The sequence below is a fragment of the Natrix helvetica genome (genome assembly GCF_964273705.1).
Source record: "Natrix helvetica genome assembly, chromosome: 4".
Taxonomy (NCBI): domain Eukaryota; kingdom Metazoa; phylum Chordata; class Lepidosauria; order Squamata; family Natricidae; genus Natrix; species Natrix helvetica.
This window is the reverse complement of record NC_138550.1, coordinates 12,033,831-12,145,210: the sequence shown is the minus strand read 5'-3', so window position 1 is coordinate 12,145,210 and position 111,380 is coordinate 12,033,831. Positions and strand designations below refer to the sequence as shown.

At 43.9% G+C, this 111,380-nt stretch overlaps 4 protein-coding genes and 1 long non-coding RNA gene across 12 annotated transcripts; 3 read left to right on the top strand and 2 right to left on the bottom strand.

Moving 5' to 3' along the window:
• Nucleotides 1-4,774: 4,774 nt before the first annotated feature.
• On the bottom strand, nt 4,775-17,218 carry LOC309390871 (ester hydrolase C11orf54 homolog). Of its 2 annotated transcripts, none has more exons than XM_081950716.1 (9): nt 17,091-17,218; nt 14,719-14,812; nt 13,563-13,661; nt 12,982-13,055; nt 11,188-11,289; nt 10,498-10,674; nt 8,997-9,146; nt 6,658-6,774; nt 4,775-5,103 (listed from the first exon to the last, which is right to left on the bottom strand). In XM_081950716.1, exons 2-9 carry the CDS (start codon nt 14,774-14,776, stop codon nt 4,930-4,932), a joined length of 951 nt encoding a protein of 316 aa, XP_081806842.1. In that variant the 5' UTR covers nt 14,777-14,812; nt 17,091-17,218; the 3' UTR covers nt 4,775-4,929. The 2 variants fall into 2 exon arrangements, with proteins under 2 accessions (XP_081806842.1, XP_081806843.1); XM_081950717.1 differs by having other exon boundaries at nt 17,009-17,128.
• TAF1D (TATA-box binding protein associated factor, RNA polymerase I subunit D) lies at nt 17,112-24,690 on the top strand. The gene is made up of 7 exons (XM_081950719.1): nt 17,112-17,314; nt 19,413-19,475; nt 20,134-20,530; nt 21,331-21,506; nt 22,364-22,406; nt 22,908-23,103; nt 23,996-24,690. Exons 1-6 carry the CDS (start codon nt 17,310-17,312, stop codon nt 22,977-22,979), a joined length of 756 nt encoding a protein of 251 aa, XP_081806845.1. The 5' UTR covers nt 17,112-17,309; the 3' UTR covers nt 22,980-23,103; nt 23,996-24,690.
• A 4,833-nt stretch (nt 24,691-29,523) lies between these two features.
• On the top strand, nt 29,524-38,107 carry LOC309390876. Of its 3 annotated transcripts, none has more exons than XR_014175188.1 (6): nt 29,524-31,193; nt 33,256-33,436; nt 33,537-33,604; nt 35,004-35,063; nt 37,339-37,424; nt 37,842-38,107. It is a non-coding gene; the product is annotated as an uncharacterized lncRNA (long non-coding RNA). The 3 variants fall into 3 exon arrangements; XR_014175189.1 differs by having other exon boundaries at nt 33,253-33,436; nt 33,537-33,639; XR_014175190.1 differs by having other exon boundaries at nt 29,527-31,193; nt 33,253-33,436.
• Nucleotides 38,108-39,182: 1,075 nt separating this feature from the next.
• On the bottom strand, nt 39,183-99,408 carry CEP295 (centrosomal protein 295). Of its 4 annotated transcripts, none has more exons than XM_081950684.1 (30): nt 99,282-99,408; nt 96,321-96,447; nt 94,116-94,316; nt 93,838-93,962; nt 92,442-92,535; nt 89,086-89,199; nt 87,156-87,296; nt 81,957-82,140; nt 80,469-80,627; nt 78,339-78,572; nt 75,964-76,070; nt 72,808-72,996; nt 71,227-71,327; nt 70,807-71,093; nt 68,686-69,341; nt 60,810-60,990; nt 59,510-59,662; nt 57,079-57,309; nt 56,127-56,233; nt 54,323-54,470; nt 52,430-52,654; nt 50,770-50,924; nt 49,424-49,568; nt 47,476-48,125; nt 45,891-46,016; nt 44,319-44,436; nt 43,062-43,262; nt 42,100-42,196; nt 40,822-40,921; nt 39,183-39,488 (listed from the first exon to the last, which is right to left on the bottom strand). In XM_081950684.1, the coding sequence occupies exons 2-30, from the start codon at nt 96,420-96,422 to the stop codon at nt 39,441-39,443; spliced, it is 5,379 nt and encodes a 1,792-aa protein (XP_081806810.1). In that variant the 5' UTR covers nt 96,423-96,447; nt 99,282-99,408; the 3' UTR covers nt 39,183-39,440. The 4 variants fall into 4 exon arrangements, with proteins under 4 accessions (XP_081806810.1, XP_081806812.1, XP_081806811.1 ...); XM_081950686.1 differs by having other exon boundaries at nt 54,329-54,470; XM_081950685.1 differs by having other exon boundaries at nt 96,321-96,457; nt 99,152-99,366.
• Nucleotides 99,409-99,639: 231 nt separating this feature from the next.
• On the top strand, nt 99,640-105,536 carry CMTR2 (cap methyltransferase 2). 2 transcript variants are annotated; one of them, XM_081952317.1, is made up of 3 exons: nt 99,640-99,689; nt 101,304-101,401; nt 103,176-105,536. In XM_081952317.1, exon 3 carries the CDS (start codon nt 103,212-103,214, stop codon nt 105,483-105,485), a length of 2,274 nt encoding a protein of 757 aa, XP_081808443.1. In that variant the 5' UTR covers nt 99,640-99,689; nt 101,304-101,401; nt 103,176-103,211; the 3' UTR covers nt 105,486-105,536. The 2 variants fall into 2 exon arrangements, with proteins under 2 accessions (XP_081808443.1, XP_081808442.1); XM_081952316.1 differs by having other exon boundaries at nt 99,643-99,847.
• The last annotated feature ends 5,844 nt before the right edge of the window (nt 105,537-111,380 follow it).

Here is a 111,380-nt window from a genome sequence, read left to right as displayed (position 1 = left end):
CCTGAAGAGGAAACTCAAATCCTTTGGCCACCTGATGAGAAGGAAGGACTCACGGGAGAAGAGCCTAATGCTGGGAAAGATTGAGGGCAAAAGAAGAAGGGGACAACAGAGAATGAGGTGGCTAGATGGAGTCACCTAAGCAGCAGGCATGAGCTTAAATAAACTCCAATAGGACTCCAATAGCCAATAGGATAGTGAGATTCTCCCACCAGCTGGCTGCTCGCGTCTTAACCAATCAGGAACCAGCAATGCAAGTCAATGGCAGGGAACTTCAGTACTTAACACATGGGTTAGTAGCGTGCGGCGCAGCCTGATAATACAATCCTTGCTTGTATAAATAGAGGCAAAGAATCAAGGTGACGTGAAGTATTAATACCGGTTAATACAGCCTTAGTAAGGCCACACCTGGAATACTGCATCCAGTTTTGGTCACCGTACTACAAAAAAGATGTTGAGACTTTGGAAAAAGTTCAAAGAGCAACTAAGACGATTAAAGGCCTGGAGACTAAAACATATGAACGGCTGAAGGATTTGGATACGGCCAGTCTAGAGAAAAGAAGGACTAGGGGCAGGGGTGGGTTCCTGCCAGTTCTAACCTCTTCTATAGAAGAGGTTCCACAAATCTACAGTGCTGTTTAGAACCGGTTCCAGCTCCCTCCCCCCGCCCGTCCGCACATCATCAAGATGAAGACCAAGAGGAGTAAGTCCACAAGTCTTAAAGCTGTCAAGTTTGAACACCCCTGGGGTTTTTTTTTCTAAAGGGTTAGGAGTGCAAGGGTCTTGTAACTTGACAGCTTTAAGACTTCCACATTTCAATGCCAGAGTCCCTGAGCCAACATGACTGGAGGAGGAATTCTGGGAGTTGAAGTCCACAAGTCTTAAAGCTGTCAAGTTTGAACACCCCTGGTTTTTTTTTTCTAAAGGGTTAGGGGTGCAAGGGTCTTGTAACTTGACAGCTTTAAGACTTCCACACCTCAATGCCAGAATCCCTGAGCCAACATGACTGGAGGAGGAATTCTGGGAGTTGAAGTCCACAAGTCTTAAAGCTGTCAAGTTTGAACACCCCTGGGGTTTTTTTCCTAAAGGGTTAGGGATGCAAGGATCTTGTAACTTGACAGCTTTAAGACTTCCACATTTCAATGCCAGAGTCCCTGAGCCAACATGACTGGAGGAGGAATTCTGGGAGTTGAAGTCCACAAGTCTTAAAGCTGTCAAGTTTGAACACTCCTGGGTTTTTTTTTTCCTAAAGGGTTAGGGGTGCCAGGAGCTTGTAACTTGACAGCTTTAAGACTTGCGTGCTTCCAATGCCAGAGTTTCTGAGCCAACATTTTGGTTGCTAAGCAAGAGCGTTAAGTGAGTTTCACCACATTTTACAAGTTGGCCACGCCCACCCAGTCACATGGCTGGCAAGCCACTCCCACAAAGCAGGCCACACCTACAGAAGAGGTTCTAAAAAATGTTGAAGCTCACTACTGACTAGGGGTGACATGATAGCAGTATTCCAATATTTGAGGGGCTGCCACAAAGAAGGTGTCAGCTTATTTTGCAAAACACCAGAAGGCGAGATAAGGAACCATGATGGAAAATCAAGGAGAGAAGCAACCTGGAATTAGGGAGAAACTTCCCAACAGTGAGAACAATTAACCAGTGGAACAGAAGTTGTGGGTGCTTTGTCACTGGATGTTTTTAAGAAGAGACTGGACAGTCACTTGTCTGGATTGATATAGGGCCGTGATGGCGAACCTATGGGAGGCATGCCACAGGTGGCATGCAGAGCCATATTTGCCGGCACGGCAATCCTCAGCTAAGGCGCACATGTGCATGTCGGCCAGCTGATTTTCAGCCTTCCGGAGGGTCCGGAGGGGTTGTTTTCACCCTCCAGAGGCTTCAGGAAAGCCTCCGGAGCCTGGGGAGGGTGAAAATTCCCACCCCTGCACAGGAGTCACTCGCGCATGCGCAGTGGGGAAGGGAGTCACTTGTGCAGGTGAGTGGGCATGCGCAGAGTTTTGGCACACCTTTACAAAAAAGGTTAGCCATCACTGGTATAGGCGTTCCTGCTTGAGTGGGGTGTTGGTGTTGGACTAGACCAGTGGTGGGCAACCTTTTTTTTCAACTGAGCCAAATCTCGCCAAAACCACGATTGAAATTTATTTTGAGAGCCACATTTTTAAAACCGAAAATACATAGGATGGTACACTGTTTTTAGTTTCAATAAACTCTGGCATTTGAAGCACGCAAGTCTTAAAGCTGTCAAGTTACAAGATCCTTGCATCCCTAACCCTTTAGGAAAAAAACCCCAAGGGGTCTTCAAACTTGACAGCTTTAAGACTTGTGGACTTCAACTCCCAGAATTCCTCCTCCAGTCATGTTGGCTCAGAAACTCTGGCATTGAAGCATGCAAGTCTTAAAGCTGTCAAGTTGCAAGACCCTTGCACCCCTAACCCTTTAGAAAAAAGAAAAAACCCAGGGTCTTCAAACCTGACAGCTTGAAGACTTGTGGACTTCAACTCCCAGAATTCCTCCTCCAGTCATGTTGCGGCGACGTCATCTGCGTGGATCCATCTTCGGCTTTTTTCACAGGGGGCAGGGCTGCTGCTGAAGATGTCAACGAGCCCCTGCTGCCACCAGAACAACAGCTGCCTCCTCCTCCTCCTCCAACAGCACCACTACATTTGGAGTGAAGCCGCCAAAGCTCCCGCTGGCGCCCCCCTCCACTCGGAGCACCGCATTAGCCCTGCTGCCTTCTCCGCCACCGCCATGCTTTTGAGAAGCCATGAGGCCTTTTTTCCCTGCTCCTGCCCCCCCCCACCGCCGCCTTCCTACTGGCTCCCGCGGCCTCATGGCTCCTCAAAAGCACAGCAGAGGAGGAGGGGGCAGGATAACACGGGGCCCAACTCAGGTGCTCCGAACGGAGGGGGAGGCACCGCTGCCATAGGCGGGGGCGCCGGCGGGAGCTTTGGCAGCTTCACCTCTGCCGCAACGTCGGGTGCTGTTAGAGGAGGAGGCCGCAGCAGATATTCCGGTAGCGGCAGGGGCTTTACTTTAGCTGCAGCGCCGGACGCAAGCAGCTAGGATTGGCCGCCCACAAAGGACCTCCTCCCCGGGCTTGCTTTCCTGGCGTCAGTCGCCCCGCGCTCACCAAAACAAGTCCGGGGAGGTCCTTTGCGGGCGGCCAGTTCTAGCCGTCTGCAAAGGACCTCCCCAGCCTCCGGCGCTTGTGACAGAAAGCACTGCGCGGCAGTTGGAAACTGCTGCGCAGTGTTTTCTTGCCACCTGCGCGGGCGCGCAGCCGCGCACCTTAGAGGGAACAGTGGGAGGGAGGGGAGCGGGCGCCCGGCACACAGAAGAGCCGCATTAAAATGTGTAAAGAGCCGCATGTGGCTCGCGAGCCGCGGCTTGCCGACCACTGGACTAGACCATCTCCAAGGTCTCTTCCAGCTCTATTCTGATAGGTTAATATATAAGTGACTAGATTCTCAAGAGGTCTCCTGAACAAGGGGGAGAGATCTTGGCCAGCACAAGGGTGTAGCAGAGCGCAGGAGGGCCATCTAATACACTTAATCCCTTTGCCCACTGAGGGCTATGCTACTGAAGGTTTCCTTTCTCTGATGTAATGCAGTGATAGATGACAGAAATTGTAGTTTAGCGGTCTTGGAAAAGGCATAGAATTCCACCCAGAATTGCAGCTAAAATCTAGAGACTGGGGACAGAAAATGGGATGCAGTGGCTCAATGGCTAAGATGCTGAGCTCATCAATCAGAAAGGTTGGCAGTTTGGCGGTTCAAATCCCTAGTGCTGCGTAACGGAGTGAGCTCCCGTTACTTGTCCCAGCTTCTGCCAACCTAGCAGTTCGAAAGCACGTAAAAACGCAAGTAGAAAAATAGGAGCCACCTTTGGTGGGAAGGTAACAGCGTTCTGTGCGCCTTCGGCATTTAGTCATGCTGACCACATGACCATGGAGACGTCTTCACAGCGCTGGCTCTTCGGCTTTGAAATGGAAATGAGCACCGCTCCCTAGAGTCAGGAACAACTAGCACATATATGCGAGGGGAACCTTTACCTTTATCTTAAGGACAGAAAAAGGGGAGAGATCTTGGCCAGCACAAGGGTGTAGCAGAGCGCAGGAGGGCCATCTTATACACTTAACCCCTTTGCCCACTGAGGGCTATGCTACTGGAGGTTTCCTTTCTCTGATGTAATGCAGTGATAGATGACAGAAATTGTAGTTTAGTGATCTTGGAAAAGGCATAGAATTCCACCCAGAATTGCAGCTAAAATCTAGAGACTGGGGACAGAAAATGGGACGCAGTGGCTCAATGGCTAAGATGCTGAGCTCGTCAATCAGAAAGGTTGGCAGTTTGGCAGTTCAAATCCCTAGTGCTGCGTAACGGAGTGAGCTCCCGTTACTTTCCCCAGCTTCTGCCAACCTAGCAGTTCGAAAGCATGTAAAAACGCAAGTAGAAAAATAGGAGCCACCTTTGGTGGGAAGGTAACAGGGTTCCGCGCGCCTTCGGCGTTTAGTCATGGCGGCCACATGACCACGGAGACGTCTTCAGACAGCGCTGGCTCTTCGGCTTTGAAACGGAAATGAGCACCGCCCCCTAGAGTCGGGAACAACTAGCACATATATGCGAGGGGAACCTTTACCTTAAGGACAGAAAAAGGGGAGTCAATGATCTAATATGTAAATATTTCAGTAAAAATTGGGCTCCTAGTCTTGGTTGTTTTGCAATCAGCCAGAATGTGCTACAATTCCAATCTGAGAAAAAAAATATCAATTTTTGCCATATTTTATTTTTAAGTGCCAAAAAAATAATAATACATTCAGGTGGTGATTAGACATTAGCTGAGCCTCAGTGAAAAGCAGATTTAGTCATCTCTTGATTTTCTGCTTCTTAATTAACCTCAGCTTCCTGGGCGGGTTGGACTTTAATCCCGACCCACCATATGCGTCTCCTTTGGTCTGTCGATCCGAAAGAGGAATTCAGCAGGTACAAAATACCCCAGATATTCTACAGTCTCTGGCGTTGTGTCTGTGTGGTAGTGGCCTCCTTCACCGTGGTGACTGAAACAGTGAGTATGCTCCACACGCAGATCAAAGCCCTGGAAAAAAGCCAAGGAACCATTAATTCCTGTCCGTGGGGCTGGCCCCAAGCAGCAAACATTTCCTCCAGTTCAAGTACATCATATACAATGTGTTATTTTATGTTTTTTTGACAATATAGGTAGTCCTCATTTAGCAACAGTCTCTGTCAGCCTGCAGCCATCTTGTCTTTTGGCTCTTTGGCCTGCCACACTTTCTATTAGTCCGCTATGCATTTTCTATTGTGGGAAAATGGGATTGTAAGGAGTTAGATGCTATGTAGCCATAACAAAATTCTTTCTAGAAAGCCAAGGTCATCCTTTGTCTCTGTACCTCTGCACTTGACCGGAACTGGATGGGTGGAACTACCAGTGGGAGATTGGACCATGTGATGGACTTGTGGGTGTGGGGGCAGGATCTTGAACTTTCAACTGGGTGGGGAAAACCAGGAAGCTTTCAGATTCAGGTTTTTCCAGATGTGCCAACATGGCTCTCTTAATAAATTGGAACTTTGAGCAATACTTTGCCTTGGACTCTGATTTACTTTTGGATGCTATTTGGAACTCTGACAGTCTCATTTAGCTACTCTTCAGTTACGGCAATGATTAGCAAGTAACTTTTGAACAAGTTTTACAGGTCTGTAAATCAAAGGAAAGCTGCAGTAAGATCATAAATACGGTCATGGCTTCACAACGACTGCTTCGCCTAACAACCCAGTTGCCACTCTCAACAGTAGTAACTAAATGAGGACAATTTGTGTATTTTGGCTGAGATGTTTCATGACAAAGCTGCACCAATAGCTTTGTACACTCAGGATGGGGAACATTTATAATAGAACTAGCTGATAACATGGCGTTGTCCGGGTATTTATTTATAGCGGAAAAATGTCCGGACCAAACGTAATTTCCAATGTTGGATTTTCCCCCTTACCAGAGGGAGCTCCCTTGTGGAGTACTGTGAAGCCATTACCATGGCAACTCCACTGCGCTGTACAGTATAAGCCATTTTACGGCAGTACAATAGAAGCCGTTTGAAGGCACAACAGGCTGTATCGTTACAGAACACCCCCCGTCCCCCGAGGGATGTTAGGGGTGTCTTACCCCCACAGTATTTGTTTTCAGAGTAAGTCATCTGTATACCAAGTTTGGTTGAAATTGCTCGAGGTGTTCCAAAGTTATGCTGGAACACACACAAACACAAAGCCATTTATAGATAGATATATAGATGGATGGATGGATGGATGGATGGATGGATGGATGGATGGATGGATAGATATGCCATTCTCCTTCTACTTTTGTCACAACAACAATGCTATGACATGGTTGGACTGAGAGAAAATTTAGCCCAAGCTTTCATGCCTAACGAGGAACTAGAAGTCACAGCCTCCTGGTTTCTAGGCCAGCACCTTAACCACTACACCCAACTGGTTCTCACTGGACATTTTCCCAATTCTTTGGTGCATGTTATGGCACCTGGAGCAAATGGAGTGGATGATTGTTTAAAATAATGACCACTTTGCATCCAGGCGAGTAAGTTGGGATCTCACTTGAAAAACAGCAATAGAATTTTCTTACTGGATCTTGAGAAACAATCACAGGCTGGCAAATGAGTGGAGCTGCCATTTCAAAAAACTTCAGCCAATTGTTCACTTTCTCATCAGTTTCCAAAGGGCAGGCAGAAAATTCAGAAGGCTGTAATTAAAAACAAACAAACAGGTGGCGGTACTTAAATAAAGAAAAGCACAGGAACTCTAAGTCATCACAGTCTGTTTCCCTCCTCTCCATATAGGAACATGACACAAGTTATGCTTTGGCACAATTCTGGATCTCTGGTAGTATCTCAGTTTCTTCTGAAACCATAAAAAAGCAAGTTTCTTTTGAAACCAGAAAATTCTGCAGCTGGCACAAACAATTACAATTTCAACTGTCCATCAAAATTGGGACAACAGTGAAAGTAGCTCGATCTAGAGTGGTATGGTGGCCTAGAGGTGGAGCTCTCGCCTTACAGCCAGGAGGCTGTGAGTTCGGTCCTAGATAGAGGCAAATATTTCTCTCTGGGCACACTGAGAATATATCTCCTGGGGGAAAACTCCGCATTGGCGACAGTAAGGGCATCTGGCCAGTAAACACTCAGCTCTATTCAGTTGCCCAAATTCCTCCCTGCAAGGAATTATGGTGTCGTTAAAATGATGATGAGTTAAAGTCGCTCAATGAGAGCTTAATCGGCTGTTTTGAATGCAAAAAATTGCCAGTCCGGCTTCCGCCAATATAAGTGAGGAAGACCCGTTTGAAATCTTGGAAAAATCCTGCCAATCAAGAGCTGTTCATGTATCGAGGGACCCAGCATTGTCCGAAGACATTTTCCATGGTCACGTGGCCAGAATGTCTATACGCCAAAGGCTAACAAAATACTGTAACCTTCCCACCGAAGTGGTACCTATTTATCTACTTGCATTTGCATGTCTTTGAACTGCCAGGTGGATAGGAGCTGGGGCAAATAACAGGAATTCACTCTGTTGCACAGAGTTCAGGTCTCAAACTCAGGCTGTCTGATCTGCAGCTGACAAGTTCAGCAGCTTTAATTGCTGAGCCATTGCACATCTACTTGATAAAGGTAAAGGTTCTCCTCGCACGTATGTGCTACTCGTTCCTGACTCTAGGAGGCGGTGTTCATCTCATTTCAAAGCCGAAGAGCTAGCGCTGTCCAAAGACGTCTCCGTGGTCATGTGGCCAGCATGACTAAATGCCGAAGGCACATGGAGCACTGTTACCTTCCCACAAAAGGTGGTTCCTATTTTTCTACTTCCATTTTTACATGCTTTCGAACTGCTAGGTTGGCAGAAGCTGGGACAAGTCATGGGAGCTCACTCCATTATGCGGCGCTAGGGATTCGAACTGCCGGCCTTTCTTGTTTTTAAAAATTTTTTATTGGTTTTTCAACATTTATAGGGAAAAGGGTAAATGGACAGGTATACAAATTATGGCAGTTGCAAAGTGTGACAGGCGCCCCTCTCTCCATACTCATAGTATACATTTATATATAATGCATTGGTATATAATTGATTACAATCAGCATATTAGTTCTATTACTAAATTCAATCAGATTAGACATTACAGTATAAAATCCAGATATAATTCCATTATCACTTTTGGTCAGTTTATAATAATATGATTTTCTTGTTTATTTTTGTGATCTGAGTCTTCTTGCTATTGCCCCATCTCCCTCCACTGGCAGAGCTCTGGCCCCTCCCGTGTCCTGCGTGTCCGCTGTAGTGTCTCGTGTTTTTTCTAGGAGTGTTCTGTTTTTTTCCATAAAGGCCTGCGCCTCTATGGGTGAATTGATTCTAATTCTTGTCTCCTCCCAGAATATCAGCATACCTTCAGGCATCAACCATCTAAACCACACCCCTTTCTGGTATAATTTATTCGCTAATTGCGAATAATTCTTCCTTTTTTCTCTAATCTTCTTAGGGATCTGCTTCAGAATGGTTATCTCCATATCATGGTATGTCAATGCTTGCCCCCTTTGTACACCCAGAATTTCATCTCTTGTGCTTTTTCTAAGAAGTTTAATGTGAACCTCCCTGGGTACATTGTGAGTTCTAGCATAAGCTGAGTTCACTCTATAAACCAGGTCTATATCCCACCCCATCTGTTGTTTTTCTTTGTGTGTATAGTCAGCCAGGATGTTTATCATGATGTCCCTGAACTGCCGGCCTTTCTGATAAACAAGCTCAGCATCTTAGCCACTGAGTCACCGTGATAACACCCCATAAAAAAGCAAATTTGCAAATGTGTGTGGACAGACTTTACTCTTTAATGTTTATAGACCTTACTTTTTTTTCCTCCTTGTCTAACTCATGCTTCTCAAAGAAATCATAAAACGGAAAATCATCTTCTTGTAACTGACTTACCATAATATGAAGTTTTGCAGTTCCTTTCTGGATAATGAAGGTACCTCCCATTCCCACTGTTCTGTCACCATAATGCTTATCTAAGGCTTTCCGTACGCAGGATATGAAATTCTGCTCACCCGTTCTTTTCTTCACTCTCACTTCAATGACCTTAAAGAAAAGAGACAGGTTAATATGGTCATGTTAATCAGAGAAAATTCTGTGCAGTAATTTGCAGTTGAAATTAAAATGAAACGACTTAAGCTTCATATAATGCATTGTGAGTTGAGAATAATTCTCTTAAGATTTCATTATGACTTAGGGCTCCTTACTTAATACATTTTGTGTCCCTGACAATTGTAATGGTCAAAATAATTATTCCCACATTAAAAGCACAGGGCCAAACGTTCACAGATTTAATTATTTCACTCAGGAAATTTGTCTCTTCAGAGAAAATGGGAGACCTGGGAGATTTAGTTTTTTATATTTTCCTTTTAATCTAGTTCCACTATAAATAAAATGTTTGTGAATTCTTGGCATCCAATATGCTCCCTATATTCAATCCTTATTTTTAATGTATTTTTTTTTAATGGCATCTTTTTTATGTCTGAAAACAGCATCTAGGTGTTAAATAGTCTGTTAGCATTCTTGGAAGATATCAAGGACAGGGCCTTGAATCCATAGAATCCTTGAATCTTACGTTCCTGTATTGCTTACTAGCTGTAAACATATCTACCGTATTTTTCAGAGTATAAGATGCTCCAAAGTGGAAGACACACCTACCTTTTGGGAGGAAAACAAGAAAAAAAATATCTGCCTCTGCCTCCCAGCAATTTGCCTCCTTGCAGCAAACAGCCAGTTTCTGTTTCAGCACAGCCTGGTTAGCACAAGCAGCTGATGGTTGGTTGGATCGGCTTCCCAACCATCAGCTGTTTCAGGCTGCAGGGATTGCCATATCTTATTATAGCCTTCGCACACTGTTTTTAGCCTCTGCGTGCCCCATTTTCCGCCTGTCCTGGGTTAGGGTATTGGATTGGGAGGAAAATGGGGCACGTGGAGGCTGAAAAGGGAGCGTGCAGAGGTAGCAATAGGCAATCCCTGCAGCCTGAAATAGGTGGTTGGGTGGCCGATCCAACCGACAATCAGCTGCTTGTGCTAATCAGGCTGTGTTGAAGCTGAAACTGAAACAGGCGGTTTGCTGCAAGGAGGGAGAGGCCAAAGGGTGGTCGGTGCTGCATTCGGTGTATAAGACGCACCCAAATTTTCACTCTCTTTTAAGGAGGGGGGGGAGTGCATCTTATATTCTGAAAAATATGGTATTTACACCATACGGTCCACTGGTAAGATGTGCAGCTGTCAATGAAATGAAGCAAAGCAAAGCATGTTTATATGTAGAAGTTGGTTTGTTTGGGCTTGTTAGCTTTTGAAATTTTCTGTCCTTTAATTGGGTTTTTATTTTTTATTTATTTTGTAGTCCTTCCCTGGATGTGTTTCTTTTTAAAAAGCTGACTGAGCCACATACCTTACCGGGAAGGCCTTCACTTGCATATAGGTTTGCCAGCAGCCCAAATTCACAATCGTTATGTAGGGAGCTGTATTTTTGAAGCAGACAGCTGCCATCCTCAGGGTTGATCTTGGCTAGGTAACTTCCATTGGTTGCTGCTTTTCCTTCTTTCTCAGTTTGAACAATTGGGATGAACTAGACAGAAACAGATGAATATCTTCCAGTAGATCAGCATGGACTACCATCACTTCACAATCATTAAAACAAGCAACACATTTTGTTTATAGCTTAACTAGCTGATAATCCGGCTTTGCCCGGGTTATTTATTTATCCTAAACCTGCATTAGACAGGAAAAGCCCTGATTTTGGCGACAATTAATGAGTTACAAATGTGCCCCCAGAAGCCATACATTTGTCCTCAAAAATAATCAAAGCCCTGTTGAAAAGGCCGGGACCAAACATAATTTCTAATGTTGGATTTTTCCCCCTTACCAGAGGGAGCCCCCTTGTGGAGTACTGTAAAGCCGATACCATGGCAACTCCACTACGCTGTACAGTAGAAGCCATTTTACGGCAGTACGGTAGAAGCCATTGTAAGGCACAACAGTACGGAATTCTGGGAGTTCACAAGTCTTTATGTCGCTGAGGCTGGACGGTCTACACTCCAGGTAAACATGGAGGCTAATATTTTCTCACCCATTCTCTTACCTCAGCATTGCTTCCAACTACTCTGGAGGAAACAGCTCCAGCACCAAGAAAAAATGCTCCAGGTAACTGTATTTCTTTCGCTATTACGTTCAGGTCATAAACCTAAGTGAGAAAAGAATGGTTAAATGTGTTCATTTGCATGTTATCCAGAGCAAGGGTCTCCAAACTTGGCAACTTGAAGATTTGTGGAGTTCAACTCCCAGAATTCCTCAGCTAGCAAAGAGGAATTCTGGGAGTTGAAGTCACAAGTCTTAAAGTTGCCAACGGTGGAGAACCCTGGTCCAGAGGGCAGCTGTTCTTAAAGAGTGTTCCTAGGATGACTTGGCCTTCCCCGAGACCCCCTCTTGGGTGTCTTTAAATGTAAAGTTTTAAAAAATTAAATTAATTGCCATTCTATCTTGAAAAAGAATACAATATTAAAATCTTATTCAACGACCACGAGAAGTGGCAGTGAATGCATCCAATTTTTAATAAGGTAAATATAAACATAACCCATACAAACAAAAGCTTTTTTTGGAGTCCTCCATAATTTTTAAAAGCGGGAAGAGATCCATGATTTGTTTGTCAAAAACCAATATTTACCAGACTTCTGGTTTCCAGCAAAAGAAAATATTAGCACCTTATAGAAAATAATGGGTTTGCTTAATAACTGCAGTGTTGTTTATGACCCCCTCCCCTCAAAAGGCTGTAAAATCGATCAAGCCTACAAGGTGACTCACTTTATAACCATCATGACGTACAGCTGAAATTGCAATCTCAGTTATGGTTGTAAACCGAGGATTACAAGATTAAGAGCTGTGGTGGCACAGTGGTTAGAATGCAGTTCTAATAGCAGGCTACTTCTACTGTTTGCCGGCTGCCAGCAGTTCGATCCTAATAGACTGATATACTAGGTTTTAAAAATGCAGGTAGGTTTCGATTAGTAGTTAATAAATCCCATTACATAAAATGTAATGGTTACATTATTTGAATTCACACTATTGGCAATAACAATGGCCCTTAGATTTACAGTATATACTACTTCAGTGCTTTCCAGCCCTCTCTAAGTGATTTACAGAGTCAGCATATTGCCCCCAACAATCTGGGTCCTCATTTTACTGACCTCAGTCTTCCATCCTTCTGAGGCCAGTAAACTGAGGACCCAGGTTGTTGAGGGCAATATGCTGACTCTGTAAACCACTTTTAGAGGGCTGGAAAGCACTGTGAAGTAGTATATACTGTAAGTCTAAGGGCCATTGTTATTGCCGATAGTGTGAATTCAAATAATGTAACCATTTTGTGGGATTTATTAACTACTAATCGAAACCTACCTGCATTTTTAAAATTAGGATCTGAACCAAATCTCTTTGAAAGGATTTTAAAAAGGTAAGCAATTAACACATGTGCAAAATGTTAGAATGGACTAGTCTGACTTTACTAGGATCACTGCAATATTAGTGATCTTTAGACGGGGTCTTATTTTCTTTTGACCCCCGAAATAAGCACTTGGCCTTATTTTCGGAGAGATCTTATTATTTTGGAGGGGCAGGAGGTGGCAAACGTGGTCACCTCATGGCCGCTGCTGTGTGCAATATTTTTGTGGAGAGCTTATTTTAGCGCATGCGCTCAAAAGCCCAATGGAGCTTATTATCGAGGGAGGTCTTATTTTCGGGGAAACAGGGAAGCAAAAATGATTTGATTCCATCCACTCCAACCTCCCCAAAATGGGAATTGTTGTTTCTGATCAAAATGGGAGGTTATTGGATGAAAGACTACCTTTTACACATGGTTGCAAGTATTTTAAATTTTAATTACCTTGTCTTTCTGTACAAGTGGTAAAAGATATGGAACACCTCCCACATCTGCAATTCTAGGCTTGCCACAAATACCTGTAAAAAGGAAAAACAAATGGTCAAATTCAATGTTTTCCAGATTTTTTTTTTTACTAACCCAAAACAATATAAAAGCAATCACGGTTTAGTAGACCCCCAAAACCAATTATTGTGATTTGTATGATGAACCAGACAATGGTGGTTTGTATAACCAACGATAGCTAAAACAAACCGTCACTTAGCATAGCATCCTTCCAACCTATAAAAATTGACAGGGAGGGCATGGCCAGTAATCCTGTGCTGTAATGGCAACGGTGAGGCTGTTCTGTGAAATTTGAAGTTCTCCAAAAGTAGGGAAAAATAGGATTTTTTTTAAAATAGGAGAGCATTCAGTATTTTAAGGTATGCGACAAGGGTTTTTAGCCTGGATAATCCAATCTTGAAAAGGCTTAAGAAGAAAATCTATTCTGCCAAAAATAATCCTGGCAATTTTGCCCGTTCCATCTGGTGGCCCACATGTTACCAAGATATTGCCAATATTCCGTCACAGGTACTACGTGTTACCTTTAACAGGAAAACAAAAGGGTTCTTGAGTCATATCAGGACAATCCACCACGGATACCTGGACATCTGCAAAATTTTCTTGAAGTCCATTCTGTAGAACTGGAAGGAAAATAGATCATTTCAAAGAAAATTGAAGAATGGAATATAGCAACAGCACTTAAGACTTATATACCGCTTCATAGGGCTTTTACAGCCCTCTCTAAGCAGTTTACAGTCAGCCTATTGCCCCCCAACAATCTGGGTCCTCATTTTATCAATCTCGGAAGGATGGAAGGCTGAGTCAACCTTGAGCCAGTCAGGATCAAACTCCAGGCTGTGGACAGACTTAGCCTGCAATACTGCCTTCTAACCACTGCACACCATGACTCCTCCAATGCTGCGGTTGTAACTGCAGGCCGGTTGCCAAACACTCAAACTTTGATTATGTGACTGCAACAGCCATAACTTTGCGGGCCAATGCTAAATCATTCACCATTGCTGAACAAATGGTTAAGCAAAGACTATAACTATATATACACTAGGGGAGACATGATAGCATTGTTCCAATATCTCAGGGGTTGCCACAAAGAAGAGGGAGTCAAACTATTCTCCAAGGCACCTGAGGGTAGAACAAGAAGCAATGGGTGGAAACTAATCAAGAAGAGAAGCAACTTAGAACTGAGGAGAAATTTCCTGACAGTGAGAACAATTAATCAGCGGAACAGCTTGCCTCCAGAAGTTGTGAATGCCCCAACACTGGAAGTCTTTAAGAAGATGTTGGATAGCTATTTGTCTGAAATGGTATAGGGTTTCCTGCCTAGGCAGGGGGTTGGACTAGAAGACCTCCAAGGTCCCTTCCAACTCTACTATTGTATTGTATTGTATTATATGTTACTGAAATAGCTACAGTGACGGACTCTCTTTGTGTTGATGGGAGTGTTCTTAAAACTATCACCTTTCCCAGAGATTAAGGAGTGCTTCTGCCTTTCTCTCTATAATGACTTCCAAGTGTTCCCTTCAAGGACATCTCTACATGTTCAGAATGTGGGGGAAGAAATCTTGCCTCCCTTTTAAACAAATATACACACTGCACTATATCCTGCTTTTCTAACTGCTGCTGTTACCTGGATTCTTCTCCTCACAGCTTTTATAACTCAAAAGAACCATGCTTGCTTACCATCAGCCGCTTCCTCCAGAGTAGGTATGTGAAAAGCAAACTTTTCCACCCTAGCCATGTTTTATTCCAGGCAGGCAACCAAGCAGGTTGGCTCCTAAGGGATCAAAGTACATCAAGAACAAGTTACAGGTCTGTTAATGAACATACTGGTTTTGCAATTCAACCCAAGCTTTTAGCAGTACAGATGTTGACGGTAATTCCTGAGAGTGTTACATGTTAAAAGAGTGTCATGGATTTATTGTGCTGTGCTGTCTGTTTCACTATTTTCTTCCTTAGTTATTGTTGGTGCCTACATCTGCTCTTTTTGAGGAAAAAAAAGATGATTCAACAAGCAATATTGTTGATGAATCAGCACCCACAGTATCTCAACTACTTTGGACAGGAAAAAAAATGTTGTTATAGGGAGTACAGTATAAGCCAGTAATTTCATTGTAAAGGAATCAAATTAACTGAATATTTTTCTTCAGTTAATATAAGCAAATCAAACATAGTACATGGCTGCAATACTGTTCCTACTTTAAGCCTGGATTCCTAGAAGGTGGTTTGTTTGGAGATAGTTAGCCTTCAGTATTTTGTAAACTGTGGTTTATAGTTTAATGCAATGTGTGAGCCATGCAGTAGTTAATAAACCACAGTTAGCCATTCACACATAGTAGATATTACTTAGAAACAAAGTTCTCAACTGTTGACTATGTATAGATATTAGATTTGAAAAGTTTATTTGCTGGTTGCTTCAAACCAAATTTTAACAACAACAGGAAATTAGGATTAATTTTCTTCACCAGCTGACATTATTTGGAAGTAAACTCCAATTAACTACTGCCTAGGAAGATGGAGGATTTGAATGTATTAAGTTGTATAGAAAAAAAAGGTCAAGGGAATTTATTTTGCAAGAAGGAATTAATTATAGTAGCAGGTGAAACCACTAATCATGCAAATGATTCATTATCAGGCCTGCATATTTCCCAAGGTTTTGAGAACAACTTGTTTAAAATATTAGCTCATTTCTCTTAGTATGAATTTATCAATTGCTCTTAAAAGTTCAGGGATAAACTAATCACATTAAAAAGCATTCATGATCTTGCTAATTTTTTTCTAGCAATCACAAAATTTTTCCTTTCTTGCTTCCTAGAAACTCTGTGTATTACAACCTTTATTACATTTAAGTCTTTTGTATCCATTTCCTATTATTTATTTCCTACAGTCTATTTCTATCCTTTAATCATTTTCCGGTTTTGTAGTTGTTTATTAATTTGTTGATCTTTCTTCCTTTCTTTTTTGCTTTCCTGCTCCCCCTCCCCCTTTCTCTAGCCAATTATACCATAAATCCCATAAGGAGTAATATTCAGATTCTTCTTTCTCTTTTAATTCTTTCGTGAGCTTATCCATCTCTGCACATTCCAATATTTTTTTTATTACATTGCTAAATAGGTTGTTATTCATAGAGTATATAGAATGTTATATACAGAATGAAGAAAAAAGATGTATGAAATAATATAAATACACACATATATAAAGTTATAGTTATAAAAGACTTATTTGTACAGATAAAAGAATCACAACAGATATGTAAAAGAAGTATAATGTGTTGCAAAGATGTGAAGTTTGTATAAGCAAAATAAAGTTTTTTTAAAAAAAAGAAACTCTGTGTTACCATTTATAACCAATCCAAATGGCCATCTCCGTGTTTTATAGTTTTCAGTTAATATTTTTATTAGGAGCATCTTATGCTAAGCCATTGAACATTCCATAAAGCAGAAATTCTGAGATGAGTAATAAAAATGCAACTTATTCAGAAGCCTGATTTCAACGGTTGGGTTTGGGTTGGGTTTTTTTAAAGAGCAGTGATTTTCAAACTTTTAAAGATGTGCGGAATTCATATCTCCCAGAAGTCCCCAGTTTTGGAAAACACTCCTCTAAAATACCAATTTTTTGGATTAAAACCCAAAGCACTATATAACTACCCAGGCTGAACCTGCACAAGTCGCTGACTGCACAAAAGCCTACAAACAAACCTTTATCTTAGCGTGTGAAAATCCCACCTATTTGCCACACAGTTACTTTCCAAAGTAAAAAGCAGCCTCAAAGTTCTGCAAATTTCCCTGGAGTCCGATGCAAGCTTTATTGCTCCTATATAGAAGCTCCATTACCTACAATAGGGATTACTCCCGGGTAAACACATCTTGCACTGAAGCGGGTCGCGTTCCTCGTTTTCCCCCCAATTTCCAAAAGTGTTAAATCCTATCAGGCACAGCCCACAGCCGAAGACTGAGCTGGGATCACCACTTACGGAAGGTAATCAATCGGAGCCTTAATTACTAGTACTCCTCCCCATTGCAAATCGTGCCCGCGGTTGCATTGGCCTTACTTACAGCACTTAGAAGGAACACGCGCGCAGGGCGTTAGCCTCCACCCGGAGCAACTTCTCGAAGACGCCAAGAGTTCCTTTTGACCGCTTTCAAGAGGGCGCGGCCGGCCTCACCCCACCCTTCTTCCCGTTTCTGCTGACGTCGATTTACGAAGACTCGCGAGACCAGAGATCAGTATATAAGCGGCCCGCCGGGGCTTTCGCGGCCTTGGCGATACGCGCGATGAGGTGAGTAGCTGCGCAATCGGTTGGCATCCGTCCGGTTCCCGATCTCGGTTCGGCGCGGCTCCTTGATTTATTTATCCATCAAGCCTCGGTGCCGCCATTTCGATAGAAACCCTGCATCCGATGGACGGCTGTTGCGCTTAATTCGCCCATCGTGTTAGACCGTTATATATATTTTATATATGGTGGGTTGGCTGGATGGTTTTAGGGTGATAACATGAGCTGAGCGATGATGGCTTTTATTAAGCCGCCGGTTTAGCAGTCCCTTGGTCTATATAGCAAACGATTGACCCATTGGGATCCCCATATCAAAACAACTTAGCTGATTGCGCGGCCAGCATCTGAAAATAACATTTAATACAGCACCGTACACAATAAGCAAAATGATTCACTTGAGATCTGCATATGTGGGACTGATTGGGGTAGATTGTAGGGGTGACACGGAAATATAATTTAATCATATTTTAATCTATATCTTAAAAATTATTGTATTTTATTCCAGTTTCATTTTAAATTGCATCTTATTTCAGTTCCATTTTAAATTGCTCTTTATCAAATGTTAGTAATTTTGTTTTCGGAACTCTGCACTTTGATATGGCCCAAGGGCTAATCAATCACTGTAATGTAAATAAATAATATGAAGCCCAAGATGTGTGAATCCCTAATTCCAAATTTCAAGATAATCCAGATTCATTCCATCCCCTCCCATATAGGGAGTAAGGTCTCTAGCTTTTGCACAGGAAAGGAATCCATTGCAATTGGACAAGTGGTCTCCCCCGAAATTAATAGAAATTGAGATTTTGAGATGGGCAAGTCCTAAAAATAGGCTTATCCCAATTAAAAAAAAACCTAAACTTGGACTCAGCCTCCCTCCAAGATAATTATCTTGATTTAAGAGAAGATTTTCCAATAGAGCAGTACTCCAACATTTGAGGGGCTGCCACAAAGCAGAGGGGGTCAACTTATTTCTCCAAAGTACCAGCAGGCAGGACAAGAAACAATGGATGAAAACTAATCAAGGAGAGAAGCAACCTAGAATTGAGGAGAAACTTCCTAACAGTGAGGACAATTAACCAGTGGAACAGAGGTTGTGAGTGCTTCAACATTGGAGGTTTTAAAGAAGAGATTGGACAACTATTTGTCTAAAATGATATAAGGTCTCCTGCTAGTACAGGGGTTTGGACTAGAAGACCTCTAAGGTCCCTTCCAGCGCTCTATTCTGATTTAAGGTTGCCTTTCTCTACAATGTCTAGAAAGCATAGATTAGGAGACACTTTATATTATTTCTCTTATATTCATCCTAACAGGAAACCCACGAGGCAGTAGGTTAGGCTGCAAAGGTAGTGAAATAGTGATCTACTTCTAGGAAAATATTTTAGAAACTTGGTGGCAGAATGGAAAACCGAATCTGGGTTTCTAAATGGAAATGGGCTTGTTTTCTCCCAGTTGATGGAGCTGTTTCCCTGTTGGTAAGAGAAAATAGAATATAATTCTTTCTTGGCCAAGTGTGATTGGACACACAAGGAATTTGTCTTTGGTACATATGCTCTCAGTGTACATAAAGAAAAATAAAATAGAATACATTCATCAAGAATCATAAGGTATTTGTTTAGCAGAATCTAGGTTTATACACCAAATCAAGCCATGATAGGACTTTTTGGATGCAGCATGCTATGTAAACTTGACAGCATGTTGATGAAGATTCAGTCATCCAGGTAGAGTAGACTGGAAGTTGAGGCATGGCAAACTTGTTTTAATTTTTGGTTTAAAATGCTTCACTGCTTATCCAAGTAGCTGCTTTGGTCTGGGCAAATTGGTTGTTTGGGGGGGTGGGGAGAGGCCATCTACAGGTGGCCACAATTGAGGCCAAAAAAAAAAAGTTTTGCCTTATTTTATGACCTTTCACACTTCTTAAGTCAGGGGTGTCCAAACTTGGCAACTTTAAGACTTGTGGACTTCAACTCCCAGAGAGCTGGCTGGGGAATTCTGGGAGTTGAAGTCCACAAGTCTTAAAGTTGCCAAGTTTGGACACCCCTGGCTTATAGACTGCTTTCGGTATTTCAGCCTTGAATCTGAAACTAATTTCTGTTATCTTTTCAAGGTCGAAAACACATTTGGCTAATGAAACAGGAAGGTTAGCAGCTGCAGCTATGGATACAGAAATGTGAGTGCTTTTTATTAAAGTCATGAAATAGTCATATCTTGAATAATAAATTAGTGCTGCATTTCATTGCATACATTCAGCATTCAGCAAACTATGTTTTAATTAGGCATATTGAGTAGCCGCCTTTGGTCTGTATATTGGATTGTTGTTAGTTGTAAAGGAGGCTTCCAGAGTGCTCCTGGGAGCTGGGGAGGGCAGAAACGAGGGGAAAAAATGGTGTTTTTTGCTCGTTTTTGCACCCACAGCCCCCAGGAGCACTCTAAGCCTCCTAAAGGCTATGCATGCCATTTTTTTGACAAAAAATGGGCCTGTGCTCACAAAAAGTGGACCATTTTTGGATATGTGGAGATTGCAAAAACCTTTTTTAAAAAAATTGCCTCTTCAAAATCATGGTGCGTCTTATACTCCAAAACTACAGTATCTATGTATGTATTTGTGTATATGTCTTTGGCCCGTGTGCAATTTTACACAGAGAGATAGGTTCTACCATGCTTTGTGGGTGGAACACCTCCAGGTAGCTATTTTGCATCCACCTCTATTGAAAAGTTATTTACCCTGAGTAAAGAATTAATCATCCATACTCAACGTAGGTTTGGGCTTGTTGGGAGTGGGGGAGAGATGGCTACTAGGAAGTAAGTCTTACCTTTCCTGACTTCAGATCTAGCCCACATTCATCAAAGCACTCAAGGAAAAAAGCTTCGAATTCAGCAAAAGATGCCGGCCGGTCATCATCTGTGGCTATGCAGAGAGGTCCTTCCCCAGCTGGTCCAAAGGCCGAGAGTCAGACGAAGTTACCCAAGCCTAAAATTAATCTTCGAGCCCTCTTCGATTACCACTTCACGCGGAAGCAGCACCGGTTCCGCGAAAGATGGAAGCCCACGGAGAGCAGGAAACCAAGCAAGCCTCGCAAATATGTCAGAAAATGGGCGGAAAGGCACAGAATTCCAGAAGACGAACAGAAGAGGAGAATGAAAGATAGAGGAATTGTATTTCCTTTCATGGAAAAATACTACGGCAGGAAGCATCTCCCTTTAAAAACGGTGCGAGAATATGAGGTAAATTTACAATTCCACACTACCTTTTTGGGGGGCAGAAATGCTCAATAGTGTTTTTGAGGCTGTCATCCACCCTCTTGCTGACTCCAGATGTCTTGACGGTGGTTTGGCCAATGCTCCTGAGCAACATGAGTTGGGAAGGTTGATCCTCTCAGCTATTGATGGCGAACCTGTGGCACGCAGAGCCCTCTCTGTAGGCACACGGCCATCGCCCCAGCTCAGCTCCACTGTGCATGCGTGCATGCTTCTCGTCAGCCAGCTGATTTTTGGGTCTCTGCCACACAGGTGCAGTGCGCATGTTGACGCACACAGATGCACGGGGAGGGCACACAGGGGGTCCCAGGAGGCTTTAGGGAGGCCTGCTAGGCCCAAAACGGGGTGCGGGGGGACAGGCGTACATGCGCAGGGTGGTGTCGCACGCATTGCATTATGGGTGCAGGCATGCGTGGGAAAACTGCCACACATGCACGCACTTTCCGCACATGGCGACCAAAAGGTTAGGCATCACTGCTCTAGGCTCCCCATTGAGAATGCCTGGCTGCTTCTTCATTGTCTTGATGGAAGGAAAACGTTGCAGTTCTAATAAAGGAGAACATTTGTAGCTCAGGGTTGACACGACGGGTCCTTGGTGCTCTCTGAGCTTGCTTGTTTTCTTGCAGGCGTTTCATTACCCAACTAGGTAACATCATCAGTGTTAGTCTTTCCGATTGACAGTCTTGTCACGTATTAACTTGAGAGTGGATTTGAAGCTTGCACTTTCGTTTTGTCTGGGGAAAAAAATATATATCCTCCTTTCCCAGCATGCAGCGTTGAAGGGGTTTTTCAAATACATTGAAATGTTGAAATATGAGGATCATTTGAAGAAGTCCTTGATGCGGTTGAATGCTGTGGGCGATCTTGAAAATCAGTGTCTGGAATCACGGAGGCACAAATACCTGGATGACGATGGACCCATTTCTCCCATTGCAGAGACCAGGTAGGCACAGTGAGACTTTCTAAATTGGGTGTTTGCAATCCAAAGATCAGAACTTGCAACCACAATTGTGTGATCGTTGAAACTGACTCTTTAGTGTCAATATATAATCCTGATAGGCCATATTATTTTACTTAATGCCTGTTCTGACCTAGGCTTCCTAAAACGCAAAGCTGACTCCTCATCCCGATAAAACCCCTTTTATTTAGTTTAAAGTGAATTCCTCTCCAGCAAAATCCCGGCCAACAGTCTTTTAAGCGATTTCACAACTACAAGGCTTTTATCAGGCTTGGAGAGCTGCCAGGCCGATATCTTCCAAACGCCACTCTGTAGCAGAGAATACTTGGCAAGAAGCCAGGAACAGATCTTCACCCTAATGAATTGAACTAATTGTCTCCTGCAAACTCCCCTACCCTTTCGCTCCCCTGGCCCATGTTCCTCCCCAACCTCCTCGCTGTCTGAGTCTACCACCAGCTCCACTGGCGGGCCACAACAATTAGTTTTTGGGTAATGCTTCTGATGAAATTTTACTCAAAGGCCATTTTTTCCAAGTGATAAAGCATCCAAATATTTTCAGGAATTAAGAATTTAGCTTCCCAAAGTAAAATTGTAATTGGCTTTGTCCTTATTCTCTCCATTGAACATAACATAGGTATGGATAGTCCTTCACTTAAAACCATTTATTTAATGATCCTGGTTGTTACTTTTAAACCCCTTCATAGCTTGGGAACAGGTTATTGTGTGTTTTTATTTTTATATTGTGTGTTATTGTTTGTAAGCTGCCTAAGAATCACTTTGAGCAAGGAGGCAGGTGTATAAACTTTCTAAATAAATCTAATAGGATAATTTTTCTGTTTCAGCAATGAGGACTCTGGTAATGAAGCCATTGGTGCCAAAATAGTGGTAAGTTGCCCGTAACCAAAGCTTGCTACATCAATTCTACTGTCACACTCTGCTTTTCACTTCTCCCTTCTTAACTTGAGAAATGCATTAGAAGTGAGATAGTAACACAATCAATCAGTCATGTACAAAATTGTCACAAATGAGCCTTCCTAGTTTTCATATTCCTACGGGTGTCCCTCTACTTACGACCACAAATTGGAATCAGAAATTCTGTCAATTTCTGTCATTGCCATCCTAAATTGAAAAACAGCTAATTTTACGGTAATTTTTACAGCAGTCATTAAGCAAATCTTAGCTTTAACAATAGCTGTTTTTGCTGGAAATTGGCCAAAAAAAACCCCCCACCATTGGAAATCATGAAATTATGAATGTATTTTTTATGTACACTGAGAGCTTATGCACCAAAGACAAATTCCTTGTGTGCCCAATTACACTTGGCCAATAAAGGATTCTATATTAGCATTCTTTTTTTTTAATGCCATGCTGGTTTTTATTTTCCAGGACAACAGCTGTTTCATATTGAGCACTAAAATTCCCAAGAAAAAGAAGAAATTGAACTTTAGGAGAAAATGAGTGGCATCTTTTTCAGGACGTTTAAAGGGAATGCCTGGAAGGCATGCAAATTTTTTTTAACATTCTTGAAGATCCAAACTCCCTTAAAATAAAGTCTCTTAAAAGCAAGCAAAATACAAGCCAGGTATTTAGCTATAACTTTCCTTTCTTTCACTTAGCGCTTAACTGTAAAATTTCTAAACATCAGACAGTGGCTTTTATACCTGTGTAACTGCTTTTCAGAACACAAATTTTGCATGACAATGAGTTAATCACTTTTTTGTCACAATGAGTGCATACTTTTTATTCACCTTTTTATCCTAATATATTAAAGCTGTTATATCATTCAAAATTTGCATTTATGAGATGTGATTTTTAAATTCTTGGCAGTGCTCGCTAAATCTAATAATCAGATAGGATATATATATATATATATAACAATAATTAATCTATATATATGTGTGTGTGTATGTATATGTTTGTATATGGTACATATACCAACCAAACTTGGTACACACATGACTTACTCTCTGGAGAAAAATACTGTGGGGGTAAAACCCCTGACACCCCTCAGGGTGTGTTTTCTGTTAAGATACAGCCTGTTGTGCCGCACTGGCTTCTACTGTGCAGCGCAGTGGCATTGCCATGGTAACAGCTTCACTACTCCACAAGGGTAAAGAGGGAAATCCAGCATTAGAAATTACGTTTGGTCAGGACATTTTCCCCCTATAAATAAATACCCGAGCAACGCTGGGTTATCGGCTAGTTGGATTTAAAATCTGCACTGCAGTTCCCATGATGACTGTTTTTAGTTCAACTGCTAAATGATTCACAAATGAATTAAATCTTAACACACTGATCGGAACTGAGCGCAGAGGAAATTGTTAGCCTGAGGCGGCTTGAACAAATTGGCTACCCGAAGAAACGTTTATAGGGGGGGGCGGGAAAGGGACACAGTAAACGATGCAAAACCTGAGATAAAGCTGCAAATTGATAAACACCTGATATGTATTTTTCCCCCCTCTCTTTTGAACTAGCAAAGCCACTGAATGTCCTCCAGGATGTGCCATGTATTTCAAATAAAGATTCAAGGACGACTCGATGAGGCAAATTTTTGATCTGGGCTGATTGTTCTTCGCAAGAAGCTTTTGTGATTTCGCCGTTCCTGAAATACCTCAGATTGGGAAATGGATGCCTTCAGCTTCCCGTGTCTACTGTGGTACTTCAGATTTGCTCAGTTTCTCCTCCCTTGGATCAATTTCATTGTATTTTCTTGGCCTCCTAAAAATTTCGACAAAGGGCAACAGCAGCCACCATCCCTCCCCCCCCCCCCCCCCGGTGATATTCAGATTTTTTCCCATTTTTATTATTCGGCAGCACGAGTCCATAGCAGCCGCCCACTGTCTACCGCAGAACGTCCTACAGAAAGGCTTGAAGTAGAGGATTGCCAATCAACTAGAATTCTTTGCCAGCCTTAGAAGGAGCATTTAAAACCCTGGGATTCCCCCCAGCGACCCAAGAAAGCATCGGACAAGGAGAAGATGAGAACAGAACCAACTCCAAGCCGAAGACGGAGCAGCCCTCAAAACCCTAAAGAGGGTACCAAATTATCATCATCCCTCCAGCAGATAAAGGTTGAACTCAGGGTTATCATGGATACATTAGAATATATACAAAAAGCAAGGGAATTATTAAAAGACCAACCTACGTCCAGTGAACGTGAATCCCACAGAACCCCCCCCCCCCCCAATCATCTGGATCCAAAGAAAGCTCAGCGACCTCACCAAGAAAGGGCAAATCACCAAAGATCACCAGTGGGCAATGAAAAGTACTGGATCCATCCTCCCACATGCCCCAAAAGTCTGTGCAAGGCAGGCAGTTGTATCATTATCAGGAACCCCAACATAACAACGTCGCTAAAGGATCGGTGAAAAGGCTCACCTCACAGAGGGAAGCAAATACTCCAACAACTCCCTACAGTGCCAAGTAATCCAAGATGTAGGCAGAGACAAAAGCATCTTTATCATTTGATGTTGCAGCTCTTTTTATATCCGTAGATCCCAAAATTAGCCCAAATAATTTGTGACAGCACTAATGTTGGTAAAAATGGGATTTTCTTGCTTTGCTTTGTAATCGGCCATGTATACCAGCTGGAGGAAGTCTTCAAAATTCACCTTATGTTAGAAGTAAGTTTGCCATTATTCCCCCCCCCCCCCCCCCCACACACACACACAATCTTGTTTCTGGTTCAATGTGGTTGCTAATAGGCTTCCTTAAAACATACAGAAGGAAAACAGTTTTGATTTTCTGCCACAGATTTAAGATAAAGAGACCAAGGGATGGACAACTCCAGCTTGTTTATGACCTGTGGACTTCATCTCCCAGTAGACTCAGGGTTGAAGTTCACAGGTCGTAAAAGGGCCAGAGTTGTCCACCCCTGCTACAGATGGTGTTTTGTAATTTTGTTATGTATTCTGACGTTTGGAATTTTTTTCTATTTCGGCGCAGCACAACTCCAGGTTTTGTACTGGCCTCTCAGACGGAAGCCGTGGAGTCAGTGCTAAGAGTACAACCTTCTTTGCAACCCACAGCTAATTTGTATTTGCTGTGTTACTTAAAGGAAGGGACATCATAACACCTGGGCTTTTAGAATAAACTGAAAGAATGAAAATAGTTGAAAGCTACAAGAAACCTTACAGGTCGTCTTTGACTTACGATGAGCCTCTGAACATAATATCTGTGTCTTAATGTTAGAGTAATCTGAAAACATGGAGTCTGCTGACTGGTGTGAGAAACTTTACAGGTATTCTTGACTTACGACCAGTCACTTAGGGACTGTTATGACACATGACATGCCTCCCTGGGGGTTATGGCCCAAATTCAAAGTTCCAACAAAAACTCCCCCAATCATATGACTGTACTTCAGGCCCTTGGCAACTGGATCACGTAGAAGGATAGGATAGAATTTAGAATGCAGAGCAGGGTAGAGTAGCATGGGATGGGATTGGTTGGGATAGAATAGCAATCGCACTTAGACTTATATACCACTTCATAGTGCTTTTACAGCCCTCTCTTAAGCGGTTTACAGAGTCAACATATTGGCCCCAGTAATCTGGGTCCTCATTTTTCCCACCTTGGAAGGATGTAAGGCTGAGTCAACCTTGAGCTGGTGAGATTTGAACTGCTGAACGGCAGCTAGCAGTCAGCTGAAGTAGCCTGCAGTACAGAATAGAGTAGAGTAGAATGCATATAAAAATATCTGTGTGTATATGTTGTAGCATAACTCTGCCTTGGGCAATTTCAACCAAACTTTGTACACAGATGACTTACTCTCTGGAAACATACTGTGGGAGTGTAAGACACCCCTAACACTCCTCAGTGTGTGTGTGTGTGTCCATGTCTGTGCCAGCATAATTCCGGAATGCCTGGGCCTTGGAAATGGAAAGAACTGAATTATATCTATAGTATCAAGTCACAGTACTTTTGAGAGTGATAGTATGCATTTTGGATTCAGGTTCTGTTAAGATACAGCCTGTTGTACCTTAAATGGCTTCTTCTGTACAACACGGAGTTGCCATGGTAACGGCTTCCCAGTAAGGAGCTCCCTCTAATGCAGCATTAAGATAAATATATACCCAGGCTGCGCTAGTAGAATTATAAAGCTTAACTGTTCTAAGTGGCAAAACGTCAAAAAGTCTCTGCTAGGAAAATACAACTTTTCATTGCTTTGAACATAATGCACAGTATTTGAGCTATTGATAAGAATGTTTCCTAATTCATGGACAATTCTTGATTTCAGACTCTAGGAAAACCAATTTTGGGGGCAAATAAAAAGGTACGTTGGCACCAGTGGTGAAATGCAAATTTTTTTTTTTTTACTATCGGTTCTGTAGGCGTGGCTTGGTGGGCGTGGCAGGGGAAGGATACTGCAAAAGCCCCATTCCTTCCTCACTCCTGGGGGAAGGATATTGCCAGAGGTGGTATTTCCACTACTGGTTCTCCCGAACCTGCTGAATTTCACCCCTAGTTGGCACCCGTTAGTGCTTGGGGTATGTGAATTAATCCGTTTTGGAGATGAATAATGTTTGAAGTGATGCGAACCGCTCCTTCCTGAAATGTTTTGCATTCCTTATTAATACATAATAATAATAATAATTAATAATTTATTAAATTTCTAGACGGCCCCCTCTCCCGGGAGGGACTCGGGGCGGTGTACAGGAATAAATTTAAGACATACAAACAATCATACACATAGGTAAAAATCAAATTAACAACCCCTGTACAATTTATAAAAATTTAAAAACAGACCTTAAAACCAATCTTAAAAAATTTAGAAATAGGACTGAGGTGGGATAGGTGGAATTAGGCCAAGCCGGCTAGCTGGAATAGGTGGGTTTTAAGTTTCTGACGGAAGGAGCGGAGATCCGTAGTCATTCTAATGTCGGGGGGGGGGGGGGAGGTCATTCCAGAGGGTCGGGCCCATCACAGAGAAGGCCCTTCTCCTAGGCGTCGCCCGCTGGCACAGCCTAGTGGACGGCACCCGGAGGAGTCCCTCTCTGTGAGCGAATCGGCTGGAGGGATGTATGGGCCAGGATACGATCCCGCAAATAACTAGGTGGTTATGGTTTGGGGCTCTGCCGTATACCTGTTTCTTTGTCGCTCTGGAGGAAAAAAAACTCCACCTATAACCGCACTGTATGGTATCTGCAACCAGCAGTTGTTCCTGATGGCTTGTTCAAAAAACAGTGCGAGATCAGTTCAGCATGTGGCATCGTTGGTTCTCAAGCTGCTGTGCTTGTGCAACCTGGTATTTTTGTTGAGACAAGTGGGAACAGTGAAAAATGTGTAAGTTCAAGCCAAAAGCTCACCCATGTGCACTAAAGGAAATTCAACATTTTTGTTCTCAGGGCCGTTGTAACTTCAATCGAACTGTTGACTTAACAACCGCAATTGAGCCCAAAAGTTGGCAACCATCGTCATGCAACTTTCAGCCATCAACCATCTCACCTGATGAAATCGTCGACATTTTCCACAACAGCCCTGAGTTCAAGAACAGTGACTGCTCGGTGGCTCCGCGCTTATGCAGAGTCATTTGCAACGGTGAGATCCGCAAACTCAAATATGTGTCATATGTTGAGGACTACTTGCATTATACAGCCTCTGTTCCTGAAAACTCTCATGGTGAAATATTTTCTATTCCGGAAAAATCCTGACAAGGAACAATTAAAAGCTAGCTGCAGTTCTTTAAACAAATTTTTGAAGGTAATGCTATAGGTTGGGGTTTTTGTTTTGTTTTAAAAGAAATACTGTTTGTACCGTGGACTTAAGTTCAAATTCCTGCCTTGTTGATGTATTCCGCGTGGGCACATCTCATTTTGTGCCTGCCGAACGATGCAACGAGGCTACAGAAAACTCAGGTTTTGCTTCCATCATTGTAAAACAAGTTACATTGGTGACAATGAGACCTGGGATAAATTTATTCTGCAGTTTCATTAGCAAATTTAAAGATATCAGAAGGCGTACGAGTCGGCCCTAGAGTCTGTTACATCACCAACTCCGTGCTTTGAGTCGCTAGTCCCTGCATCAGATCTTTCGATGCTGGCTGGCAATGTCAGATATGGTAGCTGATAACATAGGGGTTCGTTTATTTCGCTCTTACCCAAAAGTAACACGGTCAAATCCGTTCAGCAAAAATGTTCATTGAAGTGGAAAAAAGAAACTACCGTATTTTTTGGAGTACAAGACACTCCAAAGTATAAGACGCACCTAAGCTTGTGCTAATCAGGTTGAGATGAAACTGAAACAGGCTATTTGCTGTTGGCTGCAAGGAGGTAAATTGCTGGGAGGCAGAGGCCAAAGGGTGGGGGTGGGCGGGGCTACACTCGGTGTAGCTCCTAAATTTTCACCCTCTTTAAGGGGGGGAGTGCGTCTTATACTCTGATAAATACGGTATATTAGAGGAAAGCTTATCAGATTTAGACAAAACATTTTCTCTCTCTTTTTTTAAAGGAAGTATGCATCTATGGTTCAAGTCAAGCTGCTGTGCTGTTGATCCAAGAAGATCCCAGATGCACATTTCAGATTAAACAAATGCCAGCAGACCATGGAGAACCTCAAAGAACAACCAGGACCAAGTCTCACCAGAGCATATGGAAAGGCTGACAAACCATGGTCAAGCTCCAAGACAAGCTGGAGAAAGGGAAGCCAAACTAAACTCCAGAATCAAAGGGAACCAGAGCCCGAATGGCTGGTCAACCCATCCAGGCCGCCCACTATCTTCCTCAGAACACAACACCCTACATTAAAGCCCTAAATTATAACTCCGGGGATGCCGGTCAACTAGAATTCTTTGCAAGCCTTAGAACAGGGGTGTCCAAACTTGGGAACTTTTAAGACTTGTGGACTTCAACTCCCAGAATTCCCCAGCCAGCTCTGCTGGCTGGGGAATTCTGGGAGTTGAAGTCCACAAGTCTTAAAGTTCCCAAGTTTGGACACCCCTGCCTTAGAAGGAGCATTTATAAAACTACCTGATTTCCTATAGAGACACCCCCCCCCCCAAAGCATCAGAAAGAAGACGAGAACAAAACCAACTCCAAGTAGAAGATGGAGCAGCCCTCAAAAAATCTAGAGGTAACCAGATTACCATCATCCTTCCAGAAGATGAGGGTTGAAACCAGGATTATTAGCATGGCTCCATCAAAAATACATACAGAAAGCGAAACAGTTACGAGAAGACAACGTTGCACCGGCAAACACCAACCCGATAGCAAAAGGAATCATTTGGATCAAGAGAATGCTCAGTGACCTCACCAAGAAAGGGAAATTCACCAAAGAAGAGCCGAGGTGGCGCATTGATTAGATTGCAGTACTGCAGGCTGCTTCAGCTGACTGCGAGCTGCAATTCAGCAGTTCAAACCTTACCGGCTCAAGGTTGACTCAGCCTTCCATCCTTCCGAGGTGGGTAAAATGAGGACCCAGATTGTTGGGGGCAATAAGCTGACTCTGTGAAAGAGCTCAGAGGGGGCTATATAAGCCTAAGCGCTATTGCTAAAGAAAAGACCAGTGGCCAATGAAAAGTAGTGGACCCGTCCTCTTATCCTTCTGTGGATACCCCAAAGCATGCAGGACAGGCATACTTCTTCGTTCAGTTGTATCATTATCAGGAACTTCAACATACAACGTGGCTAAAGGCTTCAAAGGCTCAGATACCTCACAGAGGTATCACCATCATTGGATGTCACAGCTCTTTTTACATCCCATAGATCCAAAATTAGGCAATGATCCGTGACAGCGCTGACCTAACCCTAAAATTGAATTAACCAGAAATGTGGACCTTGCCAAACTTTATCTAACCACGTCCTTTTACTTCGGCTGACACACACATCAACAAATCAGAGGAACCCCTGCGGGATCACTGCTTTCTGAATGAATAGAGACTATAATATCAATAACAGCCATATACACATAACCCAAAATATAGATCAGGTACGTAGATGACACCTTTGTCATTATTTAAAAGGGCCAAGTAGGGACCACACAAGGACCCCTTCAACAACATCTTCAAAGGATTAAAATTCACTAGGGAATCCCACTACCTTTCCTTGGATATCTTCATTCCGGGTGGCAAATTGGTAATGGCAAATTAGAAATACACTGTCCCTTGTAAAGCCATTACACCAACCGACAACAGACTGTTAGCAACCACATGGCGTCACTGCAAGCACACAATCCGACCAAAGCCCTCTGAAATAGAAATAAACCAAGAGACCCAGCAGCCCCCAGAAGAAGAAGAAAAAAACAGGAATAATCTACAATATAACATTGCAAAGCCCATAACAGCCACTCTGGACAGACAGGGCAGAAGATTAGCAGGTCAAGGTCTGTAAACACCAATCAGCAGTCAGAAGACATGAAAACCCCTCACCATCAATAAACATCCAGATGAACAAGGATTAACACCCGAGATTAACATTAGACCAACCATCAAGAAGCAAACAATACCCCAGTCAAGGGACTGGCAAGCTCACAGCCATCCACCAGGGCCACTCCTACCAATGCTGATAAGGCAAGCCACTCTAGTGTATGAAATGGGAACAAACCCTACTCCCTAGTCCAACTGATGATATTACCTAGTTTGGTAATGAGATGTCTGCAAGAAAACGACAACGCTCAGAAAGCACCAAGGACTCTGCAGTTCAACCCTGAGCTCTTCTATCAATATCTATGGCAGATTTGGTAAGATACTGAAGTCATTAATCCTGAAACCGATAACCATTACCGATAGGTAGATAACTTTGGGATCTAGTGGGTTATCCTAGAAGGGCTTTTGAAATCGGAAATAACGCCACGCCGAAGGCCTGGCGTGAGAATTGAGGTCGTTTTCATACGACTGATGGGATTGTCGTGATGATTGGCAAGATGTTCAACTGCTCTGAAAAGAGAGAATGATGTGACAGCCATTCTGAACAAAGGGACTGAAGTATCCTTTCTACTTGGTTTCCCCGAAAATAAGACCTCCCCGGATAATAAGCCCGGATAATCGGGCTTTGGAGCGCATGCACTAAAATAACCCACCCACCCCCGAAAATATTGCAACGCAGCAGCAGCCATGAGGTGACCCTGCTCGCCGCCTCCTGCACCTCAAAAATAAGACCTCCCCGAAAAAAAGGCCAAAGGCTTATTTCGAGGGTCAAAAGAAAATAAGACCCTGTCTTTATTTTCGGGGAAACACGGTACCAAAAGCTTGTGGACTTTCTGGGCCCTTGCTGTATAAAAATGACATTCCTTGGGATTTTGTATCGCTGAGCAAAGGATAAGATGACCAAGGGGGCATAATTGCTTCTCAATACAATGGAAAGTAATCAATAAAGAAATTGCCTTGAAATTAGCATGAGTGACCTAGTGGGCTCCCTTGTTGGTGATGACCAGAGGGTGTATTCAGCCGGTTCAGGTGAACCGGTAGCAGAAATTTGAATCAGTTTGAAGAACCGGCAAATTACCACCTCTGTAGAACTCCGTGCCCACCTGGTCACCGTTAGCCCCCGCCCAGTCAACATGTGTAAAATTAAATAGATATTCCCTTTAAAATACCCAACAAAATATTTCTGGTTTTAAATCTAGATGCTGCTTTACCACGGTTTCTAACCATGATACCACTAACTCTCGAATAGCTACTTGCCTTGAGTACAAACTGAGCCAAATACTGAACCTACTGTATTTTTCTGAGTATAAGACGCACCAAGATTTTGAAAAGGCAAATTAAAAAAAAAGTTTTTGCACGCTGCAGACCTAAAAACGGCTCAGTTTTTGCAAAAATGGGCCCGTTTTTTGTTTAAAAAAAATATACGTAGCCTTTAGGAGGCTTGTAGAGTGCTCCTGGAGGTGGGGGCAAAAATGAGCAAAAAATGGCCCAGTTTTCGTGAAAACAGGCCCGGTTTTTGTCAAAAAAAGGGGCATGCATAGCCTTTAGGAGGCTTACAGAGTGCTGCTGGGGGGGGGAACAGCCTGTTTTTTACTCATTTCCCCCCTCCCCCCTGAGCACTTTGGAAGCTTCCTAAAGGCTATGCACATCCATTTTTGCAAAGGGGGCGGGGTTTCAGGAGGCCAAAAATGCAGTGTTTGGTGTATAAGACGCACCCAGATTTTCAGCCTCTTTTTTGAGGGAAAAAGGTGCGTCTTATACTCTGAAAAATACGGTACCAATTGGACATTATTGGACTAACATTTGTCTGAAATGATGCAGGGCAGGGGTGTCAAACGCCTTATACTCTGAAAAATACGGTAATCCATATATTCCTGTTTTTTGAATTGAATAAATTTCAGAAAAAGAATTCAGTATTACTCTGTGAATGCAGTGGTGGGTTCCTATCGGTTCGGCCAAACGGGTAGTGTCATGCCAGCCTTAGTCGCAGAACCCGCAGCGACCCTGGCTGGCCACGCCTCCGAACCGGTTCCCCCATTGCCGCAGTCACGGCTGCCATCTTGTTGTTTGAGTTTTGCGCATCCGCAGAACAAGTTCTATTGGATTGCGCATGCACGCGCAGCATGCATCCAGCCCCCACGCAAAGCGCGCCCATGAGTGAACCGGCAGTAACGCCAGCTAGAACCCACCCCTGTGTGAATGTACCTATGAAATTCATTCTTCTTGATGTAATTTCTAAGATGATCTTGTACACTGTATCTTTTTTTGTTTGTTGGGAACATGTACATTGTTGGGTTGAAAGCCCTTCTGTTACCTGTAGTCCTCAACTTACAACCACAATCGAGTCCAAAGCACAATTTATTTCTTTTGCAGCAGTAGCCTTTTAACAGGATGAAAAGGCAACAGAGTTTGACCCCTTCCTTCAGCAAGAAAACAAGATCGGGACCAAATACCAACAGTATTGGCCTTGGGTGATCCAAAATCATCACAAGCAATATTACAAGCACCACCACTTGTGAGCAAGAAAACGAGAGCAGAACCAGACTTAACTTGCAAGGTAGTTGAAATTGATAGCTGAGATTTTCTACGACTATAAGGAAAAGAAGAATGCAGCTGTGATAGCCTTGCCCACTTATTCATTGTATGTTTTTCTGCAGCTGCAAGTTGACAAGCTGGTTTTCCCTGATGAGCCCACAGCATAAGATGAAGAAACGGGGACGGCATGGTATGGAATCTCATCTCCTTTTCATCTTTCAAATTGTGAGCACTACATTGAATTTCCTCTGGGTTTTTGTACACCTGCCGATACATTTTTAGCTGATGGAATGCTTGAGTGTGAGATCTGTGGAGATTCTCACTCATCCAGGTCGTGGTTATCCCAAAGGTGTTTTTTTTTCAAGAGGCACCTGGGCTGGATGGTGGGTCAGAGCTGAAGAAGCTTCTTGGGTGAGAAGCGAAACATCTTCCAAGAAAACCTGGAAAGTCCAGTTGCCTCTTGGAAAAAAAAACACCCATTGGACTCTTGACTGGATGGTGGGGATTGGAAGGATTTACAGTATATCACAGAAATGAATACACCCCCTCACATTTTTGTGGCCAGCACTTTAGACATGAATGGCTGTGTGTTGCATTATTTCGAGGGGACAACACATTTACACAGTTATACAAGCTGTATGCGCACTACTTTGCATTGTAGCCAAGTGTCATTTCTTCAGTGTTGTCACATGAAAAGATATCCTTAAGTATTTACAAAACGTGTTATAAAGGTTTTTTTTTCATTTTCATAACATAATCACATGTATACTATTACATAGCCAACATCGTATTGTATTATTAAATGTTTACATCAATTCATCTTGCCATCAACTCCCAGAAACAATTATTGGCTCTTCTGCTCTCTATACACCATATTTGTACTTTATCCATCACTTTCTTCTCCCTCTCTCCTCCCCCTCCCAACCTCCTTTCTTCCCTCTGTCATCCTTCCCTTCTCTACTTCCCCTTCCTCTCTCCTCCTCCTCCTCCTCCTCCTTTGTATTTACAAAATGTGAGGGGGTGTATATCGCTTCTGTGATATACCTATATATTCCTTGAAGACAGCTAGTCATTTACATCCTTTTAGAGCAGGGGTGTCCAAACTTGGGAACTTTAAGACTTGTCGACTTCAAGTCTTAAAGTTCCCAAGTTTGGACACCCCTGTTTTAGAGAGTCGTGGAGGCCACTTTCAAAGGTTTATCTGTTTGCACCTGAGTAGTGCAAATGGGTGTGGAGCTTTCTTGGAACTGTTGAAAGGATTGTGTTGTAGACTGGAAATAGATGGTATTGAGTCGAAGGTGATAAAATGAAGTTCTTACGTCACAGATACCAGATTCTGATGAAACAAGTCCCAACATGGACTGAACTATATTGAAAAACCAATATTGAGGTCTATCCCGATGGAGCCTAACTGTAGCTTCTTTATCGTTGGAAACGCCTCATAAAGTGACCGACTTGTGATTTCGTTTTGCCCATCAATCTCAGTTTGATGGGTGCAGTAAAATTGCAAGACAATAAAGATCTTAGGGCAGGCCCAGCATTCCTCCTAAAGAACGGCCATGATGAAGAAATGCTTTCTCACTCTGCAGGTGGGGAGGGAACGTGACACCCGTCGTCCTGACCCTTCTGAAAAGGTGATCCGTGAAAAGGTAATGTGGCCAATTTTGCCTCCTTTAGTTTTCATAGTAGCCTTCAGAATCTTGATGGCACATAATCCCAACCTTTGGCCTGAAATTTGGATTGCTTAAAATACTGATCAGTGGTGGGATTTTTTACTATGGGTTCTGTGGGCGTGGCTTAATGGGTGTGGCATGGCTTGGTGGGCGTGGCAGGGGAAGGATACTGCAAAACCCCAATTCCCTCCCAATCAGATGGGACTTGGGAGGCAGAGAATAGATGGGGGTGGGGCCAGTCAGAGGTGGTATTTACTGGTTCTCCGAACTACTCAAAATTTCCGCTACCAGTTCTCCAGAACTGGTCAGAAGCTCCTGAATGCCACCTCTGGCGCTGGACCATCACTGAGCAAATGGATGTAAGCTGAGGACTACCTGTAATTAATGTCCCAAGGCCATTATATTCCAATCCAACCTTTGTTCCAGATGACGAAATAACAAAACAAGAGACCTGATTTTCCTTGAAGAAAATACGATTGCAGCATCCTAAATGAAAACATATTTCTGTGTTCCTTTTAAATATCTTCAATAGATAATAGTAGGACCTTGCTTTCAGTTTTCACATTGAAGCCGGCAAGTTAAAATCCACCGCTAATTGCTGAAATAAATACACCTTTATTTAGATCACAATATCTTACAGGTAGCCCTTGATGGATGACTGTTAATGACCCATCCTAGTTGTAAGTCGCGAGTCGTAAATTGGGTTACCCATCTGTCCGACCTGATTTTACAACTTTTTTGTGGTGTAGGTTAAGCAAACACAGCAGTCCGAAAGTGGCCACTACAGTCGTTAAGCAAACTTAAAACGGTTTGCTAATGGGGCTGGTTTTGTCGAAAATGCTGGCTTTTGACAAAACCATCATAAAACGGTCATCTGACAGAGCACTGCAGACAGCCATAAATGTGGGCTCATTGTCGAGTGCCCAACAAGCGGACATAAGGCGAGGATTACCTGTAGAAGTAGTCTTATAACAGTTCGTTTAGTGACACTGAAAAGTCAGTTATGACCATTTTTCAGTTACAACATTTGTAGCCTTCCTTTCCATGATCAGAATTCAGGTGCTTGGCAACCAGTTCACACTTATGGACGTTGCTGTGTCCCAGGGTCACGTGGTGGCATTTTGCGACCTTCTGTCAATGAGGAAGCCAGGTTCACTTAACAACCGTGTTACTAACTTATCCATCGCAGTGATTCACTTAACAACTGAGGCAAGACAGGTTGAAAAATGGGGCAAAGCTCACTGGACAAATTTCTCACTGGTACTTGGTCTCTACCAAGGCTGCTTGAAAATCTTATTTCTGGTATGCTGTGGACGTGACCGCAAAGTAATTCCTCTAGATTTTTACATTGCTGCCATGGTAGCAACAAATCTGGTGGGAACATTAGAAAAAAAAATTAAGAATTGAAGCCCAGAATCTAAAAGCTGCAAACTCTGAAGCATGTCTGTTGCTTTCTGTGTCTTCTTCCCTCGCATCTCTGCTCTGCTTTCTGAAACAGATTACCATATTCTTCAGAGTATAAGACGCATCTTAAGTTTTGGGGGAGGAAAATAGGGGGAGGGGGAATTCTGCCTACCAGATATTCATCTGGCTAGCGTCCTTAGTCTGGTCGGCTTCAGCACATAAGTTGCCTGGTTTTGAGCGTGCATGCTTTTTATCTCGATTGCGGATAAAAAAAGCTGCTAACACACAGCTGATCGTCGGAGAGAGAAGCAATGAGAAAAGCAGTCAAATCACGGAAGATCCACTCGTTAGCACCTCATTAGGGCTGAAAAAAAGCTTCGAAAAAGCTACCGTATTTTCGCACCTTTTTCCCTCAAAAAAGAGGCTGAAAATCTGAGTGCATCTTATACACTGAATACAGCATTTTTGGCCTCCCCAAACCCCACCCCTTTGCAAAAATGGCCATGCATAGCCTTTAGGAGGCTTATAGAATGCTCCTGCCAGCTGGGGAGGGGAAAAATGAGCGAAAAACACAATTTTGTTTTATAAAAATGGACCCATTTTCTCGGTCTGCAGAGTGCAAAACCTTTTTTTAAAATTCGCCTCTTCAAAATCTTGATGCGTCTTATACTCCGGTGCATCTTATACTCCGAAAAATATGGTGCATTCGGAGTATAAGATGCATCCAAATTTTCAGCCTTTTTTGGGGTGTGTGTATCTTATACTCCAAAAAATACAGTAATAACTCAGAACTTAAAATCCATTTGCCGTTAACTTGACACTTAACCACGTTTCACCCTTTTTCCAGCAGTGAGCCTTTTATCGAAACACCCCCCCAAAGGAAACCTCAGTGGGAATCTGCAAAGTTGCCTGAAAGTGGACTTCGAGCCAAAGGTAAAAAAAAAAGGCCGTGGAGAAGATGCGGTACAGAAGGTCACTTCAAAGAGGGCTGTGTTGCCGATGAACAGGCAGCTCTTAACGCGGCGACCTTAGATGGAAATCCTCAGTAGGATATCAAGGGGGTACCTGGAGCGCTCTGTGATCTATACCAGAGGAGACACCTTCATGGAGCCAAAAATCGGGTGGCAGGTTCCCTTTTGTGGCATTGAGGATGAATGGCTAGCTGGGAAGGTTGTTAATTGGGGATGAGATTGGGAAACAAAAGTCCGATACAAATTTCAATCGCTGTTTAGAAGAACTGTCCTTCGTGGGGCTGCGGTTAACACCAGCTTTCTAAATCTTGTTGAGGGGCTGGTGGAAAGGTTGATAACTTTGGATTGACCTTATGAGTCTATTTTGCTTCCATTTCAGGTTTCTGGCTCTTGGAAGAATGTCAAGGGGAAGACATGGAACAGAATGGTCTCTGCCCAAATATTTGGGTATTAAGTAACGCTTGAAAAATCGTGGAAGCCGCTGATTAACTTCCAAAGCCGTGAAGTGTGTTTCTCGCAAGCGGCCATATTCTGGAGTGCTTCTCATTGTTAAACAGATTTTTCTTTGAATAACCCAGCTCTCTCCAACTGTATTTGTGGTTTTGCTGTACTGTGGTTGATTAATAAATCAGCTTATTTAATAAATCACACAACCCGTGAAATCTTGTTTCGTGAATTTGTAATCCTCTGAATGTTTTTTTTTACATCTCCCGTGAGCTTCTAGAAAGCAACATAGCAGACTCAGACTCATTAATGCAACATTAGGCAGGTTAAGAAGAGTCAGAGTTCTCCTGTGCGCTGCTTGGAGTCCAAGCATGGGTTAAATTCTGTCTGACTGCCCTGGATTGAATTGAAAGATCTTTAGCCATGCCTCCGCTGCCGACACCCCAGATTTTTTCAATTCAGTCTAGCCCAGTGGAGACGTTTCAAAGTGGTTCCAGCTATTAATGAATATTTACCTTTTAACTTGCACTCTCCAACCTTCATTTTCTTTTCTGGAAAGAGAACAGGTCTGTTTTAATCTTTATTGATTTCTGAGAGCAGCTGTACCTTGCCGGCATGTCCCGGGCTTCTCTGGGTGCGGGCGGCTCCGAGCTGCTAGGCAGGCTTTGGAGCTGACGCGATCACGTTTCCTCTTAGCACAGCGGTGAGAGGGCCCAGCCGCTTGCACTGTAATTCCGAGATTTGGCGTGACGGTCAATGGTGCGAGGACCCAGGCGTTTGTGCCATCTCTTTCCATCCATGAGTTTTTGGTGCCTTCAGCCCACTCGTCACTGCGGTGGCCATTTTAAGTCAGGGAAAAACTGCCGGCCGCCATTTTGGTTGCAAAAATTGCGTTTTTCTCCGGAGCCATTGGAAGAGCGTCGGAGGATATAGGCTGCAGCTCGAATTTCTCTGCCCGGTCATCTGGCGGACAGTCGTTCTCAGCCACTGACTGAAGCCTGATTAGTGGCATGCGAGGTTCTTGGTCCTTTCATTAGGCCAGCCTCCAGCTCTTAATTCGGCAGGCACTGGGAAAAATCTCAGATTGTGTTCAGGGGTTTTCTCTTAGTGGCAGCTGAAATTTGTAGCTGGCTATTCTTCCTCAATTACTTCTCATTCTGTATCACCTGGATTGTTTGTCCAGGAGGCTGACAATAAGTCTCATTCAGTTGATGGCACAAATTTTTAAAAGGCAAGCGGAAAGGAACGTGGCTTTTGAATAACTTGTCAATCTGCGTTTTGGCAAATATTTTATTATAAATAGGTAAAATAGTACAAAAAGCAAATGTGACATTTGAAGATGAAAATCATTTTGAGTTGAAAAGCCATAATTGGAGACAAGAATGGTCTATATACACAGCATTGGGCGTTTTGCAAATACAGCCATACCAAATGTGAATTGTCTCAAGTTCTGCCACATAATTTTTAATTATCGCAGAGACCTCAAATACATAGCTGATAAATTATCCTCCATTGGTGGGATGTCTGCAAAATCCTAGGTTTTCAAATTGATTTTTCTGGCTCGTAGTTTTTCCAATGTTTTCTGTAAGAAAATGGGTAAGAAAATAATCTAAATAATGAATAAACGGCAAAAGTATAATAGCAGAAGCACTTAGAAGTTTAAAAGGGACCAAAATGCAGCACGGGTGGTTTCTGACAAAAAGATATAGTTAAACTCCTGGACAGCTACAATGATTTTGGGGGGGGGAGAGGGGGGATATCGGCCATTTTACCTGCTCTGCTTTTAAATAACCAGTAGCCTTTGCTTAACAAAAATTGGCACTGGAATTGCTAAGTTGCAATTGTTCTCTAAAGTGCAGTGATCTTTGCAATGGCAATCCCACCAGTTCCCATTGAGATCATTAAAACAAAAACTACGTTGCTAAGTAAGAATCTCCTGTGACTGTGACTTCCAACTTCCTGCTGGCTTCCCAAAAGCTGTCAGTAGGGAAGCCAGTTGGAAGTGGCTCCAAAGGAGGCTGGAAGGTGAGGATAAGTATTTGAGTGAAGCAGAAAGTGCTGTGGCAATTGCATGCGGGTTGGGGAGTAGTTTACTGGTGGTGCGAGAGTGGGGTATGAGATCCCTGGAATTGTTTACTCCAAAGCTCAGGATAAAAAGTGACAGAAGCAACTTTGCAAGCTTCTCTGCAGGCTTCCCCACTGACTTTGCTTGTGGGAAACTGGCAGGGAAAGTTGCAAATGGTAATCCTTAAGGTGTGGTGACTAGAACTTTGAGAACTGGGTATAAGTGCTACTTGTTCAGCACCATTACAAGCTCAAACTTCTTTGGGGGTCTAATGTATTCTATCATTTATACCAGTGGTCAGCAACCTATGGCTCTGGAGCTGCATGTGGCTCTTTTATCCCTCTGCTGCGGCTCCCTGTCGCTGGTTGGCTCCAGAATTGTAAGGGCTTTCGGTTAAGGCAGGTAGAGGAAAACAGACGCCACTCTAGGAGGAGACACTATGGTGGGGGAATCAACGGTTGCTTTTTAAAGTATAGTTGGGAGAAAAAAGGAATAACGTGGTATTAAAATTATTTGACTTCTGGCACTTCCTGCCAACCACATTTAATTTTTTGAATTGCAGGCAGGATGAATTCTCATGCTAAATATGGCTTAGGTCAGGGGTGTCCAAACTTGGCAACTTTAAGACTTGTGGACTTCAACTCCCAGAATTCCCCAGCCAGCAGAGCTGGCTGGGGAATTCTGGGAGTTGAAGTCCACAAGTCTTAAAGTTGCCAAGTTTGGACACCCCTGGCTTAAGTCAACGCCTTAAACTTTCAAAGTCCATTTGATTCACAATTAAAAGAACAAATACAAACCGGCAAAATTAGATCCCGGGATGGAATATTACAGTCTGTTGCAGATTTCTTACCTTTTGAAATTCTTTTGCTCTTTCCCTGTTCTTGGCGTAATTTTCTTTCCTGTCTTTCTCTTCCTTTCTGTTTTTCACTTCCGCCAGATTATTATACAGCCTGCCAAAACGTAGAAAGTTGTTTTGGTTACCAGTAAATTATTCCAAAGGCGAAAGTAGTGTTTAGGGGAAACTTCCAATCTCTAGTCAAGACAGCAGAAATAGTCATTCTAGACCCAAGAGCCGGGCTTCCTTGTGGAAACACATGGGGACCAACCCTCTCCAATCGCTTCTGCCTGTTGTACCCAATCTGGCAGGAAGGGCATTCTCCAAGTACTCAGCAGGTGTGATCCAAGAGGAGACCCTTTTTTGCTCTGTCACCTGCCCCTTGGTGCATCATCTCCCCCCCACTCCCCAAAGATTAGATTGGCATTGTCCCTGTTTGGCTTTTGTAAGGCCTTGAAAATTTGCCTTTGTGCCATATTTGCGGGGCCCTGGATGTATATAGAACAGAGGTGGTATTCAGCCAGTTCAGTTAACAAACCAGTAGTGAAAAGTTTGAGTAGTTTGGAAAACCAGCAAGTACCACCTCACTGGCCCCACCCCATATCTATTCGCTGCCTCCCAACCTCCGAGTCCTAGCAGGTGATCAGTCTATTGCTGCCTCCCGCTGATCGCTGGCTCTTCTTTTCTTGCTCTTGCACAGGAGAACGGAGCTGGAAAGCAGGTTAGTGGGGTGGGGAGGGAATGGGGATTTTGCGGTATCCTTCCCCTGCCACGCCCACCAAGCCACGCCCACAGAACTGGTAGTTTAAAAAAAAACTGAACCCCCCACCACTGAATTACAGAACTCATCTGGCTGGCTGGCTGATCAAATCATGGCTTGTGCTTTATTTTTTCATTGGCTTTTTTATATTGTGTTTCATGTTTTAGTCTGTGTAGAACAGGGGTGTCCAAACTTGGGAACTTTAAGACTTGTGGACTTCAACTCCCAGAATTCCCCAGCCAGCATGGCTGGCTGGGGAATTCTGGGAGTTGAAGTCCACAAGTCTTAAAGTTCCCAAGTTTGGACACCCCTGGTGTAGAACAAAATAAAAATGAGATGGACAACCATAGAAATCAAATCGATATACAATATGCGTTGCTGTGACACCTTTTATAAGCTCCACCGATTGCCAGTGTGCTTCGGGGGCAATTCAAGGGGCTGAGATGATGGCCTGCAAAGCCAACATCAAAGGCAGTTCTCTGGATAAAATGACATCGGTTTAATTTCTCTCAAGTTGAGAGAAGGTGCGGTACCTTGAAGTCCGTTGCTGCATTTGTGCTGCGGCGGCTCTCCTGTCCAGTGGAGAGCACCTTTTTTCTTCCCCTTTCTTCAAAAGATTGACAGCTGTCCCTGGAATCCAAGCAGGAAATGAAACACAACAAGGCTTAAATTAGAGAAATCTTCCAGGACAGGGAAGACAGAGGTGAAAGCAATTCTTCCCTTGCTTTTCGTGCATATCATTGCACATCATGCGGCAAATGACTCCCGACATTTGCATAAAACTCAGGCACGAGAACAACTACAGAAATACACAGGGTTTCCCCCTCCCTGCCCCCATGTCATCCTTGCACACATGCACACCCTCCTCAGAATGTTAACAAATCTCAATATTCCCAAATTAATTTTAAGCAATTCATTGTTTGGATGATAGCAAAGGCCACAACCAGGAGGTTCTTCGGGTCTCAAACTCAAGGCCCGCGTGGTGCTTAACTCCTGGTCCAGGGGGCCGCCCTGAAACAGTGAAAGACTGCCTCGCGGTGCAGTGAGCTCCGTTTTTACTGGCAGAGGGCTAGCAGACAGACTAAAAGCAGAACAAAACAGGAGAAATGTTTCCCCTTTTGCATTTGAGCCTCCAAGAAAAGACAGGAAAGGAGGAAGGGAAAGACAAAGAAAAAGACGGGAAAGAGAGCAAGGAAGGAAAAAAGGAAAGAGGCGAAGGAAGACGAAAGGAGAAGGAAGAGGGAAGGAAGATTATAATGAGAGGGAGGGAAGGTCTGAGGGAAGTCCTGCCTTAGCATTTGACCCCACAATGCCCCCCCCCGCCGCCAACACAAGTGATGTCAAGCTGACCACGCCCATCCTGGCCACGCCCCCCCGGTCAAACGCAATCCTGATGCGGCCTTCAATGAAATCTAGTTTGACACCCCTGTTCTAAATGATCATTCACATTTCCTACTTCTCTCCTTCAGTTTAATCCTTGTTTGCCAATAATTACCATGAGGCGACCGGCTTGCTTTTCGTTTATGCAGTTGTGGTTTTTTCAGTGGTAATTCCCTCGGCTGGGTCTCTTCAGAGCTCCGCTCTCGGTTTTTTACTTTCTCCACCCTTTTCAAAGATCTCTCGATGAAATCTCTCTTCTGCTTCAGAAACGATTCCTGTAGGCTGCTGTGGACCGGTGCAAGCTCTGACAATGTCACTGGGGACGGGGGGGGGGGGGGGGGGAAAGATGTCCATTTCTACAAGTAGGAATAGAGTGATTTTCAACAGCCTCAGACCCAGGCCCACAAGGCACTGTTCTTTTCAAAAATATGTAACACACTGAGTACACTGAGGTATAGAATTAAGATCACGTGAAGGGTTAATACCACTTTATAATGCCTTGGTAAGGCCACACTTGGAATTCTGCATCCAAGTTTTGGTCGCCACGATGTAAAAAAGATGTGGAGACTCTAGAAAGAGTGCAGAGAAGAGCAACAAATATGATTAGGGGACTGGAGGCTAAAACATATGAAGAACGGTTGCAAGAACTGGGTTCTAATGAAAAGAAGGACTAGGGATGGCATGATAGCAGTGTCCCAATATCTAAGGGGCTTCCACAAAGCACCTGAGGGCTAGACAAGAAGCAATGGGTGGAAACTAATCAAGGAGAGAAGCAACTTAGAACTGAAGAGAAACTTCCTGACAGTTAGAACAATCAATCAGTGGAACAGAAGTTGCCTCCAGAAGTTGTGAATGCCCCAACACTAGAAGTCTTTAAGAAGATGTTGGGTAACCATTTGTCTGAAACGGTATAGGGTTTCCTGCCTAGGCAGGGGGTTGGACTAGAAGACCTCCAAAGTCCCTTCCAACTCTGCTATTGTATTGTATTGTATTGTATTGTATTTATTGTATTGTATTGTATTGTAAAGAATAATAATATGTTTGAGGGCAAGAAACCTTTTGGAAATGCAGACGACTAGTGCTATTGCTACAGTATTTTAAACATGCATTTAGCTATAACCACCTTTCTAATTTAACAACTGCAATGATTCATTTAACAAACCTGTCAAGAAAAGTCATGAAACGGGGCAAAACTCACTGAACAAATTTCTTACCTAGCAACGTAAATTCTGGCTTCAATTGTGGTCGTAAGTTGAGGACTGCCTGTCTTATCTGCCTGGATGTTACAGTTTTTAATTCAAGCTGCTATCATCTCTGAATATCCAGAGGTTCTGATTTACACTCACATATTTGCAATATACCACATACATACCCTCTCTTGGCTTAGAATTTGGATCCGGATCGTTTGGAGGACTTGAAGTTTCTGGTGGATAGTCCAGCTGAGTGAGAAATTCATCCACTTCTGGATTCAATGGGAAAAATCCTCTGCTCTGTCCAAAAAATAATACGTAAATATGGTAAGCAAGACGTTGGCGGCATAGTAAGGGTTGACACATTAAAAAGGACAAAACCACTAAAAGGAGGCATAGCTGCCTAAATCAAAGAATAGCTGAAGCTAAAAGTATTTTAATTGGAATATAATGGCCTTGAGGCATTAATTACAGGTAGTCCTCAGCTTACATCCATTTGTTCAGTGATGGTTCAGCACCAGAGGCGGCATTCAGCAGGTTCTGACTAGTCCTGGAGAACCGGTAGGGGAAATTTTGAGTAGTTCGGAGAACCGGTAAATACCACCTTGACTGGCTGCACCCCCATCTATTCTCTGCCTCCCGAGTCCCCGTTGATTGGGAGGAAATGGGGATTTTGTAGTAACCTTCCCCTGCCACACCCACCAACCCACACCAACAGAATTGTTAATAGACATTTTTGAATCCCACCACTGTTCAGCGCTGAAGCCGTTACTGTACTATGAAGCCGTTATCGTGGCAACTCCACTGTGCTGTACAGTAGAAGCCATTTTACGGCAGTACAGTAGAAGCCATTTTGCGGCACAACAGGCTGCATCTTAACAGACCCCCCCCCCCCAAGGGGTGCTAGGGGTGTCTTATGTATATTATCGAGTGTATGGTTTTTAAATTTGTACCTGTACACCGCCCCGAGTCCCTTCGGGGAGAGGGGGCGGTCTAGAAGTTTAATTAATTAATTAATTAATTACCCCCCCCCTCCCCACACAGTATTTGTCTCTACAGAGTAAGTCATCTGCGTACTAAGTTTGGTTGAAATTGCTTAAGGCATTCCAGAGTTATGCTGGAACATACACACACACACACACACACACACACACACACACACACACACACACACAGCCAATTATATATATATATAGACTAGTCCCTTAAGTCTCAGCCATTGCAACAGCCCCGTGGTCACATGATCCCGTCAACTTGTGTACCTGGCTCATTAGGGAGCCCTGGTCATATGAAGCCCCTTGGGGTTTTCCACAAGCGAAGCCAAAGCTGGTAGGGATGGTTATAAGTCATTCCTCCCTACTGCTAGTCGCTGCCTGCACAGCTTGTACTGGGGGTCTCCCAGGGGCTCTCTAGCCTTCCTCAACTCAAGTGGTGCATCTTAAGGTTTCAATAGCAATCAGGATTGCCGTTGCTAAGGGATGTGACTGTCAGCCGCCAGCAGTTCGACAGTTCGAATCTCACCAGGCTCCAGGTTGACTCATCCTTCCATCCTTCTGAGGTGGGTAAAATGAGGACCCAGATTGTCGGGGGCAATAGGCTGACTCTGTAAACCGCTTAGAGAGGGCTGTAAAAGCATCTGTGAAGCGGTATATAAGTCTAGGTGCTACTGCTATTGCTATAATTCATATGGCCAAATCAAAATGTGTCTATTATCACTCCACCCACACACACAGACACACACGCCACCTTTTTACCTGGGGACAGTCCTTCACTTCCAAATGATCACCGGGTATAAGCTCTGATTCTGCAGTGCTGATGTCATTAGAGCTTACTAGCGTCAGATCTGGTTCTTCCATGATGCCCCTCCCTGTAAGGGTCTCCTAAGAAATTAATTACAGGAAACAGTAAATCATCGGCATTTCTACAAAAAAAACCCGCACATTTATCTGCCAGAGACAAACATTTGGTTCAAAAACTGCATCATTCTATCCCAGCCCCTTAGGGCAGGAGTCCCCAGACTTGACAGCTTTAAGACCTGTGGACTTCAGCTCCCAGAATTCCTTAGCCAGCCAGGCTGGCTGGGAATTCTGGGAGTTGAAGTCCACAGGTCTTCAAGTTGCCAAGTTTGGAGACTCCTGCTTGAAGGCAAAAGGTCATATCATGAGCCATACCAACGAAAGAGCTAAAGTTGACAGAATAGGACCGTCACTTTGGCAATGCCCCATCGTGGACCTTCTTTAGCCTCTGTCTATTAATTTGTGGTTGTTCTTTTCTTCTGGTATTTGAGCAACTGTAAATTAAACAGTGTTATTTTTATACCTCTATATACTGCTATACTCTTCTATGTTTTAATTTGGCTAAACGGCTTTTGTTAGCTGAAAATCAATGCATTCCCCTCTAAACAGAGCAGCTTCAATTTGATATACTGAATTTTAACCAGGGGTGTCAAACTCAATTTCACTGAGGGCTGCATCAGGGTTGTGTTAGGCGTGGCCAGGGTGGGCGTGGCCAGCTCGAGGTCACTCATGTCAGGGGCGCCTGCATGGCCCAAGCGCTCTGCCTGTGAAAATGGACTCCCGAGCTCCATTTTCGGCTGCCTCGGCTTCCTGCAACCCTCGGCCAGTAAAAACGGAGCTCAGGAGGGCTGTGTGTGAGCTCCATTTTCGCTGGCAGAGCGTTGCAGGAGGCCGTGGCAGCCGAAAACAGAGCTTGGGAGCCCGTTTTTGCTGGCAGAAGCATCGCAGGCCAGTCCTTCGCTATTTGCAAGGCAGCTCCGCGGGCCGGATCTAAGCACCCCATGGGCCAGATCCAGCCCCCAGGCCTTGAGTTTAACACCCCTGATTTAAACCATCTCCATCTCATATCCCTTAGTCATGTGATGGCGAACATATGGCACGTGTGCCACAGGTGGCATTCCGAGCCATATTTGCCGGCACGCGAGCCATCAGCTCCAACGCGCAGCCAGATGATTTTCGGCCTTTCAGAGGGCCAGCGGAGGATTTTTTCACCCTCCCCAGGCTTTCGGAAAGCCTCCGGAGCCTGGGGTGGGTGAAAAATGGGCCCAACGGGCCAACCAGAAGTTCAGAAACGATCCGTTTCCAGCAGCCAGAAGGCCTCCAGGAGGCCGGGGGGAGGGTGAAAGGAAAGCCTCCGGAGCTTAGGGTGGGTGAAAACTCTCTCCCCTCCCACGGGTGGTGGTGGTGGTCGCCACGCACGTACGCAGGTGGACGGGGCGCATTGAATTGTGGGTGTGGGTACACCCATGCACGCGATAGCGCATGCACGCACAATTTTGGCACGCCTTTACAAAAAGGTTCGCCATCCCTGCCTTAGTCTTACCCAAACAGGGAAGCTGCACTGTGACAAACGGGAATCCGAGCTTTTAGCCTGGATGGCGCCCGTATTTAGTTGTGGAAACATGGCGGGCTGACTGATATTTTCCTCTGCAGAATTCTGAAAGGGACTGCCAGAGTTCATTTCTTGAGGCCAGCCCAGAAGAACCTTCGATGTTGGAAAACTCTGCCCTTGGGTGGAATTTAGATCACATTGCGCGACGTCCGTTTCGATCAATCTGTTCCTGGTCCCCGTTTCGTTGTTTTTGTTGAAGGACATTGCGGCTAGTTCAGCAAAGCAGAGGCTCTCTGCCGTTGAGTTCATGTCCCCTTTAGCCGATTCTGTCCTCTCCTGAGAACTTTTCCTCGGGCCAAAACTCGGAATGATCTCGTACATGGAGGTCTGATCTTCAACCGGAGTAAGGCTGCGAAAAGTTTCAATGGACGAACAGAAATAACGAAAGTCGCTGTCATCTGGCAGGTCCTCGCATGAGCTCGTCTCGGATGAAATAACGACAGGGTCCTCAACGCAGTCCTTGTTTAGCTCGAGGTTTTCTTCAGGGATGAAACTAAAGGCTCCGGATCGACCAAAACTATTGTGCAAAGTACTTTCCAGAGACAGGGGTTCAGACAATTCTTCGGCAACGAGTTGAACAGCTGTGAAGTGGCAGAAAACTGTGTTTAGGTGAGGTTAAGTACGCATAAATTCAGAACATGACTGAAGTTTTAGAAGGCTTAAGCAGAGAACGGAGCAATTATTACTCGTATTAAAAAATAGATAAAGTAGCCTTCCACCAGGTCAGACCATCTGCTCATCGAAAGCCAGATGGCTGCTTCAGTCAAGATTCTCAAGCAAAGGCCTTACCAGAACTTTCAAGATCTGAGAGACTGAAAAAAGAAAATAAACCACACTCTGCTACCGTGTTTCCCCAAACATAAGACCGGACCAGAAAATAAGCCCTAGCATTTTTCTGGATGCTCGTAATTTAAGCCCTACTCCAGAAATAAGCCCCAGTTAAGATAATCAATCAGACAGATGCATTTAGTACCGTATTCTCCTGAAAATAAGACCTAATTGGAAAATAAGTCCTAATGCGTCTTTTGGAGCAAAAATTAATATAAGCCCCAGTCTTATTTTTGGAGAAACATGGTAACAAGCTATAATTCTTCACCAAAAAACATTTCTTTCCTAAGGTATAAAATCTGATTAACCAAATCATAGTGATTATTTCTCAATAAGGTAAAGATTTTCCTGTCTGGTCGTGTCTGACTCTAAGGAGGGGGCTCATCTCCATTTCTTAGCCAAGGAAGCCAGCACCGTTGAGTGGTCATGTGACCAGCAGGACTATATGCTGAGGCTCATGGAACGCTGTTACCTTCCCAATGAATTGGTACCTATTTATCTACTCGCATTTGCAGGGTTTTGAACTACTAGGTGGGCAGGAGCTGGAGGAAGGAACGGGAGCTCACCCTGTTGCACAGCACTCAGGTTTCGAACCCAGGCTGTCTGCTTTCCAGCTCACAAGCTCAGCGTCTTTAATCCCAGATGCAAACGCCAGGGAAACCATGAGATGCCAACAAAAAAACAATCAGCACAGCTGGTTGTTGGTTTGTCATCAAACGTTATTTCTATATCTCGCTTAGCAATATAATATTGTTCTACTGTTTTAAAATGTTTTAAAGATTTTAATTTAATATACTGTATGGGAGCCACCCAGAGTCGTTTGCTGAGATGGGTGGCTATAGAAATCCAATGAATGAATGTAAGTCTTTGCTTTAAAATCTGCTGGGGAAAATGAGAGAAGCATGAATCAAACTGAATCTTTGGAACCTAAACTTCCAAGTTTAATAGACATAGGTCAGCCCCCATTCAAATATCCCATTGGTTAATAAAGGAAATTATTACTTTTAAAAACATTTTCCAGACTATAAAGACCAAGGGAGTAAACAATTACCTTGCCTGGGCTGATTCATCCTTTCATCACTCTGTACCTTTAGCTGAGAATTGCTTAGGTTTCCTCTGCTAAGAAATAAAGTACTGTTCCTTCCCTCTTCTATGGTAGAAGATGTTGAATCTTGACTCTTAGATAAATCTGAAACCTACAGAATAAAAATGCATGAGGGGTGAATCAAGGTGTAGCATGAAAATTTCATAACAGATGGCTAAAAACTCATCTCATCTTAACATATGGAATTCTAGTGTTACTAACGATTTGGTAGAATCGGAAAAACTGATAGTGAAATGGTGGCAGAACCATCCTGCAGCAACAAAACTGTTACTCCACTATACAATCATGTTGTGTACTTCACTGTGACATACGTTACCTAGATACAGGTAGTCTTCAACGTATGACCAAAACCGAGCCCCAAATTTACGCTGTTAAGCGAGACAGCTCAGTGGGTTTTGCTCCATTTTATGAACTTTCTTGCCTGGGTTGTTAAGTGAATCACTGCAGTTGTTAAGTGAGTAACATGGATTTGTTAACAGTTAATTCCCCATTGCCTTTCCTTATCAGAAGGTCACCAAAGATTGTTAGGTAACCCCCCCGTTAGGAGAGCGAGTGTGCAGAGAAGCGTAGTGAGAGTGGTGTGGAAGAACACGCACAAACCAGCATACAGGAACATAGTAAATAGTAAAAGTAATTGTATTTTACTTATGTGGAAAATAGAGGTATTCAGAGTTCAATTCACACACAGTTCAGTCAGTCAGTTGTCAATGTTCTCAGTTAAGGAGTGATCCATTGAACACAGTCCAGTATCATATAATCAGTTCAGCACACAAAGCAGCTAACAGTAGCAAAAGTCACAGTAACTCACATATCCACCGATCAGCATCTAACAAACAGAGGAGCTAACAGTCATTCTGGCTCCATCTTATGGCTGCTTGAGGTAACAGCAACCAATCCCATTACAGCTGTACTTAAAGAAACAGTACTACTCTCATGGCTTATATATTGCTGATCCAACCGTTAGCTTACATTCCTAACAAAGATTATCATATGACCCTGGGACATGGCAACGGTCATAAAAATGAGTCAATTGCCAAGCAGCTGAATTTTGAACACATGACCATAAGGATGCTGCAGTGGGCATTAAGTATGAAAAATGGTCATAAGTCACTTTTTCCAGTGCTGTTGTAACTTTGAACGGTCACTAAATGAGCCGTTGTAAAGTGTTCTGGCTAAAGTGTCACAGTCCTAGTTACCTATTTGCCATAATGAATGTACTTTTGAAGGGAATTAAGCCAGAGCCCACTTTTCAAAAGAATAATAAATTCTCAATTTTCTTCATTCGAAAATACCTTGCTTAAGTCTTTGCTGCTGTGAGATATGCTGCACTGAGAAAGAGTTGAGCAGATATCAAAGTCAGCACTCGGTTTCAAAGGCTGAAAAAGTTCACGGTGGAAATTTGGAAAATGTCTTTCTATATCAGTAGCATCAAGTCCAAACGCTGGATCTAAAACAAATGAAGTGGAATTTTCAGAGAGTACCACACACACGTTTATTCCAGAATTTACTTTTGTGGATTGTTACTTTGTAGTCACGATGGGAACTCTATAAACCCGTGATGACAAAACCATGGCAGGCATGCATGCACCAGCCAGCTGATTTTCGGTCTTTCGGAGGGCCGGGGGAGGCCGTTTTCGCCCTACCCAGACTTCAGGAAAGACTCCGGAGCCTGGGAGGGTGAAAAGCAAGGCCAAAAGGCCACCGGAAGTGCAGAAACTATCTATTTCTGGCTTCCAGAGGGCCTCCGGGTGGCTGGTGGAAGTCATTGTTGCCCTCCCCAGGCTTCAGGAAAGCCTTCGGGGGGGGGCATCACGCGTGCATACGCAGGTGGGTGGACGCTTTGCATTGTGGGCATGGGCACGTGTGTGCACACACAATTTTGACACGCCTTTACAAAAAGGTTTGCCACTGGTGCTATAAACCTAGGGCAGGGGTCACAACCCGTGGCTCCGGAGCCACATGCGGCTCTTTCATCACTCTGCTGTGGCTCCTGTTGCTAGCCGGCACAATTTTGAGAGGAGCTTCTGGGGTTGCGGGGGTGGAGCACAGCGCACCAGGACAAGACTCTATGGCAAGGGGCGGGTTTTCCTGTCAGCTCCACAATTGACAGGGCTTTCAGTTAGGACAGGTAGAGGAAAAAGGATGCCGCGCTGGGAGGAGACTCTATGGTGGGGGAACCAGTCGGCTCCAGAATTAAACGGGGGTTTTCTGGTTAGGACCTTTGTGACTCTAAGTATTTAAGATTGCCGACCCCTGACCTATGGTGACCAAGTTGTATATTAGGATGGAATCATAAAATTGGAAGCAAAACAGTATGTTGAGTACATAATAGGAACACTCGGCCATTATAAAAAAAAAAAATCTAATATTGTGTGAACAGGAAATACCAACTCAATGCAAATTTTCCTAGACTGCAAAATTCAGAGAAATAGCGACTTTAAAATGCAACATTAAAACAATACTTTTTTCACTCTCATAGCCTCAGGCCTATTGTGTAACTTCTTCACATAATATGTGTGTGTATTTCGTACTGCGTAACAGAATATAACATTAACACATTAAAAATTCACAAAAACAGCATATCAAGTGCCTATCAACTGAATTCTTCTAAAAACACACAGCACGAGTGATGAATAAAATTATGCATAAAATTAAATTATGTATGAGCAGTTACTGGGGTGTTTAAGCCCGTGACCGGATATCTAGATTGTTTAAATAATTGGACAGCAATGCCTTCAAGATGATGTATTTCATGCAGAGATTCAGGGAGCCTCCTGGGGAGCAGGGGGAGGGGGATTCCATCGCAGTATGATGTAAAATTTGTGGAACGTTACCACAATCCCAATCACTGCACACAAAAGAAACATTATATTGCATGAGGAAACAATGAACAGAGTTAATTTTTCTGAATGCTTTGAAATATTCCATTTTATTATCTTCTAATTACATTACCGTGGCCAGAAGACACATTACTCAGTGATGACCAGCTGAAATCCTTTCTGTATTTGTTTATTATTTGCTGGATTTTGCTTCCATCGTACTCCACTTCTTCGAGAGAGAGGCGAGAACTAGGATGCTTTGAGGAGTCCTCAGATTTTTGTAGAAATGAAAGAGCGCTTGAGCTCTCCTTTGCTGGGAAGCTCAAAACGCTGCTCTGAGGCTTGGCTGCACAGGACTCTGCAAAGCAATTGCAAATAATTCTCAACTTTATTCAAGTAAAAAAAAAAAACACCAAATGTTTCTATTTGCAAGAACTGGGTGCTTAAGTGTCTTATATTTTCATATCAGGTACAGCAGGGGTGTCAAACTCAAGGCCCAGGGGCCAGATCCGGCCCACAGGTGCTTAAATCTGGCCCGCGGGGCTACCCTGGAAACAGTAAAGGATTCGCCCCCGGTGCCTCTGCCAGCGAAAACAGAGCTCGAGAGAGCTGCAGAGCGTTGCTAGCAGAGGGTTGCAGGAGGCCTTCGCAGCCGAAAATGGAGGTGAGGCTCGCAGGCAGCCGTCCCGAGCTCCTTTTCACTGGTAGAGGGTTGCAGCAGACCGTTGCAGCCGAAAATGGATGTTGTGAGGCCGCAGGGGGGAGGGCAGTTTTCGCTGGCAGAGCTCTCGGGCCACCAGTCGCCCCCGATACGAGTGACATTGGGCTGGCCCCCTGAGGTCAAACTCAACCCGGATGCGGCCCTCAATGAAATCGAGTTTGACACCCCTGAGGTAGAGCTTCACAAACGTAGGTTCTAACTCACTGCCTGTGGCGGTTTTCAGTACCCTCCCGATCATAGTTACCTCAAAGGTGCTTTTTCAAAAGGCAACTGGACTTTTTTTGAAACTGGAGTTTCATTTCTCATCCAAGAAACTTCATTGGTTATGATCGTGGTGGGGAAGGATAGGTACCGACAGCTGAGAAAAAACAGCCCAATTGCCTTTTGAATAAGCCCCTTTGAGTTCTACCTCATTCTATTTTTTTATTTATTGATGCAAAATATAGTTGTTGTTGTTGTTAGTTGCGAAGTCATGTACAACCCATTGCGACCCCATGGATAACGTTCCTCCAGGCCTTCCTGTCCCCTAACACCCTACCATACTCTGTCGTCCCCTTCTTCTTTTGCCCTCAATCTTTCCCAGCATTAGGCTCTTCTCCAGGGAGTCCTTCCTTCTCATTAGGTGGCCAAAGTCTTTGAATTTCATCTTCAGGATCTGGCCTTCTAAAGAGCACTCAGGGTTGATCTCCTCTAGGACTGACCAGTTTGATTGGCTTGCAGTCCAAGGGACTCGCAGGAGTCTTCTCCAGCACCAGAGTTCAAAGGCCTCCATTCTTTGGCGCTCAGCCTTCCTTATGGTCCAACTTTCACAGCCATACCTTGCAACTGGGAAAACCATCGCCTTGACTATACACACTTTTATTGGCAAGATGCAATCTATCTATCATCTATCTATCTATCTATCTATCTATCTATCTATCTATCTATCTATCTATCTATCTATCTATCATCTATCTATCTATCATCTATCTATCTATCTATCTATCTATCTATCTATCTATCTATCTATCATCTACCTTATCTATCTATCTATCTATCTATCTATCTATCTATCATCTATCTATCTATCTATCTATCTATCTATCATCATCTATCTATCTATCTATCTATCTATCTATCTCTATCTATCTATCTATCTATCTATCATCTATCTATCATCTATCTATCAATCTATCAATCTATCTATCTATCTATCTATCTATCTATCTATCTATCTATCTATCTATCAATCATCTATCATCTATCTATCTATCTAAAAGAGGGTTAGGGTTAGGGTCACTTTAGTTGAACTTGCCACAAACTTACCTTTACCTGAAAGACTATTATCCGAGTTGTACTTTTTTATAAAGTTGGTAGCAGGAGGAGTCACTGAAGAAAAATAGCTGTGAGCTACTTGCTGTGTACAAGTTGTTGGCACTAACAAACCCGGAGACCAGGCGTGTGAAAGTGTTACCTAGGGCAAGAGTGTTATACACGCGTCTGAGTACCGATTACTACAATCACAAGTGCTTCAAACCAAAACTTCCTTCCTTCTGAGCTCAGTTCAAGTGTAGAAACCTCCATGTAGTCAATGGTCAGCACATGTCAGGTTCATCACTGCTCAGGACAGTCAATCAATCTCGTTCTTGCTCTCCTCTTCCGTCCCACCCACCCACCCACCCACCCGCTTCCAGCAAAATCCTCCAGTCTACACTCATACACTCATTCATCACACACAAAACTCACAAATCCAACAAGCACGCAAACACCGGTTCAGGCTTGAATTGCTTCCCAGAACGGTATACAAATCATGCACCACAGATCAGCTGATCAGTTTAGTGCTCATATTTGGCTATTTCTCATCACAGAGCCACGGTGAATAAGAGGCTCTCAGAGGAATCGTAAAGCAATTCAAGACACTTTTAGGACGGTTAAATAATTTTTTTAAAAACTGTATTCTGTACTATTATAATATAAAATGCAATACGTCTTAGCGGTATGTTTTTTAAAATGCTCTCAAGAAAGGTGGTACTTTGTTTGCAAATGACTTTTCAAATTGAATCGGAATAAAGCTTAACGTTCTTTTAAATAAGACAATGAACTGCCATACTGTTCTTTACATACACATCAAGTAATACTCTCTTTGTTTTATTCTTTTTGCCATCTAAAAAAAATCTTGGGGAAATTAATGGAAAGAAAAGGAAAACTGTGATGGAAAACATATGCAAGTTAATGTGCCAGATGGAGTTCCTTAGAGCAGGGATGTAAAAACTCACAGCGTCGTCACAGGATGTGTCTGGACTCCTCCCCCCCTTTCGCTAAACAGGGCGTGGGCATGGCCAGCCCTCCAGCAGCAGATTCGGACAGTGAGGAGGTTGGGGAGGAACATGGACCAGTCCTGAGGGCTGAGAGAAGCTCAGACAAGGGCTCTGTGTTGGAGGCAGAGAGGGAGCTAGACAGCAGTGAGGCAGAGGAACAGCTGGAGCCTGTCCCAGTGTGCGCATGCGCAGACCTGCCAGAAGACAAGAACATCTAAGAAAGCAGGGTCAACTTGCGAATAAAGGCGCACCTTGGAGGAGATTGGCCCCTCCCATAGGAAACCCAAAAGGAGCAAAGGGGGAGTGGGCTTTTGCAGGAAACAATTCGTTCCATCGGTCGTTTCAAGAGAGGAAAGTTCTGTTTGTGACTATAAGAGACTCTGTGCCACGTTTTGCCTTGCCCTGTGTTTGGAAACTAGTTATCTGGCAGCTCTCCAAGCAAGATAAGGTTCGTGTTAATAAACATTCCTCTGAAAGACTCTTTGCCAAGCCTTGCTGACAGTGAATGAAAGGAATTCACAGTCGTATAAACAAAAGAGGTTTTGCCGAGACCCAGACTCTGCTTCAGGCTTGTTAAGGAATCCTAGGTCAGAACAGCATCCTGCCCATGGGCCGGGAGTTTGACAGCTCTGCCTTACAGCTTTTTATGTAACGGGAAGTGTAAAACGTGAACAGTGTATTGGTCACGTGACTTCCAGGTTCAGAGTACTCATGAACAGTATTTAAAATGCAAAGGTTAAAAGAGAACGAGATTGTTTAAAGCAAATGGTGCAATTATGTAACATACTAAACCCTATGCCTTTATGACTTACTTGGCTGTTTGGCCTCAGTGATGGATCAGGAGATGGAACTCTTCTTCCATTATCAGCAGAATAATTTGATAAATGTCGATCTACAGAAGTAAATTCTTTGGAGTGGACTGGATATAAAGAAGGGAAAGCAACATGAAGCAGCTAGTAAGCCATGATGCACTCGAGTTTAACTCTATGGGGTCACACAGACATACTGTATTTTTCGGAATATAAGATGGACCTTTTCTCCCCCTAAAATAGAGTGGAAATGTTATACGCTGAATACAGCCATTTTTGGTCTCCCAAAGCTCCGCTCCGCATCCCATTTTTGCGAAAACAGGCTGTTTTTCATAAAAATGGAGGCTCTTTTGCCTTCCCCCAGCCTCCAGAAGCACTCTGTAGGCTTCAGCAGGGCTGGGGGAAGGCGAAAATGCCCCCGTTTTTGTGAAAAATGGGCAGAAAATGGGCCATTTTTCACAAAATGGGGGTGTTTTTACCTTCCCCCAGCCCTGCTGAAGCCTGCAGAGTGCTCCTAGGGGCTAGGGAGGACAAAAATGTTTTTTTCTTACTTACCCCTTTGAAATCTTGGTGCATCTTATAGTCCGAAAAATATGGTAATTCTTCCACAAGTGATGGTAGACAATAATTGCAACAGGGATACACAGTACATCTAAGCAGGATTTCTCAAACCTTGGCAACTTTAAGATGTGTGGATTTCAACTTGTCAATCCCACTTGGCTGGGGAATGCTGGGAGTTGAAGTCCACACATCCTGAAGTTGCCGAGGTTGAGAAACGTTGATGCCAATGCTTGTTAAATATCCGTGGCAGCGTTTACAGAATATTTCTTAAACATGAAATACGCGCTTGGCTATTTCAGAGAGTTCATGTTGATTTCCAACTTGATAAAAAATTTAATCCCACCACCCGTCCTGCTAAAAAGGAATAGTTCTCTCAAAATGTAAGTCCTCTCACCTGAGTCGTACAAACCATTAGCTTTCCACATCGATTCATTGGGGCGTGATCCTTGTATACGCTCCAGGCTTTGGCCAAAATCTAATTCTTTATCATCCGCCATAGAAATAGTTCTTAGCAGATCTATTTCTTCCTCTAAAGACTCAGTTGGGCTTTTACTAGGCCGTAGCTTATCAATTTGGGGAGTGAGGAATATATTTCCAGTAAGATGCTCTTTGTATGCTGAAATTTCTGTAGCAACAAGGAAAGGTGCGTTAGAAAAAGGCTATACTTGCTTGTTCAACTGTCCCACTGGATCCTACAGAGTAGACATATTCCAAATCTTCTCCTTTAAAAGTTGCCACTTAGGGTGACATAGGAGGCTTATCTTTTTGAGGGTCCCTGCCAGTAGTGGGTTTCGGCTCTTGTTGCAACCGGTACGCTGCAACAGGAGCCGGGCGTGCACCATGGGCACGCGTATTGCGCACACATGCGCACACACCGCCTGCGACGCTCGAGCTGCTCGGCAGAGCGTCGCGCAGGCATCGTAGGCTGCACAGATGGCCCGCTTCCTTCAAATACAGGTAAGGAATGAGGGCGAGCGGGCCCTCCAAAGCACCATTCCGATACAGTGGCTGCCGCTTCCGGCAGGCACCGGTAAGCGCGTACCCGGGCTTACCGCCTGCAACCCACCACTGGTCCCTGCCCTAATGGAACATTCTTCCCCTTCAGATACATTAAGACCTCACTAAATGTCTATGGAGATTCTTAGTTATCCAGGTCACGTTTGTCCCAAAGATGCTTTTTCCAAGAGGCAACTGGACTTTCTGGTTTTTCTTTGAAGACGTTTCGCTTCTCATCCAAGAAGCTTCTTCAGCTCTGACTGGATGATGGGGAATGGAAGGATTTATACTCTTTGCAGACAGCGGGTCATTTGCATCCTTTTTGATGGTCGTTGAGGCCACTTGCTGGTTTATCTGTGTCCTCAGAGTCACCTGAGTAGTGCAAATGGGTGTGGAGCCTTCCTGGAACTATTGAAAGGACGGTGTTGTAGGACAGAAAGGACTGTCTATCTTCAGTCTACAACAAAGTCCTTTCAACAGTTCCAAGAAGGCTCAGGTGACCCTGAGGACACAAGACAAATCTCCAGGTGGCCTCAACGACCCTCAGAAAGGATGCAAATGACCAGCTGTCTGCAAGCAGTATTCATCCTTCCATTCCCCACCATCCGGTCAGAGCGGAAGAAGCTTCTTGGATGAGAAGCAAAACCTCTTCAAAGAAAAACCCATAAAAGTCCAGGTGCCTCTTGAAAAAAAGGATCTTTGGGAGGATTAAGACTTCGCCCTTTTAAACTTCTGGAAAGCCACGAAGAGCTGGCTTTCTCCCCAGGGCCTGCAGCGTGAGGTTGGCGCCTGGATTGGATTGGGCATCTGGTTTCTCTTGTATTGTACTATGTTTCGTTAAACTATTGTATTGTTATTACCCTTGTTCGCTACCCGGAGTGGTGTCTCACAATATAGGTGACCAGACAAATCTTTTAAAACAAAGCAAATTGTCACCTGCTGGGGAAATCAGGAGATTCAGGCAGTTCAAATGAGTATAAAGATTTATTGCAAGCTGAAGCTCTACTACAAGAATCTGGCCAACTGGCCGGTTAAAGGAAATGAGCGGGAGATAAGAGGCATTCCAGGTGGGCTGGACTTAAAATCTCTTGTAGGCGCACAGGGATTCATGACTTACGACATGTTTGACCCCTCCCTTGGACTCAGCCTGGTCATCTCCTAACACAAATAAGGCTATATTTTGCAGCAGCTGCCCTGTAATATTTTGTGTAGTAACAACAGAGTATTTTTATGTTTTAGGATTTCTTTTGAAAACTAGTTAAATGTTGCTTTTCACAAGTTGCCAATAGTATATCCATGCCAACATCTTACGAATGATGCATCAATTATCAACCATCAATAATATATTGTATCTTATCTTTTTCTTGTTTTTGACAATCAACATGACTAAGGAGAAAACAAAGAAGCATGAGACAAATCTGGGTATCCTAAAACCTTGCATCACAGCAAGGCAAAACTGTCTTTTTTCCAAATCCAAAGGAGCATTTTCCCATGTACATACACAAAGCTTTTATATAAACCACCTTCAAGCTACCACTACAGCACAATAACTGTACAGAACAAGTCACAATGTCCATCTGATAAAAACACTACCAAGGTATTCCAAAATGAGCTAAGTTTAAAATAAGGCAAGTTGAAGGGCAGGAAAGAAATTCAATTCTGTTCAATTCTAGTAAGGGTAGAATTGAATGGAAGAGACATTGGTGATCTCTTCCAGGCCGCCTATCACTGTTTCAACAATACGCTTCTGCGGTTAAATGCAATGAAGTTAAGTGCTTCAAGGCAGAAAGAGACATGGTTTTGATTAGCGTTACACTGTCATAATTCACCTGCAGTGGAAAATCTGTCGCTCCTTGGTGTGTCAAGTTCTTGTATAGCACTGAGTTCATGCTGCTCCAAATCCAGTCCTGGTTTTACTTTGACCAAAGGTGGTTTGGAATGCCTCTGTTTCTCTTCTCTGGTCCATATGCTCTGAAATGGCCCTGCAAAATAAAGATATGTTCAAACCCAGAACTAATGTGACAACTATAGAAACTTGGACTCTGGACTGAGACTTCCCCAGTTAAATCTATTCTTCTGTGAAGGAAGCTGTTCTCCCTGCAATATTGATGTATGCATCTATGTGTATTTCCCCTTTTGTATGGCTGTAATAATATTATTTATCAGTATCTTCTTTATTCCCCCCCCCTCTTATTGGTATGAGGATAGTGATGATGATTCTATTGCTTTGCATGAGAGTTTCTGCACCACAGATTTATCATCAGTCCCTTTCGGGAGTCTCCCGAGTCCCTTTCGGGAGAGGGGGCGGTCTATAAGCGCTAAGAAATAAATAAATACATCAGCTATAGAAATAGATGTTTGGAGATCTATTTCTTTCTGTAAAGATTCAGTTGGGCTTTTTACTTTTACTGGCTGTAGTTTATCAACTTTGGGAGTGAGGAATACATCTCCAGTAAGATGCTCTTTATATCTTATTATTTGACCAAATAAAGCATTCATTCAATCATTCATTATTCCACCATTCCTTCCTTCCACCATTCATTCATCTCACCATCCATCTATCCATCCATCCATATGCTGTACTGACTGTGAAGACAAAAGTGACAATGGTCTGACCTGAACTCAAGCCATTATAATGTACCTCCAATGAAATTGTATTTTATGAAGGCTCTTCAGTTTCAAAAACAGACCACAACAGAAAGTAATTGAACAGAACAAGGTAACTGAGCTAGAAACACAAATTGACATTTGTCTACTTCAATCGGAAGACTCTCAGCCAAAATGTTTAAGACAGGGGTGTCAAACTCGATTTAATTGAGGGCTGCATCAAGGTTATGTTTGAACTTGGGTGGGGTTGGCATGGGCGTGGCCACGGGGCATGGCCAGCTCGATGTCACTTGAAGCTCTATTTTCAATCGCAACAGCTTCCTGCAGCCCTCTGCCAGTCTTCTCCCCGAGCTTTGATTTCGCTGGCAGAGGCACTGCGGGCTCGTCCTTTGTGGTTTCCAGGGCAGCCCCATGGGCCAGATCAAAGCACCCCTTGCGTTTGACGCCTCTGGTTTAAGAAGAACCAATAAGACAAAGAAAGCAATCCAACAATCATCACAAAGTTCAACGGGCTCTTCTTACCCGTTTGTTCCACCGAATTCACTTGTTGAAACAAAGAATCACTTTCCGCGGGGCTGTTCATATCATCAAAGTGCACCTGCTTTGGGGTACCATCTTCGGCTTCATTAAGGAGCACACTCAGCAAACTGAGGCTGTCGGGTTTTGCCTCTGTCACGTCCCTGCACGGTGTTAACTGAGTAACCTGTAAAGAAGAAAACGACATCTTTTCTGATATTAAGCCCCAATGTACTGAGACAAATGTGTGATCATACAAGGTGACTTTCTATGCTGTGTCGCAAGTCCAGGTTTGGTTTAAAAAGTCATCCAACCTTCTTGAGACCAAGAAGATGGTGGATTTCATTACAGGAACATCTCTAGTTGTTGTCTTTTAATGTTCACAGCTTTAGACTTAAGAGTATGGGCAAATGGATGACCCATAACACTAGTCAAACTCAAGGTCTGCAGCCGGATCGGGTGCTTAGATCTGGCCCGCAGTCCTGCCCTGGAAACAGGGAAGGACCGGCCCATGATGCCTCTGCCAGAGAAAATGGAGCTCGGGACGGCCATGTGCAGGCCTCCCAGACTCCATTTTCAGCTATGACGGCATCCGACAGCCCTCTACCAGTGAAAACGGAGCTCGGGAGGGCCGTGTGCAGCCCCTCAGGCTCTATTTTCACCATCAGGGGGCTGCAGGAAGTTGTCACAGCTGAAAATGAAGCCTCAATGAGTGACATCGAGCTGCCCATGACCATCCTGGCCACAAACCGCCCCCCCAAAAATAGGTCAAACTCAATCCTGAATGCCCTCAATGAAATCAGGTTTGACACCCCTGCACTATGTAGCTATCTCCAAGACCTTCAAACCATTTTAAAATATAAAACGAATTTTAAAAATGCCTCAAATGACCGTTGTCTTACCTGAACGGTCGTTCTCATGGCGCTGCGGAGAGTACAAGGATTGGGTTAACACAGCCTGTTTGCCCATGGACTGAGTAGATTTTTTCCCCTCTGGCCACGCCTCCTTTGCCTCTTCTGGCTCAGTTTTAAAAACGAGGTCTTGTCCGACGAAGACGTTCTCAGCTCACACCTGTGCAAAGATACAATCTCGGTGCTAAACAATCACCCTGGGTGGGTCTTGTACTCTCCGCAGCGCCATGAGAACGACCGTTCAGGTAAGACAACGGTCATTCTCCATAGCGCTGCTTGGAGAGTACAAGGATTGGGACATGCCCAAGCTATTGTGTCCCAGGGCGGGAAGAAGTGACCTTGTCCGGAGCCTCAATAACCTTCTGTAAAACTCTACGGCCAAAGGAGGCTTCGGCAGAGGCAAAGGAATCGATCTTGTAGTTTCTAATGAAAGCCGTGGGAGACGCCCACGTGGCTGCTCTGCAAATGTCCAGAATAGATGCTTGAGTCGCCCAGGCCGCGGTCGTGGCTGCACTTCTGGTGGAATGTGCCGTTACACGAGGTGGAACCGGCTTGCCCTGAAGGTCATATGTCATCTTAATGCAAGCTCGCAGCCACCGACCTATGGTTGAAGACGACACCTTGCGACCCAGGGAACCTGGTTGAAAAGACACAAAGAAGGCCTCGGAGTGCCTGATATCCTTAGTTCGTTTCAGGTAAATACTGACTGCCCTTCGCACGTCTAATTTGTGCCACCTGCGCTCCTTGGCGTGTTGAGGGCTGGGACAGAAGTTCGGGAGGATGACCTCCTGAGACCTGTGAAAATGAGAATTCACCTTCGGCATGAAGGCGGGGTCTAACCGTAGGATGACCCTGTCTGGGTGGATGATGCACAGCTCTTCCTTGGCCGAGAAGGCCGCAATCTCAGATACCCTTCTGGCTGAAGTAATGGCTATGAGGAAGGCAGTCTTAAGAGTCAGATGTCGAAGAGATACCTTCCTCAAAGGTTCGAAGGGAGCCGCTGTCAATGCCTGCAGGACAAAGGGTAGGTTCCAGGTCGGGTACCTGTGCACCACCTGGGGTCGGATGTTGTAGGCCCCCTTCAAGAAGCTCTTGACCTGAGGATGGAGACTCAGGGATTGAGGTTGGTGTCTGGCTAAGATGGTGGATAATGCGGCAACCTGGCGCCTGAGAGTGGCTGGTGCCAGTCCTTTGTCCAAGCCCTCTTGTAGGAAGTCCAATAACTGAGGGATGGACGCTTCCACACTGTCAATGTCCCGTTTGCTGCACCAGGAAGAAAAGGCAGCCCAAGTCGCGTCATAAATGCGAGTAGTGGCCGGACGTCTGGAAGCTTGGATGGTTTTAATGACGTTGTCTGAGAGGCTCTGGTCCTTCAGGAGCTGCCTCTCAAGTGCCAGACGGCTAACTGCAACCATTGGGGCTCTGGATGGTTGATGGCCCCTTGACGCAAGGATACCTGGTCTGGAGGAATTCTCCACGGTTGCTCCACAGACAGATCGACCAGGTCCGCGAACCAGGATCTCCTGGGCCAATGTGGAGCCACCAGAATGAGCTCCGCCCCCTCCTTCAGCAGCTTGTAGATCACCTGCGGGATCAGAGGGAGGGGCGGAAACGCGTATAGAAGCCCTGGAGGCCAGTTGGACCTCAGGGCATCCGTCCCCTCCGCTTGTGCTGACTTGTAGCGGGAGAAGAACCGCTGGAGCTGTGTGTTTGCCGCCGAGGCAAACAGGTCGACCTGTGGGAGACCAAACCTCCTTACCACCTGTGCGAACAGGTCCGGATGAAGTTGCCACTCCGAGTTGTCGATGGTCTGACGGCTCAACCAATCCGCACTCACATTGCTGGTTCCGGAAATGTGATCCGCCCTCAGCGACGCTAAGTGGATCTCTGCCCATCGTCCTATGGCCTCCGCCTCTGACATGAGTCTTTTGGAGCGGGTCCCTCCTTGTCGGTTCACGTGAGCCTTTGTGGCCACATTGTCGGTCAGCAGCAGAACGTGGTGCCCCCTCAGCTGTTCTGCAAATCTCCTCAGCGCAAGCCGGGCTGCCCTGAGTTCTAGCCAATTGATGCTCCGGGCTGCCTCCGCGCTGGACCACCTGCCTTGCGCCAGCTGGCCTTGGCAATGCGCCCCCCAACCGTAGAGACTGGCGTCGGTCGTTACCACGATCCTGTCGGGTTCTCTGAATAGGCAACCCTTCTCCACTGCTCGAGACTGCCACCAACTCAGAGACCGAGTCACTCTTGGTGGGATGCGAACTTGCTTGGTGGAGTTGCTGATCTTTGCTCTTTGCATTGGAAGTAAGAACCATTGCAGTTCCCTTGCATGAAGACGTGCCCAGGGAACTATGTTGAGACAAGAAATCATGATCCCTAACAGTTGGGATAGCTGCACTACCTGCCAGGACCTGTTCCTGCGACACAACCGGATTCTGTTCCTGATGTTGCGGATTCTTTCCGGAGACAGGGACACCTGGCAAGACACCGAGTCTATTATGGCGCCCAGATGTTGTATGCGTGTGGCAGGAGTCAGGTTGCTCTTTTCCATGTTTACGGAAAACCCGTGGTCCTGTAAGGTGTGAACTGTGACGTTTACATCTCTCACCGCTTGCTGCTGAGTTCTTGAATGGATGATGATGTCGTCCAGATAGCACTCCAGGCGGACTGGAAGCTTGCGCAGGTGGGCCGCCACAGCTGCAAGAAGCTTTGTGAACGTTCTGGGTGCAGAAGAAAGTCCGAACGGAAGCGCCCTGTATTGGAAGTGCTTTCCGTTGTAACACAAGCGCAGGAACTTCCTGTGTGCAGGATGGATGGGCACATGTAGGTACGCCTCCTTGAGATCGATGGAGGTGAGCAGATCCCCTTGTCGCATGCAGCTTAGGATCGACTGGAGAGACTGCATTTTGAAGCGCTTGTAGGCCAGATGCCTGTTCAGGCGCTTCAGATCTAAAATGGCCCTCCACCCCCCTGAATTCTTGGGGACCAGGAAGAGAATGGAATAGAACCCCCTCCCTTCCTGTTCTGGAGGAACTGCCTCTATTGCGTTGATCTGCAGAAGATGATCTATCTCTGCCTGCATGAGAGCCCTCTTTACCGGGTTCTTGGATAGTGGGCAGCGAACAAAGGTCCGCGGAGGAGAGGATAGAAACTCCAGGGTTAGACCCCTCCTGATGGTATTTAATACCCACTTGTCCGAGGTTGTTTCCTCCCAACGGTCTGCATAGAATTGCAGGCGGCCCCCGATGGGAGGAGACCCCAGACGGTCACTTCCCACGTCTAAACTGACGGTTGTGGGCTCCCCCACGAAAGGGCTTCCGAAAGGACCCCTGATTGGATTGTCTGCCCCTGGAAGAAAAGTTGTTTCGTTCCTGGGACCTGTCAGAGGACTGGTTAAACTGTCTTTGGGAGGAATAAGAAGAGGAAGAGGCCTGGCCACCTTCCTGTGCCCGAAAGGCCTGTTTCCTGAACGAGCCCTGACCTTTCCTGTCATGCTTCCTGAAGGTGGAAGGAAGAACCTTCCTCTTATCCTTTGTCTCAATTAGGAATTTCTCTAGGGAATCCCCAAAGAGGTTCTCTCCCTTGAAAGGAGCTGAAGCCAGCTTCCACTTAGCCTTCATGTCCGCCTGCCAGTGCCGAAGCCAAAGCAGGCGGCGAGAAGTGATGTTGGACGCTAGTGCCCTGGAGGCGAATTTCGCTGCGTGCAGGGACGCATCAGAGGCGTATTCCACAGCCGTAATGATCTTGTTAAGATCATGTCGCCAACGAGATGCTTCAGATGGGGGCTGAGATCTGAGTTGGCGCAGCCATAATAAGGATGCCCTCGTAAAGAACGAGGCCGAAGTGGAGGTCTTGATCGCCCAGGCAGCCGCCTGGTGCGTTTTGAGACAAGCCTTTTCTGCCCTCTTATCCTCTGCCTTTAACCCTTCTAATAACTCGGCCGGGAGATTAGAATTAGAGGTCAGAGAGACCACAGGGGCATCCACTTCTGGAGGCTTCAAAACATCCTCCAGTCTAGGTTCTAAAGGGTACAGAGATTTGTCTGCGCCACTGGGATTGGCCAGGGTACCAGGCTGAGCCCATTGGCGCTGAATAACCTCCATGAACATGTCAGGGACTGGTATCAGTTCTGGGTCAGGGGTTGTTTCGCTGAACAACCCTGCCATGAGGTCCTGGGAAGTAGAGGGGACTTCCTTGTCCTTAGGTTTGGCACCAAGCTCAGTAGAGGCTCTGGCCTTGTGTAAGATGGACTTGAATAGGGCTGGCTTAAAGAGACCAGTGAAAGAGGGCTTGTCTGGAGGCATGTCCTCATCCTCCGAGAGGGCAAAGTCCTCAGCAGCCTCCTCCTCCCACGTAGACACCTCTGTGGTGATAGAAGTGCCCGGGGAATCGAGTACTCTGGTCCTCTTTTCCCCCAGGGGGCGAGTAGGCCTAGAGGCCTTGCCACCCCTGCCTTCCTGTAGCCTCATGGCTTCTACCACACCCTGGGAAATAGCCTGCGTGATGAGATCCCTCATCTCTGCTGACATAGCTGGGCCCTTGTCCTCTACAGGTCTGGCTTGGGCATAGGCCTGTCCCCTGGCACCCCTAGGAGGATCTCTCTGATCCTCTGCATGAAAACAATATTGAAAGGAGGGGAGATCCTCCCTGACTGAAGAGCTAGGAGAACCTGGGTAACCCAGAGAGGCTGCAGGGGATCCTGACATGGAATCCCTATCACAGAAGGATGGGGATCTATCCCCCATCTCCTCCCCCTGCTCTATCTCCCTCTGGATGGGTGGGGAAGGAACTGGCCCAGCCTCACTTGGTAAGGGTGCAGAGGGAACCTGGGGCCTAACAGACTTATCCTTCAGGGAGTCCTGCCCCTTGTCCCCTTGAATTTTGGGGGCCTTACTCCCAGCTGCAGAGTGGGAAGCTTTCCCCCCAGCGCCCTTGTTTCCCTTTCTCCCCTGGCCTGAGGGATCTGGCCTACTGCGCTTTGCAGATGGCCCTGCCAGCTCCTCCCTTCGCTCCAAACCTTCATCAGCCATCCTTGGTTGATCTTGAGTCGAAGAGGTCGCTGCTGAGGGAAGGGCAGTGGACGCTGGCCCGACGGCTCCAGAAGCGTCTGCAGACTCAGATGGGAGGCTGGATCAGGCACCAGGACACTCCTTGCCGCTTCCCCTTGGGTGGCTGGGGAACTTCAGGCTTGCTGGAGACCCAGACAAGCCCTCGCAATCCTCTGCGGCTGTCTGTAGAGGCGGAGAGGCTCTGCTGCTTGCTGCTGCTTTCCGGAGGCAAAAAGGACTCAAAAAAATGGCCGCCGGTTCTTCTGCGCGCCAAAAGCCTCACTTAAGGGCCAGGCGCTTCTCATTGGCTGCAGCCGAAAAGCGCGCCAAAGCAGCGCTTTTCAAAATGGCCGCCGCTCTCCCGATCGGCAAAAGACGCCGTTTGGAGAAGCAAGGGCTTTTTTAAAAGCCTCTCCTCCAAAGCGACCAGGGAAGCACGGGGATTGCCGTCCTTCCCTGCGCTTGCCAGCAGACGCCGGACAAGCGGCCTCGCTTGTTCCCCCAGCTGCGACTAAGCAGCTGTGGAACCGATCGCTGCCTCAGCCTTAGTTAGGTAAATCCTCTTGATAAAAAATAGAAAAAAAGGGAAAATAAAAAATCAAAATAATAAAACCTGGGGAAAAATCCTAATAACAGCTAAATATCACATAAAATTACTATTGGAGAACCCAGCCTATTTGCTCAATGCTGAGTGTTCCCCAAACTCGTCCTATCGGGCGGACTGAGTTTTTAAAACTGAGCCAGAAGAGGCAAAGGAGGCGTGGCCAGAGGGGAAAAAATCTACTCAGTCCATGGGCAAACAGGCTGTGTTAACCCAATCCTTGTACTCTCCAAGCAGCGCTATGGAGAATTTCATGGGCAGCGAATATTGTAAAACCTGTGATCCTACACAAAATCTCTTGAAATGTTGGCCATTTGGGATTTTGTTTGAAAATGTTAGTGCCCCACATGCAACACAACACCCAGGGACTGAAAGAGTAACCGACCCTAGAATTAAAAGATAGTTGTTGCATTTAACAGAATTCCATAAGACGTTAAGGACTGCAAGCTACAAGTCAGATAAAGCTCCCTCTGCTAATTTGTTACTTAACTACCGGTACAATCTGTTTTTTTCTGATAGGAGAGAGAAAATGCACTAGAGCCGTGATGGTGAACCTATGGCACACATGCCACAGGTGGCACACAGAGCCCTTTCTGCGGGCATGCCAGTCGTCGCCCCAGCCCAGCTCCACCACGCATGCCCCCGTGCCTTCTGCCAGCCAGCTGGTCTTCAGGTCTCATGAATGGGGAGCAGGGCACATGCACGGGGGGGGGGGGCACTCGCATTGCATTTTGGGGGCTCGGGCAGTGCCTCTGTGCCCCATTTTGGCTTCCAGGCTGGTGCAGGCAGCCTTCCAGGCACAAACAAGGGCATGGGGAGCGCACAAAGTCTCTGTGCCCCATATTGGTCCTGGAAAGCCTCCTGCACCAACCTGGAAGCCAAAAATGGGGGGGGGGGGGGGTAGCACAAGTGCAGGGGAGCATGGGTCGCAAGCACATGCGTGGGGGTGTCATACGTGCATGTGGGGGGGGCGCATTATGCACATTGCTTTTGGCACATGACAAAAAGGTTAGCCATCACTGCACTAGAGGTAACCAAATTTTTCCAAAATGCAGTGGATGAGATTGATAATTGCTTCCAAAAAATTAGCTTTGACTGGAAGACCGAGGAAAATGGAATATCCCCTTTTTCAAAATGTCCAGAAATTGCAGAGCACTGTGGCTAATTGAGGTCAGTTTTTCAACTGAGCAACTAACCTATTAAAAGCAAATGAGACTTTTACATGTCAACTGACGATGGAAAGACAACTTAGAAAGGAGAGTTTCTCTTTCAGAATTACCCTGACGAGACACCTGAATGTTGCTTTTTCACTCTACTAAAAAGCTTACCCGTTTAATAATCTCTTTTAATGCTTCTTGCTGTTGCTCCATTTTTTGCTTCAGCTGGGCATGCCTCTGGAGCAGCACGTCTTCCTGTATTTTCTGGCGAAACAGGAGGGCGTCCCGCTCCTCGTCCAGTCGTTCCTGCAGTTCTTTCAAGTGCTCCTGCTGAACTTCTATGCTCTCGGAGGAAGCCAGCAGGTGGTCTCTTAACTCTACGATATCAGAACAATTGGGCAAAACCTCCCGTCCTGTTCTCGATGCCGAGGAGGACTCCTGGATGCCATTGATCTGAGCCGTTACGGGGAGCGGTGAGGAAGAAGTTGAATCCAAAGGAAGATGGCGGCTCTGGTTAGGAACAGTGTTTATCCTATTCTCTCCCGGAATATCTCGGTGCTTTAAGAAGGTTGGCAAAAGAATCTTTTCAGCTGGAGGTTTGTCCGGGGTGAGTGCTTCGGACAAGAGGATTTCTGAAGGCCCCGGAGCATCACCTGCATCAGGTAAAATGAATCGGGCACTTGGAATACGAGCAACAGGCTGGGTAGAAGTCGAGGTATCCTCAGGTTTTGGCAAGAACGATCTCGGAATCCTGTGAAATTCCAACAAATGTGCCCCAGTTGTTCCCAATATGTCTGCTTTTTCTTTCTCTTGATGTGAAGAGGATCCTGGGGCCAAATGAAAAACATGTTTGATTTACCTGTATGTATGTATGCATGCAGTGGTGGAATTCAAATAATTTAACAACCGGTTCTCTGCCCTAATGACCAGCTGGGTAGGCGGGGCTCAGTGGTCATGTGACTGGATGGGCGTGGCGAACTCAACATTACTCACATCGATGGGCATTTTGCCTTAGCTGTTACAATGTAATAAGGGTTAATCGAAGAGGCAGTTTCTGTAAGCAGGGAAATAAAGATTAGGCTAGAAACAACACCAGAATGTTTCCTTCCTGCCTTCCTTACAGGATTGGCCCTCTAAAGTGGATAAAAAACAAAAGGAGATTTCTTCCAAAAACCAGTTCTCCCAACTGCTTACAAAGTTAACAACCAGTTCTCCCGAATAGGTGCGAACTGGCTGAATCCCACCACTGTATCTATGTATATATTTATTGAATTTATATTGCCATCTATTCGCCCATGGCGACTCAAGGCGGTTTACCACATTTAAAACAATAAAAACAATAAAAACTAACAAAAAGAATCAAATAAATTAATATAGTACAATATAACATAATCACCTCCCACCCCGGCGACAGCACATCACACGAGCCATTTCATGGGCTCCATCCTGCTCTCTGTTCCCCAGGCCCACTGGCAGAACAAGGTCTTCAGCTCCTTCCGGAAGAGTGTCAGAGTGGGAGCCCTTCTAATCTCTGGGGGAATGATGTTTCCGAGAGGGAGCCGCCATGGAGAAGGCTCTTCTTCTGGGTCTCCCCAGGTGTATCTCCCTCGGGGATGGGACCCACAACATTCCCTGCCCTGATGGGTTGGGTAGATGTGACCAGCAAGAGACGGTCTCTCAGATAACCTGGTCCCAAGCCATTTGCTTTTCAGAATCAACCCTGGGCTGACCTAAGCTTCCCCAGCAGCAGGAAGCTGAGTCCGAGTCCCAATAAACCTCTTTGATTTAATTTACAGTGAATTCCTCTCCAGCAAAGTCTTTCCTCTACCACAAGATAGTTCACAATTACCGACCTTTATCGGGCCTGGAGAGTGGTCAGGCTTACATCTTTCAGACGCTGCAATACTTGGCGAGAATGCAGGAATAAACTCATTGTCTCCTGCAAACTCCCCTCCCCTTTCGCTGCTCTTTTATTTCCTCTGGGAGGAGGCATTCACCGTTCACCTGTGGCCTTACTCCCAATTCGACCCTTGTTCCTTACTGTTCTCTTTGTCTGGCAACTCTGTGCACACTGGAAACAGGCTCCGGCTGTTTGTCTGCCTCACTGATGTCTGACTCCGAAGGCAGCTGATAACTGGCATACGGCCCTGACCCCATCTCTGCCTCCGACACGGAGCCTTCATCAGAGCCTTCCCCAGACTCCAGGACTGGCCTATGTTCCTCCCCAACCTCCTCATTCTCCCAATCTGCTGCCAGATCTGCTAGCTGCTGGCAACACAACCCTGGGCTGACCTTGCTCGTCCTTGGCGACTTCAGGTTTCTGCTCATTTTTCTGCCGCGGTGGTACCAGTTCTTGAACAGAATCCCTCTCGAGTGGCTTGCAAGCCGTTGCTTTAATCCTCTCCGGTTGAGGCAACTCCCGGGCTTGTGACCATGGATCAAGTGGATCCAAATTCAGGTGTGGAAGTCTGTCTACAGGATTTAAGAGCGCCCTGGAAACTGACTGGAATCTCTGTTGCAGTTTATTCTGATATTCTTCTAATTTTCTTCTGGCTTCGTCAACGGAGTCTTGATGCATCCTGAAACGACAGGGATATATTCGATCAAAACGGAACAGAGGTCTGAGTGTCAAAGGAAAAAAAAGGGGCCAATAAGCCAGAATTTACATTTTGACACACACACCCAACATAAAAAATTAAAAAAAAACCCCACCTGTTTTGCACCAACAGACGTTGCTGACAGTCGTGAATCTTCTTTAGATGGTCATGCTCTTTGGGAAACCAGGATACCTGTGGCTCCAGGGCAATGTCGGTCTAAAGAAAAAATTAAATTAAATTAAATTCCTTCAAACACTGTTTTAAAAAAATAATGCATTGCGATAGGCCTGTGGAGAAATATAATTTTTCTTCCAAAGCAATTTCCTAAAGCAAAGTGAGGTGTGTTAATTCTTTGTAAATTCCCTCAAAACGTGATTATGCCATCGAGCCTGGCAGTCCCAAAGAAATAACAAGTTGCTCCAATATTTGTTGTTCTCCTCTTCTTGTTTTCTAATCAGAATTTTAGTATTTTTAAATTATTGTTTTATAATTGTAATTCTATGCTGCCCAATCATGACTGGTGGGCAGCTATATAAACATTATAAATGAATGAATGTGTAATAACAGTCACAATATACAATATTCTTGGGGAATGTTCCAGTGAGCAGAAACCTTATTGTCTTACTTACTTTCTCATTCATTCATTCATTCATTCATTCATTCAACTTCTATAGCTGCCCATCTCAGTCAATGACTCTGGGCAGCTTACAATTTTTTAAAAAATGTTACAATTAAAATACTAAAAATAGTAACGAAATAAATACATCCAAAATAAATACAGCTGGCAGCCAATATACTTGGCCAGTTAGTAAATACAAGCAGCAAACAGGTGCCTTAAAGCAGGGGTGTCCAAACTTGGGAACTTTAAGACTTGTGGACTTCAACTCCCAGAATTCCCCAGCCAGCTGGGGAATTCTGGGAGTTGAAGTCCACAAGTCTTAAAGTTCCCAAGTTTGGACACCCCTGCCTTAAAGCATTCAGCACCCCGGGCTCAGAAACATAATAAAGCTTCCTTGATTGTTACATTATTCCATCCTATTTTACATTGCAAGTTTCCATCTCTCTTTATTCAATTCTAATTATAGCATATCCCAAAGAACGGTTTAAAAAGACAGGTCTATTTTTTTTTTTTGCTGGAAATGCACTTATTAAGTTCTTCTTCCCCATCTATTGACAATATCACAAATTCTGGAACATAATTCATCCTGGGATGAAACAAATTTTAAATACTGACATTATTAGGTTTCTTATTTATTTAAAATATTCCTCACACGAGGCTCTAAAACGCGTCTTAATAATATACTAAGCATACTATGCCACCCAATTCCTGGTGCGTGCCACGAAACACATCTGCAAATGCACTAGCATCCCTGGCGGTGTTGTCAACACAACCACTAGACCAGTGATGGCGAATCTTTTCAGCACCAGCTCTTCATTTCCTGCACTCTCGCGCGCATGCAGGCCAGCTGATCATCATGTGCGCATGCGTGCCAGAAACCCGGAAGAGGAACAGGTGACGCTGCGCATGCCAGGCAACATGGCTCCACGTGCCACTTCGGGCAAGCATGCCACAGGTTTGCCATCAGGGCCCTAGACTTACAAAGCATCTTGTCAAATCTGGCCACTGGTTTATGAAATTACCATGAACATGGAGAATAGTCTCTACGATCCCATTCTCTACTTGTCTTACTTGTACCTTGTATTCTGCTTCCTGTTTCTGATGCTCAACAGAATCAAAAACGCTTTGTTCTCTTTGACATTCTCGTTCTTTCTTTTCTTGCTCTGCCTTAGCTTCCTGCTCCTGGAGTTGCACTTTGGCCTTCAGAAAATCAACTTCTAGTTGTATTTTTCGCAGTGTTGTTTGCGGCAGCTGCTGCTGCTCTGTCTAGTCAAGCAAACAGCAGCCTTAGGTTAGGCAGGAGGACTCAAGGTTTTCTCCAAATAATACATGGCAGAAATGTTAAATATATAGCTAAGAGAACACTGATGCTTTTTTTAAAAAAACATTATTAATCCAGATTCCCAGCTTGTTTTAACAAGAGATTACAGAAGAGTCATATATAAATGGGAGATTCTTACAGGTAGTTCTTGATTTACAATCATTGGTTTAACGATCACAATTTGAATGCTTGGCCAAGAAGCTCACATTTATGACAGTTGCAGTGTCCTGCGGTTATGTGATCATGATTTGCAATCTTCCCAGAAGTAAAATCAAGGGGGGAAGTCTGATTCATTTACTGGCTGCAGGGATTCCCTTAAAAGACCATGGCGAAAATCATAAAATCCAGTGTGGATCCTATGATGCCTCACTTAATGAGTGTTGCTTAATGATAAATTTTCTGAACCCAATTGTGGTCATAAATCAAGGACTACCTGTATTGCCTTCATCTGTTATGATAGCTGTTGAGGTCCAGCAGGATCCGTTTTGAGCTGCTGGACTATCCAAGATGGACTTGGATAGCGAGGAACCATATGAGTCTGCCCTGGACGATATGGAGGACTCTGTGCAGGGTTCAGACTCAGAGCAGGGACCAGAGAGGCTGGTTGGCCACCAGGAGGCGCCTGAGGCATTGAGCAGTGGGGAGGATCAAAGGCAGTTTGTCCCTGATGCTAGATTGAGAAGGGCTGAGAAACGGAAGCAGCAACTCCATAGGCAGACTCACAGAAGATGATTGGGCACAGGTGGTTGTGGATTGGCCCCTCCCAAGAGAGATTATAGGTGAGGCGTTGGGAGAGAACATTTGCAGGAAACAACCGTTCGAATTAGTAGTTAAGAAAATCTATCTGTGTATTCTAGCCGTGTCTGTTTGTTTGGACTATCTGCGTTGCTTCATTTTGAATTATCTGGGTTGCTCCATTGAACGTGAGTTGTCTGGGCCCTCAGCCAAAGGATTTGTTATCTCAGTGATTAAACAGTGGCAAACAGCCAAGCCCGTGTTCTGGTTTATTCACAGGCGTGGAAGGGGGTGGGTCAGAACAGATAGCCTGCACAAAAGACCTATATTTGGATTCGCAACATTCGGCTCTATTAAAATGTTTTAATTTAGTTAACCTACAAATTAAAACATATATACAATTCAAAGAAAGCAACATGTAAAAGACCTAAATAAAATTTAATATAATTTCATAAGCATTTGGCCAAAAAAAAAAAAAAAAAGCACACATGGTGAGAAACACACAGCTTGGCTATGCATTGTTTATATTTATAACATATTCATGAATTGCGAGAAGAAATTTTATGAATTAAATACAGCTGCTGAAATCTGATCTCTGTATATGAAGCTTAGCTTTTGCAATCGTTAACCTTGCTTGAACATGACTTTCACATCTGCAGGTGCCGATTTATATGAAGTAATAGTCATTGTTTCTTCAAGTTCTGTGTGGGCTTCTTTTCTTCGCTTATCTAATATTGCAAAAGGGAATAAAAGTATCTGCAGGCTACTTTAGACTGCCCTTGTATTCATTATTGAAGTGTAGAACTATCCCCTGCTTAAAATGTAGCTGTTAAGGCAGTTTTCCTGAAATAGGAAATCCGAGGCCAATGGTGGTGAATCTTTTAGGGACCGAGTACCCAAAGTGCGCGCCCGTGCCCAAACTGCAAGGTGGGGGTGCATGCAGGTGCATCCCCTGCATGCACCCACCCAAATTGCAAGGTGCAGGCACATGCACGCATCCTGCACATCCATGCCTATGTCCCATGCATGCCCTGCACAATGTGCGACAGAGACCCAAAGACCAGCTGGTTGGCGGGAGGTGCACGCACATGCACAACAGACCCAAAACAGAGCAGGGTGACGGCACGCATGCCCACAGAGATGAGGTTATCACTTTCCTGCCACTTTTAGATTACAGGAAACGGACTAGCCTGATCCAGTAGAGTCCCGATCTTCACCTATTTCATATTTCTTATTATTAAGGTATTATTTGGTATTTCCATTTTGTATTTTTGAAGAATTTTTGTCCTATTGATTCAAACATTCAATATTTGAGGGGGCTCCTTTTCAAAGCCCCCAAAAGAAGCCATGGTTGGAAACCACTGAGAGAAGCAAACTAGAATGAAGGAGAAATTTTCTAACGGTGAGAGCAACCAACCAATGGAAGAGAAGTTGCCTCCAGAAGTTGTGAGAGCTTCATCACTGGAGGCTTTCAAAAAGAAACTGGGCAACCGTTTGTCTGAAATGGTATAGAGCAGGGGTGTCAAACTCGATTTCATTGGGGCTGCATCAGGGTTGGGTCTGACTACCAGGGGCCGGGGTGGGCATGGCCAGAGTGGGTGTGGCCAGCTTGATGTCACTCATAGCGAGGGCGCCTGTGGTGACCTGAGCGCTCTGGCAGCAAAAACAGGTTCCCGAGCTCCGTTTTCTGCTGCCACAGCCTCCTGCAACCCTCTGCCAGCGGAAACGGAGCTGGGGAGGGCTGCATGTGGCCCTCCCGCGTTCTGTTTTCACTGGCAGAAGCACCACAGGCAAGTCCTTCATTGTTTCCAGAGCGGCCCACAGATCTAAGGACCCCATGGGCCGAATGCGGCCCCCAGGCCTTGAGTTTGACACCCCTGGTATAGAGTCTCCTGCTCCAACAGGGGGTTGGACTAGAAGACCTCTGAGGTCCCTTCCAACCCTATTATTCTATGTTCCATAGAATAGTATCGATAGATCTCCAGATAAAACATATCACTATATGAAAAATACTATGTCTTCTGCAGCCCCCCCCCAAAAAGGAATCGACAAAACTTGAAAATAATAGTGCTAAACATAATTCCTAACTAAAGTAACACTTAAAGTATTTCAAATATGAAATAAAAACAATCGTACAAAAACTCTTAATTCATTGATATTGCTAAAAATTGTTGTACCTGTGTGAATCTGTCTAACTCCTTTCTAATTTTAGTGGTTTGCTCTTGTGCTTGTTTTATAAGTTTATTTTCAGCCACAATGGTATGGTCCAGTATTTCTGGAAGCTCTAAAATATATAAACCAATATTAGATTGCAGACAGTCTGAATAATTGAAGCAAAACATACATTATTAAACATTTAAAGTGGTAGCAGAATACTAAGATATGAAAGAATTTACAGAGAATATGGTAAACAGCATATAAATGCGTGTACCTTCTTTATATATAAAAGAAGTTCACCATATTGAGATTTAATAATTTATACTTCCAATTTTTCCTTATAAAATCCAACTACAACGCAGCAACATTCTATGCGTTTTTGTTTTTGTTTTTTGTTTTTTTGCTTCTTCAAAAGTCTTTTGTGAATCTAAAGTTGCAGCAACCCAATTCCTTCCCCCCTGCAGCACGAACAAAATGGGGATGGCATCGGCTGGTGGATTTCTTTGGGGTTTTTCCTCTTCAAAAAGCCATTATCATTGTATGTCTCATGGCTCCCTATTCTTTCCCCCTCCTGATCTTTAGCGACAACAATCGACAGTTCGAGAGTGGAATCAGAATCAGAACACGCCATGAACTCGTCGAGATCTTCCAATGCATAAAACTTTAGACCAGTGTTTCTCAAACTTGGCGACTTTAAGTCCTGTGGACTTCAGCTCCCAGAATTCCCCAGCCAGCTATGCTGGCTGGGGGATTCTGGGAGTTGAAGTCCACAGGACTTAAAGTCGCCAAGTTTGAGAAACACTGCTTTAGACTCTCTTATCTCTCGCAGGGCTTAAATCAAGCAGACCAATTCAGAATAGCGTACCACTGTCTTACAGTCTAGATCTGGGGTGTCAAACTCGCGGCCTGTGGGCTGGATGTGTCACGCACTGGCCACGCCCACCCCCGAAGGAGAAAAAAGTTGTGATATGTCACGTGAAGATGTGTCGTCGCAGGTTTAGCCCCCCCCCCCCCCGCCTCCATCTGATCTAGATGAAGAAAGGCGTGTTAAGATGGCGACTTTTTAATAACCACAACCAAAGGCATCACACAAATCCAACCAACCCAGTTCCGGGAATACAGTTGCCCTGAAAAAATATGGAGCCACCTGACTAGAATCAGGCCAGGCCAGAATTAAGGCAAAGCTCTTTAAGTGGGGAATGGCTGAGAGATCACAAGACAGCTGTGGTGCATCAGAACAAAATATATAGCTTGAACATATAGTTCAATGTCATCATCATTTAACAACCCAATAATACCTTGCAGGGTGGAGTCTGGGCAACTGAATAAAACTGAGGGTTTACTGGCCGGATGCTCATCCTGTCGCCAATGAAGAGTTATATTCAGCAGATATAATCTCAACGTGCCCAGAGAGAGAAATATCTGCCTCTACCAAGGATTGAACTCACAGTCTCCTAGGCCACTGCACCACTCAGAACATAGAGTTCAATTTCCCCTCAGGAAATTTCAAGGCACTGGGATTGATCTCACCACCGCCACACCAGAAGCAGTTAGACGGTTATCTTCCTTGGATATTGAATTAGAACATCTATCCCATTTCAGTTCTATGGCTCCATATTTGTTGACACTTTATTTTGCCATACACTAAATACCATATTTTACGGAGTATAAGACTCTCTGGAGTATAAGATGCACTTTAGTTTGGGGAGAGGAAAATAAGAAAAAAATATTCTGCCTCTGCCTACCAGCATCCATGGTATTCATCTGGCTAGCGTCCTGTCAGTGTGTGAGAGAGTTGAGGGCTATTTGGAAACAAACAGTATTTGCTGTGTGAGCAAAAGGAAGGAGACAGCAAGGAGACAGGGCGTGGCTTGTTCTGTACTAAAACTGCATGCTTTGCTGATATCTAAAACTGAAAGTGAAACTTCTCTCCTCTGCTGAACTACCAGTTTGGAAAACCTGCTTTTGGTATTGTATATTTACTTAATGTGTTATATTATATATAAAGAGAAGTTGTTGAATCCTGCTGAATCAGTTACTCGTGTGTGCTTTCTGAATGTGATTGCTGCTGCAAACTCTGACACGTCCTTGCAGCAAATAGCGAACAGTCAGGTCAGCTTCAGCACATTCAGCCTGAGCAGCTGATTGGCAAGTGGATCAGCCTCCCGGAATACCCCAATCAGCTGTTCCAGACTTCAGGGATTGCCACAGACCATCGCTGCCTCCATGCCTAGCGTTTTTGGCTACATTCAGTGTATAAGACGCACGCAAATTTTCACCCTCTTTTTTTGGGGGGGGGGTGCGTCTTATACTGCGAAAAATACGGTAAATAAATCATGATGGTCAGTTTCTTAAGTTTGATGTACAGACAAATTAGGGACAAAAAAATCTGTACCTTCAGAAGGTTCAGCAGCAGGATCCTGCTTGGATTCAGGTTCAGGCAGAGATGCTAATCCATCCGCTTTTTCTCCTCCATTAGAAATGGTCCCTGACTCAATTGTCCCAATGTCACTTTGAACCTCCGACTCACATCTTGACGTCCAATTGTCTTTTTGATTCCGTATCTTGTTTAACAACTTTTTTAGAGCTAGCTTGGCCGGAGGCTGGCATGTCTTCTCCACTTCACTACCTAAAAAAATGAAAAATGAAAATGAACTGCAATAATAATTTGAAAGCACCAATGAGAAGCAGCAGCTTTCTGGCTGTAGTTATTGTATAAATGAATATTATATCAAGTTGCTTCCGTGATACTATGCTTTTTAAAAGTGTCCTATTTCCAGAAAACTGCCTTAACAGCTGCATTGTAAGCAGGGAATCATTACTAAGGATTTTATCCTGCAATCCTTAAAATACTGCAACCCACAAAAACTACTCACAAAAAGATGAATGCAAACCACAGCCACAGAACAGGCGTTTTAAGTAAAACTTGGAGAATCTATCAGTTCAGAGGGATCTACTCCAAATACACAGCTTAGGTTCATGGCATATTGGCAGAATTCACACAATTTGCTGAGCCATATAACACACTGAGAAAAAAGAACAATATCACTATTTATGATATTATATGAATCTAACTAAGTGGGTATGCCAAGACTTGCCACCACGCTGTCTACTACTGCAAAAGATCCAACTGGCTCAATTTAAGCTTAAGCTAAGCTTGACCCCTGCTGACCACCTGGGCACGTCCGTGGAGTTTTCTTGGTAACAATATGGAAATGGTCGTTGAGGGTATTATCAAGATTTGACAACAATCCGTTTCTGAGCAGGATAAAACAGAAGGTCAACTGAGCTGAAAGCATCGAGTCCAGCAAGACCTATGCAGTCACAGATAGTTTCCTGCAACATGGGAGCAGAATCACCTTGGCTTTCATCTGTTGTGGCTCGCCAGCAGCCAACAGAACTGGCAGCAGATTCAGACAGTGAGGAGGTTGGGGAGGAACATGGGCCAGTCCTGGAGTCTGGGGAAGGCTCTGATGGGGCAGAAAGGGGGCCAGAGCCATATGCCAGCTATCAGCTATCATCAGAGTCAGACATCAGTGAGGCAGACAAACAGCTGGAGCCTGTTCCCAGGCACGCGCAACTCTGCACGCACAGAGTTGCCAGACGAAGGGAACAGCTAAAGAACATCCTTTTTAGCTGACTAGTAGGGAGCACTACCCTGCCACTACTGGGAAGGCCCTGCTTGTATTTCCAGTGGAGCTTTTTTGCTGTTCCACTAACTTTTTAAGCACCTCCTGCAGAAACTTTAAAACAGGAGGAGGTTTCTATCCTGCTTAACTAAGAACATAGCCAGTTCACACGCATGGGCTGTAAACACTCTTGATTGCTAAGAACTAAAGGTTGCTAGATTGCAACCTTCGGTCCTTAGCAATAACTTTTACCATTGATTCACACAAACTGGCCTGAAGTGACCAGATGGCACCCGAGGTTCATTGTGGCGGTGTAATTTTTTTGTTTGCTTGTTTGTTTTAACTTCCCAAACTAATCTATAGCCCTGAGATTTCTTAGTTGCCTTTTATCATACATTAGCTGATTACCTGGCGTTGCCCAGATATTTATTTATAGGGGGAAAAGGTCCGGACCAAATGTAATTTCTAATGTTGGATTTTCCCGCTTACCAGAGGGAGCCCCCTTGTGGAGTCCTGGGAAGCCGTTATCATGGCAACTCGACTGCGCTGTACAGTAGAAAACATTTTAAGGCACAACAGGCTGTATTTTTACAGAACACCCCCCCACGGGTGTCTTACCCCCCCCCCACCGTATTTTTTTCCAGAGAGTAAATCATCTGTGTACCAAGTTTGGTTGAAATTGCTCGAGGTGTTCCAGAGTTATGCTGAGTTACACACACACACACACACACACACACACACAGCAAGTTTCTGGAAAAAAGTATGAAGAATATTCATACACTATAAATTTATCCAGCTGCTGTTTTATACTGTTTTAGAAAAGTCTCACTGACAAATGGAGCTGTTGCATGCTGCTGTTTTAGTGAACAAAGACATGACTTAAGAATTCTTCATACCGCTTGGCTCATTGTTTTCTATCTCATTTGCCAACTTTGGAGACAATTCACACACAGGTTCTGGTTCCTGGGAAAGTTCTAGTTCATCATCCTGAGATGCCTCGGAGAGAGCTGGCAAAGGCTGTGGATCGAGGTGCAAAATAAGATCTCCCTTCATTTCTGCGTAAAGAAAAAGCAAAATGAAAGCAACAATGCATTCCCCCACCACCACCAAATTATAATGCTCTAGGTCAGGGGTCAGCAACCCACGGCTCTGGAGCCGCATATGGCTTTTTCATCCCTCTGCTGCAGCTCAAAATATGCGTCCCAACCACCAATGTGGGACCCCTGCTGGCAAGTGATTTATTGAGTTTTTCAATCCCCGGTAGGCCAACCATGGTTAAATCCAAGAGAAGAAAAGTTTCAGAAGAAAGCAGAATACCATTTCACACTGGGGAAGTCCAGTCCCTGCTTCCCATAAATCAGGGCTGTCCAAACTTGGCAACTTTAAGACTTGTGGACTTCAACTCCCAGAATTCCCCAGCCAGCCAAGTCTTAAAGTTGCCAAGTTTGGACACCCCTGCCATAAATTATCTGTGTACTCCAGAATGAGCATACATTTCTGCACTGCAGGGTTTATTTATGTCCTCCTCCGTATTTTTACATACAGTATTACATAATCGCCATTGTTGTTCTGTGCCTTCTCTGGGGAGGGTTTTTTTAATTCATTCCCCACCCACCCCCTTGCAAAGAGGAGAAATTGGAGAAAAGGGGATTAAAAGAGAGTATGCTACATTGAAAGCAATATGATTATGCTGGTAGCCAAGGGCTAGGAGCCAAAGTGTGCTACACAGTTAACCGTACTCTTTTACAATCCCTTCCTCTCTAATCTCTTCACTCTGCAAGGGTAGGGGAAGGGTCTGAGAAACCCTGCTCAGTTTAATAGGCCTTGCACTGGAGTCCATCTGGTTGCAGTGGAAAAGCTTCATATTAAAGACTTCCAGGGAATCTTGTGTCCATGGCACTTTCTCAGATTATTTGCCTGCTGCTCTTGATTAATGAATTGCCATGGACAATTCCCAAATAAATGATTTTCTCCATGAATAAGAAGGAACAAAGAAGCACCTGGTTTTCCTACCTCATCATTTGCTTCTAATGTTTAAGCTTTGGAAAAGAACTCCATTTGGGAATCCCATCTGTTTGCTTTTAAGTAGGTGGATGCTTCACGTTTTTAACAGAAATGTATTTAGGGCATAAGAATAACACTGACAGTGTTATTCTTAACAGCTGATTCTTAACAGCAGATAATTAAAATTACCATATGGCTGAAGCTCTCGTTATAAATTGCCTCACCATGAGATAATTTTATCTTGGCACCATTAGCCACGATCAGAAAAAAAAAGGTAGTGGGCGTTGTTGTTTTTTACTCTATTAACCTTACATAGACTACAGAATCTATATTTTAATCTGAATTAGTGTTACAAATCTATGGTTCTAAATTAGGCTTACTCATATTTCCAGTGTACATGTCTTCGAAGACACACTCCAGCTCCCTCTGCCATTCTTCTTTGATTTCCACACGTCTGTAGCTGGGTTCAAACAGCTGCGGGGGCAGCTGGGAGACAATCCGCCTTCTGTGGGCCAGGTCGACATTCTGCAGCTGTTCAAGCTCTTTCATTAACTTTTCCTTGTCCTTTCAAAGCAGAGGCATTTTGTGAAAAAGTCATTCCTACAAACATTCCGCTTATTGACATCACGTCACCTGTCAGCTTTGATGCAGGTTGTTTTGCAAAGAAAAGTCGCAGAAAGTAATCAATTAACATGCGAAGAGGGCATATTTATTAATGAGAAGGCATCATCAGCTGTATAAATCATAGGGTACGTTTTAATACATGTATAGATGTTAGCGTAATGCAGGCAGAAATGTAAGTTACCTCTGAAGCAAACGATTTTGTAGAACTTACTGCTTCAAATACCAACGGGTAACAGACCCTATTTCAAGATGAGTTATGGCCCAAAAGCAGACTTTTTATTAGTCATGCATCATTATGAAATGATAGCTTCAGTTCTGATGATTTTCTTGTATGCTGAATACATATGTTAATTGCTACTCAAAATGAAACATTCATGTTTTCCCTTTTCTGCAACATTAGGTACATTAAAATTACATTAGGCATTCTGGGAAGGTAAACCCATACACATTCTCCCTTACCAGCTCAATTTTCTAGTGTTTCTCCTGAATTAGTAAAATATCACACATAAATTAATCCCTAATGGAGAAAATGAGGAAATGTATAAACTTCCATTTGAACCAATTTATGAAACAGAAAGCAGAGCTTTTATATACTCCAGAAAAAGTATTTCTATTTAAATTTAGGTGTAAGTCAGGCAGCCTACCAAATTTAGATACAAATTGGAAGTCATTCACACGTTTATTTGCCCTACTACTGTTTTGGTTATATAACAGAGAGGATTGTAATTAGCTGGTGCAAACTGGTAGGGGGTGCTATGAGAAGCGGAGACATAATTTAGGTGCTAGGAATCTAGGTGTTGGGATTTAGCAGAACAGATTAGAGGTTACATACTAGGAAAACAGGATAGGACAGGACAGGATTAGGACATGGAATGGAATGGAATAAAACAGAAAATACAACAGAACAGAATTCTTTATTGGCCAAGTGTGACTGGATACACAAGAATTTGTCTCTGGTGTATAAGCTCTCAGTGTACATGCAAGCAATAAGTGATAAATCATGATCGTAATCATAAACACAATCATCATAAATCGTAAGATACACTACTCAGTCGTAAGATCCCAAAGTAAGATAAACGGTTGTTTATTATTATTATTATTATTATTACAGCTAGTCCTTGCTTAGTGACTAAGCCAACTTACGATGGCAATGGCCGCTGTTTTTAGCTGCTGGCATATCCTGCCTGGTTGCAGCATTCTAGAGTCGGGTGATCGCTGGCAACCTCCAACTAGCTTCCCCATTGACTTTGCCCGCAGGAAGCCGGCATTAAAGTTCATAAATTGTGATTGCAGGATTGCAGGACACTGGGACCATTGTAATAGCCAGCTGATTGGCTATTGGTTACCAGGTTTCCCCCAAAATAAGACAGGGCCTTCTTTTCTTTTGACCCCCAAAATAAGCGCTTGGCCTTATTTCCGGGGAGGTCTTATTATTTTTGAGGTGCAGGAGGCCCCTTAACCTCGGCCCGTGGATCAGCTGATCTAGAGAGGGCCGGAGGTTCCGGCACACTCTTACCAGCCCTAGAGTCACTGGGCCTGCCGCTCTTTAGCTAGGGTTTGCGGTAGCAGCCTCCGTGAGGCCATTCCACATGGACGGCAGGTGCATATGGGGCGCGTGGGGCATGTCTCCCCTCTTCCCCCCCCCCGGAAATGCTGGGGACAGGCTGCACATGCCTTTAAATATTGTAGGGGGGGGGGGCTTATTTTAGCGCATGCGCTCAAAAGCCCGATTGGACTTATTATCAGGGGAGGTCTTATTTTCGGGGAAGTAAGTCCCCTTGTTCAACGCCACTGTCACTTCAAAGAGCTGCGTGTGAGAACTACCTGCGTTTGATTTACTTCCGGCTCAATGTTTTGGCTGGGGGAATGGGCCACTGAAAGTAAAATCCCCAGGAGCTCCCTCTGTGTGTGAGACAAGGGGATCAAGGACAAAAAGGAGCGGAGGAAATGAAAGGAGGGAGAAGGCAGCAAAGCAGCAGGCGCAGAAGGAATTCAGCATGGAAGGTGGCCCATGAGACTTCTGCAAGGAAACTAACGTTACGGAAATGTGTATGTTTGTGCTTTTCAAAAAACATTGTAAATTTAAAAAAAAAGCCTTCGTGGCTATTGGATGAAAGAGATAGAAAGCCTGATTTCCCCCCTCAGAACCAAGATTCATTCTCACTGAGTTCAATGACTTCTGATCAGAAAAGGTTTCTTCCATTTATGCACTTGTATAAATCTTTCTTCTCATCCCTAGTTATTACTTTGCTATATAAAAGACAACTGTGAAAATATCTACAGACCCCTCACATCCTGGACATAAATTGTTTCAACTTTTCTACCCTCAAAACGACGCTATAGGGCTCTGCACACCAGAACAACTAAACACAAAGACAATTTTTCCCCGAATGCCATCACTCTGCTGAACAACTAATTCCCACAACACTGTCAATAATTTACTAGCAATGTATTACTATTTTTTTTTCTCTTCCTTCCTAGTATCTATCTCTCCACACTTATGACTATAACCATGTTGCTTGTATCTTTCATATTATATTGTTTTTATTTGTTTCCTAGTACGATTTGATAGCTTATTAATAATCTTGACTATCACTAAGTGTTGTATGTTTTTATTCTTGATGGGTGTATTCAATTCTCTTAAGTACACTGAGAGCCTATGCACCAAAGACAAATTCCTTGTGTGTCCAATCACACTTGGCCAATAAAGAATTCTATTCTATTCTGTATTCTATTCTACTCTATTCTATATAGCCAAGGGAATTGTTCAGAATTGATCCTGAATGGCAGTAAGAAGTAAATCTCATTGCTTTTCTCTATATGACAAAACCACTTTTATACTGGCCAGTCACTTCTGTAAACAGTCCACATTCATTTGGCACCCATTCAATCTTGATTATATATCTTCTTTCCTTACTACACACATATCTTAACTAAAGCCATTTCCAGCACATCTAACATATTTTACATCTCTCTTGGCATATCCAAGCCTCATATCCATAAAACACCACACTCTTATAACGCAACATTTCTACTTCTTTTGACAAACATTTCTTCTTTGCAATAGATCACTTTTTCCATATCAGAATCTGGTGGAGGAAACGGATGAAGAAATATTTGAACAAGGTACAAGATAAATGTATTCAGTTGCCATAGCTTTTCTCCAGGCCGCATACAGGTTTTATTTGCAGTTCTTTACTGCATTTTCATGACCAAGAAATATCTTTTAATATATTAAAAATCTTTTTCTTCAATACATTAATTTATAGATCCGTATTCCTGACTTTATTACATAATTTAACTAATTTAACCAATCAACCGCACCGTCATTTGCATACAAAAGTGCATGTAATTGATATTCTCAGCCTCCGCATATCTTTTGCATATTTATCTCTCAATAAAGAACCACTGGGCATCACATATCTTTTTCGTAATACCAGTATAATACTGAACCCTTCGCTAAGTATTTCATACTAAATTTTGATTATTGTCATTACGTAAAAATTGCCAGAAAGTAAGTCATGTGGAAACTTTAAGATTGAAAAAGGCTGAAAAAAGTGACATGAGCCATGGTGGCGCAGCGGTTAGAGTGCAGTACTGCAGGCTACTTCTGCTGCCTGCCGGCTGCCTGCAATTTGGCAGTTCGAATCCCACCAGGCTCAAGGTTGACTCAGCCTTCCATCCTTCCGGGGTGGGTAAAATGAGGACCCAGATTGTTGGGGGCAAGAGGCCGACTCTGTAAACCGTTTAAGAGGGCTGGAAAGCAATCTAAGTGCTATTGCTATTTAAGATTCAGTTTGCACTGCTTGCAAACGATTCAACATGCAGTGCTTGCTTGTGCTTCACTACTGTTCGGTGACAGACTTCCATGAACTGGGAGAAGGGGAAAGGCGAGAGGGAAAACAAAAGTAAGTGCTGTATCTCTTTGGGATGCTGCTTCAAGGTCACCCAGCAATACCAGCTGCATTCCATTCTGTGCTTGAACTGACCGTTAGGAAAACATCCTGCCTGAACCTAACTGGTTACATGGGGATGGGTGATGGGAGGTAGCAAAAGGAGGGGAAAGTTGAACTTAGAGATTCTGTGAACCCGTACATGTGCTTGCTCTTTTCCAGATACGTTCCCCCTGCTAGAGGGGAGCCGCCTGTCAACATCTGAGACAGTGACCTTGCGGATACACCCCTGTGCCGTTTCAGAGTTGCCAGAGCAAGGAGGGGGAAGGGGAGGGGTTGCATAAGGTGCACTACTGGGTATCGGGTGCTGGGTGTTGTGATAGTCGCATGGAGGGGGGTGCAGCAGACCCGAGGGTGGGGGTGGGGGGTGGGACAGAAGGGCAAAGCAGCAGTGGCCGGAGAATCTTTGCTGGAGCCAGCCTGGAGTGAGCCATGGGGATGGGGCTTGCCGAGCCCTCATAATCAGCTGGCAGGCAGAAGCCGGTAATGTTGGCTAGATTCCCAATTCACCGTGCGAGACCAGTAAAGAGATCAGTAAAGGGGAATTGCTCTACCAATGGTGTGGCCTCGTTTCTAAATGGCTAGGCTCGCAACAGTGACATTCTGACTATGCATTATTGCAATACACTTGACTTCTAATAAAACTATACCTTCCTCAACACATGGAGCCAAGGATCATTTCTATTTAGAGGTGTAAGTGGTGGCAGGTCTGACAATACAGTATTTAATAGCCAACTAAATAGATACTGTTTGTGTCTCGTCACTTTTATAGCCTCAAACGCCAAACCTCCCCTTCCTCCCTGTCCGAATTACTGCAGGATGGTTTTTCAGATCTTCAATTATATTTCTCCTTCGACAACAGAAAGAACATTCTGACTACAAATCTGGAAGCTAAAGGTTGAAGCCCTCAAAAACATTTTTCCAAAATACTTTACAACATTAAGATTAATTCTCGTTTTATTACTCACGTTTGAGAAGGCAGAATATTTACGTTTTACTTACTCTTGCCAGTCGAACCATCTTCAAGGCATGTTTTCCTCTCAAATAAGCCTTTTCCTGCTGCTCTCGCCTTTCTCTTTCCTTGTCATTTTGCAGCACTTCCTTTTGTTTGGCTTCCTCTTTAGCTAGTAACCGAGCATCTGGCTGACAACCAACCAGCAACTAGTTAGCAACCAAGTTCTGTAGTGCCTCAAAGAATATCGTAATTAAAAATTCTACGGCTAAAACGTAGCAAACCAAAACAAACTTGGGTCCAAACGCAATACCCAAGAGAGGTATTTTTATAACTACCGTGAATCTATCAGCTTTAAACCAATAGAGCAGGGGTGTCAAACTCAAGGCCCGCGGGCAGGATCCGGGTGCTGAGATTTGGCCCGCGGAGCTGTCCTGGAAACAGCAATGGACTAGCCGCCGTGGTGCCTCTGCCAGTGAAAACGGAGCTTGGGAGGGCTGTGTTTTCGCTGGCACAGTGCTGGAGGCGGTTTTTGCAGGCAAAAACGGAAGCCCTCCCTGAAATGAGTGACTTCGAGCTAGCTACGCCTCCCTGCCCCCCCCCCCCGGTCAAACACAACCCTGATGCAGCCCTCAATGAAATAAAATTTGACACCCCCTGCAATAGTGTGTCAAAACTCTAAGACTGGGGAGGAGGGGAATAACTACCCCTCTCCCCATACCTAGCATATGAATCAATGATATGGTTCCAAAGAGTAGTTACTATTTGCCCTACAGGAGAAATGCATTTCCTGGAAATAGCATGGCAATACATTCTCCCAACTTATTAAAACCGCAAAAAGCTCCCCATTCAGTTTTGAGCCATGCACAGTATCTATACTGCTCTGCCTCTAGATTAGGGGTTCCTAAACTTTTTTTTTCTGGCCATTGCATCACCCTTTAGTGTAATCTCAATATATAAAGGTAAAGGTAAAGGTTCCCCTCGCACATATGTACTAGTCGTTCCTGACTCTAGGAGGCAGTGCTCATCTCCTTTTCAAAGCCGAAGCGCTAGCGCTGTCCAAAGACATCTCCGTGGTCATTTGGCCGGCATGACTAAATGCCAAAGGGGCACGGAATGCTTTTACCTTCCCAACAACCTGAAAACCAGCTGGCTGGCGGGAGGCAGAGCCTCCCAACACTGGCAGCACGACAGTGTTGGGATAAGATCTTTTCTTTTGTGAGCTTGTTTCGTTGGTTGCAGGGAAGCAGAAGCTCACGAAAGAAATGCCACGGAGCTCTGACCTGGGGCGAAGGCGCACGTGCCAGCAGAGTGCTGTGTGTGCCATCTCTGGCACGGGTGCCATAGATTCACCATCAAGGAGCTAGTCATTTCAAGAATCATTTTTGGTGCCTTAGCAGAAAACGCTTGCATTTCAACCGGTAAATAGGAGATGTGTATAATTTTAGGAATTGCTAATTTACAACAATTACCATATTTTGCATTCCATAAGCCGCACTTTTCTTCCTCTCAAAAGTGGGTGGAAATGTTTGTCTTATGGGCGACAGGCAGCAGCAGCGAACGCCTGAAACAGCTGATCAACGTACTGCGGGAGGCTGATCCAACCGCTGATCAGCTGCTCGGAAGTGAAGGCTGCAGCGTTCCCTGGCTGAGGCAGCAGACACAGAGGAGGCAGGCTGTTTGCTGCAAGGACGCTAGCCAGATGAATACCAGATGGACGCTGGGAGGCAGATTGTTTTTTACTTGTTTTCCTCCTCTAAACCTAGGTGTGTCTTATGGTCAGGAGCCTCTTATGGAGCGAAAAAATACAGTCATTTTCCTTGTTTATCTCCCCTGCTCCAAACTATAAACCTGAAAACAGAGACACTTCATTGGTATGCTCTATCCTGGCGAATCCTTGTGGCTGAAAAGCAAGGTATAAATACTGTATGTGTTCAATAGATAAAATACACAATGGTTCATGTGCAATCTGAAAATCACCTGTTCCGTGCTCATTTCTCTGTCCACATGTGGGTCAAGGATATGGTGTCGAGTAATCGAAAAATTATCAACATCACTCATTTTCACTGCAGGGATGTCCTTCAATTCAATATTCTGAAAAATTGAAATAATGCGTTGTTTTAACAAGGGTGAATTTTTCTGAGGTTACGATCACGAAACAAACATTACTTGACTACCTCTTGTACATAAGATGCCAAATACTGCCAGGGTTAAAATATCACAAGCTATCAACAGAAATAAAATAACAATCAAAAATAGCACAAATTGCAAATACATATTAATGATAATAATAAAACAGCTTTAAGAAGGTAGCATCCCTAGGAAGAACCCTACAGCTTCAACATATTCCAATTGATAATATGCTGCAAATTGATGCATGACAATACTGTCATACTTTATATGGACTGAAAACCAAACATAATTAGATGGCGCAATAAATAATAAACATGTGGTGCTCAGATATAAGCTCAGGGGTCCTTATAGCAATAGCCATTAAGATCTTCACCATCATTCCCACTTCAATGAAGGATGACAAATAGCAACCAGGCTAGGAGAATTTCCAGCTGCGATTAAATTTACTTATGCATCTTTCATCTTACAGCTCATACTTTTTAAATATTAAACGACATCAAAATGTTCTAAATGTTTATCAGAAAAGGAGATTAACTGCAATATATAGTATTCTGAAGCAGGAAGAACACTGCATACAAAAAAAACCTAGCCAGAAGCTCTCGCTTTGATCTAAATTAGTCATGCTTAAACTTCCCTGAAATTAAGGAAGTTGTGATAACTTGTTCGATCAATTTTAATGCATTTAAGAACAACTAATTATCTCTGATTAGGACCGCTGAATATGAAGGAGGCAGTGCCAATTCTTTTAATAGTATGAGTCTGTACAGTTCTGTGTGTGTGTATGTACCGTATTTTGAAAAGGAGGTGACATTTGAGTTCGCTTCACCTTGGTAATACAAGCAAGAAAGCAAAGCAAGAAAGACTGAGACACTCTTTTCTCAGAAAGTTACTGTATTTTTCGGAGTATAAGACACACCTTTTTTCCTCAAAAAAAGAGGCTGAAAATCTGGGGGCATCTTATACATTGAATACAGCATTTTTTTGCCTCCCGAAGCCCTGCCCCTTCGCAAAAATGGCCATGCATAGCCTTATGGAAGCTTTCAGAGAGCTGCTGGGGCTGGGGAGGGCAGAAACGAGCAAAAAAGGGCCGTTTTTTGCACCCCCCAGCCGCACTCTGTAAGCCTCTATAAGGCTATGCATGCAGGTTTTTTGACAAAGAAACAGGGCTGTTTTTAAGAAAAATTGACCGTTTTTTGTTCATTTTTGCTCTCCCAGGAGCACTCTGCAAGCCCCCCCCCAAGGTATTCATGCCTTTTATTTGAAAAAAAAAACGGGGCCATTTTCGCAAAAAACAGGCCATTTTGGGGAGGTTTGCAGAGTGCAAAACTTACCCCCCCTTTTGGAAAGCTCTTTAACTGATTGATGAGAATTACATTGATCAAGTGTTGTGCCCCAGCATAAACAAGTCTTAGGTGCTGCAGTTGTCAGCGATTTCCTTCTCCAGCACATGGATAAATACACCTGGAAACATCTACCTACCTACCTACTCTCTCTCTCTCCCTACCTACCTACTGCATTTCTCTCTCTCTCTCTCTCTACCTACTCTCTCTCCCTACCTACCTACCTACTGTATTTCTCTCTCTCTCTCCATCTACCTACCTATTTACCCACTCTCTCACTACCTACCTAATGTATTTCTCTCTCTATCCCTCTACCTACCTACCTACCTACCTACTGTATTTCTCTCTCTCTATCCCTTTATCTACCCTACCTACCTACCTACCTACTCTCTCCCTACCTACTGTATTTCTCTCTCTTTCTATCCCTCTCTATACCTCTATCTACCTACCTACTTTTTGTTTTAATTTGCTTCTTCAAAACCTTGGTGCGTCTTATACTCCGAAAAATACGGTATGTATCATAAAACATAAACATATATGTAGGTTTCAAAAATCCATCACAGCAGGTCGTGTCCAAAATGTCTGTCTGCCTTACGCAGATTTTATTTGGCTTTTATACAGTTTTAACAAGCAAAGCAAAAGCAGGGGTAGCAACAGCATCTTATTGGTACATTTTCCTTGTCAATATCTAAGTCCATCCCAACCAGAGTAGAGGCTTCACATAACTCTCTGGTATGGCCTCTCTCTGCTAGGGGAGCTCATAGGTTAAAAGATAAACAGCTACTGAGATCATGGATGTTTGCTGCGCATGTCTTTACGTAACCTTTCCTCTCATTCCTACACACATATAATAAGCCCTCCCTAAAAATATTGCAACACAGCAGCAGCCATGAGGTGACCACGCTCACCGCCTCCTGCACCTCAAAAATAAGACCTCCCCAAAAATAAGACCAAGCCCATATATCTGGAGTCAAAAGAAAATAAGACCCTGTCTTATTTTCGGGGAAACAGGTATATAAAATATGCATATATATGAATTTTCTTTCCAGCAGCCAGTTGGGATGGATATTTTTGTATGTTTAAACTTATTTGATATTTGGGTAATTTTTTTTTTTTTTGTACACAATTTTTTTTTTGTTACTGTTGGATGCATGTTTTTTTCTGTTTTTGCATTATATAGTTAAAATCATTTTTGTCCATTCAGATTAAATAGTACATACATCAAATATACACTATGGCACTTTCCGAGTATGTATATGTTATGCATGCGTATTCTCAAAAAGTGCCATAATGTACGTATATTTAATGTTATATACCAATAAATCTGAATGGACAAAAATGATTTTAACCACTGTGGCTTCATCTGCAGCTAGAAGATCACCCAACATCCATGCTGTCAAACCCTGACAATAAACCAACTGGTATTAGTGTTATGCTTAGGCCTATTATAAATTCCTTTTTAAAGTTTTTTTTATTTATTTTCAATTTTAGAAATATAAACATTCCATCTTTCCATAAGCAGTATGCCATCTGGGTACAAATATTTCTATGCAACATTCTTCGATGAGTAACAATACATTGAATGTTTAAAACATTGTAAAGCTCCACATTTCCTTCTTAACATATCTTCTAATCAAAATACAATAATAACCTTAAACATAGTTATTCTCATAATACTAGGACTAACAATTGTCATTTTATTCTTATCTCTATCTTGATATATTTTATATTCTTCTTTTTACCCTCTTCTTCTATTTCCAATTTGGAAAGAGGCCTATTATAAATTCTTATGTCAGCCATTATCACGAGATCCCATTTCAAAGAAGTTCAGCAGTTTGTAAACTATTTGGAAAGAATACTCACTTCGAAAGGGTGGGGCGGAGGAGGAGGCAGGCTTGCAACTCTGGTCGCTCTTTCTCTTTCTACCTCAAAGGCATGTTTTCGGGCATTTGCTCGCCTTGTTTAGACAATAAGAAAAAGTAGCAAGAAACAAAACAGGTTAACCAAACCTCTGCTCTCTTCCAAGACTTAGAAACTACAAATGTCAAAAATATAGAGATATATTTGTTTACGGTCTTTGTTTCTGGAGTGGGTCACACTAGAACTGGTTAGTGATCTTGGCTTGCAGCTCCTGCTTGAGGAGCAGATAACAAGTGTGGTTAGGAGGCTTTCAGACAATTGTATACTGGGCATCACTTACAATCTTTAGGCATCTTTCATTTGGACTACCCCAATCCTGTTGTGGTGGCCCAGCAACAGCCAGCAGAGCTGGCAGCAGATTCGGACAGTGAGGAGATTGGGGACTCATGGGCCAGCCCTGGAGTCTGGGGAAGGCTCTGACGAGTTCTCTGCATCTGAGGCAGAGAGGGGGCCAGAGCAGTATTCCAGTTATCAGCTGCCTTTGGAGTCAGACATCAGTGAGGCAGACGAACAGCTGGAGCCTGTTCCCAGTGGGCGCATGCGTAGAGTTGCCAGAGGAAGGGAACAGCTAAAGAGCAGGGGTCAACTTGGGAGTAAGGTCACAGATGGATGGTGAATGGCCCTACCCATAGGGAATAAAAGAGGAGCGAAAGGGGGAGTGGAGTTTGCAGGAGACAATAAGTTCATTCCTGCATTCTCGCCAAGTATTGGGGTATCTGAAAGACATCGGCCTGGCCACTCTCCAAGCCTGATAAAGGTCGATAATTGTGAGCTAGCGTGAAAGACTGTGGGAAAGGAAAGACTCTGCTGGAGAGGAAATCACTGTAAATTAAAATTATAGAGGTTTATCGGGACGAGGACTCGGCTTCATGCTGCTGGGGAAGCCTAGGTCAGAACACCAGTTTACATGTGGCCACCCTTGAAGATTACCTGGAAATGTTCCAGTTCAGAAGGTAGCAGCTTAAGCTGTGATAATTACCACTATATAATTACCTTTATCATGCATTCAGAGCTGTGCTCATTACTAGTTACTTTTTGAATATCCATTCAAGGTGGTTTCTCTTGTGGGTTGTCACCTATAGAGCCCTACATAAATAGGCAGCAGATATCTTTGGAGCCACCAATTCTTAGTGGTTTCTGCCTGTCCAGTAAGACAATATTTTTTTTCAGGGTCTTTCCTTGAGGGAGTGCCATGCGAAGTGATCTAGAAACCTTCTCATTCAGCGCCCCCTTCAGGATTTCCAGGTTTTGCAAGAGAATATTCTCACTTGGACGCTCAGATTAACACTGAATTCAAACTTAAATACATTCACAAGGAAGAAACTTTTTTTATTACCACCTGGTTTGTTCTCTCAGCGATTTCTCCTTCTGGCTTTTCTGTTTTTTCAGGGCTTCTTTATATCTCTTTTTAGCCGCTTCTTTCCTTTCTTCTGCTTGCTTTGCCAGGGCTTCCAAATCAGGCTCCTTTGAAATGACAAAGAAGCAGACAGGGGTACCGTGTTAGGCACTGCATTAATTTAAATAAGGAAAATAATTTTAAGAACTGCTTTTTAAAAAAAGTAGTCCATATTATTTCTTTCTCTGCAAAAGCATTCAATGACACGATCATTTACCTACATTTTCCTTTGCTTCTTTATGCCCTTCTCCTACAGCTCTTAAACTTGACAGATATAGATTTTCCAGAGCTTTAATCTTCTCATCCTGTGTTTTCTGCCATTCTGCCTCCAGTTCTTCGGCCAACTGCTTCAGGTGCTCATCTCTTCGCTGCTTAACATCTTGTCTTATCTGCAAAGCAATATTCCGCTCCTGTTCCCTGACCTGGAGGGACAAAAAAATGACGGTCAACAATTCCATAGAAGGTTTTACCATGCAACCTAGTTGCTATATCCTGATTTCCAGTTATTTTACTTCCATTGACTAAACGAGGGTTCACCAACCTTTTGGACCTCAGGGACCACCAAATTAATAATTTTAAATCCCACGGACCACTAATATGATCTGCCTAATGACTGGGTGGGCGTGGCTAGGTGGTTGGGTGACTGGGTGGTGTGCCCAACAGGATGTCACTCACATCAAGGGGCACCTCGCCAGCCTTTACTCGCCCCTCCTCTCCCAGCCCCTCCTCACCTGCCCACCCAGGCTCTTTAGGACTCCAACAGGAAGCAGTTGTTGGAGCTAAGCAGCCCCCCTGAGAAAGAGTTGGCAAAAGAGCTGGCTCAGTTCAAATTGGATCTGACCGAGAAGGAAGCTCAGCAGAAGCACCTCACTGAGGATTACGAGCATAAAGCCTCCAAGCAGAGGGAAGAGCTGCGGGAGTGCAAGGCCAGGTACCGGTGCCTGGAGGCTCAGCGGGTTGTGTTGGTCAGGCAGTTTCAGGCCATGATACAGTCCCATGGGAACAAGGTCCTCTGGCTCTTCGCCATCACCGACACTTCCCCCCAGCCTTCGCCCAAAGCCCCATACCCAGGAAGCCAAAGCAGACACCAAGACAGAATATCTGCTCCCCCACAAATATACCCCAAAGGGGGAGACTCTCTGCAGCAATACAAATGTTCATTGCATGTATCCGGCCCCGGTGCCGTAATTTGAGGACCCCTGATTTTGTGCAATATAAAAAATGCAAATAATTTTATCTCCGGACCACCATAATTTTCTTACGGACCACCAGTTGGTGACCGCTAGACTAAACAGTCTTCATACATGATGGAACAGCTATTTACCATAGTGTTTGTCTGGCTGATGTAATCTAAGCAGGGTTGGGAATGTTGGCCTCATTTGATTAAACACCAACATTAACTAGGATCCATGTTATATTTGTAGCAGCACCTGCATGCACAACGAAAGTGTTTTGAAGTGCCTTGAAGACGAGGTCTATCTCTTTTTTCATTCCTGTCTGGTTATTATTGTTTTTTAACTCCTCATTCTAGTCCAGAGTTGTACCTCAGTACTCGTTAATTGGTTCCGGGAGGCGCAACAAGTACTAAAAACGACAAGTACCAAAAAACTCCCACATGATTTACTACATGGCCCTTTGTTTCATCTAGGAAGGACTCTCTGTCTGTCCCCTTTTCTATGTCAGAGATCTTCCCAGCATGGTCGACTTCCTGTCTGCCCTCTGCAGCCAACTCCCACTTCCTTCCCAACACAGTCAACTTCCTGTCCATTCTCCATGGCTGTCCCCCACTTCCTATTGCAGCGTGTCAAATACCAAACAATGAGTACCAGGACAACATTTTCACATCAAAATGCATCGAGGACCAAATTCGATGAGTTTTGAAGCAGTTGAGTATTGAGGTATTTCTTTTTCACTGTTTTAATTTTTTGTTTTTACTTATGAACCACAAAGAGGCTGAGTCAGGCAGTATATAAATTAAATAAATAACTAAACTATATCGTATCTTTATTTTGGTGAAAAGCAACTCCCTGCTTTCTAATCCTAATTTCATGCCTCAATTGAATTTGCCAATTTAAACCAGTGCAGAGATCTTAGCAATAAAGAAATCAGGGTCATATAGTCATTTCTCAGAGCTGGAAGTTTGAACTTGCTGATTACGATATCGTACATTTTATCAACTTAGCTGGCATGGAAACAGTGAACAGAAAATCCCAGCCATCTTCCTAAAAGTCGAGCCAGGAAGAGGTTAAAGATCACTGCAAAACATATAGGGTTATTCCCAGACACCTCTGCCGCTCTAGAGAAGTTCAGATCTTGCCCCATTTCAGAGCATGCCCTGTTGCCATATACGCATTTAAAAATTGAATATAATAGCTGTTTTTTTAAAATTGATCGAAGACAAATGTCTCCTGCCAATGCAAACATACCTGTTGCAGCCTTAATTTTCTTCTTCGTTCATGTTCTTCTTTCAACAGCTGAGCTTCTTCGTTAGGACTAAGTCTAAATCTTCCTGCCACTTTTCTTCTCATGGTTGGTTATGATTGCTATTCAAGGCTGCGTTTCCAAAGACAATAGAAACATGCTTAGCATCAATATATATCTCAGTTGGAAAGTAATACAGTAGTATTCTATGCAGTATACGTACAGAATAATTATATTATACCGTGTTTCTCCAAAATAAGACAGGGTTTTATTTTCCTTTGACTCCCAAAATAAGCACTCGGTCTTATTTTCAGGGAGGTCTTATTTTTGAGGTGCAGGACTCTCCTGATGACTGCTGCTGTGTTGCAATATTTTTGGGGAGGGCATATTTTAGAGCATGCGCTCAAAAGCCCGATTGGGCTTATTATCCAGGGAGGTCTTATTTTCAGGGGAACAGGGTACTGTATATACAGGCTATAGTAAAGGGGAAAGGATTATTTTTAATGGTATACAGAATGATTATGCAAACTTTTAAAAAAATCTCTTGGCTTTGTAGCTTTTCTCTTAGAATTCATTTCATGGGTCACAGAGTTTGTTTTGTTTCTCATCAACAACATTTCAACCACTTCAGTACTGTATACGGACATCTGTATCCAAGGAAAAAATACACTGAAAGCACAGCAGTCCATTTGCTTCATTATAAAAGGCAATCTGGGAGAAAGGGAAGAAGGCATCTGACCTTTCATACAAAATGCTTTTAAAGTTATTCAATATGCATTAAAAATGAAAATAAAAAGAATGGGGGCATTGAATTAGATAGCACATTTCTATTCTGTTTTCAGCCTTACTCTCATGTTTTCAAATTTCTCAGTTCAAGTAAAAAGGCATTGAACTGCTGTTCTGAAAAACAGTTTTGAGAGTAGCAAATAAACACAATTTAAAAGCATCTCAAGGACATGTGGGTTTTAAAGAATATGTTCCCCACAACTTCAGCACACTGCTACAAACACTGTTGTGGACAAATGGGCCCAGGATAATTTAATATGTGTTTTTTTAAAGTGCTTCAACAAGTTTCAAAGGAAAAGAGCACCTGAAGAGGGCACTAATGGATATGATTTCAAAAAAAACTTTAAACAAAAAACTTCTCAAGATCTTGTTTAATTAATCCTTGAGGCATTCAGAGCACTCCAACAAGATTGCCATAGCAGCTTCCTAGCCTCATGATTGCATAAAAACAGCAATGATATAACAAATATACCATAGTTGGGTCTTTCCAAAATATTATTTTCTACTATTTCTATTATCTATTATTTCATAATGCAATACTACCATATAGTCAAGAGATGAGTAAGTAAGAGATTAATATTTTGTGCCCATTAAGCAATAGGCCAGCCTATTCACAAACAATATACCTTCAGCTCCAGTTGACGGGATTAAGAAATTACATGACCCCCCCACCCAAATTCTAAGAACAGGAAATGAATGGCAGAGTTCTCAAGTCACAAGACCAAAATCAGCCAACATGGAAAAGATAACAAAGAATATCTTTATTATCTATGTTAATATTAATATAGATAATATGATCTTTTAGGTTAGAACATGCTAGGATTAACCCACCACCATTAGAATAATAAAAGGCACCAGGCTTGCTACATTGCACAACCCCCTGTAGCATCTCACAACCTGTATAAAAATCCATGCACTCATCAAGCCAATTGGTCAGCTGTCCCAAAACTACATGCTGTTGTTCGTTCTGTTCATCAATAAACAAGGGCTTATTATGATAATAATTCTTAATTATCCTTTTGATATTATATGTTCTTTCTGCGCCAACTCAGGAAGTTCAAACTGCCCAATGAGCTGCTGATACAGTTCTACAGAGGAATTATTGAGTCTGTCATCTGCACCTCTATAACTGCCTGGTTTGGCTCTGCAACCCAACAAGACAGACAAAGACTTCAGAGGGTAATTAGAACTGCAGAAAAAACAATTATTGCCAAACTGCTTTCCACTGAGGATTTGTATATTGCATGAGTAAAAAAGGGGGCGGTGAAAATATTTACAGACCCCTTGTATCCTGGACATAAATTGTTTCAACTCCTACTCTCAAAACAACTGCTATAGTGCACTGCACACCAAGACATCTAGACACAAGGACATTTTTTCCCAAACACCATCACTCTGCTAAACAAATAATTCCCTCACCACTGTCAAACTATTCACTAAGTCTGCATTACTATTACTATTAGTCTTCTCATCATTCCTATCACCCATCTCCTCCCACTTATGACTGCAGGACTGTAACTTGGTTGCTTGTATCCTTACGATTTATATTGATATTGTTTCCTGATTGCTTATTTGTACCCTGTGACTATCATTAAGTGTTGTACCTTATGATTCTTGACGAATGTACCTTGCCTTTTTATGTACACTGAGTGCATCTGCACCAAAGACAAATTCCTTGTGTGTCCAGTCACACTTGGCCAATAAAGAATTGAATTCAATTCTATTCTATCCTAATTCTATTCCCATCCCCATCCCATTCTATCTCAGAACCTGTATAAAAAACCATGCATTCATCAAGCCAATTGGTCAGCTTCCCCAAAACTACATGCTGTTGTTGGTTTTGCTCATCAATAAACAGGGGCTTGTTATGATAATTCTTAATTATCATTTTGATATTATATTTGATCTTTCCAATCAACCCCAATTTTCTTTCCAGCGTCTTTCTCCCGGGTTGGAACCGGACCGGATTTTTCTTCCAACCATTATTGCTTTTATTTACAACCCCCACCACCACGTTTGCCCAAAAGGATCTTAAAGAGTACAACAACCCTGCAGTGTAGCCCACACTCAGGAAATGTGACTGCCTCGGCTTCATCGAAGGAGCGTCGCCGCTCGAACAGGCCTCAAATACGGCTCCGGGTTCCGCCGCTCCACAACCCCGTAAAAGACGACAAACCCACGTACGCACCAAACGCCACACTCTCCCTTCCCCGTCAGGGTCATCTCTCCCTCTCCCTCTCTCTCTTTTCCAACAGCTTCTGCAAAGCCGCTTCCGGCTGCGTCACATCCGCTCCATCAACTGCCAGCTCATAACGCGCGCCCTCCCGCCTTGCTAGTCTTTCGTCCAATTAGAAACGGCCGGGACGCGGGGAGGAGGACTCTCGCGGGGATAGTCCTTCTGCGCATGTGCGTTCCGTTTAAAAAACCTACCAGCACTTTTGTCTTTTCACGCCCCAACGCCACGCTGCGGATTACGCACGCGCGGCCATGGCCTCCTTGGAGGGTGGCGCATGCGCCCCAAACGCTCCCTTTGAAGAACTTCGGGAACGAACGGGCGGAAGTGCGCCTGCGTAGCAGTTGGACGATGTGTCAGTCTTAGGAATTTTTCTTTTTTTTTAAAAAAAAGGTGAAGTTGTAAAATAAAATAAGGGTTGTTTTTTTTAAAAAGAAATTCTCCCCTAGGAGAGGGAATCTGTTGACGGGGAATGTTGGGATCCGAAGTGGAGGAGTTTTGAAAGTTGGGCAGGTTAGAAAAACTCGGTTAACGGGTGGTGGGTTAAGGTGATGTCGAAAAGGGTGGCTCCTATTTGTAGGATGGGCTGTTTCGTATATTTTTTAAAAAAAACTTTAAATATCATTTAGGAGATGCTTTCTGTTCATCAACAGGCTGCTGAGAGATCTGACCAGATGCTGCATGATCCCAAAGCATTAGAGCAGGGTTATCCAATCTTGGCAACTTTAAGACTTGTGGACTTCAACTCCCAGAATTCCCCAGCCAGCCTGGCTGGGGAATTCTGGGAGTTGAAGTCCACAAGTCTTAAAAGTTGCTAAGGTTGGATACCTTTGGATTAGTATATAGCATTTGTGTGGGGTGCCTGAAGCTATTTGATGCATTACCTTGTCGTCCTTTCTAAGCCAGAGTTCCCCTATAATCTACAACTAGAATATGCTTAAATTTCCCCCCTTATCAGTATGCCAGAGGGTAGAATCTGAAAAGACCAAAATTGTCTCTTGGGTCAAACAATGTTAATTATTATACTGCAAAGACTACTTTATGTGCTGTTTGTGTCTGAAATTAGGAAGTGGATGTCATGCTGATCTCCTGTATCAATATGGGTAGCCACTTTCTTAATAATAATGATACGATCGTTCTTAATTATAATAATGTTGATATTTGCTGAAATGCCTCTTGCGTCTTTTTTAATTATCTTTTCCATATTGGTCTGTGCATTCATGCTTCTTTTTCTTTCCGTATTCTGCTCTTTGCAATGATATTTCTAAATTTGCTGTGCCTTTGTCAATATTTTTTTTTCCAAGTCTGTGAGGATTCTCAGTCATCCAAGTCATGGTTGTTCCAAAGATGCTTTTCCAAGAAGCAACTGTACTTTTTTTGTTTTTGTTTTTCCTTGAAGACGTTTCGCTTCTCATCCAAGAAGCTTCTTCAGTTCTGACTTGAAGGGTGGAGAAAGGAAGGATTTATATTCCTTGCGGTCATCCAATAGTTAGCACTCTCTCTGTAGAGTGCTTTTTATTGTAAAACATAGCTTTTTCATGGCTTGTATAACGTGGTACAATGGGTTAGCTGCCTTGAGAACCTTCAGTTGAAAGGAATCAGTAAAAGTCAGTTTCTTCGAAATAAGCTGAGCTTCTGGTCACTTCGTGGACAACTTCATGTTGTGATTTCTTGGGCAACAAGATAAATTGATCTGCCTTCTGATTTTTATTTAAACTTCCCAATATAGTTTATAGACTTGATATCTCCTGTTAGTATCTCATCATATTAAACCAGGTGTCACCCTGCTCTTTTTTTTCTTTTTCTTTCTTTCTTTCTTTCTTTTTTTTTTTTTGAGATCAGAGGGGGTAGGTTTGGTGCTGCCAATCCATAAAACAGGGGTTAAAAAATAGTCCACTACAGCAAAGCTAGCTTCTTAGATCGAAAATAACATTATAAAAATAAAAAACTGACTGATTATTTCTTGCAGAAATTGTGGAATTCTTCTCCATAATAGGTAGAACTTGGACCTACCTACAGCATTTGCAACCAGGTTCGGAAGAGTAATCAATGCATTCCTTCTAACAGGTGGGTACTTAAACACAAAAAACTTATTCTGCAGTAAATCATTTATCTGTGAGTAAATCATCGTACTTTATGAATGCTATTTTTAATTAGACGCACATAGCATTTTACAGTCATAGTACCTTCTACTCAAGGTCTGCAAATAAAGTTCATTGAGTTCAGTGGGATCTGTGAGCTGGTAAGGTTTTGTTTTGTTTTCTGCCTTTCTTATTTTTAGTAATAATCTAAGGCAGGGGTGTCAAACTCAAGGCCTGCGGGGTGATTAGATCTGGCCTACAGGGTCGCCCTGGAAACAGTGAAGGATCGGCCTGTGGTACCTTTGCCAGGGAAAACGGAGCTCGTGCGACCCTCACAAGCTCCATTTTTGCTGAAGGAGGGTTGAAGGAGACAATTGCAGCCTAATAAAAAAAATATTTCTTCTTTCCGTGTCATCCCAGCCGGCAACATTTTTGTTTTAAATTCTTTGACGTTGGAATCTCTTGAAGAAATGGAAGTTGGTTGCTTACTTAGCTTTTATTCCAATGTGGCATTTGCCAAATTCAACAAACTTAATCACTTGGGAATCCCATTATTTCAGTAGACAAATTTAAATGCTTTTAAATCTTGAGACAACTTCAAAGTCCTTTTAGAGTAATTATCCACCATGGAGATTGCTTTAATGTTTTATGTATTGTCATAAAACATATTTAGAAAATGGGACACTGTGAATTCTAGGCCTACCTTACAAATGATAGCCAGCTCACTGACTTTGGGGGCAGTCACTCTCTCTTGGCCCAATCCACCTCACAGGGTTGTTGTGGAGAATATAGAAAGAAGAAGCAGTATTATGTATGTTCGTCTTAAGTTATTTATAAAAATAATGAAAGGTGGATAATTAAATAATAAATAAAAAATACAATTACTATCTGCAATATTTATGGAATTTCCTTTTATCCTCCAATTTTTAAACCATTTTTGAAAAAGAAAAATAGAGATCTCGTAAGTTTTCCTTACATTGAGAATAAATGCTAAATTCTCATTATAGAGGGATTCAGTCTTTTCTGGTGCTTAACACATTTTTCATTCAGAGTCGGCTTTCCCATTTACGTATACTGTGTGTATTACAGCTACATCCCCCAGAATTATTTGCTGTTCTTGAATCACAATACTTAAAATATTGGGACTTGTTAATCTCAAAAGACGGATTGGGAAAAAAGTGTTTTGAATAGGAAGAGTACGTCAAGAACACCTCCTCTCTGCCTGATTACTGGGTGGGCTATACGTTTTTCTTTTCACATTTGTTTCATCTTTTCTTGCAAGATGAAATGCTCAGCATAGGGCAATGATGGCTAACCTTTTTGTCCTCGCTCACACCCGTAATGCAATGCGGCGATGCCCCCCATGTGCACTGGGCCCCACGCATGTGCGTGTGACCCCCCCAACCCACGCCTCCCTGGGACCAAAAATGGGCCGTGGGAGGGGAGCATCACACTCTCCGCGCATGAACGCATGACCCCCCGTGCATGCACGCACATCTCCCGCATACGTGGCAGAGACCCAAAAATCAGGCTGGTGGGAGCAGTGCGCGCATGTGCAGTGGAGCTGAGCTGGGGCAATGGCTCGCGTGCCTGCAGAGAGAGCTCCGTGTGCCATCTGTGACACGCGTGCCATAGGTTTGCCATCATGGGCATAAGGGAAATCTCTTTCCTTCTGCACCCAAAGTTAAGGAAGTGTTTTATTGAGTTCTTAAAACATTACTTCATTTCTTTGCATTTTAGACTCTCCCTTTCCTTTCCAGATATTCCTGGACCTGAAATTGAAGAAACAGAAGACCATGTCCGACGAGCAGATAATAAACCTTGACCAGTTTGGACCAGATATCCTTGCCGAAATTGAAAAACTGTTCCAGAAGACCTTTTCCTACACCAAACCAGCCAACAACGAATGGCAGTTGCCCGATCCCAGCCAGGTTTTTGCCTCCCATCACAAAGCGTTCGGTTCCCTTGAGGCGCTCAAGGATTCCTTGAACGACGTCAAGAACAAACTCAGTGATAAACAGCTAGATGAGTGGCACCAGCACACTTCCTTCACCAACAAAGCAGGGAAAGTTATTGCCCACGTCAAGAAGTCGGTCAACGCTGAGTTGTGCACTCAGGCGTGGTGCAAATTCCACGAGATCGTTTGCACTTTCCCTCTTCTCCCGAGCGACGCTCTTCAGAACGGCGAACTCAACTCTGTTCATCTATGTGAAGCCCCCGGAGCTTTTATAGCCAGCCTCAACCACTATCTGAAGTCTCACCGCATCCCTTGCGATTGGAACTGGGTGGCCAACACCCTGAATCCGTACCACGAAGCGAACGATACCCTCATGATGATTATGGACGACCGGCTTATTGCCAACACTTTGCCCTGGTGGTATTTTGGTCCGGAGAACACCGGAGACGTCATGAGCCTGAATCACCTCACGGGGCTGCAGCATTTCATAAGCAACATGGCCACCGTTCATTTGGTCACCTCCGACGGGAGTTTCGATTGCCAGGGCAACCCGGGTGAGCAAGAGGCGCTCGTTTCCCCCTTGCATTACTGCGAAACGGTCACCGCTTTAATGACGCTGAGTCCCGGAGGCTCTTTTGTCCTGAAGATGTTCACCTTGTTCGAACATAGTTCGGTGAATTTGATGTTTCTCCTCAACTGTTCCTTCGAGGAGGTTCATGTTTTTAAACCCGCGACGAGCAAAGCAGGGAACTCCGAGGCCTACGTGGTTTGCCTGCGCTATTTGGGCCGGGAGGCCGTTCACTTCGTCTTATCTAAGATGCTGCAGAACTTTGGGTCCGAACTGGTGTCCATGGCCCTGTTTCCCCAGCACTTGATCCCAGAGTCCTTTCTCAAGGTCCACGAAGAATGCTGCTTATTCTTTCACAAGCAGCAAACGGAAACGATTTCCGAAAACCTCCGGCTCTTTGACCACATGGACGAGGCGGAGCAGGCCAGGTTAAACGCTCTGCGGGACTGCTGCATCAAATATTTCCTGCAGAGGTTCCAATTGAAACCCCTGGCCCGAAACAACTGGCTGGTGAAGAAGCCTCACGCCGGCTACAGCATGAACTCCAAATGGTTTGGGCAGAGGAACAGGTATTTCTGCACCTACAACGAGCGGAAGCTGCTGGAATCCCTCTCCTGGGAAGATAAAGTTGTCAAAGGATGTCTTAACCAGTGGATTGACGAGCACGTTCTCGGTAACGTTGGGAAGGGCTGCGTTTTAGAAGGAGCCCCTGGCAACCTCGACTGTCACTTATGGTATATCTTGGAAGGCCAGCAATTGCCGAGAGTTAAATTTTCTCCCTTCTGTGGCGGGGAGGTATTGAAGAGCCTCAACGAAGCCATCGAAAAATCGTTGGTTGGCCAAACTATTGGCGGTGACCTCACCCGAGCGGCATACGCAGAGTGCCAATTTTGCTGTGTTCTTCCCGCATCATCGGTGCTGTCCGAATTATCAGAACTAATGGAACGTCTCGAACCTGCTCCGGATCAAGATTGCACGAGCCAAAGGAAGTGCTTGGTTTTAGGTTTCCCCCTGTTTTACGATGGTGAAAGTAGGGCTGGCTGGGAAATTAAAAACGTGGAGTCAGCCCCTCTCTTGGCTTTTAGCTGTACTTTACTGCACGACGGAGAACCGAAATATCAGCTGCATTTTCTAGAATGCCTCTTGAGTGCGTTTTCTCAGCTTCAGAAAGGCGATGCGTTGGCTTTGCCTGTTCTTTCTTGCTTCACCCGCTTCATGGCGGGTTTAGTCTTCATATTGCAGAGCTGTTTCCAGCTTATTTCCTTTGCTTGTCCCACCTCGTCTCAGCCCCTAAGGACCAATGCTGTCTTGCTCTGTGTTGGATATCAAGGTCTTCCAGATTCGGTTTTCCAATACCTGCAACAGCTAAGTGAACTTATGAGAACTCTGCTTGACTCAAAGTCCCCCCATCAGATTTTGCAATTTGTACCTATGGAGCATCTGCTGAAGGGCTTGCTGATGGAGTTCCTGTGGGACCTCAATACTGCTATTGCAAAAAGACGGTTGCATCTGATTGTCCAAATTGAACAGCAGAATATGGCATGAGGAGGCTACAGCTTTTCTAGTTTGGCTAGTTAGGCATATATATATATGCCTAACTAGCCAAATATATATATATATATATATATATATATATATATATATATATATATATATATATATATATATATATATATATATATATATATATATATATATATATATATATATATATATATATATATATATATATATATATATATATATATATATATATATATATATATATATATATATATATATATATATATATATATATATATATATATATATATATATATATATATATATATATATATATATATATATATATATATATATATATATATATATATATATATATATATATATATATATATATATATATATATATATATATATATATATATATATATATATATATATATAAATATATATATATATATATATATATATATATATATATATATATATATATATATATATATATATATATATATATATATATATTTTCATCTCTAGGGAACATGTTTATATCTCATGAAGATATCTCATGAATTTCTGAGGAAAAGGAGAAGTCCAGGCAGGAGTGGATAATCCATGGCCCTGAAGCACTGTTATATTATATCTCTCAGATGCCTCAGCCAGCCTGGTCAATAGTAGGGATACCAGTGGGAATTGATTAGACAATAACCATGTAAGTTCCCTACCTTTCACTTAAATCAGGGCTGTCAAACTCCCAACCCGCGGTCCGGATGCATCGTGCATTGACCGTGCCCATGCCTGGTTTTGCAAGGGGGGGGGAGTCCCAATATGTCACATGACACCACTGTGATGTGAATTTGACACCCCTGATTGAAGTAATATTAGGAGCCCCGGTGGCGCCAGTGTTTGGAATGCAGTATAGCAGGTTAACTCTGCCCACAGCCTGGAGTTCGACCCCGACAGGACTCGAGATTGACTCAGCTTTCAAGGTCTGCAAAATGAGGACCCACGTTGTTGAGGGCAATATGCAACGAATGCTTCTACCTTGTAAAGCACCCAAAGAATCTACATAAAGCATTACAGGGTGGTATGTAATTCTAAGGGCTATTGTTATTGCTAGAAGAACTTCTGTCTGTAATCCGGGTTTCTCCATATATGTGTGCTGGAATGACGAGTCTCGGAATTCATGACAAGAGGCCATGCTGACTGGGACATCTGGAGCTGCAGCCGTAGCATTTATGTCAGATGGCTAGGAAAAATGGCTTTGACAGACCTTGCTCAAGGCTTATTTTATGGTATTCTCATGTCAGGGAGAACCTCTGGTGGCAGAGAACGTATTAATTGGGCACATATTAGCGGGAATTAGCTAGGTATGTTAAATAGACCAGAGCCTTGCGGTCGGAGCAAGTATCATAAATTAAAGTTTCACTTTAATTAAACTGAGCAGCTATTTCAGAATAATGGTTTTGTATAAGAAGTAATCCATCAGAATAAAGCTGGAAGGGGCCTTGGAGGTCCTCTGGTCCAACCCCTGCTCAAGCAGGAGATTTCTATGCCATTCCACATAAGTGGCTGTCCAGTCTCTTCTTAAAAACCTCCAGTGATGGAGCGTCCACCATTTCTGGAGGCAAGCTGTCCCACTGGTTAATTGTCCTCACTGTTAGGAAGTTTCTCCTTCATTCCAGGTTGCTGATTAGTTTCCCATTCATTGTTTCTTAGCTGCCTTTCTGATGCTTTAGAACAGTGTTTCTCAAACTTGGCGACTTTAAGTCCTGTGGACTTCAACTCCCAGAATTCCCCAGCCAGCTATGCTTTAGAAAGTAAGATGACCCCCCCCCCCCCTTCTTTGTGGCAGCCCCTCAAATACTGGAATACTGCTATCGTGTCACCCCTGGTCCTTCTTTTCAATAGAGAGAGATAGTCCAAGGATGACTACAAGGTCACTTAAACCTAGCCACCAACCATGAACCTGGTGTTTTTGTACACATGACGTGACTGTGGAACGTAGTTGATGTGGCTGTATTCGCATGCGTGTAAGAGCCCACTCCCAAGTCTGGGTATAGCTCTTTAGTAAAACACTGTCACGTATCCGGTTGAGGAGGCTTCAGTGTTGGCCATTTTGGATGTTGGAAAGGTTTGCTGTAGATTAGAACGGGAACATTGATTTCTAGGCTGTCCAAGAAACTGGAAAATCAGCCGGCCGGTGGGAGGAGTTGAGCTGGGGCAACGGCTCGCATGCCCACAAAGAAGGGACCTGTGGCACGCGTGCCATAGATTCGTCGTCATGGCACTAGCAGCTATTTTTTCATGCCGCTTGCTTTTGACCAAGGAGGTCTGAAGCACTTCTGGCATACGTTTTTTTTTTTTGGAAGTATGTGCAAAGATCTAGAATTGTGACACTGCTTGCCAATTAAATGGAGGGAAGCGTTGGGAAATAAATTGCAAACTGTGGTAGCGATAAAGGAGAATGTCTGTAGCTCAGAGTTGAAATGAGGGGTCCTTGGCGCCCTTCGAGCTTGGCTTGTTTTCTTTTAGACGTTTTATTACCCATACTAGGTAACATCATCAGTGCAATTAGGAAGGTTATCCAGTTTGGCTGATGGAACGTCTGCAAGAAAGCAACCGAGCAAAGAGAGCAGTAGAAACCAGTAGAAATAATATTGGATAATGTTGCAAAGAAAATAATAGATATTGGCTGGTTGATTTTGGCTCAGCTTTCTGCCCTAGGTGGTCACTACTTATAGCAGGGGTGTCCAAACTTGGCAACTTTAAGACTTGTGAACTTCAACTCCCAGAATTGAACATCCCACGTGATTGTGGGGATGTTGCAAAGGTTATAACCAGGGTGGGAATGTTAGCAACCGGTTCTCTTCCTGGTCGCTGGGTGGGCGTGGCCATGGGGGCATGGCCTAGTTGGCTTCCTGCACCCTGGTGGGGTGGCGGTGGGCGTTTTTGCCCTCCTAGGCTCTGGAGGCTTTCCTTGAGCCTCCGGGAAGGCGAAAACAGCCTCCCCTGGGCTCCGGAGGCTGGAAACGAACCCATTTCCGGACTCCCGGTACTTCTGGTAGGGCCGTTTTCGCCCTCCCCAGGTTCTGTGCGGGCCCTGTACTTACCTGGCATGATGAACGGGCCACCTGGAGACTCCTGGGAAGGGAGGGGCAGGGTTGGCAAGGTCAGCAGTCCTTCTAAGTACCAGTTCGGCAAACCAGATTAAACTTAACATCCTGTTCGCCTGAACCAGTCCGAACCGGCTGACTCCCACCCCTGATTGTAACTACGAAAAACAGCCCTGTCACGTCTTTCAGTGCCGTTGTAACTTTGAACGGTCACTAAGTGAACTGTGGAGGACTACCTGTACTCAGTGGGTGTATAAATTGGCTTGTACATCATGCCTCCTTTTGGTTTTTATGCCCTGAGCGAGAATCCCTGTATATTTTAGAACTCAAAATACCTAAATTATGCAAGATGGAGACTTTTGCAAGGATATTACTGTGATTTGAAAAAAAAAAAAAAAGAGAAACCTACTGCGCAAGATGCTATTTTATGACATATAAAGGGACCAAGAAAAGCAACTGAATGCTTGATCTCAACAGCACCTTACATTAAAAAAATAGCTCGCTAGTGAGTGTTATCATTGGTCCATCTGGCGTGCTGCTGTCCACAAGCTGCCAAGCAGAGTGGGCGTATTACGCATACACATTTTGTGGTCTGTGATTGCATAGGGCAGAGTTCTTGAACCTGAAGCTATCTGGGCATGCTAGACAACAACTCCCAGATTTGTTAACCAGCACAGAAAAGGACCTGGGCAATTCTTGTCGGTTCGGTTAGCATTGTCACTAGTTGGAAATAGTGTATGATTGCATTAAGCAATGGGTTTTTTTGAACAAGCCTTTTGCATTGTGAGCCATAGTGGCGCAGTGGTTAGAGTGCAGTACTGCAGGCTAGTTCTGCTGACTGCCGGCTGACTGCAGTTTGGCAGATCGAACCTCTCCAGGCTCAAGGTTGACTCAGCTTTCCATCCTTCCCAGGTGGGTAAAATGAGGACCCAGAATGTTGGGGTCAATAGGCTGACTCTGAAAACCGCTTAGAGAGGGCTGTAAAAGCACTGTGAAGCGGTATTAAGTCGAAGTGCTATTGCTATTGCATTGTGCTAAGGCTGTGCTTTTCCAACTTGGCCACTTTAAGATGGGTGGACTTCAACTCCCAGAATTCCTCAGCTAGCATGCCATAGATGAGAATTCTGGGGAATTGGAGCTTACAGCAGGCTGGGGAATTCTGGGAGTTGAAGTCCATACATCTTAAAGTTGCTGAATTGGGCAATCTGTTAAGACACGTCAGGAATTGCCCAAAATAATGCTACGTGGCGCAGATGTTTTACTTCTCTTAACAAGAAGTTTGTGCTCTTCCTTCTTAAACGCCAAATCGCCCCACCGATATTTAGCCACAACACTACCAAGTTCTTGGGTGGATTACTTTGGATTCAGTTTGCAGGATTGGAATCACGGTTAGGATGGGAATGGTATTCTTATAACACTCAGATGCCTAGGGTTTCTGTCCCTTCCTTGGGACAGTTGTTATCTTTCAGCCTGAACTACCACGCAGGGTCTCTATTATTTTGGAAGAAATGTCTATCTGGTTCAATTCCAAGTAGGGAGAAAGACACTGGAAACAGGGAGGCTGCTTGGAAAGATGGTTTAATGAAGCAGAATCATCAAGCAGATGGTCCTGGTGCAGCTGACCACATGGAGTGGAGAGTGAGGGCTATTTATACCCTCTCTTGGGCCTTCCCCTTGAGCTTCCTGTTCCTGTGCAAGAAATTATTCTATTGGCTGTAGTCAGACTCCCATGGGGTCACGTTTGTCTGAATCAAGTTTGGTTGAAGCCTGGGCTGATGTAATGTCCTTAGGAGGTTTTGCAATGCAGTGAGCCCTGCTGCTAGATGGGTTAATCCTACTATGTCCTGGTGTGCCATGTCTTAATCCCATCACCCTGGAGCTGAAGGTCTTTTGTTTTGTAGATAGCTTGGCCCAGTCCTTCTCAATGGGCACCAGATATCTGCTGTGGGCAGGGAGCTTCTGTCTCCCTTAAGATTTCTATTTCTCTTTTAGGGGAAATATAATATTCTGCCTTCGTAATCTTTCCTAAAATATTTCATTCTTCTAGGAGAGGGGTGGGTGCTAGCTTTCTACAATTATGTAAAGCACCCCGAACTCCTTATGATAGGCACGGAATAAAAAAAATACAAAATTAAAAAAATATATATTACTTTTATAGTCTCTCTCCCTCCGTTCCAAACGGCCATTAGCGCAGCTAAGAATAATAACATACTTAAAACATAAAAAGAGATTCATTAAGCATATAAAAAAACCTTCCCATTTTAGGCTTCTTCAATTAATCCGCTACCTTTAAAAAAAAAATTATTACAGCATTAAGAATTTTGTGGAAATACCGACAACCATATAAACATTCTGAGTTTCTGGAGGCCAAATGGGAGGACATCAGCTAGCAAAAGCTAATTGTTTCCTTCTCTAACCGTGTTTGTCCGTTCTTCCCCAACAGCCACCTTAAAGGCCGGGAAACTACATAGCAACCATTAAAAAAAGGGAATGCTTCTTTAATTATAATAATGGGCCCAATTATATGCAATAAATAGGTCAATTAACTTCTCCATGCGCTGTGTTTGCAGCTGTTAGGAGTTCTTGAATTAAGTGCACTCGGCAGTATGTTTTGCTGGCCTGGCAGGCTCCTTAAATTAGAGGACCCGTTTTTGATGGATTGTGTAGATCAATTCTTAGCCATCGCATCGATGAGGTTTTTTCCAGGAGGCTCTGTCCCCAACCTGGTCCCTTAAATGTGAAGTGTTAATACCACTTTATAATGCCTTGGTAAGGCCACACTTGGAATACTGCATTCAGTTCTGGTCGCCACGATGTAAAA

Excerpts from the sequence above, each read along its gene's own strand:
- CEP295 (XM_081950684.1), bottom strand. The coding sequence starts at position 96,422 with ATGAGAAGAAAAGTGGCAGGAAGATTTAGACTTAGTCCTAACGAAGAA. Across the intron at positions 80,628-81,956 it reads CATGTACACTGGAAATATGA|AAATGAAGGGAGATCTTATT; the intron begins GTAAGCCTAATT and ends TTCTTTACGCAG. Across the intron at positions 59,663-60,809 it reads GAATTCGGTGGAACAAACGG|GGCCATTTCAGAGCATATGG; the intron begins GTAAGAAGAGCC and ends TTTATTTTGCAG.
- TAF1D (XM_081950719.1), top strand. Across the intron at positions 19,476-20,133 it reads GCAGCTATGGATACAGAAAT|ATCTAGCCCACATTCATCAA; the intron begins GTGAGTGCTTTT and ends TCCTGACTTCAG. Across the intron at positions 21,507-22,363 it reads TCTCCCATTGCAGAGACCAG|CAATGAGGACTCTGGTAATG; the intron begins GTAGGCACAGTG and ends TTTCTGTTTCAG.
- LOC309390871 (XM_081950716.1), bottom strand. The coding sequence starts at position 14,776 with ATGGCTAGGGTGGAAAAGTTTGCTTTTCACATACCTACTCTGGAGGAA. Across the intron at positions 13,662-14,718 it reads TCTGGAGGAAGCGGCTGATG|TTCTACAGAATGGACTTCAA; the intron begins GTAAGCAAGCAT and ends TTTTCCTTCCAG. Across the intron at positions 13,056-13,562 it reads CTTTTGTTTTCCTGTTAAAG|GTATTTGTGGCAAGCCTAGA; the intron begins GTAACACGTAGT and ends TCCTTTTTACAG.
- CMTR2 (XM_081952317.1), top strand. The coding sequence starts at position 103,212 with ATGTCCGACGAGCAGATAATAAACCTTGACCAGTTTGGACCAGATATC.